The 144179-nt window shown below is 37.0% G+C and overlaps 1 long non-coding RNA gene across 3 annotated transcripts; it reads right to left on the reverse strand.

The window, feature by feature from the left end:
- Positions 1-46447: 46447 nt before the first annotated feature.
- On the reverse strand, positions 46448-107534 carry LOC149194213 (uncharacterized). 3 transcript variants are annotated; one of them, XR_016255042.1, is made up of 4 exons: positions 107122-107534; positions 106927-107025; positions 47020-47154; positions 46448-46723 (listed from the first exon to the last, which is right to left on the reverse strand). It is a non-coding gene; the product is annotated as an uncharacterized LOC149194213 (long non-coding RNA). The 3 variants fall into 3 exon arrangements; XR_016255044.1 differs by lacking the exon at positions 47020-47154 and having other exon boundaries at positions 107122-107526; XR_016255043.1 differs by lacking the exons at positions 46448-46723; positions 47020-47154 and adding an exon at positions 92907-94077 and having other exon boundaries at positions 107122-107522.
- Positions 107535-144179: the final 36645 nt, after the last annotated feature.

The raw sequence follows: 144179 nt of genomic DNA on the forward strand, positions 1-144179 counted from the left end.
GTCAATCCTCTTGGAGTTTGAGTGCATGAACAATGTAGCATAATCTGAAGCACTCGTATTGGGCTTGTAGAAAGCCATCAGCCTTAAAGTGGTCATGCTTAAAGTCGTAGGTGATTCAGAGATAGTGGTATGACAGGTATGTGACACAATTCATTGTTTATCACCACATCTAAAAAACTACCAAGAAGAGGTATGGCGACTAATATCAAACTTCTAAGCATTTAATATCATTGTTGTGCCACGTAGGCATAATGCACCTGCCAATGCACTAGCAAATGCAGCCTCAAGAATCTCATTGATTAGGGATAGATTTACTATTGAAATTTTGTACAAACCATATATCCCGGACAACATAACTAACTTACACATGTTTAATGATGATCAACAGATACTACATTTTATGGCCAACATTGATGTTTTCAAAGATGCAACAATAGATGATGACGAGCATGAGCGCTCTCTGCAAGCAGAAGTTGATGGCATGAAAGGCCACATTATCACAAAAGGTGTGGTATCACTGGAAAATCTATATGACTTGCGAGAGTGGTTCCAAGGGACAAGGAATAGTAATACCCATAGTTCCACCATGAGGCACGAATTGATAAACCTAGGAACATAAAAGGATCTGAAGTTTGTTAATCTTGGTACATGTTGTACACAGCAAGAATGGCAAGACTTCATCCGCTTGTTCAAACAATACTGAGATGTGTTTGCATGGATGTATGAAGACCTGAAAACTTATGACACGCAGATCATCCAACATATCATCCCAATCAAGGAAGGGGTCAACCCATATCAACAAAATTTGAGAAAAGTACATCCATTGCTTGAACCCCTCATACAGAAAGAGCTTACTAAATTGTTGGATGCACGGATCATATATAAAGTTCGCCATTCCACTTGGGTCTCCAACCTTGTTCCTGTACGAAAGAAGTCCAGGGAAATCTGCTTGTGTTTTGATTTCCGGAACATTAACCACAGCTTGGACAAAGACAACTATCTCGTGCCGTCTATGGACCATATTTTGCAAACAGTATCTAGGGCATAGATGTTCTCTCCTTGATGGCTTTTCAGGATACAATCAGGTTTTGGTAGCAGAACCTGACAAACTCAAAACTACTTTCCGTACCAAGTGGGGTATGTTCGCATATAGACGAATGCCATTTGGGCTTGTAAACGCAGGCGCAACATTTCAGCGTGCTATGGACATCGCCTTTCATGGACTCATTGGGTAGAGCGTGGTGGTATACCTCGATGATGTGATTGTGTTCTCAAGAAGACAAGAGGACCACATATGCCATCTTAATAAAATTTTCGAGCAATGCCGAAGATACGGGATTTCCCTGAATCCCAAGAAGAGAGTATTCACCGTGTCAGAGGGGAACCTCCTCAGACACATTGTTTCTAAGAGTGGGATCAAGGTGGACCCAGACCAGGTCCAAGATATCACACGGATTCCTCACCCAAGCCATTTCCGAAGCACCCGCACTTTACAACCCAGATTTCAAAAAATATTTCCTGCTATACACCTTCGCTTTCGATAACTCACTAGCTACAGTACTCACTCAGAAAGATGAAGCTAATGATGAACGTCCCATCTCTTTCATGAGTGCAAGCATGCAAGGACCAGAGCTTAACTACCCCGCCATTGACAAACAAGCTTATGTAGTTTACAAGGCGGTGAAACACTTCAGGCCCTACTTGCTGAAGAACCACTGCATAGTCTTTGTCCCCCACCCAATAGTTCGTACATTGTTGGTACAACAAGAGCTGGGAGAACGATGAGCGAACTGGATGACAGGTTTACAAGAATATGATCTTGAAATCAAGCTAGTACACACGATCAAAGGACATGGGCTCTAAAAACTTGCAGCTGAAGCAATAAATGCTCCGGAGAACGAAGAGGAGCTCTCCGTTTGGGAGTAGGAGATTGAAATGTACGAAATAACGCAAGCAATCCCCACGGAAAACGGAACCTATTGGTACGTAGATGTACTCCAGTACCTTGAGCATGGCACCATACCCTCTCACTTTTCTATCAAATAGAAGAGGACATTGCACCTGAAAGCCTTAGCATATCATTCGATGCACGAAGTGCTTTACAGAAAGCACAATATTGGAGTTTTGCTCAGGTGCCTGGAGGCACATGAATCATAGAAGGTACTTCAAGATCTGCATGACAGACTCGCGAGGGGTAACTTTGTGGGAAATACCATTGCACACAAGGTTATGTGAGCCAGTTTTTACTGGCCCACATTATTTAAGGATGCGCATGCCTATGCCCGCAAATCCTCAGTCTACCAGCGATGCGCCGACAAAACACGAAGATCAGCAGCCCCACTACACCATGTTGCAGTGACTGAACCATTCCAACAGTGGGGCGTGGACATCGTTGAGGAAATTTTTCCTCATTCGTTAAAGCAACACCGTTATATCCTAATAGAAACTGACTACTTTACATGGTGGACCGAGGCAGTTCCGCTCAAACAAGTGAATGACCAAGAGGTCATCAGCTTCCTCCAGCAGAATATCATCTCACACTTTGGCATTCCAGTGTCACTCGTTTTTTATAATGAAACTTATTTTTCATCTTTGAAACTCTATGACTTTGCATTACAGAATGGTATTGTGCTAAAACATTCATCGAATTACTATCCGCAAGGAAATGGTCTAGTAGAGTCTACAAATAAAAACCTCATTTGTATAATCAAGAAGACTATTTTCTCTAATCAGCATAATTGGCATACCGCCCTGACGAATGTTCTATGGGTTGACCGTGTAACACTTAATCCATCACCGTACTTCCTAGTTTATGGTAAAGAAGCTATCCTCCCACCAAATATCTACTTGCCTGCTCTTCAGCCTTCCTAAGAATCCCAAGGCGAGCCTTGCCAGCTAGTTCGGCGTAGGATGGATGCTCTCCATAAGCTCCAGGAAGAAAGGATGAAAGAAAAATAAAAATTCACACTCCACCAGAATTGTATCAAGGGGTGGTTCGATAAGCCCCATGAAGACAAAGGCAAACATACAAAGTTCCAGTCCCTGTGGATTGGCATGTACATAGTTCATGAGAAGCTTGGCCCATACACGTATCATTTGCGATCACTCAAAGGGAGGATTGACAGCCTTCTTGTCAATGGCCAAGATATCAAGCATTATTTTCAATGGGTTGGGTTGTGCCCGTGCCATGTACATAGTCTGCTTGCTGCTTGTTTCTTCATTTGGTTTGTTTCGCTTATTATCTTTGCTTTCACTTTGTTTGATTCTGCTTACTATTTTTGTTCACATTCATTTTGTTTGTTTGATATATATATATATATATATATATATATATATATATATATATATATATATATATATATTATTTATTTATTTATTTATTTATTTATTTATTTATTTATTTATTTATTTTTATTATTATATATATATATATATATATTATTATTTTTTCTTTTTCTTTTTCTTTTTCTTTTTTTTCTTTTTTTTCTTTTTTTTCTTTTTTTTTCTTTTTTTCTTTTTTTCTTTTTTTTCTTTTTTTCTTTTTTTTCTTTTTTTTCTTTTTTTTCTTTTTTTCTTTTTTTTTCTTTTTTTTTTCGGAAATAAGTGTTGACAATTACTACGTTCTGGCTTTTGATTAGAGTATGTGGCTGAAATTTGAAGAGACTTGTGACATTGCAGCACTTGGCCAATCTTGTGTCTGTTTTCTCTGTGCTTGGTTATAACCTTCGGCCGATGAAGTCCTGAAGGGTAATATGAACCGTCTATAAGGGAAGCTTTGGTACAACCATGAACCTATGTCCACAATGGGAAGCCCCATGCCTATACTCAGCCGTTTTCTCTGTGTGTTTAATCTCATCCAACTAGTAGAAACGGAGAAGGGGAAAAATCTAAACGAGCAAACCTATGTCAGAGGTATTACATGCTTCTCTGAAGGAACAACCTCTTCTACTCTCAATAAGTTGTGATCCCTCTTCTGCCCCCAAAATAAATAAGTTCCTATGCACAGTCCTCTTGAAAAATACAAAGGCGAAAGAAGAGAAAGGCTTCTTGCGCAGAGAGGTGAAGCATGAAACTCCATCGGGGTATTGACCAAGCTCGTTGGCGGTGGAGCAATGTGTGTGTTCCTGCGTGACTCCGCTGGGGTATTGTTCAGGCCTACTGGCAGCAGAGAAACACAAGAGATGAAAACTTATACTCTGAAAATCTTCAACTCGCATGCTAAACTACCCTTCCTGGATTTGAAACACTGAGATCTAAGCTGAACTTTTGATTGTGTTTGACTGAGTTGGCAAAGGGTGGACCATGTATCTCCATGGGGTAAGTGAGGAAACTGAAGTAACTTGCACAACGATTCAATACTCCCTGAAAGACCAAGGCCCTATGCTATCAATGAACCGAAACAAAGAAACTAGAGTTCTACCAGTGTGTCGCCAAGTGTTGTAGCGACCACAACCACCCTCCAAAATTTTGGCTTGCACCAATTTCGGAGCCTCCCTTGAAGAGTTTCATTTGATGACTGCACACACTCAGGTTCACTCCATGAGCTCGTGTGAGTCTTTACATTTTCCTTGCTTGTTCATTGCATTCAAGTCTCTGCATGCTAATGTCTAAGTCATGCTTGCGACTGTGTTTTGGTTATGCCTAAAGTCTTTGCTTCGTATGTGTTTATTGTGTTCGCCATGAAAACATCTTTCGCACTCACACATGGAGTCGCATTCACTGTCGCACAAGCATCATCTGGATTAATGAACGATCAATCACGAGTGTCACGCTTGTCATTTTCACCGTCGGTCAGTCATGTTGAACATGTGTGTCAAGATGGTTTGGTTGTTTCGTCGTCAATTCATGCGAGTGTGTGTTCATATGATCACCTATGCATCTTTCAATTGTTCGCACACTTATTCATTTTTGCTGAAGTTCTGACGACCAAACTCCCTTCTAACAATCGGACCATCACCCTACCATCGACTCGATCGACTATCAACCAGAATAGTGCAGAAGCACCAAACTAGTCTTTTCAAGTTGCATCGCCCGCAAGCAATCCTATCAACTCTCATGCTAGTCACCTGGACAGTCGGACCCAACAGTCACCCCATGAATGACTCCCCTCAAAAATTGCACAGAGGCCACTGACCTCACTTGCTCAAGTGATTGAGGAGATTGCATAGACAGACCAAACAGACACTAAGTGTCTGTCCCTGTCTCCCTTAGAAAATTGCATAGTTTTCCCAGTCAGTCATCCCGATAGTCGACCAACTGTTCATCTCAGAAATTGCGCAGTGTTCATGAGTAGGTCTTTTGCTGAGCATCAGTCAGCTCAACTCAGAAATTGCACAGAGATGATTAGCAGTTCGGCCTTTCGGCCTCAGTGCAGTTTTCCTTCATAGTAGCCCCCAGAAGCAGACTGCTAGTTCCCTTTAGGAATTGCGCAGTTTCTGTTGCCAGTCTCTTGGGCAGCCAACTGGAAGTTCCCTCTGGGAATTATGCAGTTCTGGATACCAATGAACCCAGCAGCCAATTGCCAGTGCCCTCTGGGAATTGCACAATTCTGGTTGCCAGTGACCTAGGCAGTTCCCTAGAAAAACTACACAATCCCTACCTGTTGACCCTTCATGCAGCCCGACCCATTCCTTTGGAAAATTGAGAAAATCTAGTTGTTCAACACCACTTCCCATTCATTTTGAAAAATGCACAGATCATGCTTGCCTTTCCTTTCAGCAGCGCAGACTGTTCCTCCCAAAATTTGCACAATTCTTCTTCCCAACCGAGCCAGACCTTGCAGACAGCCATTGTCGACTCAGATCACCTGTCTCCATCTCTTAGTGATTCTTGCACAATTTTCATCAACAATTTCTCGGAGCCATCATCCCGCATCACAAACTTGCTACCTCTCCTGGTCACCTGCACCCAAATGAGCATGTGTCATGGTAGACTAGGAGGTTTTGGATTAGATGTCATGAGTGACTGCAAGTACATGTACACCAACGAACATGGCAAGATGACGAATGGGATGAATGAAGAGAGCACATGTAGAATGACAAGTTCACCAATGGATGAACGAACGAAGCATGCGAAGCGGATGAATGCGATGAACATGCACCTTCGCAAATAGATGAGCCTGTCAAGCCTTCCAACATGCAAGCAAGGAACAACATGATAAAGCTTCATCAAGCGAACCAAGTACCATCAAAGACTTCGTACAATTCACCATGCAAAGGTTAAGATATGATACACCATGAAGACATCCATCACTCAACATCACTATAGCTCGACATGCACTCCAGCAGTAACACAAGTGTACCAACATGGTCATGTCAAGTCATGTCGAGCCAAGTAATGAGTCATGTCACCCACATCTCCACCATGGGCTTGTTTTCAATCAATGTGATGTAACGTGGAAGTTCAAGAGACCCACTTGTTGAACATAGAATCATGTCAGTCAAAAATTCATGGAAGTCGAACAGTCATGAGTGTATTCGAACAGCCACAAGGGTCAGTTTCACCCTTGGCTATAAATACCCCCTCATTTGTACATGAAAGGACTTTTCACTTCAACTCCTCCCACATAGCCAAGACAGTCTGTAATCTTTTATTTGAGGAGTAAGTAGTGGCTACAATGCCCCGCTGATGGGGTTAGTGATGTATGGTGTAACTATGTGTCTTGGAACTGTCCCTTAATTCAAAAGTCTATTAATAGGCTAACACATTTTCACACATGTATTGTATTTGATGTAAGACTGATCTTTAACACTTGTAATGCATGTTGCTTTAACCTGTGTTCTACATCTGAACTGATTCATTTATTGTAATGCATAATCTATTAATGGAAATGTGTTGTATATGTTGTTAATGTTGTCCCGTCCGTGTCGACTGCTCTGTCGGACATCAGACAGACCTTTCACATGAACCTTGTTGTAACAACCATTGCACTCATTCAGACTGTTTCGTGAGTGTTGTACGTGTTATCTTACCTTGTATGTTGTGACTGCCGCATCCGAGTGGACTGCTTCGCCAGAAGCTGTGTATGTCCTTTTGTGTTGTGTGTTCCTAGCCGAGTTGGGACTGATCCCTTTCAACCTGGAACTCACCTTCACCTTCTTCCCCTCACAGTGAAAGAACCATTGACACAAGTACACTTACACTCACCAGGCACACGAACCTCACTTCTCGAAGACAAATCGAACCACTCTCCTATGCTGACAAGCAAGAGTTGAGGCAAATCCTTAAGACAATGGCAACCAGGCCATCATACCGGATGGGACTCCCACACCAAACGGTGTGAGGTCTAGTTGGGACTTCATACCAGGGTGATCCCCTGAATGTTGGCAGGTCCAGCACCGTCAACACCTAGTACACGCAGTTGTCCATGTTTCATGCTTAAAGAAGGTTATCGATGACAAGCTCCCAGTTCAAACAGTATTGCTAAAACTTGACGAAGAAGGAAAAATTGTATTAAAGCCTAAAGCAGTTACAGAAACAAGAAACTGACAACTACGAAATTGATCAATTTCAGAGTACCTCATTAAGTGGAAGAACTTACTCGCTGAAGATTCCACATGAGAGGATGAAAATTTTATACAAAAGCATCCATAACTACTCAAGCATTGAGGACACCACTCTTTTGAAGGAGAGGAGCATGTTAGGTCCCTATAATACTAATTTATCCCCCTTATTGGTAGTTTTGTGCCCATGTAGCCCCCTTATTTTTAATGTTGTGCCCATGTAGCCCCCTTATTTTTAATGTTGTGCCCCATAGAACCCCATTATTGTTATTGTTGTGCCCTTACATTATTATTGTTATGTAGGCTTTGATTATATTGTGATCCCTTAGACTCCTATATCTACCAAGGAGGTCTTGTCATTTTTATCATCGAATAATTGTTAAAGGAGGTTTCCCCCTTTAAGAGGCTAATTTTCAAGTCGTTGATCTATCTTTTCTTCTGTTTTGTGATCTAGTTGCATAAAAAATCCTCAATAAGTAAAAATTAAGAGTGAAATGGTTGCAAGAAGGGGAATGAAATACATAATTTTTCCATTAGTCCATGATAAATTATCGGCAGCAAAACCGCTTCATCCACTTAAAATATTAGCACAACCAAGTGGTGGAGGATCATGAAGTGATCACGCAAGTCTTATCTCAACACTTCTAGTCCCTCCTCAACGAAGTTGTCCCCATACAGACACGAGGAAATCAACCAGGTAACTCAACACATTCCCAAGCTTATTTATGAAGAACAAAATTATGTGCTCTTGAAAGATATCACCCTTCTATATGTTGAAGAGGTGGTTATGGACATGCCCAAAAATAAAGCTCCTATTCCTAATGGATTCATTGTCAAATTCTATCAATAATGCTGGAAAATCCTAGGACAATATGTATGGAAAGTAGTGGAAAAATCTTGATGCACTGCCTCACTCTTAACTACCTTCAGTTCTCCTTCATCTCTCTAATTTCATCCCATTTCCTTCTGCAATGTGATTTACAAAATCATTTCGAAAACAATTTCCAATCTCCTCAAGCTACTTCTTCCTGATTCATCTCCCTATAACAAACAGGCTATGTGGAAGACAAATAAATTTTGGATAGTCTTATCTTAATCCAAGAACACATACACTCACTTCACTCTACAAAGCAACTAGGGATTCTCCTCAAGCTTGATATGTCCAAGGCTTTTGACAAGGTGAATTAGAAATACATTTACCATACCTAAAAGCATATGGATATCTTGGGTGATTTTTCTCATCTCTAAATATTTCTTCTCCATTTTGATCAATGGCTCACCCTCATCTACCTTTACCCCCTCTCAAGGCATTAAACAAGTAGATCCCCTTTCCCCCTACATCTTTCTCCTTGTTGTAGGAGGCTTAACCCACTCCATCAAGCATGCCCTCTCCCATGATCACTTGTGAGGTCTTCCTCTTGGCTTCATGCACCAAAAGTTGTCCCACCAACAATTCATTGATGATACCCTGCCAATGGGACATCTCTCTCTTTAGGAGGCTTTGGCATTCAAGCGGATCCTAGACACTTTTGCAGTCGCTTCAGGCACTGAAATAAACAACATCAATCACATATTTTCTTCTTTAATACCCCCCAGGAGGTTCAGATCCACATATCCTATCTCTTTGGTTTCAAGAAGAGCTTCCTTTCATCCAAATACCTTGGATCCCCTCACACCTCTAATCTCTCACATCTCTCCATCTGGGAAGAACTATTGCTTAAAATTGAAGCAAAGCTCTATAGTTGGACCTTTAGAGCCCTTAATCTGGAAAGCCATATCACTCTACTCAAATATGTCAATGCCTTCATACCTTCTTTAAGCTCTAGCGACTCCCAAGGTTGTCCTCTCCAAGCTTTGTAGCCTTCAATATTCCTTCCTCTAGGGAGGCACCCAACTGAATCGAAAATCAACCTTGGTAACCTGGGATAAGCTTTGTCTTCCCAGATCTACTAGAGGATTAGGTCTACATGATCCAAATATTCTCAGTAAAGCTTTGAATTCCAAAACTTGGTGGAAATGGCTAAAACACCCTTCATCTATTTGGTTTCAAATGTGGAAAAATAAGTATGCCCAAGGTGTTCACTCCTTGTAGTAATTAAAAATGATGGTAGGTATTAAAGGCTGACACATCTTGAATGTAGCATGGAAAAACAAACATCTAATACAGGATCACTATTTTAGGGAAATTAGAAATAGACGGACTTCTCTTCTCAAGGATGACTCTTGGAATCAATGGCCCAAGCTCTCCTCCCTACCCAATTCGCAACAACTTCAAGAATAGTTTCATCATCAAGGGCTTTCTATGGTGGCTCAAAATTGGCATAACCATCCATCTAATTCTCCATGATGAAAATGGAAAATTCACAATCCAAAATATGCTAGCACGCATAGGGAGGAGCAGTAGAATTTGTCACCAATCCTTTAAACCAAAAACATCATAGTGAACATTAATAATTATATATTGTGTTGGGGCTATGGACCTTCCAGAAATTTCAATATCAAAGAAGCATGTTTCATCCTAACCTTAGCTCAGCCTACCAATCCCAATCGTTCCTGAGAGCACCTCTGAAGAATGAGGCACTCGCTGAAAATAACACTTTTCCTACGGTTGTTACCGAAGGATAAAATTGTAACAAGGGATAAACTTCAGAAATGAGGTTTCATGGGCCTATCAATATGCCCATTATGCATGAACTAGGCTGAGGATCCTAGACACCTATTTCTTACTTTCTCTTTCTCTTCCAAACTCTGGGACCTAATGCCCATCTTCTTTGAATGTCCAAGACAATCTTCTCAGTTCATCAATGCCTCTTTGAATAATTGGGCAGAATTTCCTTTTAAAATTATTGTTATAAACATAGCATGGATTCTAATCCCTATCTTTCTCACCTAGAATTTTTGAAAGAAAAAAAGAAATTCTAGAATTTTTAAAAATTCATCTACCTCCCTAGACTTTGTCTAAAACCTCGCCCTTTCTTATCTCAAAGAGACAATTTCCTCCTCACAGTGGAATACGCAAGATTGGGAATTCCCACCAAAAGAACTGAGCATAATAAGACGCTTGGGACTAAGCTCTTATCCATCCCACCCACATAACACTTCTCTTTTGCCTTTCCTTGACAGTCCCTCTTCCTGGTCCCCCCCACCATAAGGTTTCATTAACCTCAAATTTGATGGCGACTTCAAGGGAAACCTTAGACCCACTAGCTATGGAGGTGTCTTTAGGAACTGTTGTGGTCAAATTATCTATATAGTTCCAGGTAAATTGGGTTTCATCACTAATAATTAAGTTGAACTATGGGGCTTAGAACATGACCTATGTATAGCATTAAGAAATGGCTACCATCAGTTCCTCATCAAATGAGACTCTTTTCTCATCATATCAATGCTGAAAGAAAATACAATATGGAACATCCCTCTCAAAAATTTCTAACAGTTGGCACATAGAAGCTCACCTATCCAAAGTAGCATCCTCGCTCGGTCATATTCAAGCTCCCTTGTTAGCCCATATATGTTGATCTGGAGACAAACTTGTAAACAACTTAGAAAACTATGTCTTGGACTCTAGGAGCCCTCCATTATATGTGAATCGTCTCAAAACTATGCCCCAAACTCTGTCAAACTCAAACTCTTTTGAGACTCAACTAGCCCTGGACGAATGGCCTATGATAGAGGTGGTAGGGGATGGAAATAGACTCGAGGGAGGGTGTTAGCTCGCCATGACACCACCCTCATCTCGTGTAACAAGAACCAATGTAAGTAATAATGAGGAACCATTATTATCATGTAAGGTGAGTTAATTTTGAAGTACGATGACAAATATTACCGGTACGGGCATTATATCTAGGTGAATACAAATGTGTTGGAATATTGACAGCATGTCCATATGTTTTGATGATTTCATGTGGCCCTAAATGCTTGCTTACATTCAACGGCTCTAGGCACCCACGGTGGGGGAGAAATCTTGAAGTGCAGTGGAGAGGCTAGTTGAGTCTCAAAAGAGTTTGAGTTTGACAACATTGCCACATATACTACTAAATATTAATTTATTGAAGGTTGAGAGTTCAGGGAAAGCAACCAGATATTCTCTTGAATTATCATAATTTCTCACACATTATATAATAGTAAGATAGTTTCCTCTTCTCAGTTTCATGTTGAGTCACTAACATATTAAAATAACTTAATTGGAGAAGAACAACAAGACAATAAAATTCCATTTATATAACTTGATGTAGATTATTTACCTTGAACAAAAGGCTCATCCAAGGGAAAATATATTCATAAAGAAACTAGTACCACAAGCCTATTATTTTTAGAACAATTTATTTAGAGAGTAAATGTATAATTATTTATACACCAAAGGAGCATATTACCATCAAGGAATTGAAGTATAGTTAAGTAATCAAAGGGGGTCTACCAATCTAACATAATAGGCATATAAAGTCCTCTAGTTCTTGAATCCTCAAAGAAGGAATATGTTACTAAAAACATGTTTGGTGATAGCTCAACTTGGAACAATACAATATCCAAGTTGAACTTTTGTGTCATCAGCGAGTAATTATTAGCCTACAATGGTTGTGTTGGTCATGAATCATTGTTTTCCTAGTATCAAAGCCAACCCCATTATTTTTCCAACAACACCACACCCAAATATAGGGAGAATTCATTTTCCAATGACCTCAAATTAGTGGATACCAAAGGGGCCTTGGAATACAAAAATGAAGCTTCCCATCCCACCACATGCACTGAATCTTCTTCATTATGATCTCAAGGCTCCTAAACTTGAGGTTTTTCTTTTAAATACTATATTGGAGTGTAACCATTTGAACTATAGTTGTATGGACATAAATACCTAATATGGTTCAGATTACCAATTTCAATTAGAACCTATCCAACCAAATAATTGTTGTATAAACTAACATATATTAATTTTTTGCATCTAAGTGTAATTGGAATGGGGCCATAAAGAGAATTTCAAGAAAAAATAGAGAATTGTACTATTTTGGAGCTTTCAAGTATGTTTGGATTCATAACCAGTTAAATGATTGGCAACAACATTTGTTTTCTAAGATCATCTTTCCAATCTCATTCAATCAGAGAGCCTTCGAAAGGTTGTAAGAAAAAATGAAATGAAAGTGATAGTTTAGAAGGACTGCAACTATTGGCAATATATTTCCATGGATTTTTTTTGTGATACCTATACACACCTCCAATCTCAATCAATCCCTATCATGGTATATTTATTCCTCCATGATTTTTTTTAATAAAATGTAATTTTTTCTAAGTTGTTGGAGTTGTCCCAAAGAATTAAACTAAAATATTCCCTCAAGTTGCTTATTTAGTATTAAATGTTCTAGTATTTGGCTCCCTTTTTTACTCTACCATCCAAATTATCACATGTTTTATGTGGTGCCTCTTAGGTTTCACAATAAGATAATTAGTCCAATATATCTCTAATAGAAGCCCAAATTTAAACCAACAAACTATAAATCTTGAATACATTTTTATCCTTTCTATGTCAACATTGTCATATGCTTACTTTAGTGAATGCAATCTGAATTGTGGATCCTTGAATTAGACGAATTAATTTGACAAATTAATCTGACATCACAAAGTGAAATATTTAGGGTCAAATTCATATTTTTTAATAAATTATCTATATTTTCTCAATCTCAAGGTGCTAGATAGATACTTGAGGCATTTAGTTATATTCGTGGAACTCAAGGATTCCTTTGCAACTATTTTTTGGCATTGATTTATAAGTATGTAAATAATTTCTTTAATCATTGTGTATTTTGGATGTCAATATTTTGATTTCATGTTTCTGTCTTATTTTATTTTAAATATTAAATTAGTGATTTGTTCTTGGTTCCATTCTTTTTTTCCCTATCTTCAAGTTAAGTCTAACAAGATTCATTTTGTCTTATCATGGGGTGTAGGTAACTTGAAAAAAATATATTAGTTCCAACCTAGGATGCTAATACATGGTGGAATTTAATTAGATTCTTTATCAACCAACACAATTATTGTAGTAAGAATAGCATAATGGAAAATTGTGGTGTGTAGTTGAAAAGATGAAAAGAAAGAGGAATTCTATGTTTTTCTATCTTTTGTAGGTAGGTCAACCTAGGATGCTAATATAGGGTGGAATTTAATTGGATTCTTTATCAATCAACACAATAATTGTAGTAAGTGTAGCATAATGGAAAAGTGTGGTGTGTAGTTGAAAATATGAAAAGAAAGATGATTTCCATGTTTTTCTATCTTTTGGAGGTAGGCCATTTTAGTCCAACCTGGGATGCTCATCTAGGGTGAAATTTAATTGGATTTATCCAACACAATCATTGCAATTATTGTAGCATGATGTCAACATGTGGTGCACAGTTAATAATATCAAAGGAAAGATGCTTGTTGTGCTTGTCGTTCTTACAAAGTCATGCCATATAATATTAATGGATCACCTATATAACCTCAACTTTCTAGCCTATGATCTGAAAACAACATAATGTTTTAAATAGCCATCCTTGGGTCAATGGTCCAAGTCATTTTTCAAAAGCCTCATTGTCCCCATTCAGAGCTCATCGTAGAAATTTGGGAGTTGTATTGGCCCTGGAAAAAAATAAATTACTTAATGCAATGACTTTTATTATGTGGCATAAAATTTTCAATTCATCACAGTGATTACAATGTTCTATGTTGATAGAGTGATGAATGTTTATCGTACATGAAAGTTAAGTCAATTTAACAATGAGAATTTTTTTTGGCATGACGTTGACAACCACTAGAATGATGTGTGTTGATAGAGTTAGGACAAGGATATCATACCTTAGATGATTATGCATGTCCTTCTGAGAAGATATTATATGTTATCGAAATAAATTTATCTCCGAAAAAGAGTAGTTACATGAGAGGATTGATTTTTGTAGTGCTCATGTAATGATATTATCTTGGCTTAATACATTTTTATCCTATATATGTCAACATTGTCATATGATCACTTTAGTGAATGCAATATGAATTGTGGATCCTTGAATTAGACGAATTAATTTGACATCACAAAGTGAAATATTTAGGGTCAAATTCATATTTTTTAAGAAATTATCTATATTTTCTCAATCTCAAGGTGCTAGATAGTTATATTCATGGAACTCAAGGATTCCTTTGCAACTATTTTTGGCATTGATTTATAAGTACGTAAAAAATTTCTTTAATCATTGTGTATTTGGGATGTCGATATTTTGATTTTACGTTTTTGTGTTATTTTATTTTAAATATTAAATTAGTGATTTGTTCTTGGTTCCATTCTCTTTTTCCCTATTTTCAAGTTTAGACTAGGATGACTATAAAGTTTTTTGAAGTCTAACAAGTTTCATTTTGTCTTATCATGGGGTGTAGGTAACTTGAACAAAATATATTAGTTCCAACAAAGGATGCTAATACAGGGTGGAATTTTATTGGATTCTTTATCAACCAATAGAATTATTGTAGTAAGAGTAGCATAATGGAAAATCGTGGTGTGTAGTTGAAAAGATGAAAAGAAAGAGGATTTCTATGTTTTTCTATATTTTGGAGGTAGGTCAACCTAGGATGCTAATATAGGGTGGAATTTAATTGGATTCTTTATAAATCAACACAATAATTGTAGTAAGTGTAGCATAATGGAAAAGTATGGTGTGTAGTTGAAAAGATGAAAAGAAAGAGGATTTCCATGTTTTCTATCTTTTGGAAGTAGGCCATTTTAGTCCAATCTGGGACGCTCATCTAGGGTGAAATTTAATTGGATTTATCCAACACAATCATTGCAATTATTGTAGCATGATGTCAACATGTGGTGCACAATTAATAATATCAAAGGAAAGAGGATTGTTGTGCTTGTCCTTCTTAAAAAGGCATACCATATAATATTAATGGATCACCTATATGACCTCACCTTTCTAGCCTATGATCTGAAAACAACATAATGTTTTAAAGAGACATCCTTGGGTCAATGTTCCAAGTCATTATTCCAAAACCTCATTGTCCATATTCAAAGCTCATCATAGCAATTTGGGAGTTGTATTGGCCCTAGAACAAAATAAATTACTTAATGCAATGAATTTTACTGTGGCATAAAATTTTCAATTCATCACAGTGATTACAATGTTATGTGTTGATAGTGTGATGAATGCTTATCGTACATGAAAGTTAAGTCAATTTAACAAGTAGAAGTTTTTTTAGCATGATGTTGACAACCAGTAGAATGTTGTGTGTTGATAGAGTTAGGACAAGGCTATCATACCTTAGATGATTATGCATGTCCTTTTGAGAAGATATTATATGTTATTGAAATAAATTTATCTCTAAAAAAGAGTAGTTACATGAGAGGACTGATTGTTGTAGAGATCATGTAATGATATTATCTTGGTTCAATACCAACCTTGAATGGTACGTTCTTAATGCTTTGGCTAAATCGATAAGATGTTTACTTTTGTAACATGTAATTTCTTGGATGTAAACCTAGTTTTTTCTTGTTAAGAGAAAAATGTGGGTGTGCATCAATCTCCATAAATTATCAAAACCACCAGTGTGCTAATAATTAAGCTATGTGACTAAAAGTGTCATCAAAGAGAACTTGAGGGAAATCAACAAAAATTGGTTCAACAAACTCTGAACCTGAAATTTGCACAACCTAGAGTTGAATTACCTATATTGATATCTTAGAGGCCAAAGGTATGCTTGGATAAAAATCACAATTTTTAAGTGTTGAAACCCCTATCTATAATTGAAGCAAGGTTCCAAGTGGTAACAAAATGAGTAAACTTTTTGTAGTTGTGTGGGGGCCAACTAAAGGATGCATGACTAATACGACATGCATGATCAATTCAAAGAAGTGACCCTAGTAGGTACCACCTAGATGATTCACAGAAGTAACTCTTTCAAGTAATGCTTAGTTGAACCACTTAGGGAAAGAAACTATGTCATCTACACCAAAAGGAAGATGCAATGGCTTTGCGAACAAACACATACTATCACCAAATCAAATGACATATTGTGTCTTTTCTAGTAGTTTGTAGTGTTTCTCCATGGTTACCTACAATTAGATTTTTAGAAGTTCATGTGCATGATACGACATCTACAACCACATAATTTGAACCAAAGATCATAAGCTAAATCTTCAAATGCCATAGGACATGAGAATTGAGTCTGTGATGTCGGAAATTTCTCCACAGTAGACGTTTTTAGTTGTGACCTTTGTCCTGATGATGGGTCTTGGTTTAGACTCGAAACATCGACAACTAAAAATGTCTATTGGGGAGAAATTTCTGACATCACAGACTCAAGATCATCCCCACAAATATCTACAAACATGAGAATTATCATGGCTATTTTGTGATCCTTATACTATTCAGTAATGCAGCCACTAGAGAAGCCAAAGTTTGTAATTAGTGATATTGTATCTTCTCTAGAGCCATTAAAATGGATGTGAATTGAGATAAGTCATTTGTTTGGTATTGAATGGTATCAAAACACCACAAGAACATGATTTCAAAGTTTCTCCCCTTTTCCTTGGCTCCTTTTGAGGAAGAACATGGTTATTTCGATTACCAGTTGAAGCCCTCAAAGATATAGATTCAAGTTGTAGTTGTAACTTGTGGTTCATAGACAACATCAAGACGGTCAATTGTTATGTACATAAATGGATCTCTATGGATAATAGGGTGGAACTCATGAAAATCATCCTCTTCTCCATCCATGTATTTTATCTCTCACTAGCATGCATCCCCAATTAGAGTATAAATAGAATTAGGAAGGAATGATTCTCTTATCATTGGAAAGGAAACAAGATGTGAAGGGGAATTCCATTGGTTAATGGGGAGGGCCTATCAGAAATAGCGCATGGAACAACATGGTTGGGGTATAAAGCACATATCACTTTTCTCAAAGGCCTTGGTTGGAAAGGAGGAATTGAAACTCATTATTGAGAGAGATATCTGACAAAAAATATTGATCAAGAAATGCATAAACTCGAGAATGGATCAGAGAACGTAACAAATCACAAAAAGGGGCATTGGAAACTCCTATTCAAGAGAGGTATTTGGCTATACTATTTTAAATAAATCCATAAAATAAAATGCATCTATATAAGTGGGTTAAAATGCCTAACAAATCACACAAAATGGGGGATTCAAACTCATCATAAAGAGAGGTTTCTAGTAAGAAATATTGACCAAGATAATAAATTTAATGCATATGGAGTGATGAATTAGAATGGATAATAAATTACACAAATGGATCTCTTCATTTTGGAAATCCTTGCTAGAGTATTTTGTTGTGATTAGAAGATGCATATTTTAGTGTGTGGGATTGCACAATCATTCATTTAGGTAGGGACTTTGATATGCCAAGGGAGTCTAAATATTTACTATCTTTTCAAGACTACCATATCTTAGAAAATTTGGTTTTATCATTATCCCACTTATCAATGGATAAACCTCAATTATTCAACAAATCTCAAGATAATTGAGAGGGGGTGGCTATTTAATGGCATATTTTTACGAGCCAATTAATCAATGTTGGGATTAGTCTTGTGGAGGAGGAGGATACACTTTGGTAGAGTGTGTATCTCATATGGGGTGCATACTTAGTGAATTTTGGCTATCACTCATAGTACTCCATTATGGAAAACCATCATAATCCTTGGTAGGTTTCAATTTGGAAGTTCTAGGCACCACCAAAGGTGATACCCTTTTCATGGTTAGCACTCAATAACAAAATATTAACTTGGTATGCATTGTAGTGCAAAGGCTAGTAGGGTCCCAACTATTGTCCAAGGTATGTGGAGGGTGTAGAAACAATCCCTCGTCCATTCATGAATTTCTCATACTTGGGGAAATATAGAGTTATGCAACTAGGTTAATGGTCTATGAGGCTATTTGGGATGGTTAGAGGTTGGAGGTGTAGCGTTCAAAAAATTGCTTGAACAAGAAAAAAAGTGACGATAGAGCTCAAAGACTCCTCCTTCACATCATATGGGCAATTTGGCTAGCCAAAAATTCAATGGATCAAAAAGAAAACCTTTTTCCATACCAATCAATTAAAGGTTTAATTTCCAGATGGAACAATAAGGAAGAAAATGAAGGCCCCTAAGTTCTAGTTTCCCTAATTAGGGCCCTTGGAAAAAGCATGGTATACCTTAATGAATTGTCAAGAGATAACCTATGGTAGAGTGACATTGATCAAGCCCTCCCTCTGACAAAAAATGAGAAAATAACATTCTTATTAGGATTAGGGAGGAGGGAAAACAATAAAGTGGAGCTAATGGTAACTTCTACACTTATCTAGGACGGTCCAAACTATTGTCCATAGTATGTGGAGGGTATGGCTAGCTTTGGCTCTCACATTAGTTTTGTTTAGCCTTGATGTGTCCATCATGGTTAACCCATTAATTTATTAGTTTAACGCATCTAGATTTCGACTTCATTAATATATTAACCCAGATATTTATTCAACTCAACCATATTTTCTATGCCTCCTTAGTTATCCACATATGCTTTGCTTATTACATGCACCTATTTATCCAATCAATTGAATTATTTATTGGATTAAAACTCCATCATTGTTGTTGCTATCGAACCCTCCATCATTGCATGTGCATAAGTTCATTAAACATGGCTTATTTGATGTTTAATTAGTTTTAATTTTTTTATCCGATTCAATGTTTGATTAAGTCTTATGTTTTAAGATGGATACAATTTTTAGAATAAACAAAGAAAATACAAAATGGTTGAAACACATTCCAAATTTTATGGATTTTACTTCATCTTTTTAAGGTTACTAAGTCTTATATTTTAAGATGGATACCAATTTCATTGGCATGTAAGAAAAATTAGAGCACATACAACTATGTCAAGCTAGGAAAGCATGATCGTTTCAACTCCATGAAGATAGAAGATCTAGTCTAGTTCCATTGGAAATTTTTCCTTATCTATCAAAATAAAGATAGCTATGCAAGAAAGCTTCCAGAGTAAAAAAAAATGTATATCTTAAAGATACTTATATGGATGAAATAATGGTAAATCGTGACTCAAACTCAGGTTCATTAGCAGTGGCAGTTCTTGGTATCCTCAAAATCAAACTTAATGCCAGCATAATGTGGGGTATTAAACGGATGATGATCTCCATCATCATCATCTAGACCCTTAATGTCTTGATGTACTTATCTTGATATACTCACATCTTCATTAAAATCTCTAATAATTGAAAATTCAATACAACATTTTTGGTTGTGTGCTCATGTTTTGAGTTGTTCTAATCTTCTAATATTTACTTATATTTCCATTTTTGCTAATTTTTCTCTATGTTTTGATTTTTTTTAGAGACGTTGAAATAGTATACCTTGTTTCTTCAAGTTTCAAAAATAATATTCTGGATTTCTAGTAACTTAGCGCTATATTTTTAAAGTTGTTGTTGGGGTCATATCCAATATAAAAGACACTAAACAATTTACAGGTAAAAGTATTCCATTTACATAAGCAACCTGTATTTTTCTAAACAAAGATCAAAGAATCTCATTTATCATACCCATAAGATAAAAAATAAAAAATAAAACCTTCTAATTTTCTTTTCTTATTAGACCTCAAGCAACAAAGTACCGTGTGCTAATTCATAATGGTAATGTTAACTTACTTAAGAAATGGAATTGTAGAAAAAGTTGGATTTCACAAAGCCTTTAGTTAGTGAGTAGAAAACCGAATCTAGGTGAGCTCAGGATCAAATTAGGATAAAGTTTGATGGAAGAAAACCAATGGCCATTGAAATCATTCTTAAATGACTTGTTAGTATGAGTAAAAACCTTATTAGAATTCAAGATTGTTGATTCTCCTTAGTACCATAATCAAGTTTTAGCAATGGAGGGGATAGAGAACTAGATGTCAAAAGGGCCTTAACCAGTTAACACCTATTTCTCAAAGTCCACATACCATTATTTATTACCTTGTCAATTTGCATGAGACAAACTCTAAGATGTATGGAAAACAACCTAGATGATCAGCTAAGGTCCCTACATAATATCCATCATAGATAGAAGTTGTAAAACTCAAAACAACTATAGTGTTGGATTTAGAGGCAACCATCCAAGAGTGAGCAATATCGAGTTTTAGTAGCATAAAGTGAGCTCACGGGGAAAATATACAATGATGTTTCCTTGTTAATTGAAGATAATAATATGTTTAAGCTCAAGAAATGTTTAGAACAAAACCAACAATCACATGCCATTAAAAGGAAAATAACTTTAAGCATTGACATAATAGGAAAAATGAATCAATTGGATCTAGTGAGACTGTTTGGAAGGAAGAAATGTTTTCCTCCCCACCAGAGTTCTAGATTGTGACATGTGTGTCCTTCATGAGCAAGATGTATATATGTGATGATGGAAAGGTACCAATGATGCAGGAGCATCTAATTGACAGGTCATCATGACAGAAGGTTGTTTGGTCTCTGAGAGGACTGAGAAGGAAATTGCTAAGTGAACACTGTAGTTGATTTTTTTGTGTTATTTTAATTTAGTAAAGAACAATATTTAGGAAGGTAGAGGATTAATTAGTCAAACTGTTGCAAGTAATTATTTTTATTTTCATGTCAACTTTTACAAGTTGTAACGTAGGACAATAAACAGTTTTTGAACTAAAAAAATGTAACCAACAACAGTTAGGAGAAAACAGTTTCCAGACAATTATTGAAAAGAGACAGAATGCAATTGTAAGAGGTTCGACTTTTTGAGAAGAAGAAATATAATAAATATCTCTGAGCACACAAACTATTTTCTAATATCTTGTAACTGTCTATCATCCTGTTAAATTGCCTGATACAGGGAAAGCACATTCTCTGTTTTTCTTTTTATTCCACAAGCATGTACACGTATATGGTTCTATTTGTATGGATTAAAGCAGGTCAATAAATCTAAGCAAGCTTTCAAACACAACTATGGAGTACGTTGCAAAAACGAGGGCATACAGTTCTGGAATTTGCCAATCAACAGAGCGCAGAGGAATCCTGGACGTTTTATTCATTTCGAGAATCAGAGACAGAGATAGACCGCATGCATTTCGAACAGTAAAGGTAGACAAGTCACACAGGTATTTCTGAAGAACAAACCCTCTCTGTTTTATTTAAAAAATAATCATAGAACCTCTGTTCTAATACATATAGTCACAAAACCTCTGTTCAAATATACATATAATCCATGCAATAACGTTGTACAAGGTTCAATGGGTTTACCATAGCAGATAGGTTTAGAAACCCTAGCCGTAATCCAAACCTACAACAACTACCCATAAAAGAAACAGTGCAAGGCCAACGGACCTCGACTAGATACTGCCGATCGGTCACAAGTCATCATAACAAGCTATTGTAACTCTAGCCTATGACGAACATAACACAAGTGACAAGAATAATAAGGAGCGACCCTACCCAGGTCTAGCCAACACGTTGAGAAGCCGAGACCAAAAACCTCCAAAACGAAACCACCTGCAACGACAAATGCCAACAGAAATTTGTGAGCATTCTATGGCAGAGAAAGAACGGACTAAGAGAAAATAATGAGACAAGGGTTCGAACTTACTTTACAGAGATAGGGCACCTACATTGCAGTCACCAAGGGTCACTCTACTCACGAAGGAGCAAGTGTGTTAGTTAAAAAGCGTGAAGAGGAGAAAGAACTGATAGCAGGGAACGAAGACTTACCTTGAAATTGCAGAAGAAACCGAAGTCGAAGACCCTGAGACCACAACCTGTCCACTAAACATAGAAATGTCACCAGAGAACTCAACGAACAGTTGCATAGAAGAAGTCAATACAAAAGCAGTCGCATAGCCCAGCTAAATAACTAGTATCAACCTTGTACACAAAAAAGTTTCAAATCATAACAAGAAAGCTATTGTCCATAACTCAGCAGAGAGATTAAGCGCCAGACAGAGAAAAAAACAAAGGAAAAACCACTGTCAAATAAGAGGCCTTTACCAGACAGAGAAGCCGACTAAGTTTCTAGGTCAAGAGCCGAGCCAAAATACCAGAGACAACATAACATTTTACAGAGAAAACTACACAGAAGAACCATATTGCAGAACCCTCAACCTCAACAGTTCGATGAGCAAAATGACCGGGAGATAGGGTTTGAGGACCTCTTACCAAAGCGGGAGTGAAGTTTTCGAGGATTGGACACTTGTCCAATAACCATTAGCGCGGGTACAAATCATAAGTGCCGGAACCCAAATCAATATTAAATCATTGTAATCAACCGCCAAATGAACAAATATCACATTTAATCAAACTGCCCATCATTTAAAATCCATTCATAATCCTTTTATTGGTAAGTGTGACAAGGGGGTTGGACCCATCAACCAACAATCACACCAATTAAGGTAGGGTGGAATATGTTTCAAACAATTATGATGTATATATGTGATAATGGAAAAGCGCCAACAATTCCACCACCTTTGTTAGTGTGATCGTCGAAGGTGGGATGAACCCTTGGGCCTTGATGAATTTAGTTTACCCTAAGTATCATCCTCAAAATGAGGAGAAATGTGTGATTGCTTCAAAAAAAATGAGGCAAAACAAGCCCAATAAAGTAGTTTCAAGTATATAAAATTGAAAATAAAATTACCACTCTTCCATAGCATGGTTTTCCCCAATTAATTAATTACATTTACAAAAACAAAAGACTTGATGCTGCAAAATGTTAGAAAGTTTTAAATTACTTTCTAAATGGTAATAACTAGAACAACGAGAGTAGATATTAAATACAATTAGCAATTATTTTTTATTGAAGATGATTTTCAAATGCATGATAATAATGAATGAGTGGATTTAATGGTACATTGATGATAGCTTTGCTTCATATATTTTTGTTGAAGTATATGATGATGATTGCTATATGCATTGTCCATTTTCTTATACCTAGAAAAATATATTAAAAGTGAGAAAATGTGAGCTAAACCACTATTATTCTCAACATTTTGAACCACAAGGTGAGGCTCATAGTTAGGAGCAATGTGGTGTTGATGAGCACATTGCCCCTATGCCAGTCGCAGCTTGGTGGGTATGTTGCAATATACATGTTGAAGAAGAAGAATGTAAAGATCAAGAACTACTTTAGATTTTGATTATGAGAAAGGCGACATGACTAAATAGGTTTCAAATGACATTAATAGATAGACATAAACAACTAAGTATTATAATTTTATGCCAAAATTCATTGTGAGGAAAGAGTGAGTATTCAAATTTCAGACCTAATTTTAGAAGACACATAAATGCAAATCATACAATACCTCAATAGAAAACCAATACTTTAGAGCAAGAGGATGCATACTTGGACATTTATGACCATCTTTGTAAATGGGAGAATGCCTATGGGTAGGTTGGAAGAAAATAACCTTTAGAGATGGAAACAACATATATCATTTAAATATCCCCTACAAAGGGTGTCCAACAGCAGGCATACCCCCACCCCTTCCCCCTCACCTTGATATGATGTCAGCTCACATGAAAGGGGGTCATGGCTCCCACAATACTTGGCACATTGCATGTGCTCCTGTCACTTCATTGATCATGGCACGAAGACTGCATAAGTTTCAACGTCATTTGAATATTGCAAGTAGTATAGGGAGCTATAGATGGACTCAGTAGGAGAATTCTGTCAAATTGGAGGATGAGAGTAGTGACCAGCCAACATGGACGCTGGAGATTATGTCCAATACATGTTGTGACTCACTGGTTTCTTTGCTTGCAACGTCGAATAGTCTTCTCACGTTGATGTATGTCAAGGTCTGGCACATCCATTAATATAAGTTATTTTGCAAATTTAGAAAAAAAATTCAAATTTCCATTAAAATAAAATAAAAATTTACTTATTTGATGAATCTACACCACAGAGGATTTGAAATCTGAAAAAGATAAATAAAAAAATAAAGAAAAAGTAGCCCAAAAAAACAAAAAACAAAAAGATAATTCTACACACAACTAAAGAAACACAAAAACTCAAGATGAAAATGCTTTTTACTGCTGAAATGGTGAACTGTAATCCCAAAAAAGTAGGTTCCAATGCTTTTCCCATAGATCTGACGTAACCATTTGAGGTGGTGAACCGTTGGGATTCAAGAAAGCAGGATCCAATGTGTTTTCCATAGTGCCGACGTAAACCCTTTGCATCTGGTGAACGGTGGCGAATTATCTAGCCTTTGATTAATGGTTAAAAAAGCATTCGACTTCGGATGCTTCAATGGTTTGTTGGCGCTCATGTGTAACAGAATTTCTATCCGTTGAAAGGAAGTGGGTATATATACATCTAGCCTCCCAAATTTAGCATTTTCTTCCTCCTCTGTCCATCGCCTACTCGCTCTGTCTGTCTGTGTTGAGTTTGAGTTTGAGTTTGAGTTTGAGTTTGAGTCTGAGTCTGAGTCTGAGTCTGAGTCTGAGTCTGAGTCATGTCATGTCTGTGTGTGGTCTGGAGTTTGAGTCTGAGTCATGTGGGTCTATGTGACAGAGGAGGAAGAGGCCTCAGGCAGGCCTCCATTTGGATCATCTCATATCATTTCAGGGAGAGCCTCTCCCCAAGGGTTTTTGGTTTCAGGTAAAAATATTTCATTTTCTATAATTTGTTCATTGTTTTGCTTCGAATATTTGGTATAACTATATTGTTTATTTTTTATTAACCTATTCTCCAACTCTCTCTTCTTAGGGAAATGTACAAATTGAGATAAGTGGCTCAATAATGTGGCTCTCCTGCTCTGTGTAAATTTTGTGTGATTTTAATTTGTAATCTAGGGCACCCATGGAAAATTAGGATGTTCAAACCCTGACTGGCGCCCCCACATGCTTTTCTCATTGATTACTAACCTCAGAAAAGCAATTGCTTAAGAAATCTGATTTCTATTTGTTATTTACAGGTGAGAACGACTCATAAACAATATTACAATCGTTCACACTTTCCTGTATTCAAATTGCTCATCAGAAATTTTTGGTTCAGGGCCTCAGGTATTATAATTGTTGTGCTTTTTCTATGAAAATCAATCTCTTATACTATACTGAGACTTACGTTGTGCTATAATTCTTTTATTAAACAAAATTCTTTGATCTTCTGTTACAGAGTTCTGTCCATGGAGTTCTTCCCCAGAAAAAAACAGAGTTCTATCCGTGGAGCTCTTCCCCAGAAAAAAGCCACAACGAGTCTCAACTCCAGCTCCAGGTATGCGTTGGCTTAACCCTCCTGAAATTAAATTAAATTTTCAGAGATTAATTTAATTTTCCGGCATTTCTTAACGCCACTGTGCAGTCACTTTTATAATCTTATTTATTTTATCATAATTCAAATTGAAATCAGTGTTTGATAGGATAAGTTTCACAATTAAAAACTACACATATTTGGTTAGGGAATATTGGTTAAGTTGAAAATCACCAGAACAATCCTCCCTGGAAAGAAAATAAGTAAATCCTAACCCTTTGGGCTTCCAGATCTTGACTCTTTGAACAAAGAAAATAACTAAATCCTAACCCTTTAGGCTTCCAGAACTTGACTCTTTGAACAAAGAAAATCACCAAATCCTACTTAGTGCTCCGCAGCTCTTAATTCTTCACTTTAAAAACTCTTGGCTCTTGCTTCATTATTTTTTTATTTTTTTTAATTATGTTTTAACTGTGATTATATATATAATATATATTTTTTAAACAGTAACTTTGGGTCACATTGCTTTCAAATCTGGAACTCAATCTGCATATGGAAAATCCTTCTTCCTCTGCTTCTTTCTATGTTTGCTTCATGCATAGGGATTAATTTAATTTACTGGCATGTCTCCAATTTTTTTAATTCGACCAGAACATCATCCTCCTAGAATTTGCCGCCATTTCTCTGATTTTTTTTAATTCGACCAAAACATCATCCTCCTAGAGCTGGACTATCCTTGAACTCTTTTTTTTTAAATGAATTTCAATATTGCTCCCGTACTCTTAATTCACATTTAAAACTCCCAGCTCCCAAATCAATTTTAACTCTATATATATATATAATACTATTTTTTTAACAGTTATTTTGAGTCACTTTGCTTACAAATGGGGAACTCAATCTGCATATGGAAACGGATTCGGAGACATGACTGGGTCATACATCCTCTGCTTCTCTCCATTATAATTGATTTTATATTATATATAATTAATATTTTTTTATTGGTTCCGTCAAAGGAAGAACCAATAATTAATATTTTTTGTTGGGTTATTAACATTTTTGTATTTCTTATAATTAATATATAACAAATATAGTCTCACTCATTTAAATTTTTGTTGGGTATTAATATTTTTGTATTTTTTATAATTCATATATAAGAAATACAACCGGTTTTTGTATTTCTGTATCGTCATATTTATTGAATTTTGTGCTTATAAGATTTATTTTTAATTTCTTGAATCAATTCTGTTTTTATAAAATATTTTTAAAAATTAATTTTAAAATTTACTGCACATAAATGCATATTTTCATTATATGTAGAAAATAATAATTATTCTTACAAATTGAAAACTTTTTGGTTTTGCAGGTCTACTTCGAGATTGACATCCAGGAATGGTTCATAATTATATGTTTATTCAAAAAAATATGAACGTAGCTATACAGTCATTGTCATTCTCTTTTTCAGAGATTTTCTTTGTAATAATGTCAGGGTTATGTACATATAAGTATTAATAAAAGTATATTTTTTTGTGGGAGAGGTTTATGCTTTAGGGAGGATGGGGCCCCATTCTCCTTAGAGTTGTGTAGTATTTATTGTTTCCGTGTTTTCGTTTTCATTTTTATTTTTTATTAAATTTACACATACCAAAATACATTTCAGGTATACATATTTACTGTTTCATATCATCATTAATTATATTTGAATTATTAAATTTTATATTTCAGTGCATTAAAAAAGGGGTTAGAGAAATTTTATATACACACAATAATTTCGCAAATAAAATAAAAACACTGAATAATTTCATAAGCAAACTATTTATATTATTTTAGTTTTTTCTTTTTCTTTTTTGCAATTTAAATTCTATTTTTAATTTTTTTTTGTCTTAACTTTATTTCTTTTCTATTTTCCTTTTTTTTATAATTATATTGTATATTAATTAAATTAAATTAAATAATTATATATTATATATTAGGTTGATTGGTAGGTTAAATTTGTAGGTTGACCTGAAATTGTATGATGTCTTTATTTAGCTAATTGAATGTGCATATGTATATTTATATAGGTGGTTTTCATAATGTTTGTATTCTAAGTTGAAATTGTATTTATGTTTGTTAATTTGAGTTTTTCTTATTTGAAATTGTAGGTTGTGTTGAGTAGTTGAAACTATTTGAAATGATGTTTGCTTTATATTTGTGTGTGCTTTGAAAATTTGTAGGTAAGTTGTTTTTGCAATGTTTGTTTGTTTGATAAAATGAATTTGTATGTTGATCGGAAATTGTATGATGTGTTTATTTAGCTAATTGAATTTGCATATGTATGTGTGTATATAGGTGGTTTTCATAATGTTTGTATTCCAAGTTAAAATTGTATTATGTTTGTTAATTTGATTTTTTCTTATTTGAAATTGTAGGTTGTGTTGAGTAGTTGAAATTATTTGAAATGATGTTTGCTTTATATTTGTATGTAAGTTGTTTTCGCAATGTTTGCTTGTTTGATAAAATGAATTTGTATGTATGTGTATATAGGTGGTTGTCATAATGTTTGTATTCCAAGTTGAAATCGTATTATGTTTGTAAATTTGATTTTTTCTTATTTGAAATTGTAGGTTGTGTTGAGTAGTTGAAATTATGTGAAATGATGTTAGCTTTATATTTGTAAGTTGTTTTCGCAATGTTTGCTTGTTTGATAAAATGAATTTGTATGTTGATCCGAAATTGTATGATGTGTTTATTTATTTAACTGAATTTGCATATATATGTGTGTATAGGTGGTTTTCATAATGTTTGTATTCCAAGTTGAAATTTGTATGTAAGTTGTCCTTGCAATGTTTGTTTGTTTGATAAATTGAATTTGTATGTTGATCTGAAATTGTATGATGTGTTTATTTATTTAACTGAATTTGCATATGTATGTGTGTATAGGGGGTTTTCATAATATTTGTATTCTAAGTTGAAATTGTGTTATGTTAATTTGAATTTTTTTATTTGAAATTGTATGTTGTGTTGAGTAGTTCAAATTATTTGAAATGATGTTTGCTTTATATTTGTAGGTGTGTTTTGAAAATTTGTATGTAAGTTGTTTTAGAAATGTGTGTTTGTTTCATAAATTGGATTTGTATGTTGTGTTGAGTAGTTCAAATTATTTGAAATGATGTTTGCTTTATATTTGTAGGTGTGCTTTGAAAATTTGTATGTAAGTTGTTTTGGCAATGTGTGTTTGTTTGATAAATTGGATTTGTATGTTGATCTGAAATTGTATGTTGTGTTTATTTATTTAATTGAATTTGCATATGTATGTGTGTATAGGTGGTTTTCATAATATTTGTATTCTAAGTTGAAATTGTATTGTGTTTTTTAATTTGAATTTTTCTTATTTAAAATTGTATGTATGATTGTTTAGAAATGTTTGTTTGTTTGATAGATTGAATTTGTATTCTAATTTGAAATTGTATGATGTGTTCATTTATTTAGTTGAATTCTTCATAATGTTTGTATTTTAAGTTGAAAGTGTATTATGTTTGTTAATTTGAAATTGTATGTTGTGTTGAGTAGCTGCAATTCTTTGAAATGATTTTTACTTCATGTTTGTAGGTGTACTTTGAAAAATTGTTTTGGTAAATTGAATTTGTATGTTTATCTAAAATTGTATGATGTGTTTGTTTATTTAATTGAATTTGCATATGCATCTTGTGTATAGGTGGTTTTCATAATGTTTGTATTCTAAGTTGAAATTCTTTGAAATGATGTTTGTTTTATATTTATGTGTGCTTTGAAAATTTGTATGTAAGTAGCTTTTGCAATGTTTGTTTGTTTGATAATTGAATTTGTATGTTGATCCGAAATTGTATGATGTGTTTACTTTTTATGTTTGTAGGTGTGCTTTGAAAATTTGTATATAAATTGTTTTGATAGATTGAATTTGTATGTTGATTTGAAATTGTATGATGTGTTTATTTATTTAATTGAATTTGCATGTGTAGGTGGTTTTCATAATGCTTGTACTGTGAGTTGAAATTGTATTACGTTTGTTAATTTGAATTTTTCTTATTTCAAATTGTATGTTGCTTTGAGTATTTGAAATTATTTGTATATGCATGTTGGTGGTTTTGACATAGATGTATGTGTGTTTTGAAATTGTGTATCTATGTGACTCCAATAATGTTTCTTTATTTGTTATAGATTAAATTTAGATATGTATATTTATTAGTTTTATATTTTATTAGTGCATGTTTATTTTTTGTATTTTATTATTGTAGTTATTATTGTTACTATATAATAATATAAGTAGTGTGTATTTATATTAAATTATTATAAATTAGCTATGTTAAATTTTAAGATTGGTAAGAGTAGTAATATTTGTTTATTTATATGTATATATATTTTTATGAATGTATGCTTTTTTTTAATGAGATTGTTTTTTAGGTTATATTGTTAAAGTAGTTATTATTTATTACATATTAATTAGAAATATATTTATATATCTAATTTTATAAATATTGTTTTCTCACTTCTTCTTTTTTAATTTTTATATATATATATATATTTTCTTATTTCTATTTTGATGTTATATTATTTTTATTTTTTTAATAATAATATAATAAACTTCTAATAAAATTTATAAAATAATCGAAATAATACTTTAATAAGTTTTTAATAAATTTTATAAAAAAAATAAAAATATGGTTAATATATTTTATTTTGAAATCAACATATTAAAAAAAATCACACTTTCTCTAACCAACAAATTAATAAGATTATTATTTTCAACCATCTTAACAATATATTAAAAAAATCACATTCATCTCATAAATCAATATAATAAAATTATTTTGGCATGTTGATATGTTAACAACCCCATATCAACAATGCATAGTTTTTGGGGCAAATTAGCTTCCACCTTCCCGTGGTTGACCCTGTTAGTAGAGATGTTTAATATCTCGAAGCAAAGAGAAGCTTTTTTAATGTAAATAAATATTTAAAAACAAATTTAATGAACAATATGTACCAACCATAAACCTACTTCAATAAATATTAATAAACAATTTTAATGAACAATAATGTCTTAAACATAAACTTAGATAAATAAATATTAAAGAACAACTTTAATGAATAATATATAGAACCATAAACCTAGATAAATAAATATTAAAAAATAATTTTAATGAACAACAATGTACCAAACATAAATAACAATAATATAAATATATATAATATATATAAGAACAAGTTTAATGAATAATTTCAATGAACAACATTGTACCAAACAGATAGATATATCTATATATATATATATATATATATATATATATATATTACAGAACAACAACGTAACAAACATAGATAACAAAATATATATATATATATATATATATAAAAGAATAACTTTGAACAACAATGTACTAAAAAAATATTAAAGAACAACTTTGAACCAAAATGTACCAAACATATATATATGTATAGATACACACACACACACACATATATATATATATACACAATAAAGAAAAAAAAAAAAAATAATGAATTATAGTGTCCAAACATAGATAAATAAATATTAAAGAACAACTTTAATGAAAGATACACCATAAACCTAGATAAATAAATATATTAAAAAACAACTTTAATAAACAATAATGTACCAAACCTGATAAATAAATAAATATTAAAGAACTACTTTAATGAACAATATGTACCAACCATAAATCTAGATAAACTAGCATAAATACATCTTAAATATGGATCTAACATGAGCCGAGAGGGATCCAATTTCTGCACTTTCAAATTTTTTTATGAGCTATTTATTTTTATTTTTTTTAGATTTTTTTTTTAATTATTTTGGCCGACATGAGCAAAATTTCAACTTTATGAACAAAATCTTTATAAGAAAAACTAATAAAATAAAATATGAAAAATAAAATAAAATTCTCTATATTTAAAATCTACTTAAATATATTGTTTCATTTATGAATAAAATTCAATAATCCATAAGGTAATTTTTCAAATATAGAGTTTAAAAATCAAATAATTAATGTATTGTTAAAATTATTTTTTACCCCCGATCAGGGTGGCTTCCCGAGGAAGTCAGCCAAATATATCGTTGTCAGGAAAACACGAGGACGGGTACAACCCACATGCTCATGGCAATGGGTGCAGTGGCTTCCCGCATGACGATGTAAAGAGTGGAAGGGAGAAGTGGCAGCCAATGCCAGGGTAGTGATGGAGGTGGGAAGGACAGGACAAGAGAATGGATGGGACAGAGAAGGAAGAAGGGGAAGTGTGAAGGAATGAAGGGTGATGGGGAGAGTATTACTGCGAAGGAGAGATGGAGGACTGACAAGGAAGTCAGCCAGATATGGGTGTCAGGAAAACACCAGGATGGGTACAGCCCACACGCTCATGGCGACGGGTGTTGTGGCTTCTCGCATGACGATGTAAAGAGTGGAAGGGAGAAGTGGCAGCCAGTGCCAGGGTAGTGATGGAGGTGGGAAGGACAAGACAGGAGGATGGACGGGACAGAGAAGGAAGAAGGGGGAGTGTGAAGGAATGAAGGGTGATGGGGAGAGTATTGTTTCAAAGGAGAGACAAAGGACTGACAAGGAAGCTCAACTCAAAAACCTACAACGACACCTTCGAAACGGCACCAGGTATGTTTTCTATCTATATTCGTTAATTGAAATTATGCTTGTGTGTTTATATGGAAAGGGAATGGGAGGTCTGACCAGAGAGGAGGGTAGGGATAAAGGAGGGAGAGAACAAGACATGCAGAGAGGGAAGGGGACTGAGGTCGAACCTGTAATTGGTAACACAAGGAACCTCCAGCGACGGGAATATGAGGAAGCAAATGCCATTAATTTAACGAGACAAACTTACAATGAGGAAGGAGATCAGGGAGATAAGTAAGTGAGAGGCGGGGCAATTGTGAGTGGCATAGAAGAGCGAAAGGCGCACTGGCTAGAGGGGAGAGACAAGGGAAAGAAATTGAGTGTAGCAATTATATGGTTCGAGGGGCAAGAGGTTAAGGATGTAAGTGTCATACAAATTGAGCACCAAGACTCTAACCCAGGGATCAGAGCAAAGAGAGGAAAATACCAAAAAAGCAGAGAGGCTATTGCATGGCAAGGGAGTGGCACTGTTATTTCTGGCAGAGAGGTTATTGCATGGCAGGGGAGTGGCATTGTTACTTTAGGCAGAGAAGAGGCAGCAAAGCAGTGAGAAGAGGGGCATCAAGGCAAAGACAAGGGTGGTAAGAAATGCAAGGAGAGCGGAAGCGACAAAACGGTGGAAAGGCTAGCAAATATAATATGTAAGCTAACCGGAATGTTTTGTGAACAGGTGCGCACAACAGGAGACATGGCTAGACTAGCCCGGGATGAGGACGAGGCAGAAGGGGAAGGTAGGAGCCTTGGGCAGCTGACCCAGGCACCTCGGAAACCAGACGTGGAAGAAAGCCAGTAGAAAGGCTTATTAATGAAGCGGCGAAAGCGTATAAGGTAGGGACGGATGCAAGCATCCGGAAGATCTTAGAAGATTGGGAGGAACAGATAAAAGAGAAGGCAGACTCAGAAGAGGAAATGGAGGCCTGGCAAGAGGTAAATCCAAACCCAGGAAATACAAGGGGAAGACTAACTCAATTTAAGCAAACTCTATACTTATATTGGCTCATGAAGAGCTTGATGGGGAAGACCATGGAGCAGCTATCAATGCGGATGGCAATGACCCTCCAGGACATGCGAAACTACAAGGACCTACAAACCATACACTTTCAGTTGTGCAAGCAGGACCTCCACCTAGATCATATTCAAAGGCATGTCCCTTGTATTATCGAGCTGGCAGATGCACCAGGAGACTCAGCTGAAGACTCGGCCCCAGTTGACTCAGCCTCAGAGGATCAAAAGGAATAGTCATGTTTCTGACTGTTTTTTAGTTTTTATTGGATAGCATTTACTTTTATTAACATATGTTTATGATAGACAATAACTTAGACTCTTATCATGATATAGATGTATATATAGCTTGGCTAGATCGCCTTAAACTATATGATTTTTGGATGGCATATAACGCGGATAGGTGGCCAACAAACTTGGTTTCCCATTGGGCAAGTTGAGGCCACATATCTCATCTATGTGGTGTAAACTTGTATTTCATAAATAGAAAATAGAAGGTCCTACCAAGCATTTAATTTTACTAATAAAAAAACATTGATGTATATTATTCAACATATATTGCTCTCAAAATTTGAAGGTTTTGTTTTTAATAACAATGGCAAACATTGGAACTCGTGGAGTTTTCAATATCATTTTAAGTACTATAACCACTAATTATCACTTGACACAAAAAAAAAAAATGTATAAAAGAAACTTGTGACATTTTTTTTAAAATTTCTCTTTCTACATTGTAACTAGCTATTTTAAAAGTTAATTCTATTTATTCTATCTTGTCTTTTTAAAAGTTAATTCTATTTATTCTATCGTGTCTTTCAAACAATACAATTTACTTGTAGTGGAGTCGGGTTTCTATATGGTTAATTTCCAACATAATATTCAACTTTATAATATTTCTAATTATCAATTTTAAAGGTTAATTCTCTTTATTCTATCTTGTTTTTCAAACAATTTACTTGTAATATTTCTATATGGTTAATTTCCAACTTAATATCAAACTTTATAATATTTTAGTTGAACGTAATGCTCAACCATGCCTAAATCAAATTTTCAAAGCCTCCCATATTTATTGTCCATATTTATAGTTCACTATCACAAATCATTAAATTTGGAAAGGAGTGTTATGAGATGTGATCTAAAAATTATTGACATGATAAACAAAATTCAATTCAATTCAATATTCATTTTCAAACATTTAAAATTCAATTCAATATTCATTTTCAAACATTTAAAATTAAGAATATGTTATTTTGCACATTATATTTTAATTTATTTTCCAGTTTTTATTCTCCTTTTTAAGTAGATAATTCATACAATTAGAAGTTGTTTATTCAAATAAACATGAAATTTATTCTAATTTACAATTAACAAATCAAAGGAAACATTCCTTAGATTTTCTCATAAAATGTTCCTCAAACAAAAAAATTTAATAATACATTTTTAATATATAATCATCATATTAATTATTTAATATTTACAATTTATTTTTAATATTTTTTCATTAATTTTATTTTACTAATTAAAAATAAACATATCAAAATATTTGCATTTCAAAAATCAAATTTCATGACATTTCATCCCATATTAAACATTACAAAGATAATTTCATATATAATCATAATTAAAACAAACTTATTTTATTTTATTAATTAAAAATAGATATGATTTCATATATAATCATTAATAACATAAATTTATTTTATTTATATAATCAAATTTTATGTTATAAAATATGTTTATTTGTAAAAATAAATTTCAACATTTATATTATAATCAAAACTAACATTACTATCATTTTAATATAATAATTCCCAGATTAATACAATGTCATTAAAATTAAAACGATTACACATTCAATTTTTTAATTTTAACAAAATCGCCTCAACGAACTTTAAATTTCAAGTACAAAAGTACAACCACAATAATGAATTTCAAAGATATATACAGATGGAGTCATATTGTAAGTCTCATGGATCAAAGAACAAGTCTCAAAGTCATAAGTCATTATTGATTGATTAGAACTTCTGAGGCCATTGATCAAACCTTCCCTCCTTTTCCTGCATTATAGATCAACCAATTCAAATTAAAGCTTCTATTCCATTTTATAATTAAAATGGAAACTATATACACCATTAAATATTATAATTATCATACTCAAAGCTATATACACCATTAAAATATTTAACAAATTATCAAAGGAAACTAAACAGTAATTAAGTGAATTAAAAAAAGATATATTAAAAAAAATAAAAAACAAACTCAAAAATATAAAGTGAGATAATATGAGAGATAATCTACACTAAAAAAATAATAATCTACAAGATTACTGAAGGCTCTTGAAAAAATTGTTTCAAAGTTGTAATCCACTTAATTACATCATAGGCACCATTAGATCAAAGCTCATCATGTCACTTGCAAGAATGCTTCCTAAGTTAGTGATCTAACTCTGGATTTAAGGTGTGTGAGCTTTGCACCCATTCTAACCAAAGATTTCTTGCTAAATTTCTTCTCATTTTAGTTCCTTGACTCAACACTCAACCCATATGCATGAAATCATGCTCGAGGCCCTTCGAATATTGACTTTTCAATTGAAAAAATTGCCCACCTAACTTGCCTTGTATACGTGGGATTTCTAAGGGCTCCCAATGAAGTTGTGGCTTTTTTCCCTAGTGCAGATTGCATCCCCTCTAAGTGATTTTCCCACCCTCGACTTCAATATGGAGTTTGCATTAAGGTTTATGTGTGTCTAAAGACCACAAGGCATTTGTGTTCATTAAAGTTCGTAATCAGGTCAAAGCAAACAAGTTCAATACATTACTTATCCCGCATTTTACTTTCACTCTCAAATCATGGACCATCGCATATGTGACCATTTATGACCTAGGTTGACCAAGAGGTCACCTTGCCCACCCAAACCTCTCCTACCTACAAAGCTCCCTAGGCAATGAGTATGTGGTGTCTAGGCTGAAATGTTTTTGAAAAATAAAGGTATAGTGCAACAAAACCCTCACCCCAAAGACAACTACCCCTTAGTCATTCCTCAACGAAAATAGCCAGTGTCCTTTTAGTGCCATGAATCAAGGAGTTAGTGAGTGGAGAGCACACTCTCTAGCAACCCACCCACATAAAGTGGGTTAATGTGTTAGGGGCCCACTGGAAGCAATGACAGGAAGAGACTCATCCCTTACAACTATTTCCTTACAAAGCAAAGATTACAAGTCTTTAGAAAGTGACCCCATGGGATTTATGGGATTTGAACGACCCTAACAAAAAAATACATTGCAAGAAGCACTCAACAAGTGCAATTCCATTCAATGAAAATTGGGGGAAAACCTACAAAAGCTTTCAAGGTTTTTCTTCCTAAGGAAGCTAGTGAGAATATTTCTACCTAAAAGACACCCTCAATATTCAAGCAAGAAACCCTCTAGTGTGCCCCCTTAGTCCAAACCCTAGTAGTAGGAGTTGAAGCTCTTAGATATTTACTAAGCTATAAGGTGAATTTGGGTGCAATTCAAGGCATGGAGTGCACAATTCATTTCACCTTACCTTGATTTAGAGAGTTTATGATTGAGTAGAGTGGCCCTTCACATTTATGTGGTGTTGTTATGAATCATTTACCGACCTTTACATTTGTTCTTTTTCTGCTTCATGGGTTATATACGTCTATAAATCTTCTTGGAGATGATTTAAGGGTTTGGCACATCCTTTATGATCAAGTAGAGTGGCCTTTCAATCTAAGAATTCTTCTTGCTCTAGGGTCTGACTTATCAATAGCGTTGAAAGACTACTCCATGCCTTATCGTGTCTTACCGTTAAGATATGTTCTTCAAAGTAGGTCGGAATTCTCCAATATATCTAAATAAGGTGCCCCTTGCCCCTAATGCTGGCGGTTAAAGCTCTTAGCTATCTCTACCTCTAAGGTGAATTTGGGATACATTCAAGGAATCCTCTTCCCAAACTAGAGGCTAGGTAATTAGTCAAAGGCCACACTAATGGTGTCACTTTACTAACAATCTCAAGAGGCTAGGTAATTGGTCAAAGGCCATAATGATGATGTCGTTTATATTGACAATCTCAAAGGACCAAATTTCTAAGGCTCATACCATGGAGAGTCTAGAGACCTATGTGGTCTCAAGATAGAGAATTCGGTGGGATAAAACATAGCCAATGGCCTTTGTTGGCCTAGTTAGCCTCTTTGTTGCACTTTATTAGTGTAGCTTCACAAGAAATTCTTCCTTTGCACTAGCATGTAGTTGCATTAATTCACTATGAATCAAAAAAAAAAAAAGCATGCATATGTTCACACCACTTATAGTTGAACTTCCATTTTGTGAATTAATGCAACAACATAAATTCACTACCATTAATCATTTCTATTTATTGTGCCTCTCTTGGCTTACTATTTAATAGTGGTCCCCCTACTAGTCTGTTACTATTATATGCTCATGATCTTTGATGTAATCAATTGTACTTGCACTAATTACATAATTCACCAACTTGCTATCTTCATCCCAATTACTCACGCCCACCACCAACCCACCCCAACTTACTTCATTTGTCCCCCTCCTACATTTGTCCCCCTCCTAGTTACTTGTCCATACATGAAATTAGTTGTCACCCTACTAATTGTTGATAAAGGGATCTTCTTTTCATGGATATGGGATCCCATGAGATCTTTATTGAAAATGTGAGCCATAATAATAAGATATTAGCTATAGCATATATCCAATCATCGCCACTCAACAACGAAAATGTAACTAACATATCCATAGCCATATTGTGATCGATATATAAATGGCACACAATGCATGTTATCAAAGCATGTCATCATAGGTATTATATCAACATCATTTCATGATCAAAACAGAACAATTATCACAAGCTAATAAAGAATATAACTTGTACATAATTATAAACCAACCATAATGGGTCATGCATGTGTTATTTGCAATGATATGGCAGCGAAACAAATCATCACAACATCATGTCCATAAATTGAAAAATAATATGAAATCATCACATACTACTAATTCCATACCAAAGCAAAGATTACAAGTAATCTTCAAAAAGTGACCCCATGGGATTTCTAGGGTTTGAATGACCCTAACAAAAAAATACATTGCAAGAAGAACTCAACGAGTGCAATTCCATTCTGTGAAAATTGGGGACCAACCTACAAAACATTTCAAGGTTCTGCTTCCTAAGGGAAGCCAATGAGAATATTTTTACCTAAAAGCCACCCTCAATCTTCAAGCAAGAAACCCTCTAGTGTGCCCCTTAGTGTCAATCCTCGTGGTGGCAGTTGAAGCTCTTAGATATTTATTAAGCTACAAGATGAATTTGGGTGCACTTCAAGGCATCGAGTGCACAAGACATTTGACCTTACCTTGATTTAGAAAGTTTATGATCGAGTAGAATAGCCCTTCACATTTATGTGGTATTGTTATGAATCATTTATTGGCCTTTACATTTGTTCTTTGTTTGCTTCATGAATTATACGTCTATAAATCTTCTTGACACATTGTTTATGATCTTAAAGCAAGAAACCCTCTAGTGTGCCCCTTAGTGTCAATCCTCGTGGTGGCAGTTGACGCTCTTAGATATTTATTAAGCTACAAGGTGAATTTGGGTACAATTCAAGGCATGGAGTGCACAAGTCATTCGACCTTACCTTGATCTAGAAAGTTCATGATGGGGTAGAATAGCCCTTCACATTTATGTGGTGTTGTTATGAATCATTTACTGGCCTTTACATTTGTTCTTTTTTTGCTTCATGACTTATACGTCTATAAATCTTCTTGGCACATCTTTTATGATCAAGTAGAGTGGCCCTTCCCTCTAGGAATTCTTCCTGCTCTAGGGTTCGGCTGATTAATAACATTGAAACATTACTTTATGCCTTATCATGTGTGTCTTACCATTAAGATATGATCTTCAAAGTAGGTTGGAAATTTCAAATATATCTGACAAAGGTTTCCCCCAACGTTGGTGGTTAAAGCTCTTAGCTATCTACTTAGCTCTAAGGTGAATTTGGGTGTTATTTGAGGAATCCTCTTCCTAAACTAATGGCTAGGTAATTGGTTAAAGGCCATATTGATGGTGTCGTTTTATTGATAATCTCAAGAGGTTAAGTAATTGGTTAAGGGCCATATTGACAGTGACGCTATATTGATAATCTCAAAGGACCAAATTTCTAAGGCTCGTACCATGGAGGGTCTAGAGACCTTCTATGTAGCCTCAGGATAGAGAATTCAAAGGGATAAAACATAGCCAATGGCCTTTGTTGACCTAGTTAGCCTCTGTGTTGCACTTTACTAGTGTAGCTTCACAAGAACCAACAAAAAGAATAAAGTGTATGTTCACACCACTTATAGTTAACACCCATTTTGTAAATTAATGCAACAACATGGTGGTTGACTACCATTATTCATTTCTATTTATTGTGCCCCCTCTTGGTTTACTATTTCACCAGTGGTCCCCCTGCTAGTATGTTACTATTATAAATGCTCATGATCTTTGATGTAATCAATGGTACTTGCCCTAATTACATAATTCACCAACTTACTATCTCCATCTCAATTACTCACACCCACCACCACCCCACCCTAAGTTATTTCATTTGTCCCCCTCCTAGATGCTTGTCCAGAAATGTAATTAGTTGTCACCCTACTAATTAGTCAACTTCCTACTTTCTCAAATATGTTTAATGAGAAATTGTTGAGTTGCCCCCAAGGGAGAAGATTTTGTTGATAAGGGAATCTTCTTTTCATGGATATGGGATCCCATGAGATCTTTCATTGAAAATGTGAGGAATAATAACAAAATATTATTTATAACATGTACCCAATCAAATCATGGACCATTTTACTTTCACTCTCAAATCATGGACCATCGCATATGTGACCATTTATGACCTAAGCCGACCAAGAGGTCACCTTGCCCACCCAAACCTCTCCTACCTACAAAGCTCCCTAGGCAATGAGGCAATGAGAATGTGGTGTCTAGGCTTAAATGTTTTGGAAAAATAAAGGTATAGTGCAACAAAACCCTCACCCCAAAGATAACTAACCCTTAGTCATTCCTCAACAAAAATAGTCAATGTCCTTTTAGTGCCATGAATCAAGGAGTTAGTGAGTGGAGAGCACACTCTCTAGCAAACCACCCACATAAAGTGGGTTAAATGTGTTAGGGGCCCACTGGAAGCAACGACAAGATTACAACTATTTCCATACAAAGCAAAGATTACAAGTAATCCTTTAGAAAGTGACCCCATGGGATTTCTAGGATTTGAACGACCCTAACAAAAAAATACATTGCAAGAAGCACTCAACAAGTGCAATTCCATTCAATGAAAATTGGGGGCAAACCTACAAAAGCTTTCAAGGTTTTTCTTCCTAAGGAAGCTAGTGAGAATATTTCTACCTAAAAGACACCCTCAATATTCAAGCAAGAAACCCTCTAGTGTGCCCCCTTAGTCCAAACCCTAGTAGTAGGAGTTGAAGCTCTTAGATATTTACTAAGCTATAAGGTGAATTTGGGTGCAATTCAAGGCATGGAGTGCACAATTCATTTCACCTTACCTTGATTTAGAGAGTTTATGATTGAGTAGAGTGGCCCTTCACATTTATGTGGTGTTGTTATGAATCATTTACCGACCTTTACATTTGTTCTTTTTCTGCTTCATGGGTTATATACGTCTATAAATCTTCTTGGAGATGACTCAAGGGTTTGGCACATCCTTTATGATCAAGTAGAGTGGCCCTTCACTCTAAGAATTCTTCTTGCTCTAGGGTTTGACTTATCAATAGCGTTGAAACACTACTCCATGCCTTATCGTGTCTTACCGTTAAGATATGTTCTTCAAAGTAGGTTGGAATTTTCTAATATATCTAAATAAGGTGCCCCTTGCCCCCAATGCTGGTGGTTAAAGCTCTTAGCTAAGGTGAATTTGGGTGTCATTCAAGGAATCCTCTTCCCAAACTAGAGGCTAGGTAATTAGTCAAAGGCCGCACTAATGGTGTCACTTTACTAACAACCTCAAGAGGCTAGGTAATTGGTCAAAGGCCATAATGATGATGTCGTTTATATTAACAATCTCAAAGGACCAAATTTCTAAGGCTCATACCATGGAGAGTCTAGAGACCTATGTGGTCTCAAGATAGAGAATTCGGTGGGATAAAACATAGCCAATGGCCTTTGTTGGCCTAGTTAGCCTCTTTGTTGCACTTTATTAGTGTAGCTTCACAAGAAATTCTTCCTTTGCACTAGCATGTAGTTGCATTAATTCACTATGAATCAAAAAAAAAAAAAACATGCATATGTTCACACCACTTATAGTTGAATTTCCATTTTGTGAATTAATGCAACAACATAAATTCACTACCATTAATCATTTCTATTTATTGTGCCTCTCTTGGCTTACTATTTAATAGTGGTCCCCCTACTAGTCTGTTACTATTATATGCGCATGATCTTTGATGTAATCAATTGTACTTGCACTAATTACATAATTCACCAACTTGCTATCTCCATCTCAATTACTCACGCCCACCACCACCCCACCCCAACATCCACCCCAACTTCACTTGTTCCCCTCCTAGTTACTAGTCCATACATGAAATTAGTTGTCACCCTACTAACTATTGATAAAGGGATCTTCTTTTCATGGATATGGGATCCCATGAGATCTTTCATTGAAAATGTGAGCCATAATAATAAGAACATAGTTATAGCATATACCCAATCATCGCCACTCAACAACGTAACTAACATACCACATGTTATCAACTCATAGCCATATTGTGATCAATATATAAATGGCACACAATGCATGTTATCAAAGCATGTCATCATAGGTATTATATCAACATCATTTCATGATCAAAACAGAACAATTATCACAAGCTAATAAAGAATATAACTTGTACATAATTATAAACCAACCATAATGGGTCATGCATGTGTTATTTGCAATGATATGGCAGCGAAACAAATCATCACAACATCATGTCCATAAATTGAAAAATAATATGAAATCATCACATACTACTAATTCCATACCAAAGCAAAGATTACAAGTAATCTTCAAAAAGTGACCCCATGGGATTTCTAGGGTTTGAATGACCCTAACAAAAAAATACATTGCAAGAAGAACTCAACGAGTGCAATTCCATTCTGTGAAAATTGGGGACCAACCTACAAAACATTTCAAGGTTCTGCTTCCTAAGGGAAGCCAATGAGAATATTTTTACCTAAAAGCCACCCTCATTCTTCAAGCAAGAAACCCTCTAGTGTGCCCCTTAGTGTCAATCCTCGTGGTGGTAGTTGAAGCTCTTAGATATTTATTAAGCTACAAGATGAATTTGGGTGCACTTCAAGGCATCGAGTGCACAAGACATTTGACCCTACCTTGAATTAGAAAGTTTATGATCGAGTAGAATAGCCCTTCATATTTATGTGGTATTGTTATTAATCATTTATTGGCCTTTACATTTGTTCTTTGTTTGCTTCATGAATTATACGTCTATAAATCTTCTTGACACATTGTTTATGATCTTAAAGCAAGAAACCCTCTAGTGTGCCCCTTAGTGCTAATCCTCGTGGTGGCAGTTGACACACTTAGATATTTATTAAGCTACAAAGTGAATTTGAGTGCAATTCAAGGCATGGAGTGCACAAGTCATTCGACCTTACCTTGATTTAGAAAGTTTATGATCGAGTAGAATAGCCCTTCACATTTATGTGGTGTTGTTATGAATCATTTACTAGCCTTTACATTTGTTCTTTTTTTGCTTCATGACTTATACATCTATAAATCTTCTTGGCACATCTTTTATGATAAAGTAGAGTGGCCCTTCCCTCTAGGAATTCTTCCTGCTCTAGGGTTAGGCTTATTAATAGCATTGAAATATTACTTCATGCCTTATCATGTGTGTCTTATCATTAAGATATGATCTTCAAAGTAGGTTGGAATTTTCAAATATATCTGACAAAGGTGCCCCTTTCCCCCAACGTTGGTGGTTAAAGCTCTTAGCTATCTACTTAGCTCTAAGGTGAATTTGGGTGTTATTTGAGGAATCCTCTTCCTAAACTAATGGCTAGGTAATTGGTTAAAGGCCATATTGATGGTGTCGTTTTATTGATAATCTCAAGAGGTTAAGTAATTGGTTAAGGGCCATATTGACAGTGACGCTATATTAATAATCTCAAAGGACCAAATTTCTAAGGCTCGTACCATGGAGGGTCTAGAGACCTTCTATGTAGCCTCAAGATAGAGAATTCAAAGGGATAAAACATAGCCAATGGCCTTTGTTGACCTAGTTAGCCTCTGTGTTGCACTTTACTAGTGTAGCTTCACAAGAACCAACAAAAAAAATAAAGTGTATGTTCACACCACTTATAGTTTAACTCCCAATTTGTAAATTAATGCGACAACATGGTGGTTCACTACCATTATTCATTTATATTTATTGTGCCCCCTCTTAGTTTACTATTTCACCAGTGGTCCCCCTGCTAGTATGTTACTATTATAAATGCTCATGATATTTGATGTAATCAATGGTACTCGCCCAAATTACATAATTCACCAACTTACTATCTCCATCTCAATTACTCACACCCACCACCACCCCACCCTAAGTTACTTCACTTGTCCCCCTCCTAGTTGCTTGTCCATAAATGTAATTAGTTGTCACCCTACTAATTAGTCAACTTCCTATTTTCTCAAATATGTTTAATGAGAAATTGTTGAGTTGCCCCCAAGGGAGAAGATTTTGTTGATAAGGGGATCTTCTTTTCATGGATATGGGATCCCATGAGATCTTTCATTGAAAATGTGAGGAACAATAACAAAATATTACTTATAACATGTATCCAATCATCACCACTCAACAATGAAAATGTAACTAGCATATACCACATGTTATCAACCCATCGCCATCTTGTGGTCGATATATAAATCGCACACAATGCATGTTATCAAAGCATGTCATCATGGGTATTATATCAACATTATTTCATGATCAAAACAGAACAATTATCACAAGCTAATAAAGAATATAACTTGTACATAACTATATACCAGCCACAATGGGTCATGCATGTGTTATTCACAATGATATGGCAAAGAAACAAATCATCACAACATCATGTCCATAAATTCAAAAATAATATGAAATCATCACATCATAGTAATGACACATAACATGACCATTGATAATGAATATATGTAAAGTAACAACTTTAATCTTATAGCATAAAACAAATAATAATGTGAAGTCTTAAGCTATGAGAATGGAAATAGCAAACACTCTCCAGCTTGGTATCAAAGAATCATCTTCAAAGGGTGCATTTTCAAGATTTTGGTCTCTCGGGTTCATATTTTGTTTCCAAATTGAATAGGGATTCACGTGAGGTTAGCAAGCACTAATCCAAACTACAAAGAGATTGTACAAGGTGGCATAGTACTTTCTCCAGTGACCTACAGTTTCAAGCATTAAGAGTTGTGGGAGTGAAAGGAAGAGTAACACTCTCAATCAAAAGGGGAAGGCTCTTGGCAAAGGAATTAGAGAAAGAGAAACTATAGATATAGACAACGAATTGGAAATGATAGATCAAATCATGAAGACAACACTTATGAAGCAAGATTCAAAAGATTGGAGAATTGTGTAGAAAATTTGCTTAGAATGAAAATTAAATTGATGAAGTCAATAGAAGAATTGGTGATGATTTTAAAGAAGAAGAAGAGCCTCCACAAAGGCAAGAGGACACAGAACAAGAAAATTTCAAGGGAATAAGGACATTTAAGAAACATCCACCCTTTAAAACATGGTCGAAATTTAAGTTGTATGCTTATAAATAGAAATAGAGTAAATCACTGAACAACTGGAGATGTAGAACCACATCACTATGGAGATAAGAAAAAAATTACATATAACATATTGAAGATCTCTAAGTTCCATTAATATGGTGGGCCACCCATGTGGAGTCTTCAAAGAAAAAAAGATGGCTACCAATCACCAATTGGGAAAATTTAAATCCATGATGAGAAGAAATTTCTACACAATATGTCATGAGCACAAGTAGAAAATAAAATGTTGGAGATGTATAAGCACATCACTATGGAGATAAGAAAAAAATTACATATACCAGATTGAAGATCTCTAAGTTACATTAATATGGTGGGCCACCCATGCGAAGTCTTCAAAGAAAAAATGATGGCTACTAATCACCAATTGGGAAAATTCAAATCCATGATGAGAAGAAATTTCTACACAACAGGTCATGAGCACAAGTAGAAAATAAAATGGCAATTTCATAAAAAACAAGGTCAAAACATCCAAGAATACACAACCAATTTCCTTCACATGGACATGGGGTATCTACATCAAGTCCCGTATATGTTAGCTAGATATATTTGAGGATTGAAATTCCTAAGGAGGCAGATCAGTCATAATTCTTGCCCAGAGGATTTTGATGATGCTTCCATGAAAACAAGCTACACAGAGAATCAAAATAAGCAAAAGTTTGGAGCAATAAGCAATTTCAAAACAATATTTTTCAAAGGCATACACTTCAAGCATCCAAATACCCAAAACACCATTGCAAATATTGTAGCATTGATGGACATTGGAAGCTCCATTAGCAAGCAATGATCACTCAAGATTAAAGTGAAGAAATTGAATGCAATTTAGAGGTGTAAAATTGGCATGTTTGGCCTTGAAATGAACCCCAAATATGTAAGTATTAAAAATGAGCATGGATAAATAAAATCAGGCAAGTATGTGAAAAGGACTTAATCACAAGCAAAAGCAAATCAATCTTGAAAAAGAAATAGAAATCTGCTAGCAAAGAGCAAGAGAAATCTCCCAGTGAACAAAAATCAGCCTTACAGGTGCAAAAAGAACGAGGAAAAGTCTTCCTACTGAAGATTAAGATCAGAGGTTATCGACTCTTATTGATCCCATTTATTAGAAATATCTAATTTCCAAATCATTGGTGCAACAACTTGGCTTGGAGACTCATGCCTATCTTCAGATATGTTTATCATATGACAGTGATAAATAAATATAAGTTCAGATTTGCTACTATTTCTGAGTATATCAATAAAATCAAATGTGATGTGCCATTAGTCATAATTCTGTTTTATGATGCTTCCAAGAAAACAAGCTATATAGAACTAGGGGGGTGCCATTGGATCAAGATAAGCAATTTCGAAAACAAATTACAATCACATATTTTTGGAAGGCAAGAAAAAACATGTGCACGCTTCTCAAGCATGTAGAGACTCAAAACATCATTGTGAGCATTGTAGCATTGATGGATATAAAAAGATGACATGTTGGAAGCTCCATCCTCGTACCCATCTAAAAAATAAAAACAAAGAAGAAATTTTAAGCAATTTAGAGTGGACCTAAAACCAACCCCATCGATGCAAAATAAATAAATAAGCATTTGCAAGCATGAAAAATCAGCTATGGCTAAAGAAAAATCAGTCATGTATGAGCAAGAAAAACTATGAACAAGCCAAAAAAAGTGTTGAAAAAGAAAAATAAATCAGCTAGTAGTGACCAAGATAAATCTACAATCACCAATTGATAAAGTCAAAAAGTAAGGGAAATAGAAAAAAGAATTGAAGAGGAAAGACAAAGACTCTTCTTACCAAATGCTTGAATCATCGACTCTTCTTACTGAAGGCATCGACTCTTGTTGATCACAATTTTGAGAAAAAAATGATTTCCAAATCATTGGTGCAACAACTTGGCTTGGAGACTCATGCCTATCCTTGAGCACACACCTTGGATTGGTTGATCAAAGACACCAATATGCAAGTGACAGAAATGTGAGTTCAGATTTTCTATTATTTCCAGGTATACTGATGAAAACAAATGTGATGTTGTGCCATTAGTCATAATTCTTCTCCAAGGAATTTAGATGATGCTTCCATGAAAAAGTATATGGAGATGACAAATAAGCAAAACATATGAAGCAATTTTGAACAAAAAAATACAATTAAAAAAAAAATTGAAGGCAAGAAAATGCATTTGCAACATCTCATGCATGTAGAGACCCAAAACATCATTACAAGCACTACATCATCAACAAACTCAGAAAGGAGAAAATAAAAACAAAGATGTGAAGCCAGGAATGACCGCTCAAGTTGAAGGTGAAGAAATCAAATGCAATTTAGAGGTGTAAAATTGGCATGCCCAGCCCCAAAATCAAAGCTAAATATGCAAAAAAATGGTTGCAAGTATTAAAAATCAATCACGTATGTGCAAGAGGATCTATCCACAAGCAAAAGAAAATCAGTCTTGAAAGAGAAAAACAAAACATCTAGCAATGAGCAAGAGAAATCTGCCCAATGGTGAACAAAAATCATCCTTACAGATGGAAAAAGAAGGGAAAGAAAAAATTGAAGAGGAAAGAGAAAGATTCAAATCACAAATAAGGTGTCGACTCTTTGATCCCATTTCTAAGATAATTTGATTTCCAAATCTTTTGGTGCAACAACTTGGCTTGGAGTCTTATGCCCATTCTCAAACATATCCATTGGATTCAAAAATCAAAGACACCAATATGCAAGTGACAAAGAAATACATGTTCATATTTGCTATTACTTAAGTATATTGATGAAATTGAATGTCCGGTTGTGTCATTAGGTGCCAATCAAGCCAGAAGGTGGTAACTGCGAGTAAAAAGTTCTTTTAATGGTGTTGACATCCAAACGAGGAAGCATCAAAGGAAAATTGTTGAAAGGACATGAGCATAGATCAAGATGTTTCAAGGTATGTTAGTGCAAGCACACTTTGCGATATAAGCAAACCAACGACCTCCCTATTGGGATTGTATACAACGTTACACCTTCCTTCTAGAACACAAAACACATTTCCATGGATTTCTCGGGAGATTTGCCAAGGACAAAGAGTGCAAATGACTATTTTATAGTGGCAATGGATAGATTCAGCAAGTGTTTGCTCTTACTCATTGTAAGAAGAGCATCAAAGGCCAAAAGACAACTGAAAAGTTCCTTGAGAAGGTATGGATTCAAATCCACTCATTCCATACCCAAGTAAATGGATACACAATACTTGTTCATTTATTGAGGGGATATAATCACAAGCATCCCAAAACATGGGATGAAAAGCTTACATTCAACGTGAATACAATAGGGTAGTTCAATCATCTACTCACATGAGACCATTTGAAGTTTGTTGTCAATTCCTTAATCACCAATTGACATGGCAAGACAAGGAAATTAATGTTACAAATATATGAAATTATCTCTCACAATGAAAATGATATATTGGGCAACACTTTTCAGTGAAGAAATTCAAAAATATAAATTTAACGTAGAAATCACAAAGACGAAATTCATAAACCAAATAAATACAAGTAAATTTACTATATTCATAAATTAGAAAAATACAATATTAATTACTACGCTCATTATTGATATTCTTGCATAATGAAGATAAAGATTATCGTGAATTGGGTGATCATTGAGACCATAATTAGAGAGAGAAGAGTTATAACTTGAGAGATTGTGATCCTTAGGGTGGTTGAGTAATTACGCAATTTTATAGCATTAGCTCTTCTCATTGTTTTGTTTAAATATAAACTTCTCGAGCTAATATGGCCTCCACTAAAAAATACATCGCCATTTTGTCAATCTAGATAATGGAGAATCAAGGCTCCTCAAAATTTTGTTCCAAGAATGTAATTCATTTAAGAGTGGGCTCCATTTTGAATTACTTCAATGGAAGGGTGCTTGCTATATCGTTGATTCAACACTAGATTCGTGTGGGGGCTTTGCACCCATCCTCACTCTAACCAAAGATTTCTTCCTATTTTAGTTCAACGACTCAATACTCAACCCATATGCATGAAATTGCATGAAATCATGTTTGAGGCCCACGAACTATTGATTTCTCAATTGAAAAAATTGTCTACCTACCTTGCCTAGTATAGGTGGATTTCCCATGCCTTTTGATGAAGTTATGGCTTGCCCTAGAGCAGATAGAATCCCCTCTAATGGAAGTTATCTAGCATTAGCCTTAGTGATTTTCCCACCCTCTGCCTCAATATGAGGCAATGTTAGCAAAACCAAACAGTTCACCAAACAAGTAGACCCCCCAACCAGTCAAAATTGGACCAGAACCAACAAAAAAAACAAAACCAAAAATCCGGTTGGCCAAAGAATATATAAAATATTCAAAATTTAAAGAAAAATGTATATATTCATGTGCATCCATATGAATCCAAACCATTTATGCACAAATATGAAAAAGTTCTCAATTATATAAGGGTGCATATAACCAAAATAATATTGAGTGCAATCCATCTCTAAACCAAAAAGGATGGCCTCTAGCATCCAAAAAAAGACATGCTACAACAAATACCGACATATCATCAAAATCATTGCATTAAGATAAGAGAGACAAAGCTTAAAATGTCAAGTCAAGATGATTATTAAATGAACCTAAAACATTGAAAATGGGCAATGTGGACATTCACTAATCAATAATAGTGGGATATTAAAACTAAAATTGTAACCATTATCTAACATAGTCTTCTTTCACACATGTCATCATTTATCCCAAGATCTATTTTTGCTCTCAAATCATGGATCATCGTAGATGTGACCATTTATGACATAGGTCAACCAAGAGGTGGCTTTGCCTTCCCAAACCTCTTCCACCCCAAAGCTCCTAGGCAATGAAAATAGATGTAGCTCATACAAGTATTTCCAAGAGAGTATCTACTTATGCAAATCTTCATTAAATGTATCCTATGCTTTTTCTAAATGTTCACTTTATTAATTAACAAAGTGAACATTTTTTAATTAAGTGACTTTTAATTAATAAAGTGACTAAAGTAGGTCACTTAATGATTTAATTAAAAGAGACTCATTGACTTCAAAATTAGATCTTAACCATTGAACATTAGCTTTTTGGCTTATGTCAAAGTCATAAGAGAATAATTATAAAAGAAAGAGGGGGAAAACGACAAAGAGACACAGAGAGCATTCATTTCACAAGTCACATGAGTGAAGAAAAAAATCGAAGATCTGATTTTCAGCCATTAGCAAGGAGTTTTAGCAGTAGTTCAACAAAAAGAAGAGATCCAATCAGTAGCAAGGAGAATTTCAGTCATACAACCCAGCAAAGGAGGATGTATAGTCATTTGTACGGATTCGTAGAGTCATTTGTAGGGATTGAAGAGTAGGCCAAACAAATTGCAACGCAGACCATGCATTTCGTGTAGATATGCCTTGATTTCTGTGCAAACTGAAATTTTTCCAAGTTTATTATTTGTTTGTTAATTTCTCAGAGCCATTTTCCTTGTAAGGGGCTCTTGTAAAAGTTCTAAAGATATTTTGAATGATGAACTGATCTAGAAGAGTAGAAATAATTGTGAATAATGTGATTGCTTTTCTTGTTTTCAATGATGCACTGATCTAGAAGAGAAAAAATAATTGTGCATTGTGTGTGATTGTGTTTCTCGTTTTCCGCTAAATGCAAGAGTTAATAATTCCAACTAGATCTGATCTATTTGCTTAGATAGTTGGTTTTAGGATAATTTAACATGGTGTTAGAGGTTTTGTTCTGAGAGAAAAGTAGATCTATTATTTTCCAAGATACTTCAACAAGCTTGAGAGACAGAGCTCAGGACAGCCATTTTTGTAACCAATGTGAAAGTTGAGGATCGACTTGATGGGGTTTCGAATTTCTTGCCATGGAAGGAAAGAATCTTAGTGATCTTGAAGGAGCAATACTTGTGGGAAGTCGTGTCCAACCCTCCTGCTCCAACATAGACCTTAGGGAGCATGCAAACACCAACAATAGTAGACCCTATAATGCAGGCAGCATGGGATAAGGACATAAAGGAAAAGAGGGTGATCCTTTACGCTATTAAGGATCATCTAATTCTACATGTTGCAAAAAAATCAAATATAAGGACATTTGATTTTGTAGTATTAATTTTTTCAAAGTGATAACATGAGTCAAAAAATGATTCTCAAAACTAAGCTCAGAATGCAAAATGAACCCCTCCAACAATGTGACCAATTGCCTTATGAGAATCACACAAATCCATGACCAGCTTGCAATTATTGGAGGATGTACTAGATACAGAGCTAGTGAATGTTGCTCTGAATGGGTTCACCAAGGCTCGGGAACCATTCATCATGGGCATTTGTGCCCAAAAGTATCTTCCCAAGTGGGAGAGACTTTCCGATGAATACATCCAAGAGGATACTCGTAAAGAGTCCACGAACAACAAGCGAAGAGGAGCAACAAATGAAAACTTGGTCCTGGTCAGTGAGATGAAGAAGACCAAAGGGAAACTTTTCATCAAAAAGGGTGAAAATTGTTGAAGAATGTAACTAGTGTCAGTCTTCATAATTGTATTTCATTCATGATGTATTGAATTTGTCAAAAGAAAGAACAAGAAATTTTATTATAAATAAAATTGACTTATTAAAGCATGGCTTTCATGCTTGGGTCAATTATTCGTAGGTCAAAGCATGCATTGCAAGCTTCTAGGGTTTATGTCAAATGGCCTTGTCCATGTCACATTCTAAAAGACCATTTTTGTCAAAAAGAAATTTATTTTATGTGAAATTAGGTCTCCTAGGCTTCCTCCACCAAGTCGGTCTCAAGGAAGGACAAGTTAGCCTAATTGAGGGGCAGAAACTCCTATATAAAGACAGCAACTCAAACTCACTCATCAAGTTCAATATGCAACTACTGGGGCCAGAAAAAGTGTGAAATTCAAGGAAGAAGAGGAAAGGGCTAGCGAAGGAGAAGGATGTCTCTATCAAGCACAAGAAGTCGAAATTCTCCCCCTCTCACATGGAGGATCGAAATTGTAGTACTAATGATGGGCCGAAATTGTAGTACTGAAGCTGGGCCAAAATTTTGTGTTGTTGGGGGGCGAAATCTCTAGGTTGTTGTTGGGCTAAAGTTGTTGGACAAGACACTGCTAAAGATTGTTGAATTTAATTGGAAGGTTGACTTGGTGGAGGAGGAAGGTCTATTGGTCTTAGGTCTTGGTCTATCTCATTTTGAATCTACTGATGGAAGAGATTTTAACTGGGTTTTCCCCTATAGAGGGGTTTTAGCCCTGGCAGAGTGCCTACATCTGGTGTACTTTATCTTCATGTTTTTCTTTTGGTAATTGCTTGATGAAACTTAGATAAAAGAAGAACATAAGAAAGATGATAAGAACTCAAAGATATCACAAGTAATTACTAATCATCAACAAGAGAAAAGCTTTTTGCCTTTCCGATTTTCTAACAATAATGAGGGAGAGGAACAACATTCCAAGCAGAAGAGAAATATGACCAAGATCAAATGCTATATTTGTTATAAGAATGGCCATTTTGCTTCTCAGTGTCCACATATGAAGAAAGGCAAAGGGAAGTCACAGAAAGTTGCAACAACAATAGAGAAACGGTTGAGCGAACTTGCTTCCATGTTCGAGAGTGACTTTTTCACGCATGTCTTACCTTTCTACCAGCGATATTGCTAGAAGCCCCTGGTACTTGGACAATGGTGCCTACCGCCTCAAAGGCTAGACAGATATTTAGTAGATTTGCATAGAACGACTCAGAGACATATTGAGCTTGGCAATGATGCCAAGTATGCAGTGAGGGGGCAAGGGATACTTTAGTTCCAGCTTGAGTCAGGAGGGTCCTTTCATGCGCGGGAGGTACTCTATCTACTTGACCTAAAGAACCTTTTGTCCATCTCAATCATGGAGTACAAAGGTTTTGAAGTCAACTTCCGAAGGGGGCAAGTGTTCATTTTCCTAAAGGGATCCAATCCAGATTCCAGAGACTGCAATAAGGGTTAGAATCTGAGAGAGAAACTATATAGACTTCAAGGTCAGCCTGCTCATCCACTAGTGCACACCAATGACAACATCTACGAGCTTTGGCATAAGAGGATGGGGCATCTCCATCACAGGGCTCTACCACTACTGAGATGGATAGGACAACTTGGGATATTTGGTTGTCTAGTTATGGTATGAAACCAGCTCAAGAAAAGATAGAAAAGATAGATCAACACCTTAGAATTCAGCCTCTTCGAGGGGGCAACCTCCTTTACATTACATAAATGAACAATTCTTGGATGATACAAATGAAAAGACCTCCTTTCTATATATATGAGTCTAAGGGGTCATAACATAATCAGAGCCGACATAACAATAATAATGTAAGGACACAATAATAACAATAGTGGGCTTCTATGGTGCACAATAGTAACAATATGGGCACTACATGGGTACATCAATATAATAAGTGGGTTGTACTAATAACAATAAGGGGTTACGCTAGTAGTATAGGGGCCTAACAAGTTACATCCACATACCTATGGAAAAGAGGGCAAAGTTGTAGCCCTCCAGTGAGAGGAACATCCCCGTGGGATACAACAAGAATTCCAAGGCTTATAGAGTCTTCTTGACATATCACGAGAAGACAGTGTTGAGTTGACATGTCGAGTTTGAGGAGAACTTGGCATCTAAGAAATATCAAGACCTACCAACAATTGCAGAGGGGCCTCAAGAGGAGGAACCAAAGGAGAAGCTGAGAGCAGAGACTTCCAGTAGCAGAGATACCCAACCTTCAATGTAGGAGGAGCAGTCAACTTCTTCAACATCAGTCAAGAGGCTCAAGTGGGCAAAGCGGACCTTACGAGATGATTGAGAGAATGTCAACCCTCGCAAGACCAATTTCAAGGAGAGAAGACCTCTGCAGAAGTTTTTGATGTACATGGCTTTGATTACCAACATCATAAACTTAGAGCCTTCTAGCTTTAAGGAAGCATCCAACCAACAAGTGTGGAGAGATGACATGGTGGAGGAGCACAACTCCATCATAAAGAATGATGTCTGGGAGATTGTATCAAGACCAAATGGGAAGTCAATTGTGATTTAAAGTATGCAGTAGATGGCAATTTGGAAAAATACAAAGCTAGATTTGTTGCTCGTGAATTCTCTTAAAAAGAGGGAGTAGACTACGATGAGACTTTTGCTCCCATAGTCAGATACTCCTCTATTCGAGCAGTTCTTTCGACATCTTTTGAGATGGGATGGAGCATCCACCAGATCGATGTGAAGAAATCTACATTGAGCAGCCACAAGGGTTTGAGGTCCATGTAGAAATAACTCGAAATTTGCAACTACTAATGAATTTGAACTGAAAACAATAGACACAAATTTCTTCTACTCAATCTATGGAAGGGAAAACATACAATAAAAACACATGCAATCAATCACAATGAACACAGTTTTTACTGGGGAACCCAACTGGGAAAAACCCCTCCTCTATTAGAAGAGAAATATTGATCTATTATAATGACAGATTCAATCCTGAAGCACAACCTGCACTGCAATATTGATCTCCTCCTCCTGAGTCTGATTTGCAAAATACTTAGCCAATTCTTGGCCTCCTGCTCTATTTCCTTGCGCAATTCATGAGGAAATTAGTTCCTAAATAATAGGAGAAGCCCCTATTTGGTTGCGCAATTCCCAAGAGAATAGTCTCACCTGCTACATGCAAACATTGTACACTCACTAGTATACAATAATGATTACATTGATGTCTTTTTCCTCCACTCAACTAGGCAATTCGAATTCCATGCAGGACTGGGGCTATTTTTCGTAAATTGACTAGTTAACTGAGATATCAGTGAGTTAACAACAGTGATAACATCTCAACTAAACTCCTACTGACTCTATTTATGACTAGAGCTCAGATAACTGAGTTTAACGAACACTAACTCCACTAGATTGCTAAATCTTAACAATCAACCCATGCACAACACTACTTCTTGCCAACAAACTCGAATTGACCAACTTAACTAAGTGACAATGCCATGTCGCTCCTGCTAATTGCATCAAGTCATCCTACTGATGTGGAAATTTGAATTTCTCCATTTCTCCAATCCTTCTCCTCTTGAGGAATGCATTGTAACACAAATAACACTCCCTCTCACTATTTTTGTTGCTATTGCAACAACTGCAACTGAGAAGCATCCAGAATACTGAATCAACTATGTATCTGAGTTGCAATTGTCTTCAGAGTCTATCTGCTACTAGCCTCTGTTATGTCGCTCAATATCTGACTGCATTGACTGACATTGATCCTTCTGTTACTGAATATTGTAGGCCCTTGTAGCAAGGGTAATGATCCATGAGAATAGTATACTACAACTGTTGTTGCTCTCCTATGGACCTTGCCCAAATATTTGCAAATCTGGGACTAAGGCTCTACATCGCCCCACCTCACCCCTAGAGGTGTAGCTACATGCAAGGTGAAATCTACCTCTAGCTTGTAGAGATTTTTAACTCGAACACCAATTTGTTTTACTTTTCTAGTAGCAACATGCTTTAGATAAGATTTCCCCCTACAGAACACCACATCATATCCTCTGTCCTCAAGTACAGCTATAAAAACTAGATTTTTCTTCATGCCAGGCACGTACATTACATTCTTGAGGTGAAGATGAGAGCCTGACTCCATCTTAAAGGTGATAGTTAAGATCCCTTTGGTACTATATCTCCCATCATCTCCAAGCTATATGTGTAATTGTAGGTCTTTCTCCTCTAGGTTGTTGAAGAACTCCTTATTTCTTGTCATCTGATATGAAGCACCAGAGTCTAGGTACCACTTGTTGAGAAATCTAGGGCATAGCAATTAAGTGATTTCTCTTCTATTAGTAACTGCTTGTGAGTGCTTTTTACTTCTTTAGATTAGGATCTTCTTTTACTTAGGTTATTAGTGTTCTTCTTCATCAAACAGTTACCAAGGCATAAACCATAAAGAGAAAAGAGACACAAAATATAAGCTATCATTCAGGGCAAAAACCTCTCACTCTTGAGAGAAAACCCAAACAAAATCTTCTTGCTTATAGAGATTCTAATTAAAAAATACCAAGACCAAGACATAAGATCCTTAGTCAAAGACAGTCAACCTTTTGCTCCTTCCTCCTTCTCGGCTTCTTCTTCATAGGGCACCGACCATCCATCACTTTCATACATGGGTCAGCCATGTCATCATCAGAAAGTGATCCATCAATCCATATATGGCCTTCCTTCATGCCATGTTGCTTTCTTCATGCTATGTTTCCTTAAGGATCTTTCATCCTACTACATGTGCATCAGTTGTGGAAGACATCCATAGATCTTCCCTCGACAACCTTGCATAAACCCATCCAGATATTTGTTCAAAAAATAAAGGAATGAACATTAAAATCAACATTACCTTTGTGATGGTCTTTCATCATGACATTTTCTAGTTTGCGTTAGCATCCTGCATACATATCGACACATCTCCCAAAGATATATATTGTTAAGGGTCTCTTTCTTTTCAGACTCCATCAGAGTCTTCATATCTTCCATGGAGATATCCTAGTCAAATCTTCTTATCTTTCAGAAGATTTGACATGGTTGCATATTCTATGATCTCTTCCTTTCTTCACACATTTCATTCCCAGGAACTTCCAATCAGAATTCCTCAATTATAGTCAACCACCTCATATTACATATGAGGACATATTATGTTGATTTTAATGAATGTGTGACCCATGCATTTCTACATTCCTTCGAAGGAGGAGATCCTTCCTTTGATTATGCTCTCACGATAGAGCATTGATCCATGTTACCTGCAACCATATGACATGACTCTTCAATATAGACTGTAAGCATACATACCTCTTTTTCCTTTGGGTCATCCAGACTTCCTACAACAACTTCCTTGATTGAAAGAGCTTCAATCCCTTGATTTGCTTCTCCTTTTATGTCATCATACCATCATCCATGAATTCCACAAGTTTGGAATTCTTGATGAAACACTTGCTTCCCCTCATGATCGATGAACCTTTCAATGTAGATTCCATCAGAGAATCTTGAGGATCTAAAGTATCCCCATCAGAAGATGTTTCCTTTTGACAGATGTATGACAAACCTTGTACTAGATGACCTTGCCACTTATGTTTTCAATGAGATTCCCAAGAGCTATATCCTTGACTTCCATAGATTCTAACCATCTTTCATGCTTCTCTATGATGTCTCGAGCTCTTGATTTCAATGCTTCCATGATGCCTTGATGCATCCCATTATTTTACTTAGTGAATCATGATAGCCATATCTTACAACAGAAGACTTAGGAACTTGAAAAGAATTTATGTGAGGAAGACTATCTCAATAGTGGAGATCTATTACTTCCTCCTTCTTCGACTTCTTCCTTTCAACTTCCTCCACTTCCTCAGTGATGTAATCTTCTCTTCTTCTTTTGTTATTGTCCTTATTGAGCTTAGGACAATCTCTTCTATAGTGCCCAAATTCTTGACACCCATAGCATTGTATTTTAGCCATGTTCTTCTTCTTTTTCTGAGGACCAAACTTTCCAAATTTCCCCTTTTTTTTAGTCATAGCAGCAGATGCTTGATTTTGCTCACTTGCTCCCACATCAAATTTGGCATTTAGTCTAGATTCTTCAATTTTGCATAGTGACCATAGATCCTAGAATGGAGTAGCTTCTTTCTTCCCACAGATACTTGAAGTGAAGTTACACCACTCTTCTGGTAGTGCATTTAATACAACTGTAGTAATTTCTTTGTCAGTCATGACTTCTCCTAGATCTTGTAGTTGATCTCGGATTTCAGATATCCTCATAAAGCATGAGGCTATTCCATCTTCCCTTGACATCCTCAATTTGTAGATTTCTTGCCTTATTGATAAACTTCTCCAGCAGTGCTTACAAAATACAACTCTACAAGTTTGTCATAGATTTCTTTTGAAGTTTCGAGTTTGGATACATATGGGATGAGGGGATCATTGATGGATTCTATGACAATCCTTTGGGTCCTGACTTCCCCTTTCATATACTTCGCAAGAGCTTGAGCATCTTCCTTTCTTGGTTTAGTGATAGATCCTTTGACCTGATCCATAACCTCATTTTCAATGAGGTTCAAATCTGTCCTTTTCTTCCATGCAAGATAGTTTGAAGCCCCAACCAATTTGTTTTTGTCCTTGGAAAAAGACATTTTGACAGATTCAAATGTGGACATAAATATACTTACTTGATAGGATGCTCCTCCTTCTTGTTGCTTTCTTGATGTTGATGATTATATAGAGGATAGAAAACTTCTATTTATTGAAGATAATTTTCTTCAATAATGATCCTTGGTCTCACAGAGAGGGAGATCCCTTTTGATGGTGAAGTCTTGTTGATGAGGATCAATGATGACCTCTTGATGATGTCTTCAGTGGGAAGAATAAAGGGTTTTGATGCTTTCTTGTATATCTTGACTTCACTTCAATATCCTTCAAATTGTTCTGATGTCCTTCTCGAGATTTGATCCTTTGAGTGTCCCTTTATAAGATGCCCTTCCTTGACTTTGTCACCTTAGCTCTGATACCATGTTGAGAAATTTGGGCATAGCAATTAGGTGATTTCTCTTCTATTAGTAACTGCTTGTGAGTGTTTTTTACTTCTATAGATTAGGATCTTCTTTTCCTTAGGTTATTATTGTTCTTCTTCATCAAATAGCTACCAATGCATAAACCATAAAGAGACAAGACACAAAATATAGGCTATCATCCAGCGCCAAAACCTATCACTCTCGAGAGGAAAACCCAAACAAAATCTTCTTCTTATAGAGATTCCAATTAACAAATACCAAGACCAAGACCTTTGACCTATTTTCCACTCCAAGACCAAGACACAGGATCCTTAGTCAACAATAGTCAACCTTCTGTTCCTTCCTCCTTCTCGGCTTCTTCTTCAACCTTGGCTTCCTTCTTGCTTCAAACCTTCGGCCTTCTTGAATTATGTCTGTAATCCTTGACCTTAATTCAGGACCTTCTTTACTACCCCTTCTTCCACTTCGGCTCTCTAGGAGGGTTGCACTTCTCCTCGGCATCCACTGCTGCAATAGAGTTCTTTGTACTTCTCCTCAGCTTCCACAGCTGCAATAGAATTCTCTGTACTTCTCCTCGGCTTCCACTACTCCAACATAATTCTCCTCGACCTTATTGCAACGGATTCCTTTGAACATATAGAGTTTTCAACCCTTAAAACAGACCCAAAAAGTTCCTTAAGAAATTCGCTCTTCCTTCTTGTTACTTGCTGGTTGGGAGGCTTTTCCTTTCACCCTTTCGCACTTCTAACTGTAGACTTGCACTTCTCTGAATTTTCCAATGATTTGAAATGAGGTCGAGTTTCCTATTTATAGTGGTTTCCTCCTCAAATTAGTCGGACTTGAAGAGGGTGAGTCGACATGTCTATTGGAGGAGATAATCAATTCCACTTTGAAGTCGACTTGAGGTTACTGGTTGTGCTTGGTCTTAGAGGGCTACTTGACATTTCCATTGAAACATATGCAAATATAATATGTCCAAGAAGGGCCCTTCATACATGGCATAGACTCAAATTGACTTGTATGACTAGAAGACAAATCCTAAAGGCTCACAATGGGAGCCATCACTAAAAATAAAATTCCTTGCTCATGAAACCCATGAGACAAGCATTAATAATAAGTTTATTTTTCTTCTTTTCATTAATTACATAAAATCATATTTCCACATGTCATTATGAAGACCAAACCTAGTTACATTTTTCAACACCACTAACTCCCTCTTAATGTGCTTTCCATTCACGCACTAAGGGTGAAATCCAATTCAAATTGTGATGTGAAAGCATCTCCTCCTGTTGTTGTTGTAGGTTCCTTGTTAGATTTCTTATGTGGACACTTGGTTGCATATTGTCCATACTCATGGCAGTGAAACCATTTAATTTGATTGAGGTCTTTCTTCTTCCCATGGTTCTGGTTGGATTCTGCCTCGCCTTGGGCCCTCTTTCCTTTGGCATTCTTTCCTTTGCCAACTAGAGCATAATGTTCTTCCTCATCAAATTTGGCTAAGACTCCATCTCTAGTGTTTCTTCTAATCTCCTCCTACACCAAGTCAAACCAATGTCTCTCCCATTTTGGGAGCTTCTCTTCCGTTAACTGGATCCTGATAGCTATGTCAGGACTTCGGAAGACCAAGGAGTGCTAAGCTCACAAGCTCAAATGGTGGCACAGTCTCTCCTACTCCTCCAAGTTCATCTTTGACCTGAGTGAATCTGGATAGGTACCGAACAATGGTTTCATTTTTTTACATTCGAATGTTCATGAGCTTATCTTTCAATGTCAATTTCTTGGCATCATTGCTACTTTCGAATAGGTCTGTAAGGGTCTTCCAAATTGCAAAGCAGTTTGCTTACCCTGCAAACTCGAAACCACATGGTCTCTGACTCACTCCAAGATAATCCTCCTAGCTTTAGTTGTATCTTTCTTCCACTAAGTCAGTTGTTGTGCATCAGATGTTGATGGTTTTGCAATATCAGTTTTTGTGTATTGCAATAATCCATTGTCATCCAGCGCAACTTCCATTCTGTCCTTCCAGACAATGAAATTTGAACTTCCCTCCAACGCATACTCAAGTTTCAATCCATTGGAAGGCATTGTTCCTGCACTGAAGAAAATCCCTGCACCACAAATCTACTATTCGAAATTTCTCTAAGAGAAGATCAGGAAGTTGGTTTCTATGTAGTTTTCAAGGCTCTAATACCATGTAGAAATAACTAGAAATTTGTAGCTGCTAATGAATTCGAACTGAAAACAATAGACACAAATTTCTTCTACTCAATCTACGGAAGGGAAAACATACAATAGAAACACATGCAATCAATAAATCACAATGAACATCGTTTTTACTGGTGAACCCAACTAAGGAAAACCCCTCCTCTATTTGTATTATATCAGATGAGAAAAATTAATCTATTACAAGGACAACTTCAATCCTGAAGCACAACCTGCACTGCAATACTATCTCCTCCTCCTAAGACTGCTCTGCAAAATACTTAGCCAATTCTTGGCCCTCCTGGTCCTACTATTTCCTTGCGCAATTCCTGAGGAAATTAACTCCTAAAGAATAGGAGAAGACCCTATTTTCTTACGCAAGTCCCAAGAGAATAGTCTCTCACCTGCTACATGCAAGCATTGTACACTCACTAGTATATAGTATACAATAATGATTACATTGATGCCTTTTTCCTCCAGTCAACTAGACAATTCGAATTCTATGCATGAATGGGGCTATTTTCAATAAATTGACTAGTTAACTGGGAGATCAGTCAGTTAACAACTATTACAACTACTCAATTGAAATCCTACTGACTCTATTTATGACTAGAGCTCAGATAATCGACTTTAACTAACACTCTACTAGATTGCTACATCTTAGAAATCACCCCATGCACACCTCTACTTCTTGCCCACAAACTCGAATTGACTGACTTAACTAAGTGACAATGCCATGTCACTCCTGCTAAATGCAACTCAAGTCATCCTGCCGATGTGGAAATTTGAATTTCTCCATTTGACTAAGGCACAAGTCAAATGAAGCCTTTTCTTGCTACAATTTAACAGTCCATGACAATGAGACACATGTACGCATGCTTAAGAAAGCCCTATATTGACTCAAACAGGAGCCCAAGGCCCGATGTGCTAGGATTGACAGTGCTTAGCAGGGCATAGGCTTCACCAAGAGCGAGGCAAATCCCAAGCTATACTTCTTGTTGGTTGGATATGAGCCCCTCATTTTGGTGTTGTATGTGGAAGATCTCATTCTAATAGATGCAAAGAGACTGATTGTAGGTTGCAAGCCAAACCTAGTGTTAGAATTTGAAATGAAGGATATCAGGTCGATGCATTACATTCTAGCATTAAGGTTTGGTAGCAACTGAGCGAGATCTTTCTCGCACATGGGAAGTACACTCGATCCTGAAGAGATTCAAGACGGAGGACAGAAGACTAATGGGCACTCCGATGGTGACCAATTTCAAGAAGATTGATTCTTTAGTTTCAGAGTTGGCAGACTCCAAACAATATAGGAAAGTTGATTGGATCATTGATGTATCTAGTCAACACTTGACCAAACATTAGTTTTACTATTAACACCTTGACTCAATTCATGGTGGAATGAGGGAGGTTCACTACGTTGTAGCAAAGCACATGCTTAGATATTTACATGCACAGTAGGATATGAATTACAATACCTTGGCGGAGATGGTGTAAGTTTGCAGTACTCGGATTCAAATAGGACAGGCAAGGATACAGATTGAAAGAGAACCTCTAGGTGTTGCTTCAGTTTGGGGTTAGCCGTCATGTTAATTTTAGATAACAATGGCATGTTCTATGCTTTAGCACAATCTACTTCAATGTTCCTTATCAGCCCAATGACAATTTCCAATTATTTCCAGTAGCAATCACATTAACTTAACCACATTGATAGTAAATGCAAATAGAACATTAAAAAAAGTGCAGAAGACAAGCCAAGACAAGAGGACACAAGATTTGGCAGACGCCAGGGGAAAACCCCAATGTGGGGAAACCCCTTTAATCAAATCTTCTTATTATTATTGAATAGTTCAGCAGAGGGAGAGTACAAATATCAAATTAACTTGCCCAAAACATTCCTATCAAAATCAACTCTCAACTGCAGCGCTAACCAGAAATTCAATGCTGGTCAAATCAGCACCAAAATGTCCTCCAGGTAGCTCGGTCTACAACAGATTAATCCGGCCTTTCAAGAGAGTCAAAGTCAGCCCAAAAAAGTTCGGTCAACCCAATCAAAGGAGAGAAAACACTGTTGTAATTTTTGCAGTCAAATCTGAAGTCAACCCTGGTCAAACTGTCCCAATCACCTCAATTCCTATGCCAATAAATGCAGCCTCCAAGGATCGAAATTATGCCCTCAAAAAACGAAGTCAACACTGGTCAAAAGAGCCATGGTCAACACTTGTATGTTTTCCTGAAATTCGGCCAGCAAACAATCCCAGAATTTCAGCCCCCTGCCACACATGCGAAGTAGAAAGAAGTTGCCTCCAAGCTATAAGAACCAATCAAGAGAGGAGAAAGAGAGATATGTGATGAGATGAGTGATATCCAAATGAAGAGAGAGGTCACTCCTATTTATACACTTCATTGAGAGTGAGGAGACACATCTATTGGGCTTTTGAGCCTATATTTGACTAAGGCCGACCTTGACAATTTGTGCATGAGAGAGAATAAATTAAAAATTCCATTTCTTCTTGTCAAAATGAGATGATCTTTATATCAAAATTGGACCTCTCGAAACGAGGAATCCAATGCAATAACCATCTCCATCATATGAGCTATTTTAAGGTGGAATTTGGCCCTAGTTGCCAATTTTAACACGTAATTTCCTAGTTCAACAAGAAGCATAACTCAATAGCACTGAGTTCAAGTAAGGCAGAGTACAAGGCGGCCAATCTACCTAGTTATGAATCCATTTGGCTTCGCAAGATACTCACGTGATTCTTTGGTAAGAAGCTTGAGCCAACAATGATCCACTACAATAACCAGAGTTATATCAAACTCTCAGAGAATCCAATGTTTCACGAAAGGTCAAACACATTGAGATCAAATACCACTTCATCAAAGCCAGGGCGTTGAAGGGAGCAGTCAAGATGCAAAATATTTCTAACGAGGAACAATTGGCAGAAATGTTCACCAAGCCCTTGTGAAGGGCAAGTTTGTCCGGTTTTGAGACAACTTTGGAGTGGTGGAGAATACCTTCCTCGCTAAAGAGTGTCAGTGTTTGTGGCACAAACAAGTATTTACATGAGGGTGTCTACTTATCGAAATCATCATTAAATACAACCTATGTTTTTTACAAAATTTCACTTAAATAATTAATTAAGTGAATGCTTTTTATTAATGTGACTAAAGTGGGTCACTTAATGATTTAATTAAAAAAGAACCATTGATCCCATGGTTAGATCTTAACCGTTGAAGATTAAGATTTTGGTTCATGTTAAAGTTGTAAAAGAAAGAGAGGGCAAAGCATTCACCTGTCACGTGAGTGAAGAAGAAAATCAAAGATCTTATTTTCAGCTGTTGGCGAGAAGTTTCAACAGTAGTTCAGCAAGGAGAAGGCAATCAAACAGTAGCAAGGAGAAAAGCAGTCATACAGCCCAGCAGAGTAGGTCATACAACCATCAATACAGATTTCGTACAATTGTACAGATTGCAAAGGGACCACATATTTGGTGCAGATATGCCTTGATTTTTGTGCAGACTGAAACTTTTCCAGTTTTGTTGTTCTTTTGTTAATTTATCAGAGCCATTTTCCCTATAAGGGGCTCTTGTAAGTTCAGAAGATATTTTCAATGGTGAACTGATCTAGAAGAGCAGAAATAATTGTGCATTGGGTGTGATAATGTGATTGCTTTTCTCGTTTTTTGCTGCATTCATGAGTTAATAATTCTAGAAAGTAACTAGATCTGATGTGTTTGTTTGGATAGCTGGTTTTAAGATAATCTAACAATGGATCTAGATGAAGGTTTCTAGACAGAAATGTTTTCTAAAAATAAATGTAATAGTGCTACAAAATCCCTCACCCTAAAGACAACTACCAAGGTCATAGTCACCGCTAAGTGATTTCTCAACAAAGGTTGCCAATGAAGCTTCATTTAGTGCCATGAATCAGGAAGGCAGTGGGTGCAGATGACGCTCTCTAGAACACCACCCACATAAAGTGATTATAAGTGTATCAATATGATAGTATGGATAAAAGTATTTAGAGCATGATCATTGTATTGAAGGGTTTAAAAGTAATCCCATCTTCAAAAATTGCAAAGCAAGAAGGCCCATCACAAGCACAATTATAGCAGTATTTAGAAGATGCAAAAGACACCGGTGAATCAGTTCATGATTCAGAATGGTAGCTACAATACTGATTATCCCTGCATAAATAATGAGATGGATGACAGTGAGCCAAGTTTTGGTCTTGAGCAATATGCAGTGAGCACAGTGGATTACCAACAACTTATCAAGTTACAAAAAACTCAGGTATGTGTTGATATGCTTGACAATACTAAGCTATGGTCAGTCTTCATAATTTGTATTTTAGTCCTTGAAATATATAATGAAATTGTAAATCGCGTTCTTCATGTCAATTTCATTGTTCAGCCCTTGAAAGAATTATTATAAGACATTTTCTTCATGTCAATATCAAAAGAGAAAATTTTGAAATTTGAATTTTAAAGTTTTGGTTGTTAATTTGGCAACTGAATGACAAATTCCAACCATGGGACTAGATTCCTCTTTTCGAGAAGACCAATTTTGACTATGGAAGTGCTCAATTTGGACAAGGGAAAGTGTATTCTTGAAGTAAAGCCCACATGTGCACAAAAGGACAGGGCAGCCCTAACAGGAAATTGGACACCCTTGGAAACCTATAAATACAAGTAACCTCAAGATCATTTGGACATCACCAAGCAATTTCTTCTTCTCTTCTTCATTGATTGGTTTGCACAAGTCTGAGGCTGGTTCGCGGAGATTGGTCCGTACAAGTCTGAAATCGTAGGGTCTAAAGCTCGCACATGTGTTTAGGGTTTTGATTTTCAACTGCAGGCTTGACACAGGAAAATTTCGGTTACAACCGCAGGCTCGCGAGCTCATCCACGTGGTTGGAAGCTCTAAACCGCATGCATAACTCTTCCTCCATGCGGTTGAGCTCTGGGTTCCAACTTAACATCTGACAAATATTGACCACAGTTGACCGCAGACGGAAAAAGTTGTCTATGATATATATTGATATTGGGAACATATTTCTGAGTGTTGTTGGGTTAACTTTGATGGATGAATTTGTATTGGCTCATTGTACTCTCTGCTGAACATTTTATGACAATCTAATACAAGAAGAATTTCAAAGGGTTTTCCCCATCGTGGGTTTTTCCCTGGTCTTTGACCAAATCTGATGTCTCTTATTGATGTGTTGATTGTCTCTTTTGTCATTGCATTTACTGCTCTATCTTCAATTACTATTGATGATTGGAAATATTAATTTTTATTTAAAAGATTGCTAATTGAATAATTGAATTGGGCTAAAGTAATTGAAACAACATAGAGCAGTGGTAAAAATTAACATGGTATTAGAGCTAAGGTGAAGGACAAGCCCAAAAGGAGACAAGAGTTGAAGCAATCATATTTGGAAAAGTTGAAGGAGCCTATCTAATCAAGTCAATATGTCTTCCTCTTTCTTCAAGGAAAATGAGAAGTTGGGTAATTCATCTAACTTTGTTGCATGGAAAATCAGGTTGGAAATCATAGCTGATAACAATGATGTTTTGGAATACATTCAAGGAAAGGTACCTGAGCCTCCGGAGAATGCTTCCACTGCTGCCAAGAACAAGTACAAGAAAGGTGAGTTAAAAGCAAAGCAAATTATAGCTAATGATTTTACAAAATAATTTACTTGCATATGTTGGAAATTTGAAGAAGTCTAAGGATATGTATGATAAGCTAGTTGGCATGTATGAAGTCAACAATTTAAATGAAATGATCTCCTTGAAAGATCAACTCAAAGATATGAAGATGAATAAATTAGAGTCTATGCAATCCTATATTATGAGGATATCTTGTCTTAGAGATCAATTGCAGAGAGTTGGGGAAACTATCCCTAACAGGGAATTCGTGATTGTAACCCTTAGAGGTCTCCCTCCTATTTGGGATACCTTCAGTACCTCTATAAGCAATAACAACAATTTTTTGTCATTTGATTAGACTGTTGAAAAGCTCACTCAAGAAGAATCAAGGATGATTTCAAGAGGCAAGATTCAAAAGCATGAAGGAGAGCACGCTACATTTGTCACTCATAACAAGAAGAAGAAAGGAAAATGATGTCCATCAAATTCAAGGAAGCCTCCTCCTCGAAATGCAAAGAAAAGGAATGAAAGAGAATCATCACACATTGAATGTTACAATTGTCACAAGAAAGGTCACTATGCTCGAGATTGCCTTGAGAAGAACAATGGTCCATGCTACAACACTAGAAGAAACAATAACAGGTTTAAAGATCGAAGAAGAAGAGATGACTGAAGGAATGATCGTAATGGAAGAGATGCTCGTAGTGATCATGAAGAAGATCATAGACCACAAAGGAAGTCAAGATATTCCATGTATGAAAGTAATGTTGCCAATCAATTTGAATATATTCTTATTTTTGCTCCAACTAGTTCCTCTCCTCTAGATTCGCGAGATAGTTGGTTAGTTAGTTGATAGTGGGGCCACTCATCATTTCTCTGGATATAAGGAATTTCTCTCTAACTTGGAAGAGAGGGAGTCAAATTTGAAGATTATTCTTGGAGACAACTCCACTCATCCCGTTAAAGGCTTTGGGTCTGTCAAATTTCCTTTGGATTCCGAGGAATCTGATGTATGTTTCGGGATTGAAGAAGAATTTGGTATCAATATCTACTTTGGAATAAAAAGGTATGAGGGTTTCTTTCATCAAGGAAAAGCTTCTTACTTGGCCTGTTGGATCCTCTATGAGAAATGCATTCACATTGGAATCAAGATTTGAAGGACTCTATATAGTCACTAGAAGACCTCTTCTAGCATTGGTCCATCATCTAAGTGAACCCTGGCACCGAAGATTGGCCCATCGACATTATGATGCTCTTCCAAAATTGAAGAAGTTAGTCTCTGGAATTCCCGATGTTCAAGCCCAACATGATGGAGTATGTCCAGGTTGTGCCAGTGGAAAGAAGACAAGGGGACCATTCCCCTCTAGCGAGAATAAGACGAATGACATGCTCCAACTCATTCATTATGACATATGTGGACCAATTCTTGTACATTCTATTGGTGGTCATCTCTACTACATCACCTTCATTGATGATTTCTCAAGGAAGACAAGGATATATTACTTGAAGCACAAGGATGAAGCCTTCGAAATGTTCAAAGAGTTCAAAGCTTTGGTCGAAAATCTAACAGGGAAGAAAATTAAAATCTTCAGGTACAATAACGGTGGAGAGTACATTTCAAATGATTTCATAGATTTTTGCAAGAAGAAAAGGATCAAGAAAGAGATGATTGTATCCTATAATCCCGAACAAAATGGAGTAGCTGAAAGAAAGAACAAGTCCATTGTAGAAGTTGTTTGTGCCATGCTCCATGATCAAAAGCTGTCGAAGTTCCTTTCAAGAGAAGCAACGAATGTTGCAGTTTATGTTCAAAATAGGGTGCCTCATCAAGCATTGGACAACAAGACTCCAGAAGAAGTATTTATAGGAGTCAAGCCTGATGTTAGCCATCTTTATATCTTTGGCTGCCCCGTATATTTCCATGTGCCGAAGGACAAAAGAAACAAGCTGGAAACCACGGGAAGAAAAGGTACATTCACTGGATATTGTGAAAATTCTAAAGCATTTAGAATATATATTCTTGGTCAAAGGAAGGTTGAAATTTGCAGGGATATAACATTTGACAAATATGTTGCCCTTGGAAAAGCAAGGCACATTCTTCTGCATCCTCCTTAGAAGAAGACTAATGATATGGATATCTTAGATGGTCCTTCCATGCCTGAATCCAAGAGAGATATTGTTGATGATCCCATGCAACCTGTGGACCCCTCAGATCCTCCTCCATGTGATCCCCTTTCCAGGAAGAGGCCACTTTGACTTCGCGACACATTACACGATGACGACAGATGCATTGCCACTCAAAGATCTTTTAGAGAAAGCAAGAAGCCATGTCGATACAAGGAATATGTTGCAGCGATGAATACTATGATTCAAGTTGAACCTCCCACCTTTGAAGAAGCCATGATAGAAGAACTTTGGAAGGATGTTATGGCCAAATAATATGAATCAATTATGAAGAACGACGTATGGAATGTTGTGCCAAGACCAAAGGGGAAATCTGTGGTGACTTCAAAATGGCTATTCAAGATCAAACATGGAGTCGATAGGAGCATATTGAGAAATATAAGGCAAGGTTCATGCCCTGAGGATTCTCCCGAAAAGAAGGAGAAGATTATGATGTTATATTTGCACTTGTGGCTCGATATACAACCATTCGTTCCATATTCGCTCTTGCTGCAATTCAAGGATGGACCCTTCAACAGATGGATGTGAAGACAACATTCCTTCATGGTATGTTATAAGAAGTATTCTATGTTGAGCAACCACCGGGATTTGAAGTAGAGGACCAAAAGACACATGTTTGCAGGCTAAAAAAGGCATTGTATGGTTTGAAACAAGCCCCCAAAGCATGGTATGCTCGCATAGGAAGTTATTTGGTAAATGTTACATCCCTACATCTTATGTATGACAGGCATCACACATGTATCTTGGCATCACATAAAAAGTTTGTCCCGACATTGCATTTATATTACAAGTTCAGGGATCCCATTTATATAACAGGTTTTGGCATCACATTCTGTTAAAATTGGCAACTAGGGCCAAATTCCACTTTGGACAGCTCCTTTGGGAAATATTATTACAGCATTGAATTCCTCTTTTGGAGAGGACCAAAATCGATCTAAAGATCGTCAAATTTGGATAAGGAAAAGTGGGTTTTTGAATTTACGTTTCTCTCATGTAAATTAACAAGGTCGACCTCTTCCATATGTCGGCTCAATCAGCTCAAAAGTCACGTCTCTTCATCTCCACTGAATTGTATATATAGAAGATCCTTCTTCCTCATTTTGAGATCATCAAAGCGCTTGGATCTATGTCTGAGGCAGCCGAGGTCTTCAAGGATGTCGAAGTATGGTCTATTTCTGGGTTGATTTCTGCTCTAGGACCGAGACTCTCTCTGATGGACAACCACCAGGCCTGGACAAGTTTGTATGGGTTATCTTACTATTGCAGATTCATGTTAAGGAGCAGAGTGACAAGCCGAGTTAGTTTATGGGCTTGTTTGTGGATAATATGAAGGAGAAACCCTCTCCTTATGAGGTCGCATCACTGTCCTATTATTTCAGAAAGGGCCATTGTATATATAGCCCAAGGAGGTCAAGATGCCTTACATGCTCAGAGACCAGCCCTAATGGAAGCTCCTTGCATCTTAAGCTCAGTCACAGTTATGAGGAAGTGTTTTGGATGGATGACAATGATCCTTATGCCGCCCTAACCAGTCTCAGTATTTAGATGGATGACAGTATGCAGCCCCAACCAGACTCGGTGTTTTGGATGGATGACAGTATGCCGCCCTACTGTTTTGGATGGATGACAGTATGCAGCCCTAACCAGTCTCAGTATTTTGGATGAATGACAGTATGCAACCCCAACAAGACTTGGTGTTTTGGATGGATGACAGTATGCAACCCTAACCAGACTTAACCTTTTTAGCTGTCTCCAGTTCATGCTGAGGTTACAGTCTTGAGTAGATCACTCATTGTTTAAGGGTTGTAATGTCTAGATCTTCATATTGACAAGTCAGTATTGACTTTAAATCGTTGTACTTTATCTCTCTCTCTCTGCTGAACATTTGATGATTGATAATAAGAAGAATTGATCAAGGGTTTTCCCCATCTTGGGGTTTTTCCCTGGCTTGAGCCATATCCTGTGTACTCGACTTGGCTTGTCTTCTATGTTCTTTCTTCAGTTACAATCAGTCTTATGTAATTGTTAATGAAAAATGGGCAATATGAATCTCTGAAGTAACTATCTCATGATAAGAACATGGTATCAGAGCTAGGAGAAGTCAAGCCCAAGCTAGAGTTAGATTGATCAGTCATATAATTTTAGATTGACAAATTATCTATGGCACTATTCCGAGGCAGATTTCGCTATCTAGTTAGCACAGAGTTTATGTTTGTATGGCTTGGCTCAGAGGCTTATCTTCGCATGACAGTGGCACAAGTTCTTATTCACGTATGGTCTCATGATCAGTCTCAGTAGAATGATGGCACTTTCACATTATATAAACTCTCTGATGAGGTATTCTTTCTCGCATGTCTGAGGCACTCCGCACTCTCGCTACAGGACTCTCGCATTGTGATCTCGCTCTCAGGTACCACTAAAATTGCATACAATCTCACACTCGAGTATGATTGCTATGGCATATGATCTTGCTCTGTGTAGTCTCAGTGTAATAGCTGTAATAACATATGGTCTCGATCTCACTATAATGGCATATGGTTTCGACCTATGTGATCTCGCATTGGTATACGGTCTCACATCACTTAACAGGGTCTTAATTATGATCTCGCATGTCTATCGCTTCATTGTATGTATCGTATGGCATCTCTGTGTTATGTATGGCATCGTTTGCTTATGGTATCACTGCATATAATATCTCTGCATTATGTACAGCATCCTCTGCTAGTTTCTATGGTAAGGAACCTAACCTTGCCTTTTCTTTTCGCTTCCCTTCATTTTTTGTAGTAGTCTTCATTTGCTTGATGGAACTCAGTAAAGATGCATTACGCTGTCCAACTTGGCTTGCAGACATATTTGATGGGGTCATTGTGACTCTCAAGTTGGATCTCTACATCACCACTCTTTATATTTCCATTTTGTACTGAAGCATCACCCTTTGCTATAGCTTTTGAGGTATCTACGACTTTGAAAACACTGGAGTGGAATGCTTTGGTTCGACCTGACGATTTGAAAGAGCGGGGCTATCACCAAGGTTTGCCTTGTATGAAACTTATTTGACACCAATGGAAATTAGAGTGTCCATGTCTTGTGCCTCCGAAGTTAATCTCCTACAAAAGATTGTCTCCACATTTTCTTCTCCTTCAGTATAGTATTAAACCATTCTGCAAGCACTGGAAGCTTTGTAGCACTGACAAGTTTTATGGCACCCTGTAAAGACTTTTCCAATGATAATAGCCTTGCCAGTTCTGTTCCAACTGTAATATGTTTATCCGATGCAATATTTTGAATTATCTAATGTATGGGGTTTGATGCCTACAGAGGGCAATGCCATTCTTTCTAAAGCTCTTAGGGGACTTGAAGCACATTCTGAGCTTTATCAAAAATGTGTAGAAATGGCTATTAATGATCTCAGACCTGGATCTATTCTAAAATCGAAACCTAAAAGAATTGGAGTTGTGTCACATATAGACCTCAACATTCGTATGATCATTCATTTGCAGTGCCTCATCTTAAACAGTTTATCAGTTGCAGAAAAAAGTATGACACCTCTGTAACCTTGCCACGGTTACGAAAATGGTGCCTTAGATCAGCTGTATGGTCAGCATATCATAGTAGATGTATGACTCTGTTTGGCATCACAACTAATTATAGATCACCCAATGTGATTTATAGATCAGTTTTATGATCATGGCATTTCAGTATTATGGTCTCGGTATCATCAGATAAGGAAATTCGGCATCAGTAGTATGTGCTGACATCACTATTCAGTAAATGTATTCCTTGAAATAACGAAAAGTATGACATCACAATATTTACTACAGTATTCAGTCTCGTTTCAGAGGACATATACAAGTCTGATTCAAAGAGAGGTCAAATTCATATTATTGTTCAAATGACCCTAAGTACATTGAAATCTATGGAGAATACTAGATAGTGAACAACATATGGCATTCATATCATACTACTATATTATTTATCATGAAAATACTAAGTCGTGATGACAGTAGTAAATACCTCAATTTTTGTAAGGCTTTTATACTCTTTGACGACAATGACATGTTTCTCATTATGATGACAGTGCCCTTGTGACAGCATTATAAACATGATAAAGGTGACAACGATGATATGACAATGGTAACAGCGTGAAGTCATATTTCTTTATAGCTTCAGATCAAGTAGAAATTTGTGAATCAATGACTGCTGGACAAAACTGTATCGTAGCAAGAAATTCTCCAGTTGGTCACCTCAAGGCTAGGAATTTTCTAAAAAAGTTTACATGACCTGGAAGGCATTATTGAAATAAACCAACTTGACTCCTCGAAATTCTCACAATATCAACAGTAATAGTTGCATGAACCTTCGACTTTGACATCTTAGACTAGGAGTCTTCTTTCTTCAAGATCAAGATCTTTGCATCCAATTTTAGGCCTTTGACCATGAAGTACAGAAGCAGATAGTAAGAAATGGGGATGTGCGCTTTACTCAATCGTTGGGTGTATCTATATCAGAATCTCTGGAGGAATACAAAGAAAAAGAGTTGAATCAATTAAGAAATATTTTTCTGTCGATATGGCTTCAGTAAATACTGTTCAAGCCTTCATTTACAGGCTTCGCTGAGAAAAGGAGATGGTTGTAGTGACCTTGTCCTTTCTCTTTGATGATGTGATTGAACCTGAGTCGTACTTGAACCTGAGTTGTACTTGATGTCAAGCTTCCTCCACCCTTTTTTGACCATATCTTCAGGAAGATCAAAAGAAGTAGAAGTATTTCATAAAACTGGGAAAAGCTATGTGTCAGCTCCTCTTCATACAAAAATGGTCAAATGAATTAATACCTCCTCTTGCCCAATGATTATTGTCCATAAGGACTAACAACCAGTTGAAAAGATCTCAATGGGCAAGGTTTCTTTTAAATATTCAGAGGGAGCTATGATTCAGAGGGAGTTGATGTCTTCCTTAGCTTTAAGGAGATGTTGTTGATCCAAACATCTTGCAGGTGCTCTGAGGTACACTATCGAAATTGCTGAAGCACAGTATGATGAAAAGTAAGATGCTATAATTCATCTTATTTCATGAAAGATTGAAGTTTGGAAGCTTGTTTAGGTTGAATGCATAAAGTAGTAAGCCTGTCTTACTATGAAGCCATTTGAGTTAGCTCTTCAGTAAGCCACTTGGGCACACCTTTGTTTAGAGTGGGATTCAGAGAATCCAGTATTTCACATATTAACAACAGATACCACTTTACATGGTATTATGGCATGGATCTTATGATGAGCAGGCTGCCAGATGGACATTGTGCACTTTGGTAAGACAAGCTTAGGCTTGTGGTCTCCCTGAGTAAGAGGGAGTAAGTACAGTTAAATATTTTCTTCATCAAGATATGCAAGAAGCATAGGATTGCTAAGTACAATCTCTGCTGTAAATCAATGTCTGTAGAAAGATCTATATTCATCTATATGCTGTTGGGTAGAGCTATGAGGCTCTCATTAATGATCCGATTATCAATATCATCATCAAGATCTAATCTTGATCTTTCAAAAAGTAGCTTGGCACTATTCCCTATATGAAGGGATCCTTGGTTGAATATTGAGCTTTGGGAGCTCCTGGGGGCTTGGGGTACATTTAGAGCTACGAGCAACCATAGGGTGAGTGGTTCACCTTCCCCTATTGGTGCGTTGTGTACAGGGTGAGTGGTTCACCTTCCCCTATTGGTGCACTGTTTATAGGGTGAGTGGTTCACCTTCCCCTATTGGTGCGTTGTGTACAGGGTGAGTGGTTCACCTTCCCCTATTGGTGCATTGTTTATAGGGTGAGTGGTTCACCTTCCCCTGTGATACCCCATGATGGTTGACATGTGTGTAGGGTGAGTGGTTCACCTTCCCCTACGATTGCGAACACATGTATGTAGGGTGAGTGGTTCACCTTCCCCTACTATTGATGACATATGCATAGGATGAGTGGTTCACCTTCTCCTATGGCATACGAGCAAGATGAGAGGTTCACCTTCTCCTGCGGATGCCCCAGTAAGAGATGCATATAGGAATCTGTTGACATGTTAGTGGGATGTGGTTCATCCTTTCCCCACATGTAGGATGCTCATTCCCTACGATTGATGGTTGACATGTTGGTCGGATGTGGTTCATCCTTTCCCCATGTGTAGGATCCTTCCTACAATTGATTGTTGTGACTTGTGCTTGTAGGACGCAGTCCATCCTTTCCCTACTTTCGGTGATTTGCATACGTAGGATGTGGTTCATCCTTTCTCTACGTGTGATTGTGATGTTTGACTGTAGGATGTGGTTCATCCTTTCCCTACATGTGGTTGTAAGCAGGATGTGATACATTCTTTCCCTGCTATTGATTCAGTATCATCCTACCCATGTAGTCCAGGATTTGCATACGTATGATGTGGTTCATCCTTTCTCTATGTGTGATTGTGATGTTTGACTGTAGGATGTGGTTCATCCTTTCCCTACGTGTGGTTGTAAGCAGGATGTGATACATTCTTTCTCCGCTATTGATTCAGTATCCTCATACCCATGTAGTCCGGGACACATGGGAAGTACCTCTCATCTAGCCAATGAGTTGGGAAAAGAGGATAGGGACCATAGCACTACCAATGGATGCGTCATGTATTGTCGTATTGCCTATGTCTAGGATGAATGATTTCTTCAACTTGATCACTTGGGATCAAGTCCGATTGGAGTTCACCCCTTTGGTTATGTGGACTGACTTTTGTCAATGGAGAGTGGCAAGGTCTTGTGACTCACTCTCAATCAATTATTCTTCATTATTACATCATGGTTCACCAAAGCAGAGGCGGAGATGACAAAAATGATACATGACGACAGGATGGCATGATGATTGATGATGGATTGGCAAGTGGAATTCTCCCTAGTTGAGAGGGAGTGTTAAAATTGGAAACTAGGGCCAAATTCCACTTTGGACAACTCCTTTGGGAAATATTATTACAGTATTGCATTCCTCTTTTCGAGAGGACCAAAATCGATCTAAAGATCGTCAAATTTGGATAAGGAAAAGTGGGTTTTTGAATTTATGTTTCTCTCATGTAAATTATCAAGGTTGACCTCTTCCATATGTTAGCTCAATTAGCTCAAAAGTCATGTCTCTTCATCTCTGTAGAAATTTCACCTATAGAACAAACCGATATATGCAATGTCCTAAAGCATAATACTTGTTCTACTTCTACAAAACATTAAGCGGAAGCATAATCGAATTCATGAGCAACATCAAGTAGAAACATGCATAACTGATCAAGAGAAATAACCACACATAACACAAGATATATCCAGGGGAAAGCACCAGCATAAAACCCCAACCATGTATTATCAATGAGTGGAAATCCTCTTCACAATACAAAAAGAATTAGCTCTCAAGCTATTCAGTTCTCAATGAACTATGAAGATATGAAGATATGTCTCATGAACCAATGTTAAATTTGGACAACTAGGTCCAAACTCCATGTTCTGATGCTCAGATTAAGAGGCTAATATTTTTGTTGGATTCCTCTTTCTGAGAGGTGTAAAATCCATATAAAAATAGTCTTAATCCGATGAGCAGAACTTATATTTTGAATTTATTATTCTTAATAAATCATATGTGCAAAGGTCAGCCAGTTTTGTAATGTAGTCTCACATGCCCAACAGATGTGTCACACACCCTCATTGATGGATATATATATACAGGAAAAGTTGGAGAGAATTTGATCACAACACAACTCACATCTTCCTCTCTCATCCTAAAAGTACGAGCTACCTGGAGGACGAATTTCAGCCACACGTGGGAAGGACGAAGAGGATTTTTCTGTTGCTAGGGTTTCGCAGAAGTTTGACCAGCGTTGACTTTGGTCAACGCTTGGTCCAAACAAGCTGAAAACTTGTGGGAGGTTCGATTTTTGAAGGCCATACTACCTGGCACAAAAATCGAGGTCAAAGGGTTGACCGTTTTGCTGCTGCGTTGACTTTTAGCTTGCTGCCCCTGCATTGACTTTTCAGGACAGTGTTGACTTTTGTAGAACTGACTTGGGTTGACTCATCTACTGGTTGGAGGGTTGTTGTGACACATGCTGGGCTGGCTGACCAAAGGAGACTTTGCTGGTTGAAGCATCATGTTGACCGCCGAAACAAACACATACATTTTTCTTGTTTCTGATTTGTCTTCTATAAGATCTGCTTATATGTTCTATCTGCATTTTGCTTATCCACTTGTATGATTGCTGTGAGAAAAGTGAAATTGCTCTTAGCATAGAACATCTACAAAACTTTACATGGTATCAGAGCTGAGGTGAAGACAAACTCTATCTATAGCAATCATCATCGAAGGAAATGGATTCCTCTAAGCTTGAATTCAGGGAGAATGACAAGCTGACTGGAAGTGATGACTTCCATGCCTGGAAGATGTTATTAGATCTCAAATTAGAAGATCGTGATCTCCTAGATCATGTGACAGGGAAGATTCAAGAACCTCCATCAAATGCCTCTGCTGCAGTTAAACACAATTATAAGAAGGGAGAAATCAGAGCAAAACTGCTGATCAGGGAATCCATAAATAAGAGTCTGGTTGCCTACATATCTGAACTAGGCGCATCCAAGGAGATGTATGACAAACTGATACTTATGTTCCGAGTAAACAATGTGAACCAAGTGCTATTCCTCAAGAACAAGTTGAAGAATATGAAGAAGGGCCGAGACGAGTCTATTCAAACTTTCTTTATGAAGTTGACCGAAACCAGGAACAATCTGCTAGCTATTGGGGAGACAATAGCTGATCGTGAGATGGTTCTCACCGCACTTGGAGGACTTCCATATGAATGGCAAGTATTCACAACTACCATTCTCAACAATAATACCATCCCTAACTTTGATGAGCTTCTGTCTAGATGTATGCAAGAAGAAACAAGGATGAAGGAATTTGATAATGAAAGAAATGCTGCCTATGTTGCTCATTCCCGAAAGAAGAACTCTGGTGGTTCCAAGGACAAAGGAAGGACTAAGACTCAAAAGAAGGAGGGTAAATGTTTTACCTGCCATAGGACTGGACACTATGCTAGAGAATGCCCCTTCCAGAAGAATTCTCCCGATAGTGACGACAACAACAACAACCGAAGGAATGGGAATCAAAGAAATGACAAATCCAAAGGAAAGAGGAAGGCTCACTTTGAAGGAAACCATCCACCTTCTAAAAGGACCAGAAATACCAGGTATGAGGAGTCTAATGTTGTTGATAAAAGAAATGAGTATATTCTAATATCTGCTCTCTCAGCTGCATCTCCGCCCGACACTATGGATGTCTGGCTAATCGATAGTGGTGCCTCAAGACACATCACCGGATTCAAGGAAGCACTTTCTGACATGGTTGAAAGGGATACTAATCTAGAAATTATCCTTGGGGATAATGCCACTTATCCTGTGAAAGGGACCGGGACTGTGACCCTCCACTTGTCTCAAGGACAAGTCCTCCATCTACAAGATGTACTCTATGTACCCAAATTGAAGAAGAACCTTGTGTCTGTATCTGCCATGGAAGACAAAGGATTCAATGTAACTTTCTCTGATGGAAAGGTACTCATGTGGAAGAAGAGCTTCAAGGAAGCTATCTCAATTGGTTTTAGAGTTGGTACACTCTACCAGGTTGGAGGGAGTCCGTTGGGAGCTATGACTTGTGATACTATCCGTCAAACCGAACTATGGCACCGAAGATTTGGACACCTTCATTACAAGGCTCTTCCCGAAGCAAGGAAGGTGGTGACAGGGATGCCTGATTTTGGAAATAATCATAAAGGTGTATGTAAGGGCTGTGCTAAAGGAAAACATACAAGGGGACCTTTCCCCTCAAGTGTCACAAAGACATCTGAGATATTGCAACTGGTCCATTCTGATCTTTCCGGTATGTTGCCTGTAACATCCCTGGGGGGATGTTCTTACTATATGACATTTACTGATGACTTCTCTCGCAAAACTTGGATATACTTCTTGAAGAAGAAGGATGAGGCTTTCATGTGGTTCCGTACCTTCAAAGCCTTGGTGGAAAATATGACCGGAAAGAAGATCAAGATTTTGAGGACTGACAATGGCACTGAATATGAGTCAAATGAGTTCAAAGACTTTTGCAGAGAAGCTGGCATTAAGAGGGAGACTACCACTGCATATACTCCTGAGCAGAATGGTGTTGTTGAACGCAAGAATAGGACTATTGTGGAAGCTGCCCGTGCCATGCTATGTGACCAGGGTCTTCCAAAGTTTCTGTGGGGAGAAGCTGCAAATACTGCTGTGTACATTCAAAACCGATGCCCTCATTCCGCTTTGGACTCCAAAACTCCCGAAGAGGTTTTCTCTGGTAAGAAACCTGATGTCTCACATTTTAGAATTTTTGGATGTCCTGTCTATTTTCATGTGCCGAAAGAAAAGAGAAGTAAGTTGGATGCTACTGAGAAGAAAGGAATGTTTGTGGGCTACAGTGAGACTTCTAAGGCATATAGAGTCTATGTCCCTGGTCAAAGGGAAGTAGAGATAAGCCATGATGTCACTTTTGACGAAGATGCTTCCCTGAAGAAAGTAGTAGATCTTCCTAGATCTGAAGAAAACCATGAAGAAAGACCTGGAAATCTGGAAGAACCCCAGGATGAGACTATGCCTGATGTTGAAGGGCCAATGGACCCTATTGATCCTTCCCCTTCTCTAGGAAAGAGGCCATCATGGCTCAGGGACACCCTCGAAGATGCTGAGGGTCATGCTGCCCCAAGGGGAACATTCCGAGAAAGCAAGAAGCCGTGTAGATACCAAGGATATCTAGCTGCCATGAGTACTATTATACAATCTGAACCTGGATCTTTTGAAGAAGCCATCAAGCATCAAGTCTGGAAGGATGCTATGCATGAAGAATATGAGGCTATTATGAAGAATGATGTCTGGGATGTGGTCCCGAGACCGAAGGACAAATCTGTTGTCACCGCTAAATGGCTCTACAAGATTAAACATGGATCTGATGGGAGTGCTGAAAAGTTTAAGGCAAGATTTGTTGCCCGTGGCTTCTCTCAAAAGGAAGGAATTGACTATGACGATATATTTGCACCTGTGGCTCGATATACCACCATCCGATCCATCATAGCCCTTGCTGCTACGCAAGGATGGAGTCTTCATCAGATGGATGTCAAGACCGCTTTTCTGCATGGTGCAATAAAGGAAGAGGTGTATGTAGAACAACCTCTGGGATTTGAAGTTCAAGATCGAGACACTTATGTCTGCAGGTTGAAGAAAGCCCTCTATGGGTTAAAGCAAGCACCCAGAGCTTGGTATGAGAGGATGGATAGTTACTTGATGAAGCTGGGCTTCACTCGAAGCAATGCTGATCCAAACCTTTACTTTAAGGTTGAGGAAGGAAAGCCTCTCATTCTAGTGCTGTATGTGGACGACCTCTTCCTAACAGGTGATGACCCTCTCATTCATCAATGTAAGAGGGAGCTTGCTGCTGAGTTCGAGATGAAAGACCTAGGACTGATGCACTATTTCCTAGGCCTGGAGGTCTGGCAGAGACCTGGAGAGATTTTCCCTTCTCAAGGAAAGTATATTGTGAAGCTTTTGGAAAGATTTGGGATGGTGGACTGTAAGTCCGTGACGACACCAATGGAACTCAACTTTAAGAAGTTGAGTGGCAGCGCTGCAGGGCCTATCTTGGCCAATCCTACTGAGTATCGTCAACTCATAGGAGCTTTGATGTTCTTAGTGAACACCCGTCCGGACATATGTTTTGCAGTGAATACTTTGAGTCAACAGATGGTTGAGCCTCATCATTTTCACTGGGTTGGTGCCAAGAATCTTTTGAGATATCTTCGGGGCACGATAAACCATGGGCTGAGATACACTGCCGGGAGTGTGATACTCCGGGGATATACTGATGCTGATTGGGCTGGCAGTGTGGTGGATCGTAAGAGCACATCTGGATGTTGTTTCAATCTTGGTTCTGCTTCGATCTCATGGATGAGCAGGAAGCAGAAGTCGGTGGCTTTGAGCACCGCGGAGGCCGAATACATTGCTGCTAGTATGGCCTGTTGTGAAGCAGTTTGGTTGAGGAAGCTCTTTAGTGAGCTGTTCCAACATGTGCTAGATACCACTGTAATACTCTGTGATAATCAGAGTGGGATTCGTATGACTGAGAATCCTGTGTTCCACGACCGATCCAAGCATATTGATATCAGGTACCACTTTATCCGGGATATGGTACAGCGAGGCGCCGTAAGGCTCGATCATATAGGAACTGATGAGCAGGTCGCGGATATTCTCACTAAGCCCCTGGGGAAGGTCAAGTTCCTAACCTTCCGTGAGAGTCTTGGTGTCGTGGAAAGACCCTATGATGTGGGTCCTGTTGGACAATGAGCTCTGGGAGCTCTGAGGGGCTTTGGGGATAGCTTCTCGGAGCTATAAGCACTCATAATGCTTCTGCCCCACCCTTGTGATTATTGAGCTGGTTCGCCACTCATTTAATCTGTGCCCCGTATGCATCCTACCCATTGAGTTCAGGGCTCATGGGAAGTACCTCTCATTTGGCCAATGAGGTGTGGAAAAGCTAGAGACTATTAGCAAAGACTGATGGACGCATCAGAGATTGCCGTACTCTCTATCTAGGATGGCATGGTCCAACCACTTGATCTGAGATCAAGATTTGTGAGGTTTGGGACCTCTGGACTGATTATGTCAGTCGGGGAATGATGTCTTTGTGACTGACCCACTTCTGTTCTGAAATAAAGAAGCCAACAAAGCAAGTTTCGGCGGGATGACTCACGATGTTAATTGCACTAATAGATGGAGTTCTCCCTAGTTGAGAGGGAGTGTTAAATTTGGACAACTAGGTCCAAACTCCATGTTCTGATGCTCATATTAAGAGGCTAATATTTTTGTTGGATTCCTCTTTCTGAGAGGTGTAAAATCCATATAAAAATAGTCTTAATCCGATGAGCAGAACTTATATTTTGAATTTATTATTCTTAATAAATTATATGTGCAAAGGTCAGCCAGTTTTGTAATGTAGGCTCACATGCCCAACAGATGTGTCACACACCCTCATTGATGGATATATATATACAGGAAAAGTTGGAGAGAATTTGATCACAACACAACTCACATCTTCCTCTCTCATCCTAAAAGTACGAGCTACCTGGAGGACGAATTTCAGCCACACGTGGGAAGGACGAAGAGGATTTTTCTACTGCTAGGGTTTCTGCTGCTAGGGTTTCGCAGAAGTTTGACCAGCGTTGACTTTGGTCAACGCTTGGTCCAAACAAGCTGAAAACTTGTGGGAGGTTCGATTTTTGAAGGCCATACTACCTGGCACAAAAATCGAGGTCAAAGGGTTGACCGTTTTGCTGCTGCGTTGACTTTTAGCTTGCTGCCCCTGCGTTGACTTTTCAGGACAGCGTTGACTTTTGTAGAACTGACTTGGGTTGACTCATCTACTGGTTGGAGGGTTGTTGTGACACATGCTGGGCTGGCTGACCAAAGGAGACTTTGCTGGTTGAAGCATCCTGTTGACCGCCGAAACAAACACATACATTTTTCTTGTTTCTGATTTGTCTTCTGTAAGATCTGCTTATATGTTCTATCTGCATTTTGCTTATCCACTTGTATGATTGCTGTGAGAAAAGTGAAATTGCTCTTAGCATAGAACATCTACAAAACTTTACAACCAACCAAGCCTTGTATATAAAAGCTTTATCTATGGTCCAATCCCTATTTCCTTACGCATTTTGCTTAGGAAATAATAGCAAAAGCATATGCAGTTAATTCCAAACATACAAAGTTAACCAATGGTCCAACTACACAATCCTTGAGGACACTAGTTCCTCAACCATGCAAAAACTACTTACTAGAAATAGTCAAGCATCTGATTGTACACTGTCCCACATCTGATCTCAACTGGGTCTCTAATAGAACTGACATGCAACAGTTATCCATGAGTGAATTCTCAGTTATCTAAAATAATAGTTGTCACATGCATGCAAGCATTAACAAACTATATTTTATTATTTTAACAACTTGTTAAAATAATCTAACTGGACTTGACTAGTTAGAACTAAGTCAACTGATTCTCTCATTATAGAACTCATACTTATTTCCTCAATCAGTGGAGGAAATTAAGGATAAATTCCTCAATCAACGAGACAACTCATGTGCATGCTCACAAAGACTTCAAATTCAAATTTCCTTAACTAATTAACTCAACTGAATTAATTAATTAATATTTCCAACTGCTGTTAAGACCAAAATTAATTTCACTTCTTATAGATAGACTAGGGACTGTTATAAATAGGAAGAGACCCAGAAATGTTATTTTTAGAACTTTCTATTTTAGCAATTTCACCTCTCACCCAATGTGGCCAATGACCTCACTGGCCAAACTGCTATTTTTAGACATGTTATTTTTAAAAAGTCTATTTTTAACACATTCTAAATTTAACATTTCTTGTTGCACATTTTTCAACACTCCCTCTCAACAAGAAAGGCTTTCTCTCGAACCCGATCCTGTAACTTTGGAATGTTCTGCATGCAACACATCTACCCGGTCCACTTGCTCCAACAACACTTGGAACAAAAACACGCCCAACTGACCACTCTGTTGGGCTCGGAACATACTCTAATGTTGAAGCTCTACCTACTGCTGAAGAGTGCTCCCTCTCTGACATCTGTGCTACTGCAACATCTCCATGCATCTCGCACCATTGCACACCTCTCTGTGCCACCTAGCACTGTTCAAAACACTTGTGCCTCTCGCATTGCTGCAGCCTGCTAACTATGCGTTGTCTTGGGATTTCCTGCACTGTCGCTCTCTCTGCCACTCCATCCACATCTGTCTCTACCCAATCAGTCAGTTCCTGATACTCAACATCGAGGCTCCTGTAGCGAGGTCTCATCCAAGAGGTTGGGTACCTCAAGGATCTTGCCCCACCTCCTTGGGACAATCACTCCACATCACCCCACCTCCTACCTGGAGGTATGGCTACATGTGATCCTTCAGCCCACTTGGCTCGAAGTTTCCCCCTACTGGAGGTCTCTACATGAGTAGATGTCTCTACTCGATCTCCACTCAGCTTTCCCTGTTGTGGCTACTCCACAACCTCCTGAAGCTGTTGTACCAATCGTGGCTCCTCCACAATCATCTTAAACTTCTTCTGGCTCTGCATGTTGAGAGGTAATATACCCTCCCTCTCAACCACCAAGTCTCCATCAGTTGCCTTATTGCTCAAGGCTTTGCATGCATCTTGAACCTCAAGAGCATACAAGTTCTTGACCCGTGAACCAATCTGCTTCACCTGTCTAGTGATGATGTGTCTAAGGAAAACCTTTCCCTTACTGAAGACTACAACATAGCCTTTGTCTTCCAGCATCGCGATCGACACCAAGTTTCTCTTCAATCCTAGTACATACTTGACATCGGTCAAGGTAAGGCGAGATCCATGCTCCCTCTAAATAACTGTGCCTACACCTGAGACACTATACTTCTCATCATTACCCATCACTATGAGTATCTAGAGATCTTTCTCCTCCAAAGTACTAAACAAACTATTGTCGCCGGTCATGTGGAAAGAAGCTCCACTTTCAAGAAACCAACCACTTCCCACCATGGATGAAACCATGCATGCGAAGAGTGTGAAATCCAACTCAAACTGTGAAGTAAGTGCCTCACCTTCAGATCCTTCCCCGGATCCCTTCTTGGATTTCCTCCGTGGACAATTTGCAGCATAATGGCCCACCTCATGACAACGAAAGCATCGCACTTTCGATTTGTCAACCTTCTTCCCATCATTGGAAGAACTGGATTCAGAAAGAGAAACCTTCTCCTTCCCTTCTTCACCTTACTCGCTAAGGCATAGTTCTCCTCATCATGCATGGATTAAGAATTGTCTCTGGTGCTCCGTCTGATCTCCTCCTACATCAAATCCGACCATAGTCGTTCCCAATCTGGCAGTTTCTCCCTTCCATTCATCGAGTCCTGGTAGCTATGCCAGCTCTTAGGAAGGCCAAGGAGTGTTAGACTCACCATATCCTCATCTGATGTCACGACCCCTACACTTGCAAGCTCATCCCTGCATGTGATGAGCATGGTCAGATACATAGAGATCGCCTCATCCCTTTCACACTTGATCTTTCAAAGTTTGTCCTTCAGTGCCAGCGTCCTCTGATCACTGCTATTCTGATATAAATCTTTCAATGTTTTCCACATTGGATGCGGAGTCTCCTTCCCATGGAGGCTTGAGACAATGTGATCTCACACTTCCTCCAAGAGAATTCTCCTAGCTCTAGCCACACACTTCCTCCATTTCACCTGCTCAGTCTTGTCAGTAGGCTTAATAATTTCTTGATTAATGAAATCCTTAAGGCCATTATCTTCCAAAACTGCCTCCATGCAATCCTTCCAAGCTATATAGTTTGAGTTGCCATCAAGAGCATACTCAAGCCTCAAACCATAGAACGCCATTGATGAAATAGATTGATAAGAACTTGAGATCTATATCCCGAATAATAAACTTCGAATTTCTCCTGTTAGTATATTGTTCTTGCTTAATCACCAATGCTCTGATACCATGTAGAATTTTGTAGAATTTTTCTACAAATCAGCTAGCTCTGATACTATGTAGAAATTTCACTTGTAGAACAAACCGATATATGCAATGTCCTAAAGCATAATACTTGTTCTACTTCTACAAAACATTAAGCGGAAGCATAATCGAATTCATGAGCAACATCAAGTAGAAACATGCATAACTGATCAAGAGAAATAATCACACATAACACAAGATATAACCAGGGGAAAGCACCAGCATAAAACCCCATCCATGTATTATCAATGAGTGGAAATCCTCTTCACAATACAAAAAGAATTAGCTCTCAAGCTATTCAGTTCTCAATGAACTATGAAGATATGAAGATATGTCTCATGAACCAACCAAGCCTTGTATATAAAGGCTTTACCTATGGTCCAATCCCTATTTCCTTGCACAGTTTGCTTAGGAAATAATAACAAAAGCATATGCAATTAATTCCAAACATACAAAGTTAACCAATGGTCCAACTACACAATCCTTGAGGACACTAGTTCCTCAACCATGCAAAAACTACTTACTAGAAATAGTCAAGCATCTGACAGTACACTGTCCCACAGCTGATCTCAACTACGTCTCTGACAGAACTGACATGCAACAGTTATCCATGAGTGAATTCTCAGTTATCTAAAATAATAGTTGTCACATGCATGCAAGCATTAACAAGCTATATTTTATTATTTTAACTTGTTAAAATAATCTAACTAGACTTGACTAGTTAGAACTAAGTCAACTGATTCTCTCATTATAGAACTCATACTTATTCCCTCAATCAGTGGAGGAAACTAAGGATAAATTCCTTAATCAGTGGGACAACTCATGTGCATGCTCACAAAGACTTCAAATTCGAATTTCCTTAACTAATTAACTCAACTGAATTAATTAATTAATATTTCCAACTGTTGTTAAGACCAAAATTAATTTTACTTCTTATAGATAGACTAGGGACTGCTATAAATAGGAAGGGACCTAGAAATGCTATTTTTAGAACTTTCTATTTTAGCAGTTTCACCTCTCACCCAATGTGGCCAATGACCTCACTGGCCAAACTGCTATTTTTAGACATGCTATTTTTAGAAGCTCTATTTTTAGCACATTCTAAATTTAACATTTCTTGTTGCACATTTTTCAACAATCTCCACCGAATTGTATATATAGAAGAGCCTTCTCCCTCATTTTGAGATCATCAAAGGGCTTGGATCTATGTCTGAGGCAGCCGACATCTTCAAGGAGGTCGAAGGATGGTCTGTTTCTGGGTTAATTTCTGCTCTAGGGGCAAGACTCTCTCTGATGGACAGCAGCAAGCCTTGACAAGTTTGTATGGGCTATTTTACTATTACAGATTCATGTTAAGGAGAAGAGTGAAAAGCCGAGTTAGTTTCTAGGCTTGTTTGTGGATAATATGAAGGAGAAGCCCTCTCCTTATGAGGCCACATCACTATCCTATTATTTGAGAAAGGACCATTGTATATATAGCCCAAGTAAAGGAGGTTGAGATGCCTTACATTATCAAAGACCAACCCTAATGGAAGCTCCTTGCATCTTAAGCTCAGTTGCAGTTATGAAGAAGTGTTTTGGATGGATGAAAATGAACCTTATGCGGCCTAACCAGTCTCAGTATTTTGTATGGATGACAGTATGCAGCCCCAACCAGAATCAGTGTTTTGGATGGATGACAGTATGCAGCCCTAACCAGACTTAACCTTTTCAGTTGTATCCAATTCATGTTGAGATTACAGTCTTGAGTAGATCACTCATTGTTTAAGGGTTGTAATGTCTAGATCTTCATATTGACAAGTCAGTATTGACTTTAAATCATTGTACTTTATCTCTCTCTCTCTCTCTTCTAAACATTTGATGATCTATAATAAGAATAATTGATCAAGGGTTTTCCCCATCTTGGGGTTTTTCGTTGGCGTAAGCCATATCTTGTGTACTCTTGTCTTGGCTTGTCTTCTATGTTCTTTCTTGAGTTACAGTGAATCTTATGTAATTGTTAATGAAAAATGGGCTATATGAATCTTTGAAGTAGTTGTATCATAATAAGGACATGTTAACTCAAAATTAACACATTCACACTACAGATTTGTCATGACATCACGTTATAGTTGCATCACAGTTTGGCTCTATCCTGTTGAGAAATCTAGGGCATCAAGTATTAGGTGATTTCTCTTCTTAGATAACTGCTTGTGAATGCTTTTTACTTCTTATATTAGGATCTTCTTTTACTTATGTTATTATAGTGTTCTTCTTCATCAAACAGCTACCAATGCATAAACATAAAGAGACAAGAGACACAGAATGTAGGCTATCATCCAGGGCCAAAACCTCTCACTCTTTGAGAGGAAAACCCAAACAAATTCTTCTTCTTATAGAGATTCCAATTGACGAATACCAAGACCAAGACCCTTGACCTATTTGCCTCTCCAAGACCAAGACACAAGTTCCCTTCCATTGCTCTTTGTTCCCAAGTCAATACTAGTCAAACTTCTGCTTCTTCCTTCTTTTCGGCTACCCTTCAATCTCGACTTCCTTCTGCTTCAGACCTGCACTGCATTTCAACCCTAATTGCAACATGTGATAAGTATGATAACTAACTTCTACACCTTACCATCACTTCGCTTGGAGGGGAGACTTCCTCACATACTTCGGCTTGATAAGTTCAGCTTCTTAAGTGACCTTCCCAACCTTTAATCCTTCAGCAATACCCTCGATTACTTCTGCAACAGAAGTTTCCTCTTTACTTCGCACATGTGACAAGATAGAGCCCAAAACATATCTAAAATTGGTTCGATCTTCTTCTTCTTTTACTTGTTGGTTATAGGTTGCCTTCCTTGACCCTTTCGTTGATCTTCACGGCACTTATGAACTTCAGAGCTTCACCGAAATTTTTACTATGAAATGTGGACAGGCTGCCCTATTTATAGTTGTTACATCCTCATAATAAGCCAAATTTTCATCCAGCTAGGTCGTGTCATTTGGAGAGATAATATTATTCCTTTTGAAGCTGACTTGAAGGAAGATACTCGTGTTTGTCTTGGAGGGCTATTTATACTTATCTAATGACTCATACAAAATGTAATATGCCCAAGAAGGGTCATTCATACATGACATAGACTCAAATTGACTTTTATGACTAGAGGACAAATCCTAAAGGCTCTTAATAGGAGCCATCACTAAAAATAAAATTCCTTTCGCATGAAACCCGTGAGACAAGCATTACAATAATAATTTTATTTTTCTTCTTTTCATCAATTACATAAAATCACACATGTCATTATGAAGACTGAACCTAGTTACACTTTTCAACATATCCATGGTTTGACATTCATCACTCTCTGTTTGGCTCAACACATACGTACGCATGGCATAGATCATATGGTCTCTTTTGGCACATAAGAAATGGTATATGGCATTTACGTATTGGATCTCAATTATCTTAATGATAATGGCACTAATCTATTACATAGTCTCTCTGAGTTATGAATCAGCAGTATAATATATGCATGGAACAGTAAGGGTTTGTAGTTCAATTAGTAGGTTAGTGGCATTATTACCTTTACAGTTCACTAACATCATGTATCAGTTTTCGTATGGCATAGTGTGCAAAGCATATGACATTGTATTAATGTATCGGTATGACCTCAATGATGGGCAGTATTATGACATATAATGGCTTCATGTATATATTATAGTCTTACAACGTTTCTAAAACATATGCAGAAACCTCAAGTGAAACCCTAATGACAATAAAACCTTACAGTAATCTAATGACCTATCTTCTTGATGACAGTATTGTTATGTTTGTAATGAAGATATTGCCCCGACATGATTGCAACACTCTTGATTTATCGAATGTCAGTTCACAAACAAAGTCATGAACTGACTTGGGTAGGCCCTAGATGGTCTGTCGTAAAGATGTATTTCTCCATGGATGTACTTTGTATCTCAGCTGAACAATTGATGAAATCTAATAGAAGAAGAAGAATTGAATTCCAGGTTTTCCCCCTTGTGGGGTTTTGCTATGGGCTTTGACCAATCCTAGTGTCTTTATGTGTGCTTTCCTTTCTTCTGTTGTTACTTTATGTTCCGTTGCATTGTTGTTGATATTGTTCTTTCTACATAATTGCACATGATGTAATGATGTTACAATATTGTGGGGTGAATTTAAAGTATAAATGATGTAATGCAATTATAAAAGCAAAGAACAATATAGCCCTAAGGAAAATTAACATGGAATCAGAGTTGGGCTGAAGAAATTATTTAAGATCACCCCTATGGATTTCTAGATCAAGCAATGGAAGCAAGTAAAGATGGTGGAGACCTAAAAGAATGCTAGGGTTTGAAGGAAACCCTAGGCATCCATGTTAGGGTTTGATGGATAGCATAAGATTGGGTTTGGAAGAAACCCTGAAGCATGGCTAGGAGATGTTGAAGGCTTGAAGTCTTGAAACCCTAACTTGATAAGTAAAGCACCTATGCCAGATTCAATATAATTCTAGATTCATTCCAAGAGATAGTATGTTTGAATTAGTTGTTGATAGATCTCCTCTGTTGATGTTTGTTGATGACATGTGGCACCTCATGATTAAGAAAGGACTTGAAACAGTGATTCTGTGAATGGTTGCATTTCTTTTGTAGACTCTTGGTGATAGAATAAATAGGGAGATGATCTCTTCCTTCATCCCTCGTTAAAGATAAGAACCTTCTAGACATATTTCTTTATGGCATTGCCCTTGTTTTAAGTTTATCGTTTTGATTATTGCTTAGCGTTCCTGCATAGTTGAGTATTTTAGTACCTCTAACTTCCTGATGAAGTGGTGATAAGCACATCCTTCTTAAGGATCATTTGGATACTAAGTGGTGAAGGAAAAGAGAAATAGTACAAGTAGTACTAGAAGAAGTGCAGAAAAACTAATATAAAATAATAATAATAAACTATAGTAGATATGCAAGTTGACAAAGTAGTTATAGTATGCATGTGTTACAACTGCATATGGCAAACAAGTACTACAAATTTTTCAAAAGTGCTTCCCTGTGGTGATTCTTCTTCTTTGGATTCAAAAGTGTTCAGAGGAAGATGAGCAGAGATGACGACGAGACATTTGAAATAGGAAGAGCAGCAGAGAAAATGAGATGGTTATGATCCTTGCTTGGTAAGTGGTATCCCGCTTATTGCTCGATATAGGGTGGTAGCCGGATGCTCCCCTATATGACATGACTTGGGGTGAGAGTGTCCAATAAGACCTTCCTCATTGTCGTAGACATGAGGTGAGAGTGTCCCATAGGACTTTCCTTATTGTCATTAGATTTCGAGTGGTAGCATTGGCTCCCCGATGACAAGTTTCCCGAGTTGTAGCATTTGGCTCCCCATTGGCAGATATTTTGGGTTGAGTTGGGATCCCCAATGTGGTTCCAAATTAAGCAGGGTTCTTTGATGTTGTTCCGGATTGAGCTAAGTTCTTCGATGTTGTTGTGGGTTTAGTTGGGCTCCCCTATGATGTCAGATTCTTCTTCTTCTTTAGATCGAGATTGTTCAACGGATGATCAAAGGAAAAGATGTGATGAGATGGATATTTTGTTAATATAGTTGAGATGGAAGTCATGTGATTTGACCTAGAGATTAGTAGGGTTTGAGAATTGATCTTCCCTACCACTGATTGTGCATTATTCTTCTATGAGAATGTAGCTACCTACCCTTATTATATTGTGACACATCATCCAAGATAAGGATATTGGAAATTCCTCCCTAGCTGAGAGGGAGAGTTAATTTTGGGTAGCTAGGGAGAAATTCTCTAGCTCCCCCTCCTAATCGAGCAAGTAAAAGAAAATGGAAATATATATATATATATATAGATATATCTGAGAGGGAGAGTTAATTTTGGGTAGCTAGGGAGAAATTCTCTAGCTCCCCCTCCTAATCGAGCAAGTAAAAGAAAATGGATATATATATATATTAAAAGGGATTTATTATTATCACTCATCCAGTCAACTTTAATCTTTGGAGGGAAAAGTGTTTAATAAAATTTAAATTTTAAAATTCATTTCAAGTCAGCTTGATTGGAATAGAAAGACGCCTCAAAGTATATAAATAAGAATCCCTTCTCTAAGTGAGCATCATACAACTCAATTTTAGTCTTTTGAATAAATCGCACTTGGTCAACGATGTTTTTCATCGTTCGTATTATTTGGTTACTGCAGCACGTATGATTATCTGAGGCTTGCGGATTCCTATGGATGGAATGTTGAGAAATCTAGAGGCAGATGGATTAGGTGATTTCTCTTACTTTGATAACTGCTTGTGATGCATTTTTACTTAACTTGATTAGCTTCTTTCACTTGATTATTATTAGTGGTTTCTATCATCAAACAACTACCAAACAATGAAGAACAATGAGACAATAGGACACAAGATATAGGCTATTAGCTAGGGCAAAACCTCTCCTCTTGAGAGGAAAAACCACAAGAACTCTTCTCTTCTTATAGAACTTCAAATGACGAATTCCAAGACCTAGGACCCTTGTCAAAGTCCCCTCTAAGACCAAGTCAATCCTTCCTCCTTGATGAGCTTTCCTTTTCTCTAGCAACTTCGACCCCAGCAACCTCCGCAACTTCGACCCCCAACAATTTCTTTAGCAACTTCAAACCCCATCAAATTCTTCTGCAACTTCGACCGCTGGCAGTTTCTTCTGCAGAAACCCTAGCTCTTGCACATGTGGAGAAGATGGTGATTTTTTCCTCTTTGTTTCTTCACTTGAGTTGGTTCTTCCTTCTATGGAACTTGACTTGCAACATATACCTTAACTCGACTTCTTGTAGCAAGTCTGCAATTCGTTCTAGCTACTGCAATGGGTGCCCTAATTCTCTTGCACGTGTGAAGGATATTAGCCCAAAAACAATCCCAAAACTTCGCTTTCTCCTTTTCCTTCTTTGTTAGGATTAGACTTCCATTTTCATCCTTTTCTCTTCTTAGATCGAACTTCTTGAGAGCTGACTAGATGACATTCAAATGAGGTTGGAGTCTTCTTAGATATAGCCTTCTTTCTAGGTCGAATTGCTACCTTTAGGCCGACTTGTCCACTCATGAAGACCGACTTGTTCTTTTGATGATGAAAAGTGATGATGACAAGGTCTTGGAGGGTCTATTTGACACTTCTGACTTTACATAAATTTTCTTTCCAAGATGTAACATGCCCAAAAGGGTCTTCCATACATGACAATGACTCAATTGACTTGTAGACTCAATCACAAGCCCTAGAAGCACTCAATGGGAACTTGACCTATAAATAAATTTTCCTTGCGCATGAAACCTATGCCTCAAGAATGACAATAATAAAATTATTTTTCTGCACATCAAATACATAAAATCATGATTACATATGTCATTATGAAGACGGAACTTAGTTTACATATTTCAACATGGAAGTCATTTTATGTGGATTGCATAACTCCTTCCAGTGGCCCGTATCGCAATCAATTGCTTGCTTCTTGTGTGACTTGCTCTATAGATACTATGGCTCGTTCAATAGATCACAGCATCGCATATATAATGCAGAAATATGGTTCGTCTATAATTCAACGGTGAATGGTCATCACTTTGTGAAATGGGCAACGCACAATCTCTTATATGGGTCACACACAATCTTTTTATATGGACAAAGCTCAGTCTTTCATACAGGCACTGCACATATATATGGCACATCACATACAGTCTTATGTATGACAGGCACCACACATGTATCTTGGCATCGCTTAAAACTTTTGTCTTGGCATCGCATTTATATTATAGGTCCCGGCATCCCATTTATATTACAGGTTCTGGCATTGCATTCACACTGCAGTTTTGTCATGACACCACGTTATAGTCACATCACAATTTGGCTCTATCCATGGTTTGACATTCATCGCTCTCGGTTTGGCTCAAAACAAAACATATGTACGCATGGCATAGATCGTATGGTTTTTTTTGGCACAGAAGAAATGGTATACGGCATTTACGTATTGGATCTCAATTGTCTTAATGATAAGGGCACTAATCTATTACATAGTCTCTTTGAGTTATGAATCAGCAGTATAATATATGCATGGAACAGTTAGGGTTTGCAGTTCAGTTTGCAGGTCAGTGGCATTATTACCTTTACAGTTCACTGACATCATGTATCAGTTTTGGTATGGCATGTGCAAAGCATATGACATTGTATTCATGTATCGGTAAGGCCTCAACGATGGGCAGTATTATGACATTGAATGGCTTCATGTATATGTTATAATCTTACAACATTTCTGAGACATATGCAGAAACCTCAAGTGAAACCTTAATGACAATACAACCTGACAATGATCTAATGACCTATCTTCATGATGACAGTATTGCTATGTCTGTAATGATGATATTGCCCTTACATGGTGATTGCAGCACTCTTGGTCTGTTGTAAAGATGTATTTCTCCACCGATGTACTTTGTATCTCAGCTGAACAATTGATGAAATCTAATAGAAGAAGAAGAATTGAATTCTGGGATTTCCCCCTTGTGGGGTTTTACCCTGGTCTGCAACCAATCCTGGTGTCTCTATGTGTACTTTCTTTTCTTCTGTTGTTACTTTATGTTCCACTGCATTGTTGTTGATATTGTTCTTTCTACATAATTTCACATGATGTAATGATGTTATAAAACTGTGGGGTAAATTTAATGTATAAATGACGTAATGCAATTATCAAAGCAAAGAACAATATAGCCCCAAGGAAAATTAACATCATGTGTTAGTTCGCAGGTTGTTTCTCAGTTCAGTAAAAGATGGCGTGTGCAGTTGCATGTGTTAACTTTATTTTTATTTGGCAGTTTTCTAATTATTAGCTCAAGTATAAGTTTAGTTAGTTAGATTCAGTCTAGTAGGTAGGGTGCATGCTTACATGCCTCAGATCATCTAGAGTTGAGGCATTGTTGTGCATGTGTCCAAATTCATTGTACCTACTCTTCTTCTCAATCTGTAAGAAAGAAGGTAGGGATGTAGGTTTATTCTTCAGTTTTTTAATGGAAAACATTGAATTTAGTTTGTTGTTGTTTTCCTGTAGCAGATTTCATTGCAGAATAATGAGCAAGTTGTTTTCCAGTAGCAGATTTCATTGCAGAATAATGAGCAAGCAATAACAAGTCTTCACAGTCGATCTACTGAGTTCTTGTGTTCTTTTACTTTTAACAATGATTTAGCAAGCATTCTGCAATTATATTTTTCTTCCTGCTTAAGAACAGTAGAGAGGTTTGAGACAAACCCATGAGTTCCTTCTCTAAGATTTTTGCAGTATATGCTTGTATATTTTAGGCTTTAGCAATAATTGCAGTTGTGTGTGCCTTTCAGGTTTCAAGGATCTAGTAATTTAGGAATTCTTTTAGTGCTAAGTCTGTTGACAATCATTTAGAAAATCTAATAGGACCAAAGGAGGATGCTAACCAAGCTATTCCATCACTAAAGGAACCATTAATATAAAACAAAGATGAAAACAAAAGAGTAAAATGCAAAGCAAAGCAAAAATAAGAGGCCCGACAAAGGTGACACAGCAAAATAAAATGGAACATGCTTACAAACCAGCACTAGTGACAAGAGGATGTAAATCTAGCCAAAAAATAACCTTCATGAGCAAAAGGTGCAATACTACAAGTAGGAGGAGGCTACCAAGTTGCTATCATCCAAAAGACTCATAAGAATTAAAAAATAAAAGTAAAAAGGGAGCAGCAAGTTGTCGTAAGGGATTTCCTAACAAAAGGGAAAAACACTAAAAAAAAGCAAGGCAGGGAGTAACAAGGAATGCTCACAAGGAAAAGGCCAAGTAATGAATATTGGACTACAGGATCCAACACATCAAGGAAAGGAAAAAAAGGGTACCACAACAGACAAGGGAGTCAGCATAGGAAAATTTTAGGCAATAACAATGACAACTAAACGAGAGAGGGGCCAGAAGGAATGTGGCACACATAGGAGGTGGAGTGCAAGGAGACAATGTCCTCAAAAGGAGAGGAACAAGGTCTCTTGAGCAAGAGGACTCAATATAGACCAAAGAGAGGATCCACAAAAGCTCAATGAGATAAGTGCAGGTTCACAATTGAGAAAGGAAAAGCTAAGAGAAAAAGGGGAAAAATGGTTGTGTTATCTCCATTCAGTTTTAATATACAATTTTCATCTTAAATATGAACAAGCAGGAAATAAGATTGATGATATTTTGTCAGTTAGGATGGTTCAAGTGTTTTATATGAAGAATTGTTATTGTTCCCACCCAAGTTTAAAACTTTTTAGTGACACGTTCACTCTTCATAAGCCAACTGTGGTTGACGCTCTTTGTGAACCATGAGGATATCTCACCATTGCCTATGAGCTGGAGGGTAGGGTGCATCAATAAATTTTTTAAAATAAAATTAAAAAATGAAAGATGACATTGGGATGGGCTAATATGTATGAACAAGAAGTAACACAAACAGTAAGATTGATGACATTTTGTCAATTGGGATAAACAACAAGTTTGATGACATTTTGTCAATTGGGATAGATAGAGTATTTGCAAGGAAGAATTGTTTTTGTTCCCACCCAAGTTCAAATCCCGTTAGCGACATGTTCACTCTTCATAAGCCAATTGTGTTTCAAGCTCTTCGTGAAGCATGAGGATAACTCACCGTTGCCTGCCAGCTCGAGGGTAGGGTGCATCATTAAATGTTTTTAAATAAAATAAAAAAGGATAGATGACAATGAGATGGCTAATATGCATGAACAAGAAGTGAACAAAAACAGTATTTTCATGGATTTTTTTTGGTTCTACATTATTAATGGCTAACTGATATAAAACCCAATTATTTTTAAGGCTTTAACTATTGGCAGAAATTATATCTGTTCCTGCACTAGTGCAACATCGGCTTCAAGATTTAGAGGACAATTTATTTAATAGACCAGGATCATCAATTAAATCTAATATCACAAAGTAAATGGACCCTATGAGTTGACTTGGCCAACCTGCTAGAAAATAAATGATTTAGAAACATGACCTTTACAATCATTTCAGCAGTTTATGTTTTTAAAAGAAGATTCCAAAGTAGACACTATGGATCTGTTTGGCCAACTTGCTGGCTGAGGGGCAATTTAAGATCCTGTGTCACAAACTTAACAACTTTCTTAGCAATGTATGTGATGTGAAATGATCTTAAAATAGAAAATAAAGGTATTACAGACTCATGTGCAGGAATGCCTATATTATTTAATGCAATGGATCGAAAAGATCGTGAATAATACAGACATTTAATAATTAGAAAACATAACATTTTAACACATCAACACAGCAAATAATCAAGGAGTTCACCAGACTTCCTGGCTACGTCTCCTGGTCCAAGCCTTCAGTGTTGACCTCTATATTATGCCTTCATATAATGGGAAGTTACAGTTATCAGTTTTCCTTCCCCTGCCCTTTTCTGAATACAACAATGGGATACATATATAGAGCTTTCGCTCGAGATTCTCGAGCCCAAAAAGTAACGTTGCCTCCCAAGGATCCTTTGGAATGCCCTGCCGTTTCTCTTCTGGCTCTGTCTTTTCTGCTCTTTGTCGCTTCATCTCTCTCTGCTGGTCTTTATGACACGTTCTCTGTTATAGGGATAATGCTTACAACGTGGAGCAATATTCATAATAGAAACAGTTTTACAGTCGAAAGGGACTGGGGCGCGGGTAACCCGACCGTCCGGCCTTTCTGTGTGATAAAGTCCCGAAACAGAGCATTTTCAATAATACACAGAAATACATGAAATACACGGAAAAACCTGACCGCAATGCTTTAAGCCGAACTCAAAAACATTAACCTGCATTTATAAAATCGTCGGGTCCGGGCATGTCACATATCGCCTTTCACTCAGTGCATGGTCCCTTGGCATTGTGATTCGTCGATCTGCGATCCCCGATTGCTCTGATCGGCCCCATCGGCTATCGGCGCATCGGCGGTATCGCTACCTCAATGGTCCCTTGCTCTGTTGCGCTCCCGATCCCCGATCACTCCAATCAGCCTCATCGGTGCATCGGCGATATCGCTACTTCAATGGTCCTTTCCTCTATTGCGCTCTCGATCCCCGATCTCCAATCACCCCGATCGTTCTGATCGCCGATTCAATCACAACCGTCCATTCCTTTCGTCGATCTGATCGCTATGACGAAAGCGCTCATCACAAGTGTTAAAGTCTATGGGTCCAGTCCTTGCCCCATGGTTCATTGCGATGCGATGATATGGCCATCGCATATCGCTTAAGCCTGCAACCTGTGTTAAGTCCTCTTCTTAGAGAATTGCGATGTGATATGTTTTCGTTCATGTCCATCGTTGATCTGCACGCTTGATCAATGGCTCACATTGTATTGTTGATCGCAGTCGCATTTCCCTTAGGGTTGCCTCCGATATACTCCGCTGGCCTCTCCCGATGCGATATCCCGATTTAATCTGGGTCGTCGATCTGTCCGATACAACGGCTCCTGTGCAATGTTACTTCAACCTCCGCTTAGCTCTGTTTTCCGCCATTCTTAGTGTTTTTCTTTGCAATAATGTTTTCTGATGGTTTAACATATATGAAGACTTACATTTTTAGAGGGTTTAAGATCCATTTTGGATCACGCCTTCCCACTGAAAATCTTTTGGACCACCAAAAGTTGGTTTTTAGGCATCGATCAAGTGAGGATACAGTTCCCTCACTTGTCCAATTTCTATCCATCGTGCCTTGCTCGGATTTGAACCTTTGAGTCCTACTCTCAGGTACTCAACATCCCCTTGACGCGTAGTTCTTACCTTCCTATCTAAAACTATGTCCTCGTGTAACTCATTGAGATACTCAGGTAACAAATCCCCAATAGAAGGCAACTGACTTTGCTCTTCAGGATCTTCAATCAATGAAGGTTCATACAATCTCAAGTTTTCTGCATTAACGACTGAATAGATCTGCATATAAGCTAGCAAATCAAGGCGAAAAGCATTTTCACCAATTTTATCAAGTATCTTGAAAGGTCCATACCTTATTGGTTTTAGCTTCTTACCTTCACCTTGCATTTTGTCTTTGCTGATGTACAACCAGACTTGATCACCAACTTGAAAACTATGCTCAACTCGATGCTTGTCATGTCTCGCCTTGTACTTGGCTTGACTTCTTTCCAGTTGTTCTTGTACTGCCTAGTGAATTTCCTGGATCTGTTCAATGAACTTGGTTGCTTTGTCCACATCACTGTGTCCATCAACTGCTATGTCTTTACCAAAGACAAAATCCAAGGGAGACTTTGGTATAAAACCAAAACAAGTCTCAAAAGGAGATCTCTGAGTAGGAGAGTGCTTGGCACGATTGTAAGCATGTTGCACATAACACAAATGTTCATCCCAAAGTTTGGGATGCTTGCTGCAATAACCTCTGAGCAACTGAATCACTGTCATGTTGACCACTTCTGTCTGACCATCTGTTTGTGGATGAAATGTTGTGCTCTTTTTCAACCTGGTGTCCATCAACTCCCATAGATTTGACCAAAACTTCCCAACAAATCGAGAATCTCGATCAGATACAATAGAAGTGGGTAACCCAAAATGAACCCATACATTCTGAAAGAACAACTTCGTTATTTGTTCCGCTGTAGCCTGCTTGTTACATGGTATCAAAATACACATTTCACTGAACCTATCCACAACAACATACAAATAATCATGACCTTTCCTAGATTTTGGCAATCCCCCAACAAAATCCTAATTGGAAGTGGAGTGTACAAGCCTAATTTCCTATTATTGGGCTTGCTTGTAGCACACATAGTACACCCTTTGATATATCTAGAAACTGTCTCATGCATTCTTAGCCAATAACAGAACCTTTGCATTTGTGCAACTGTTTTACTTACACCAAAATGACCTGATATGAGAGAAGTATGTGCTTCTCGGATTATGTTAACTCTTTCAGTTTGTGGAATGCATAACTTTCCCAAATGATATAAGAGTTAGTCCTTTACATAATAATCCAATTCTTCTACTTGCTTGCCATGACTTAAAGTTGCATATACATCTTTAAAATCTACATCTTGAACATATTGTTCAATGTAACTTTCATGCATTACTGAGTTATGCTTAAGTATAGTAGATGCATTTATGATTGGTCTTGATAACATGTCTGCAACCTTATTGTGTATGCCCTTCTTATATCTGATGACAAGATGAAATTGTTGTAGAAAATCCATCCACCTATAATGTCTTGATTGCTGCAATTTAGTTTGTGAGTGCAAATAATAAGTGGTTGATGATCTGTATGTATGATTGTTTCTTTACCCATTAGGTAATGTTTCCACTTTTTCACACTTTGTGCTAATGCATACAATTCTTTGTCATATGTGGGATAATTAACTACTGCAGAAGTAAATGTCTCACAATGATAGCATATGGGTTTTCCGTGTTGCATCAACACTGCTCCCATGGCATAGTCATTGGCATCTGTCTCAATCTCAAATGGATGTTGAAGATCTGGCAGTGCTAGTACTGGTGTTGTACTGATTTTTTCTTTTAAGGTGTCGAAGGCTTTCTGTTATTTGCCTCCCCACTGAAACACCTGTTTCAATCCTGTTAAAGCATATAATGGAGCTGCAATCAAAGAAAAGTTAGCAATAAACTTTCTCTAGTATTGTGTTGCCCCTACCCCTAACCTCTGTAGCAGATTTGGGTTTAGGCCAGTTCACAATGACTTCAACCTTAGAGGGATCTATCTTCAATTCACCACCCCCTACAATATAACCCAAATAATTTAAGGATGTTCTGCCAAATTCACATTTTGACAGTTTTACATAGAGATTTTCTCTTTTCAAAACATCTAAAGTCTGCTTTACATGCTTTACATGGTCTTCCCATGTCTTACTAAAAACAAGAATGTCATCTAAATAAATAATTACAAAGTCATCAATAAATGGTCTGAGTACATCATTCATAACTCTCATAAATGTAGCAGGAGCATAAGTTAAGCCAAAAGGCATAACCAACCATTCATACAATCCTTGCTTTGTCTTGAAAGCAGTCTTCCATGCATCATGTTCTGCAACTCTGACCTGATGATAACCACTTCGCAAGTCTAACTTAGAAAAGTAAACTGCTTCTTTTAATTGATCTAATAAATCATCAATACGAGGAAGAGGATAACGATTCTTGATCGTTATTTTATTTAGTGCTCTATAATCAATGTGCATTCTCCACGAACCATCTTTCTTTCTCACCAGCACGATTGGAGATCCACATGGTGATGTGCTTGGTCATATAAACCCTTTATCGAGCAACTCCTGTACCTGCTTCTTTATCTCTGCATTCTCTAAAGCTGACAACCTATACATTCCAATGTTAGGTAATGGAGCATCTTGCTGCAAATAAATATCATGTACTATTTCTCGCTTGGGTGGCAGACCTTTAGGTTCTTGAAATAGAACATCATATTCTAAAACAACTTTAACTAAATCAGCTTTCTGTTTAGAATCACAGCCTTCAAATGCATTGGATTTTTCAGGATCCTTTGCCTTTACAACCATTAGTAAAAATTGCTTACTTGAATTCACAATTCTTTTCATCTGCCCTGAATTTATGAGAGAATAGTTACCTTTGAGTTTATGAGCTCTTACAATGTATTCTATTCCATTTTTAGTGAGTTGATACTTATTCTCAGCTCTATAGAAAATAGCTTTTCTATCATACAAGTATGGATTTCCCAAAACAATACCACATATATCCAATGGAACTATATCTAACTCAACTTCGTCTACAAATGTTGATCCAATAGCAAACCTAAGTTTGCATTGTCTCGTTACTTGTAGCTTCATTTTATCACACACCAAACCTAATGGATATGGCTTCTCATGAGGTTTTGTTTGTAATCCCAACTTCTTTACAATTGTTTCAAAAATCAAATTTACTTGTGATCCACTATCAAATAAAGTATCAATCTTATTATGCTTGGAAATTACTCTAATACGAAAAAGTTCATTTCTTTCCCTGTCATTACTTTCATTATCAACAAATTGTGCAGAATTACTTGTGGATGCTTCAGAATCTTTACCTTTAATACCTGTGGCTGTAACTGTTGTTTCATCGCCTGAATCTTATCCCAAGTCCTGCTGAATAGCAGCAGCATTCTTTCTCTCCTTACCACCGAACTTCTTACGTTTCTGTTCTAGATGCAAAAACCAGCAGTGTGCCTCATTTTGTCCTTTCTTGCAATGAGTGCATGAAGGTTTATCCTTCTTTACAGTGTTTGCTTTCCTCTCCTTCCATTTCAATTTCTTCTTTTCTTTGCTCTTGCTTACAGAATATTTAGATGATCCCCCAACCTCTGGGTTTACATTCTTACCTTTAGCTTCTAGATGTGTGGCTTGAACTGATACATCATCTAAGCTAGTGGGATTAAACATGAGAATAGTATGCTTTAAATAGCTATGAAGACCACCTATATACTTCAATAAAGTCTCAGGTGAATCTAATGATATACCTAGAGTTAAAGCTCTCTTTCTGAATTCCTGAGTATAACTTTGTACACTTTGACCCTTCAACTGGCGAAGAGTTTGCCAACTCATCATTGCCTGCTGCATGTAAGCTAAAGGATAGAATTGCTTTTTGATAGCAGAAACAAATTCATTCCAGGTAGAAATGATTTTACCATGTTTTTGCAGATCAGCTTGTGTCTTGCCTTCCCACCATACTAGTGCAGTTCCTCCGAGTCAAAGGCTAGCCAGTTGAATCTTCTTCCTTTCTAAATCAACGTTCTGTACCTGCAATATACATCAATTTGTCTTATTCAATTATCTAGCTTTTTTGCATTGATTTCTCCATCATAAATTGGCAAATCAAACTTCACATCTAATTTGATTAAGGAAGTTTTCTTCTTCTTCTTAGAAGAGCTAGTGTTATGCGAAGAAGATGATGAGGATGATGAAGGTGATGATGGAGGAGATGGTGGAGGAGGCATTTCCCCTTTCCCTTTGCCTTCTGGAGGGGCAACTAGAAAAGGTTCCTCTGCTCCTTTGTCTGGTTTGCTTGTTGCAGTGCTTTCACCTCAACCCTTCTTAAACTCCAAATACATCTCTTCCACCATATAGCTTGGATTGTCATAAAACTTTCTATAAATTGAGATTCTGATCCCAATAGAGCTTCTTCTGCCATTCTCCTCTGAGAATAGACTCTTCCAATCTCTAGATTAGCCTCAACAAGTTCTCCTTCTCCTAGTCTGAGCTTTAATCTAGTTAGCATTCAAAATCCAGCACAATCTTGTTTAACCTTAACAAAACCAAAATCAAATGCTCTGATACCACTTGATCTGAAATGATCTTAAAATAGAAAATAAAGGTATTACAGACTCGTTTGCAGGAATGCCTATATTATTTAGTGCAATGGATAGAAAAGATTGCGAATAATACAGACATTTAATAATTAGAAAACATAAAATTTCAACACATCAACACAGCAAATAATCAAGGAGTTCACCAGACTTCCTGGCTACGTCTCCTGGTCCAAGCCTTCAGTGCTGACCTCTATATTATGTCTTCATATAATGGGAAATTACAGTTATCAGATTTCCTTCCCGTGCCCTTTTCTCAATACAACAATGGGATACATATATAGAGCTTTCGCTCGAGATTCTCGAGCCCAGAAAGTAACGCTGCCTCCCAAGGATCCTTTGGAATGTCCTGCCATTTCTCTTCTGGCTCTGTCTTTTCTGCTCTCTGTCGCTTCATCTCTCTCTGCTGGTCTTTATGACACGTTCTCTGTTACAGGGATAATGCTTACAGCGTGGAGCAATATTCATAATAGAAACAGTTTTACAGTCGAAAAGGACCGGCGGCTGCAGGTAACTTGACCGTCCGGCCTTTCTGTGTGATAAAGTCCTGATACAGAGCATTTTCAATAATACACAGAAATACATGAAATACACGGAAAAACCTGACCGCAATGCTTTAAGCTGGAACTCAAAAACATTAAACCCGCATTTATAAAATCATCGGGTTCGGGCATGTCGCATATCACCTTTCGCTCAGTTCATGGTCCCTTGGCATTGTGATTCATCAATCTGCGATCCCTGATTGCTTCGATCGGCCCCATCAGCTATCGGTGCATCGGCGGTATCGCTACCTCAATGGTCCCTTGCTCTGTTGCGCTCTCGATCTCTGATTGCTCCGATCAACCTCATCAGCTATCGACACATCGGCAGTATCGCTGCTTCAACGGTTCTTTGCTCTGTTGCGCTCCCGATCCCTGATCTCCGATCACCCCAATTGTTCTGATCGCCGATACAATCACAACTGTCCATTCCTTTCGCCAATCCAATAGCTATGACGAAAGTGCTCATTGCAAGTGTTAAATTCTATGGGTCTGATCCTTGCCCCATGGTTCATTGCGATGTGATAATGCGGCCATCGCATATCGCTTAAGCCTGCAACCTGTGTTAAGTCCTCCTCTTAGAAAATTGCGATGTGATATGTTTCCGTTCATGTCCACTGTTGATATGCGCGCTTGATCAACGGCTCATGTTGTATCGTTGATCGCAGTCGCATTTCCCTTAGCATTACCTCTGATATACTCCGCTAGCCTCTCCCGATGCGACATCCCGATTTAATCTGGGTCGTCGATCTGTCCGATCCAACGGCTCCTGTGCAATGTTACTTCAACCTCCGCTTAGCTCTGTTTTCAGCCATTCTTAGTGTTTTTCTCTGCGATAATGTTTTCTGATAGTTTAACATATATGAAGACTTACATTTTAGAGGGTTTAAGATCCATTTTGGATCAATATGCTTTCAATATTGAATTTCATTCTATTAAAGAAAAAAATGACTGAAAATTTGTTCTACGTGTACAAACTGTGGAAAATCATCAAGGCCCCTATATTCAATATACCATCTAACTAAATTCAGTCTACAAATTAAATCCAGCACAAATTAAATCTAGCATAAATTAAATTCAGCTCCAAAATTTAATGATTGAAACATAATGTGACGATGTTAACAATCCTAGTCTAACAATAGAGCCCAAATTAAAAATCAGACAAGCTAATTTAACAGATTAGAAAAAACAAATCATTCATTGACTATAGACATAAGACAAACCACTTATGGTTGAACAGGGTTATGGTCCTTCCTAGAGTTGCATTATTTGTGCAGGTCTCCTTATACCTGCAATTCTCCCAAATTACTAGATACCTCTAGCATAAGAGCAGTTTACATTGACCTGCCTAAAACTAATGATCTTTACACACAAGAATATGTAACAAAGAACGAAGCTATAAATAGCTAGCTATAATGTAAAACATTGAGGCCCCTATATTCAATCTACTGCCCAACTAAATTCAACCTACTAATTAAATTCAATCATTTAACCCCCCAAAGCTAATAGTTAAAACACGATATGAAACGAACAAAAAATACAAAACTAGAAACAACTAACTAAAAAATACTAGCATGAACGGCTGTATGCACAACACTACTAATACAAAAGTAAATTATAATTAAAAGTTATACCATGACTCCCCCGATCGGGGTGAGGGAAGTGGGGAGTACGACCAGAAGGACAGCACAGGGGAGAGGTTGGCCAAGCCGGCCACCAACTACCCTCATAATAATTCAAAGGGACGTGGTGGCAGCATGCATGCCTGAGGGAATTCCGAGGCGACGAGGTGACAGGAGAAAGGGGGAGGAGGAAGGAGGAAACGGTGGCGGAAGTGGGATGGGACGTAGGACAGGTGGGAGATGGTTAATGAGGGTGGCTGAGGGGGAAAGAGAGATCAGTATGCAACGAAGGAAGGTGGAGAAAGGAGTTGAGCGGGCGTTTGATCCTTCAGCGGTCGAGCGAAAGTTCGGGTATGTTTTCTTAGTCTTAATTCCTGCATCTCTTACGGCCATTCATAGCATGATGGAGGAGGGGGGAGAGCTAGGAATCGCTGAGGGAAGGCTGTGTCTAAACAAGCCCGCGATTCACCCTGTCACGCATAGTAAGGTGGCGGAGGGGGGTAAAATGGGAAATGCAAAGGAAGAGGCGATTCAAATTGGGGTAGAGGTCTGTATGGTAAGGAAGCACGAGAACCAGAGCAATGGCTTGCCGGGGTATTGTGAGAGCTGGGCAAAGGGGCCGCCTGAGGGAGTTAAGCATGCAATCTGGGTGGGGGATAGGACAACTGAGGGCCCGCCCATGTTTAGCCCAAGGGAAGAGAGACCAAGGAGTATCCAGACCACCGGGAGAAACCGGAGTGGGGAGGGCAAGCCCAGTGACAAGGATATGCAGGCGTTGGGGATAAATGTAATTTCTGATAAACTAACTTTTGATGTTGATCACTGTCAACAGGAGGCTATAGAGGGAAAGATGGCTCGCATGGGCAGAGGAAGAGGTCACGAAGGAAGAGGGCGGCAAAGCCAGCCAGGCAGAAACAACCCGACGACCTCCACACCAGTATATCAGAGGCGTAGCAAGAAAACCATGAGGACGGCGATCAAAGAGGCAGCCTGTGCATACAACGAAGGAACAGACGCTGACATTCTTCAGCTCATTCTGGAAATGGAAGACAATGTCATGGAAGGAGACTCTGAGCCTGAGATGGAGGAATGGGGAACATCATACTCGACCCAAGGCACACCAGAGGGAGGATGACACTCTACAAGCAAGCCTTGCACGTGTATTGGGTGTTGAAGCGCTTACTTGCCAGGGCGCTGGAGCAAGTGGCGGGCGAAATGGCTGAAATCGCCCAAGGTATGCCAAATATAAAGAAAGATATGAAAAACCTGCAAATCATCATGATTATGCAGGACAGCAAACGGGATGAAATCCAGCAACAACTGAAAAAGCTATCTCCAGCACCGTGGGACTCGGCAGCAGTACCGGCAAAGGTGGATTGTGACAATGAAGACCGAAAGGATTAATTCATGTAGTTTACAGTCTGCTTCTTTTTTAGGATAGCATTTTCTTTTCAATAGTCTTATGTTAGGTTGGAACTTGATTAGTGACTTCTGTTGCGAGGTTTACTTAGCGTGGATTGAAAGACTTATTAATTTTTGCTATTGGATGGCCTATCATAATCTCAGGTGGCCAACAGACTTGGTTTCCCATATGGGCAAGTTGAGGCCACCAAACTGATGTATATGGATCAACTTGATTTTATATGAATAGAAAAATAAAGGCACCACCACAGCTTAAAAAAACTATACCATGACTGGCCAACGTAATCATCTAGCTAGCTCTGGATATTAACCACTGGATGATTTCGGATTTCTAAATATTAACCACAGTACCTTACGGGGTTAACTAGCCGTTTTCTTTTCTGTATTAACGAAAGAATATATACCTAGTTCATACTATCAACCACAAGATGGCATCAGATTTCTAAATATTAACCTCATTATCTTACGGGGATTTACCTAGCTGTTTTCTTTTTCCGTGTCGAAAAATAGGTAATGACAGAATGCATACATAGAAAGAAAATGACAAATGTATACCAACCTGATTCCAAACGAAGAATGAGGCTGATCCCACAGACTTGCACAAACCCTCCTCGTCTCACCTTCTTCCACGATGGTGAACCCTCTTCTTTGCATTCACCTGTTGCAGAGCAAAATTCCTTATAGAATCATTGACCATACCAAAAACCAATAAAAATGAAACTAACAAAAAAATAAAAATGCAGAAAAGCTTTACCTGGAATATCTCTATCAATTCAAATGCCAATGGTTAAAACCCTTAGAATTCCCTTCAAATGACGATGTTTAAAACCCTTGTGATGTCCTGTGAGATCTCCAGCTTATCCTGATTAAGAGCTTGGGCTTCTCCTTTTGGAGCCGGCTTCTCATCTCGGCCTCTTGGACCTTTCATAGCCTCTTTGGCTTTGGTTTTCATGATTCTCTGGTTGTCCTCCTGCTCTGAACGTTGTCTTCGTCTAATGGTCCAACCCAGAAGTGGGGCGATGTTCACCAAATACCTCGTTCTTTAGAGTTGGAAATGGGGCGATGGTCCCTAAATACTTTGTTCTTTAGAGTTGGAATACGGCTACAATTCTGAATGGCTGTTGTCAAAGTCGTTCACCTTAATTGCATAAGTGTATTTGAGGATCCAAAAAATTTGAAAACGTCCTCATGGCCTATGGGCAATGTCCCGTTAAAATTTACGAGTGTTTAGGTTCACTCTATTTTAAACGAAAGCTCTTCAAATTTAACACTAATAAAATATTAGCAATTGTCTTCAAAAAAAAAGGTGCAAAGAGTTGATAAGATTGTTAAATTGTTATTAGATTCAATATTTTTAAATTTCAATGTCTCCGAATAACTAAATAAAATAATTACATTGTTCAAACTATGAGAATATAGCATGAATACTTGAAAATTGCAATATCAACTTATTAATTGATTAACTTTATAATGAAATTATACTAGTTAAAATGAAAATAGCAAAATCAAATTGAAAATATTAAGTAACTTCTTCAAATAAATAAATAAGTGAAATTGTTATTTTAGTTATTTATTGATTAAATTTAGTTATAAATCGAATGATTTTAATTCATCTAATTTGAAAAAAAAAATGTCAAATTTAATTATTTGTGAAATAGTTCACAATAATGATAGAATCATTATTACATTGTGAATTTATTTAAAGAACAAATTAATTAATCTATATAAGTTTTTAAAAACATATATTTCAATTTCAATAATATATATATATAGGAATATGTGACGTTCAATTCTTCCAAAGTATTAGGAAAGAGCCAAAGTAGATACATCCTCCATTTCAATTTATTTAAAACGAGCTAGAGAAAAACCTAGGATAGCTTGTAGTGCACTAAATGAAGAGGTTCTGGAAATTGAAGCTAAATCGGTCTTTACCATGATGCAAGTTTTACCCAGGCAGTTACTTCTGTGCAAGAATGTAATTCAATGGATGTAAAGGACATGTTCTTGTTACAGGAAGGTTATTAAGGGAGCAGAACACAGATGTTGACCGTCTTTCCAAAGAAGCTGCAATCCGGGAGTCGGGCATCTGGTTGATCCGTGAACAGAATGAAGGAGTTCATTACCAATACTATCACCAGTCGTTTATGGACATTATGGTTTAGATTCTGGGCTTCGATATCGTATTTTTGTACATATTTCTTTTCACTATTACTGATCTAGTATGCGGCTATTTATATGAATAGCACAGTACTATGTTTTGAATATTATCTCCCTGCATGGATTAAGATAATATATTTCTTTTTTGAGTCTGTTGCATTTTTCATGGATACTTTTCACAGTTTTGTTGGGCTATTACCTCCCTGCGTGGATACAGGTAACTAGCTTTGCTGCTTCTTCAGAAGATGATAGACTATTGATAAAAATATCGGAATATGCGTATGCATCTACAAAATGTAATTTATGTTTCTTAATGAAATTACGAATTTTTCCATGGGAAAAAATATATATATAGGAATATGCAATAATTAACAAAAAATTATCTTCACTTCGAATTTGTTAAATATTTATTGGCTTCCATTAAAATCTATCATATATTTATTAAATGTAAAATCTATTAAATACAAAGTACAAAAAGATGAGATCACCATTAAAATCAAGCTCAACCTTATTTTTATTTGCCCCAAAACCTGGGGCAACCCCCAAGGTTAATATAAACATACAACAACTTATTTTCTAACTTTCAATTTTTAAAGTCTTTTATTCTTTTTCTTCTTGAAATTAACCTAGCTTTACTTGGGAACATGAGATTTCTCTCAACCTAGAGTGTTCACGTAACAATTGATAAGCAGTAAACCACGACAAAATGCTAAATTTCTAATTGGTATGATAAGCAGTAAATCAGGACAAAATGCTAAATTTCTAGTTGGTATGCTTGATCCAAAAAAAAATACATGCAATCACAATTTCCAATGAGTTAAGAACATTTAATAGTAGAGAAATCACCACAGAGTCCCCAAGCACAACCACCATTTTAACCTAAGGTAGTTATTTGTAGCAAGTTTCCCAATATTTCATGCACGTGTTTTTCTTCAATAAACTCATATTTGCAGTGTGATAATAAAGGGGAAATTATGACACTTCCAAATTTGCTCTTCTTCATGTAATATTAATAGCAAAGAAGCAAAGCACTTAAGTGATCTAAAGAAGACAACACACAAAGTAAAACCCATAAATATGGATATGAATGAACAAAAGGATATCAATGTACAAATATGTCTATAAGTATAAAGTTATATGCAAGGTTACTTGCTGCAATCTAAATTTTACCTATGGAATATTGTTAAGACGCAGAAAATGATCAGACATTGTTGAACCAGGGAACACATCCCCACAAATATGATACCTATAGGAGTGTAAGGTTTCCAAATGATGTGAATTACAGGGATATTGGTAGGTTTCCAAAGAATGTGAATTATATGGATGTTGGAATCTATGCAGGAAAAAAATCTCCCCAAGACATGTTACCTTATGTTCACACAACGAACAGAGTTAACTATATCGTTCAAGCAAAGTGGAAGTTTTGTTGACCTTAATAACATAAGGATGTAGTGTATCTCAACATATGACCAAAGGTACAAATTTAGGATGAATTTGAAAGAAAATGGCATCTAATCCAAAGATGGAGGCCCTCTTTGTTAGTTAAAAAAAAAAAAAAAACATTTACAAACTAAAAAACAAATAGGTTTATTGTATTGCAAAGGACTAGGAATAAAACAATGACAAGAGAGACAGGTGAGGTTCACCAAAATATTGTCATTTGGGAGCATTTCCATCAATGGTAATGCCTTGAACTACTTCTCCAAACTAATGTTATTGTAGTAGTAATTGTTACAATTGATGACATGCTTTATGCTATAACTGCCATGTATAGTACCAACCTTGGCTCCAACTTCGATAAGTTTCCAAATTAGGTTAAATTGGTTGTTGTTAACTTCCTTAAGCTTCCCATTTGATTCCTCTCACCCAGTTTAACTTCTAAGTAGGAAGTTTTAGGCTCCCGATTACTAATATTGTTACTTTTCGTTGGAGAATAATGCTCCAATGCAAATAAATGTAATAGCTATTATGTAGGGATTATGCTATAGGACTATAATGGTCTATGGAGATGATCATAAGGGAAATCCATTGTTATTATTGACAAGATTTTTGAGAGATTTCCAAACATTCGATAAACGAATGGACCAAAGTTGAGAAATATATTATTGACTTTAAAGTTGAGAGACTTGATAGAAATTCCAAAAAAAATCATGCCATAAAATTGTTGGGTGAGTTTCACAATAAAAACTATTAGGTTATTTGTTTTAGCTTATAGACACCAAAAAGTATGTTAATCGATGTAGGTTTTATTTGAAATGTCAGAGACTTTATTTAATGACAAAAAATATACCCTAAATTCATAGGGTTTCGACCTCATGACCTAATACTTGCAAATGAAGAAAATCCTATTGGGATGGATTGCAGATGACTTTGTGAAATCACCTAGGCTAGAGGAGTAGGAATAGAGTTAATTGCAAGGTTAGTGGTCGATCAAGGGAGATTTTTATCAAAATGTCCATAATGATGGAACAAGAATCGGGGACAATGGGGAGAAGGAAAGGGAATGTGACCATCGATGGTTTCACTGTGTTATGGATTGATAATGGTGTTTGGAGAGGTTTATGACATGAGTTTTCCATTATTATTGACAATATCCCTATGAGACTTTTCAAATATTCAAGAAAGAGACGAGCTAAAAAAATTCCATGTTAGTTTCAAAATAGAGATATTAAACTTGATTTTAAAGCAAATGAGCGCTTAAAAGTATTAAACTCATTTTTTGCATGTTGTCACCTACGAAGGATTATTTATTTGGCATGTTAGAGAATTTATTTTATGTCAAAAAAACTACCCAAAAATCAAAGAAAATTCTATTGGAATGGATTTCGAGAGGGCTCTTTGAAATGATCTAGCCAAGGGGAGAAGGGATATATTCTGGAAGGTTGAGTGTCCAGTCAAGGGAGCTTGCTATCAAAGAGGGATCAACTTATCGGGGATGGTGTAGAGAGGAAAAGGGAACGAAACCATAGAGGGTTTGACAGTGGTAGCGAAGAAGGACTTTTTGAAAGGCTCGTGAGGGGAATTGGAACAAGAATTTAGAGGGAGAGAGAGAGAGAGAGACTCATGAGGGAAATCAGATTTAGAGAGAGAGGGAGACTCGTGAGGGGAATTGAATTTAGAGAGAGAGAGAGAGACTCAAGAGGGGAATTGACTTTAGAGAGAGAGAGAGAGAATTGAGAGAGAGGGGAATTGAATTTAGAGAGAGAGAGAGAGTTGAGAGAGGGGGGATTGAATTTAGAGAGAGAGAGAGAGAGAGAGAGAGAGAATTGAGGGAGAGGGGAATTGAATTTGAGAGAGAGAGAGAGAGAGACTCGTGAGGGGAATTGAATTTAGAGAGAGAGAGAAATGAGAGAGAGGGGAATTGAATTTAGAGAGAGAGAGAGAGAATTGAGAGAGAGGGGAATTGAATTTGAGAGAGAGAGAGAGAATTGAGAGAGAGAGACTCGTGAGGGGAATTGAATTTAGAGAGAGAGAGAGAGAATTGAATTTGAGAGAGAGAAGGGAATTGAATTGAATTGAGAGAGAGAGGGGGGGAATTGAATTTAGAGAGAGAGAGAGAGACTTGTGAGGGAAATTGAATTTAGAGAGAGAGAGAGAGAGAATTGAGAGAGAGGGGAATTGAATTTGAGAGAGAAAGAGAGAATTGAGAAAGAGGGGAATTGAATTGAGAGAGAGAGAGGAGAATTGAAAGGGAGAGATGGAGAGAGAGATGAATTGAGAGGGAGAGAGAGAGAGAGAGACTCGTGAGGGGAATTGAATTTAGAGAGAGAGAGAATTGAGAGAGAGGGGAATTGAATTAGAGAGAGGGGAATTGAATTTAGAGAGAGAGGAATTGAAAGGGAATAGGAACATGAATTCAGAGAGAGAGAGAGAGAGAGACTCGTGAGGGGAATTGAATTTAAAGAGAGAGAGAGAGAATTGAGATAGAGGGAATTGAATTTAGAGAGAGAATTGAGGAGAGGGGAATTGAGAGGGAGGAGAGATAGGAACAAGAATTCAGAGAGAGAGAGACTCGTGAGGGGAATTGAATTTAGAGAGAGAGAGGCTCATGAGGGGAATTGAAAGGGAATAGGAACAAGAATTCAAAGAGAAAGAGAGACTCGTGAGGGGAATTGAATTTAGAGAGAGAGAGGAATTGAATAGGAACAAGAATTTAGAGAGAGAGGGGGGATTAAAAGGGAATAGGAATAAGAATTTAGAGAGAGAGGGGGGGAATTGAAAGGGAATAGGAACAAGAATTTAGAGAGAGAGAGAGAGAGTGATAGAGAGAGGAATTGAAAGGGAATAGGACCAAGAATTTAAAGAGACCGAGAGAAAAGGTTCTTTTGATAGGAACAATGAAAGAGAAAGGGATGATCCTTCTTCACAAGGTGGGGGACAACTGGACCTTTCCATCTTGAATAGAATTGCACTTGGTGATCTTACTTTCAACTCCAAACCTATCACTTCCAACTTGACAATATTGCTTGAGAAAATATTAATGGCACAAAGACTATTGTGCTACTGTTTGCAATGACATTCTTAAGGTAAGCTTCTTCCTCTCACTTATATGTTGTTATATTTAATTAGATAATGGAATTTTTCTTCAATGTAGTTCTCCCAAAAGTTCTCCTTTTGTTTGCTTGTCCTTATGCTCATTCCCATGACTATTACATAACCATAAAAAAATATCGATGTTATTTATTTCATTAATTTATTCAACTATTAATATCCCAAATTTTCATTTTAGAGAGGTTTTAGACTACGATTATATATCAATTTACTGAAAAGTCAACTTTATGTATTGAACTTATAAAGTTGTACATTGCATGCTCCTATAGAGAAAATCAAAACAAAATAGAACATTTGAAAATATTGCATTTTGAAATATTGCTTGCAATTGTGTTTGGAAAAATGATTTATTCTTAAAAAAATACTTTGATATGTAGTTTAGTAATGAATCTTTTCATCTCTAGTTTTACATCTTTATTGAACTGAGGAACTAAACAATGTTGACCTATTAGGAGGTGAAGGCTAGGGAAAAGGCATGGCATGATTTCCATATCAAGCAAAATCAATTCCAAGTTGATAATCTTGTATTGATGTATGACAACAAATTTCTAAAACACTCTGGGAAATTTCAGATGCATTTGTTTGGATTGTATACTATCCAATGTGTCAAAAATTCAATGATATTACAATTGGAGAAACTGAATGAGGGTCGTGTCAATGAACTTATCAATGGGAACTAACCAAAATTATATAGAGACAATTGCCCCACTTTTCATAGTAGATCTATTTGTAGGGAAAAAACTCCTTTATTTTTGTAACCTTATTAGTGTTTGCAGGTAGATGTTGTGAAGCAGAGAACCTAGAGAATGTTGTTCCTACAAGAACAATGTGAAAAACTTGGGAGAGTAGATATTTCTCATTGCAGCAGTGAAGGACTAATGCAGTGCACACCAAGAAAATTGAAATTTTGGGTGACCAAGTAGCCAAGGAAAGTGTGCAGTACTAGTGATAGCATGAAAAGTGGACTATAGCTAGTGGTCGATGATGGTAACTAAAACCAGGAAATTATAAAAAAGCATCGGAAAAAGAATGTGACACCCATGTGGATGGGACACCATGGAAATTTATGTAAAAAGACATTAAATTTAGTTAAAGAAAAGCATGTCCTAGATTGGAAACTATATCAGAAAGGTTGTTGACATGACTTCCACCATGGTTAGAATCACAGACAATGTTCTTGTTTGGTGAAGTTATTATAAGATATGACCAATATTATGAAGAGTTATTGCAACTAAAAATGTGCACAAGACATGTAAGTCACTAGTACTTCATCCAACCATTTTCTCATTATCTCATATTTGTGAGAATAGATCTGAGGTATGAAGCACAAACAAAGAGAGGTTCTAAAATCAAAGTGTAGTTGCAAATGAATTTTTTAGTTGTTAGATACATATGTCAGGGAATCATCGTCAGTTCCCAAGAAATTAGGGACAAAGGGCGCTAGTGGTGTGCCACCTCCACAACTTGTTGCAAAACCAAAAACTTAGTTGTTGAAAGAGATGAAGTATAAACTGTTAACAAATCCATTTCTACAAGGAAATAACAAACAAGGTGACATGCTTAACATGATTGACAAGCTAAAAAATAATGACCATGATGTCGCATACCTTGACACGTTTCCCAATTTTCTCAGGACAAGTACATGACTATCATAGTGCAACCAAAAATTTCACAGGTATATGAACCTCAGCAATGGACTAGGGGGCTTGATAAATTGGGTATTTTAATTTTGTTGGATATCCCCAATTTTGGTCCTAGTAACAAAGTAAATATTTGTGTTAAATTACTATTGATTTGTGTACAAAACATAATTATGTAGCTCGATGGGCCCATAGAAATTGATTTATATATTGTATCTCGGATTAACGGGTTATCCATGGTAGGAGAGGATCCATAAAATCTCTTTGACAAAAAGAATGAAAAGTATAATGCCGAGGAGGTGATAGAAAAATATAGTGCAATTTTCGGATAGAGGGGGGTATTAATCTCCTTTATAAGTGATGAGAAAGTGCAGTTTTCCATGCAACTAATGTCTTCTAAGTTTCTTAGGAAGTGCCAAAAGGAGTAATTCCCCATAAGAGAAGTGGTTTCCACAATGAAATGCATCGCAAGTTTTCAAATGAAATGGGCCACCTTTATACTAAATCAATTTATGTAGGACTGCTTGTAGGCACAGGATAGGAATGCAGAGTTCCACTATACATGGCCACTGATCCTGATTTCTTTGTAAAAATGGAAAGTCTCTCAAGGTACCAACTTTCCTTTTACCAAACAAGATGAAATTCATCACACCATGGTTTGGATCAATCTAGTATACTTATGATAAAAAGAGTTGGATGAATACAAATATAAAATTTTATATATGGAAATAAGTCAGTTATCATGCTATTTTTAAGGCAACGTGCATTTTGGTCCAGGTCGTTGAAGCCTATAAGGAAATTGCAATGTTCCAAACAACTCCTCACCACATGTCTATATAGGCACATGCATACCTTGAAAACCAATGGTGGAAGTGTTGTTACAAGCTTGATGAGAATGTAGTGTCACAAATAATGAATTACTAGTCGATGAATTGGCATATACCAACCCCTAATGAGCATTAACAGGTACATACAGTTGACGATGGCAAAAAATGGGACTGTCAAGGACCAAAATAGACTGGGCCATCTTCCCCACAACCGAAGGAATACCAAAAACCTTCACAATAGGAACCTGAACAAGAGGGTCCCAACACGCCTCAATGGGAACCCAAGGAAGAGGAAGTTGCACCAAGAGGTGAGAAGAGGCCATTGTAAGGTCAGAAGAAGGGTGCCAAAAAGAATAAAAAGGTTAGCAAGATAATGATCCTTGAAAAACCTTCTATGTTGGAGGAGGACTTAGAGAAATTAGTTTAGAAAATCAAGTAAGTGATGGGGTAGGGAATTTTCACTCTTGTCATAGCTATTGAGAAAACTTTGCAGGAGCAGAGGGAATTGCATGATCAAACGTAGTAGCAGCTAGAGAAATTGCATCTAATGATCAAGGCATCCAGGAAAAGTACTCCTACAACAAGTGTAGCAGAGCCAACAACTATGACTCTTGTACTGGAGATATGACCAGAACCATCAAAACCATCCCAAAATTTAGCAGAGCATCACACCTTGGTCATCCCCCTAGTTGCAGTACACTTCATGGCCACTAATGACCAACAACGGGCTCAAGTGTTTCCCCAGGTAGATCTAATTATTTCTTAGTTACCAATGCATGTTTTACATTCTTAGCAACAACACATTACCTAAGAAGTACAGTTTCAAGCACAAGAAACATTGGTGGTCTTGATCTAGCTCACTAAGGATCGTGAGGATCTATAAGATGCACACACACAGTTGGAAGAAGCAAGGAAACAAGTTGAAGAAATAAAAGGGACACTCTGACGGGGTATCGAAGCACTATATAGTAAGATGTCAGGTGTCCCCATGGAAACTAACACTCCCATAGAGGAGAAATTTTCCAATATTGAAGAGGTTGTTCATGGCCTAAAAGAAAAGGTTGTAGAGCTACAATTAGATATCAAGCCCACTACCCCACTAGAAGAACTAGAAAGAAGGGAAAGCATATATATAACCTCCAAATATTTTGAGAGTGCATCAAAGATTGAAAATGAGTGCACAAATTATATGAGGCCAACATAGATTTATGGAATAAATTGCAAGATAATGTCGAGCTCAAAGACATTGGGATGAGGATTCAAACAATGGAGCAACAAAATGAAACTATATGTAGCTGTTATAAAATGAAAAAGTTTCAATTGTCAAAAGTGCAGCATTGGGAAGAAAGATTAACCAATAAAGAGTGGAGCAACAACAACTAGCTCAAAAAGTAAAACAATTGCAAGTTGAATCCATGCAACTCATAGATGATCTCGCTGCAGCACAAATCACAATGTACAATGCACAAAGTCATTCCTGAGAATGAAACTTTCTTCCAAATTATTCCTATGCCTTTTAAGGCTACCACAAATATTATAGGATTGGTAGAGGCAACAAAAAAAATCACACACACTACTAAAGAAATATTTGAAAAAATTGTGGCAAAGACTATAGAGGTTCTTTCTTCCATTGGTTCACAACCACAACAAAGTGGCCCAAGGATGAGCCACGAATAGTTTTGGGGGAGTATTGGGGATAAGAAATAAAAATGAGAAAAGGGAGAAATTTTTTGAAATGTTTTCTAGGTGTGGAGAAATCACGCGAAGGATGAAGGAAACTACACACAACATGCCACATATTCCTCACAGAATGCACAAATATGTGATGAAGGTCAAGAATACTACGCCTTAAACAAAATATTCCTTGGTTGGTAGTGTATCCTCCAACTATGCAGATTGGTTAGATATGGGCAATGGTTGTGATTCATCCCGGTTTGGTCTAATGAATGGTTTTAGCTCAACATGTATGAGGATGATGCATTAGGGAAAGCTAGCTAGGTGAGCTAGCTGGGGATTCCTTGAAGTAGGATATTGAAGAAAAAAGCTATAAAAGGAATTGTTTCCAATAGTAGTGGGTTATGTTGTCTGATTAGTGGTTTTTTTGCTTTGTTTGATTTTATTTTTTGTTCAGTTGTTGAATAATAGTTCTGCTATCTCATTGTGTTGATGATTGTATTATGGATCTGATAGTATATTTTTCTATTGTAAATATTTACTCTATTTATTGTAATAGCGTTGGCTAGACAGTGTAATAAATTATCATAATTTGAGTTCTCATATTAGGGTATATAGAGTTTGTGTATAACTTGTGCTACGAATGATTATTATAAATATGAAATATCCAGAGGTTTTGTTCCAGTTTCATGGTTTTATCACTTGTCTTTCGTATCAATAGTGAGATCAACGAAATAATTATAGAGTCGTAACAAAGTTTGTGGCAATGTTTTGTGTTAATAGTGTATAGTTGAATTATATTGTAAATAAATGTGACACTGCATAAATAAATGAACTTTGCCTCTTTTGTTTTGAAGCAGAGTTGGCTTTTCGCTCACGCAATGAATTCCTGTCGAAAGTTTAATTTTCTAGTTAAACCACATAATGTGTTCAAACAATACATGTTGTAGTTGTTGGGAAGGTTTCAATGCATGTTGTAAGGGTGTATGAATTCATTTTTGTTTAATGAATATATCTATGACATATGGAAACTGCATTAGTTCGAGGTGGGTTATTTTCAATCAAAGTCATCTCTATTTCCCCTGTTTCCTTGCACAACCTTCTGTTCACATGCCAAAATGAACTGCCAATAGTAAGGGACTCTACTAGGTCTAAAGTAAAAATTATACGTCACACCATTTGGGATAGGATCTTCATTCAGTATGTGGGCTGAACTGCCACCATGTGTGTTTTTTCTTGTATATCAAATGCATAGAAGCTAGTGTGAGAGCAAGTGTGAAATGCCTAGAGAATGAGGACGAAATCAGTTCACAATTGAAAAAATTGTAGAACAATGTACAAGAACATAGCAACAATACAATAATAAAATCATGCCTCAAGAGGAATCAATTAGCTAAGACCATCTTAAACATATCAGTGAGAAAGTACTAGAGGTTAACTATAAATTAGTTCACAGTTAGTTACTAGAATAACATGGAATAAGAGAGAAAATATTCAAAGCAAACATATAAGTCATACGCCATCAATTAGTTCATTAACATAAAACCAATATGAAAGAACACATGCACACATAATTGGAGCATCGGTTAGCCATGACAACCAACAGAAGAATGCATGGGAATTTGTACGAAAATGAAGAAATTATTATTAATAATGTTGCAAATCCAAGTACATGTGCCATAGACCCATCAAAATCTAATAATGGAATGAGAGTTTCTCATATCATCTCCTAGACAAAACCCTAGCCTCACCACCAGTCATCCCAAAAGCTGCCAAGAGTAAGAGAGCTCTAGCTACATAAGCAAAAACATGTATCTAAATGTTAGTGAAGCTTAAGTACCAAAATCCCCTTCCCCTTGAGGTACGAGGACATATTTATACAAATAGGTTAGATGATCTTTCACCTTATCCATGACTTTTCATATGCTCCATGACCTTTTAATCATAATGACTTTTCCTAATCATATCGACTCACATGATTTTAGCATTTTTTATTTTTATAGGTATAACATAAAATAACATTTGCAATATGACAAAGGGAACACAGTGGACTTTTATGTTACATCATATTTGAAGTTTGGATTATTGATGTAGCTGAGCAAACAAACTGCCATGTTGATTTTATTTTAACATTGATAAAATTATGGATCATCTAGAGCTTTCTCCTTTGCTTGTACCATCTTAGTGTGAATTGATCTTGCTCTCCCAAAGATTGTATTTTGTCCTTTAACCTACTTTTGTGATTTCTTCTTTTTGACTAGTGTATTTCCTAGTGAAGATTTGATAAGCCCAATGCCTGCTCAAGTGATTCACCCCAATGTGTTTGAGCTACTCCAAACCTTTAAGACGAATCCTTTCCTTGGATGTATATGCTTCTACCATCTCCTTAATATTGAATAACTCATTTAAAATCTTTACTGCCTCTTTTTGGTTTTTGTTTCTCCCCTAGAAATAATTTCAATCACAGGGTTAATATCTTTTCCTTGTTCAAGTTTCATTGAAGCACAATGTTAAGAATAAAATCATCTCCAAAAATCATGGCTATGAAAAATTGTCATTGTCCAATTCCCACTCTATGTCTGAGCCCACCATATGACATACGGCAATGATATCATGTTTAATCATATTTCATTAGTAACATTTCATTGGTTCTTCAATTGTATGCCAAATTCATATAGGACACCAAAGAAAGGACTTTACTAGAACAATTGAAATCAATCTAGTTTTTGTTGCCAAAGTAATAGAGTTGAAATGCATGTGTGTATAAGATGTGCTTTGTAGTCTTTCCCCTTTTGTCTCTTAGAATACGTTCTCAAACTCTAGTTATATCTTCTTCATTTGCTTGCAACCAGTAACCTACAAGAATAGCATGTACCTTCTTATTGACCTCAATCCAACTGCATCTGGGCGTATTTTCAATGTCTCTATATTTCATTGTCTAATGCATCTCTCTCATGTATGGCCACTTTTCAGCATCAATATATATGTTTGAAAGTAGCTCATAAGGCACAGAAAATTTTAGCTTGAAAATTAGTTGTTCTGCACATTCTATCATTGCTTTATTATAATAAATGTTGCAAGCACTGAGAAAACAACTCCAAGAAAAAGCATCAAGTTCTACTGAAACTTTATTAATTAATTCTAGTGTTTCGTTAAGATTCCTAGCATGGCTAAGAAGGTTGACCATGTATCTGCAGTGTTAAATCTTAAGTATAATGTAATAATCATAGAACCAATCAACTATCATTTCTTCATTCACAAGGCTAGATGGCTCTACTTTTAATTATGTAAGCATGGACTCCTTTGCCTTGTTTTAGAGATCCTAATGTGTGAATGCTAGCAACAAAGTTTCCCTAGTGACTAAACTAGGTATAACATCTTCTAGAAACAATGTCAAGGTTGGGTAGGCATGTCCATTCTATGCATAAACACCAATCAATGCATTCCATGATACCACATCTAACCAATCCACAAGCATGTCATCTTATTATTCCCACACCTAACATTCATAAATATAAGGAAATTCCACACAGAAACATCCAACTCAAATCCACTTTGAATTACATAAACATGAATCAACTTGTCATATTTCAAGGCTTCAACATACACAGAATAAGAGGTAGTTGAGTTTGTCTTCAAGCCTAGAACCTACATCTTCTAAAAAATTCTAAGATTACACCCTAATACCTATTTTGTTATGTCCATTAGCCACGAAATAACATGAAATCACATTTATTTCAACCATGATTTATTCATTTATTTTGGGGTCAAACATATAAACAAGGCCATTGACCCATGCATAAGCAAATTCATGGCATGCTATCTATATACTTGGAATCTCATCCTAATTGTTTAATGTGCAATCAATATAAAAACATTTGCTAAAGATTTAGTAGTACTAGTATCATCACATAACCTGAAGTTTTCTATCAATCTAAACATAGCTTAATTTTGTCTTCACATGACCAGGTATAGGTGGAAGTGATCACCATTTACCACGAACAAAGTTTAGACCTTTCCAATAATTTATTCAGGAATTTGCATCATTTATCCGTACATAAATCAATTCTTCTATGGTATTTGTGAGTTTTCACGAGAAACAGAGCTGAAAAACTAGAAATGAATCAGTGTCATTAAATCAGTGGTAGATCATTATAGTTGCAGATACAATATTGTGAATCCTCTTGTTATGCTCTTAACCTGCAAGACGATTACCAGAATACCAAATATCTGAAGAAATATACCCAGAACATAGAATAGTGAGAAACAAGAGCAAGTATTTTATTATTCAGAAAGCAATGTTCACTTGCCTCTTCGAGGGGGCAACCTCCAATAGAGCAGAGCTCGATTACAAAATAAGACACGATGCTCCTCGCAGGGAGTCTCTATCCTTTATATATGACTCATACATGCAATACCATGGATCAATACCATGGTTCTTATTAATACCATCTATCTAATACCATGGCCCATTTGCAACTAACTGTGGTCCCGTCATTAATTGCGGGTTAACCACTTACAATTATTAATATGGGCTTTATTGACTCTTTACTTAACTATAACTATGACTCGATCCTACTACATAAATAAGGGGGTTAGGGTGGGACCCTAACATGCCCTCCCCCTTAAGAATAGCCTTGTCCTCAAGGCTGAAGCTGCAGAAACTGCTGAAGAATAGTGGCTGGTTCCTAGGTTGCATCTTCTGGAGAGGTGTCTTTCCACTTGACGAGGACTTCCCTGATCATGCGGCCACGCAGGTGCCATTCTCGTGTGTCTAGGACCTATTCAGGTTGGAGCCAGATTGACCCTTCTTCATCCAATTTAGGTAGACTGGTTTGAATTCTGCAATTGTTCCCAATCACTTTCTTGAGGCATGAGACATGGAAAACTGGATGGATTTTTGCAGTGGGTGGCAAAGCTAGTTTGTAGGCCACTTCTCCAATGCGTTGAAGTACTTGATATGGTCCGTAGAATTTTGGAGATAGTTTATGACAACCCTTGTCTTTGAGTGAAGTTTGCTTATATGGTTGTAGCCTCAAAAATACCTGATCCCCTTCTTGAAATTGGTGCTCTGAGCGATGCTGATCTACCTGTTGCTTCATGCGGTTTTGAGCTTGATGAAGATTCTCTCTAAGATGGGTGAGCATGGTTGTGCAGTTTTGTAGGAGTTGATCCACTGCTTGTACCTTTGAGCACCCCTTGATATAAGAAGTAGGGGAAGGAGGGAGTTGACCATAAACTGCTTCATAGGGAGTCACTTTGGTGGTGGCATGATAGTTGGTGTTATACCACCATTTAGCTAGAGGCAACCACTGTACCCATAGATGTTGCTTTTCTGAAGTGAAACACCTAAGGTAGGTTTCCAGACATTTGTTGACGGCTTCAGTTTGACCATCCGTTTGTGGATGATAGGAAGTACTGAGTTTTAGTTGGGTGCCTTGTAGCCTGAAGAGTTCCTGCTAAAAATTACTGGTGAAGATTGGGTCACGATCAGACACAAAAGAAGTGGGCATGCCATGCAATTTGAAGATCTAATGCATGAAAGATTGAGCGACCAAAGTTGGTGTAAACGGGTGGGGTAGGGCGCAGAAATGAGCATACTTAGAAAGTCGGTCCACAACCACCATGATGACTAACTTGTTTCCTAACTTTGGATGACCTGTAATGAAATCCATAGAAACCTCCGTCCATATAGATGTCGGGATGGGCAACGGTTGTAATGTGCCTGGTGCTTTGACTGTCTCCCCTTTGTGGCGTTGACAGACCTCGCATTCCGCTACAAAAGTAAGGATGTCCTTTTTCATGCTTGTCCAAAAAAATGATCTTTTAGTGTGAGCATATGTCTTCTGAAAGCCTGAATGTCCTGCAATGGGGGATGAGTGCAATTCTGCCAAAATGTGGCTTTTGAGGGTGGATGTTGGTGATATTATGACTCTGTCCTTGTAGCGAAGAATCTCATCCTGCCACGAGTAGCCCTTGGTGGAATTTGGATTCGCCTGCAATTGAGTAATGAGTTGGGAGAGCCAGGTATGTGAAAACCATTCCCTAAAAGCCTCTTCAATCCATTCTGGAATGGGAAGGGAAATTGCAAGCAGGGTACTTTCCTCCTCAAATTGGCGAGATAATGCATCTGCTACACTATTTTCGCGCCCTTTCTTGTAAATGATCTCATAATCATATCCCAGCATTTTGGTGAGCCATTTATTTTGTTGTGGGGAGGATAGGCATTTCTCCAAAAAATATTTAAGCCTGTGATGGTCTGTGCGGATTTGGAAATGTCGCCCTAGTAAGTAAGGTCGCCAGGTATCTACTGCATGTAAGATGGCCATCATTTCCTTCTCATAGGTAGATTGTCCCAAATTCTTCCCACTTAGTTGTTGGCATGTGAAGGCCAAGGGTCAACCTTCCTACATTAAGACTGCCCCAATACCCGTACTCGAAGCATCACATTCAATGACAAAAGATTTGGTGAAATCAGGTAGTGCTAAGACTCGAGTGGAACACATGGCATTTTTGAGAGCTGTAAATGACGGTTGTGCGTCATCATTCCAGAAGAATTAATTTTTCTTGAGGAGTTGAGTGAGGGGCTTCGCAATGCGACCATAATTGCGGACAAATTTGCGATAATAGCCTGTGAGACCCAAAAATCCTTGCAGGCTCTTCAAGGTCTTAGGTTGAGGCCAATCCTGCATTGCCTGGATCTTTTTGGGGTCCACCTTGACACCTTCATGCCCCACAATGTGGCCCAAATACTCAACTTCTTCCATGCCAAAAGAACATTTGGACATCTTAACAAATAATTTATGCTTGCGGAGCAGTTGCAAGAGCAGATCTACATGCTGAAGATGTGTGGCCCAAGTGCAACTATAGATGAGGATGTCATCGAAGAAGACAAGGAAAAATTTCCTGAGATATGGTTTGAGAAGGTGGTTCATAAGGCTTTGAAAAGTAGATGGGGCATTACAAAGACCGAATGGCATGAGCAGGAACTCATAATGGCCTTCATGAGTTCTGAAAGCAGTCTTTGGAATGTCGACTTCCTTCATGCGAATTTGGTGGTAGCCTGAGCGAAGATCCAGCTTAGTGAAGAATTGAGCCCCATTGAGTTCATCCAGCAAATCATCAACAACCGGGATGGGAAATTTATCTTTGACTGTCAACTTATTGAGGGCCCTGAAGTCTGGACACATCCGCCATTCCCCATATTTCTTGAGCACCATGACCACCGGTGATGAATAAGGACTAATGCTGGGACGAATGACACCTGCTTCCAAAAGTTCCTTGATTATTTTTTCTATTTCATTCTTTTGGGTGAACGGATATCTGTATGGGTGCACATTTAGTGGTTGGACCCCTGGAACCAAGGTGATGCTATGATCATGTTCCCCTCTCGAGGGTGGAAGCTCATGAGGCTTGTCAAAGACTGGCAGATGGTTATTTAAAATCTGTTGCATCTCAGGATGAATCGGCAGAGAATTGGGTTCGACGGCCTGGATGGCATTAAATTAAGCTATAACTCCATGATGGCCCTTTTTTAGCAATATTTCCATCCTATGTGAGCTGATGATAGAGGGAGCTCCCACCTGGAGTCCACGAAGGGTATGTGTGGAGTTGTTCTGCTTAAAGCTCATATATAACTCCTGGAAATCCATTGTGATTGGCCCAAGAGTGTGAAGCCATTCAGCACCGATGACAATGTCGCACCCTCCCATGTGTATGGCAAACATGTGGGTCTTCAACTAATAATCCCCCATTTGAAGTTTGACATTTTCACAACGGCCTTCACATTTCATTGTTCCCCCATCCGCAATTTGGACTTGGAAGTTAGAAACTGCTCATACAAAACAATGCACTGCTTCCGCGACTTTTTGGTGGATGAAATTATGTGTACTTCCACTATCAATCAAGACTACTACTAGGCGATGTTTAGTAAAACCTCTGATTTTGAGAGTTTGAGGTGAAGAAATCCCTGCCAAAGCATGCAGCGAAATAACTGGTTCGTCAGGGACATTGTCCTTCTGGTTGTCCTCTTCTACCTCCTCCGTTCCTCAAGTGGTGGGGCTTCCTCCGATGAGCTGTAATCAGTGGCATCAATTTGAAAAAATTTGGGCTCCTTGCATTTATGACCTGGGGAGTATTTTTCATCACAGTAGTAACATAATCCCTGCTTTCTTATTTCTGCCATTTCTGCAGGTGACACCTTTTGAACCTTAAGTGTTTGAGTCGTGCTGTGAGCCTATGGGGGGCGACCCTTGGCGGTGAAATTTGGGCGAATGGACTGGGCTGCTAACGCACGTTCCACGTTACGAGCTACCTTGCAAGCCTCTGACCATGTGGGAGGGTGGTGTAGTCAGACGTGGGCTTGTATGGCCTCTTTAAGACCGTTGATAAAACATTCTGTGTAGAACGCATCTGGGAGATCCCTAGTGTGGAAAGCTAAGGCTTCAAAGGCTGTTACATATTCATCCACTGTGCCAGTCTGTCGAAGCTTAGTGAGACGACCCAAAAAAGCAGATTCCTGGTCAAAGCGCTCTGTAAGAGCTTTCTTGAAGGTGGCCCAAGTCAAAAAACTTCCATTGCAACGTTGATGCCATTCCCACCATTTCCATCTTTCATTGTCCAAGTACATGCTCCCCACCATGAGCTGAGTCTCATTATCTAATATGTTATTCAGATTGAAATACTGCTCCATTTGTGCTACCCATGCGGCCAGGTGAGAACCATCAAATTTATGCATATCCAGCTTGGGAGGTCGCGGACGGGATTGTTGGTGGGTGCCCCAGAGGTGAAGAGAGTGGCTAGACTCACCCTCACTATGTCCATTGCCAATATACGCCTCCTCGCGGGCTTCCTCCTTGCCCTTAGAGAGTGCGTCAGTTAGTTTGTCAAGCTGAGCTTGGATGGCTTGCAAGGATTGTTCAAGTTTGTCGATCTTCTCATAGGCCATAGCTTGAGCTCTAGTTGCTACCATGCACCGATCCGATGTACTTGAAATTTGGGACCGCCCGAATTTTTTTCACTAACAATTGAATGATACCACCTTGCTCAACTCATCGTCCTGATTCTTATGGGCTAGATCACCAATAAGCACCCCAAGGGGTCTCCTAATGGAGTTTTACTCCTTGCTTAGGAATACTGCAGTAGCCGAATCCTCAAAATGTCAATGCTGCCAAAAGTCCTGCGAAAATCACACCTCGGTATAGGAACCCCACACAACTACTCAAATCTGGTGGATCTGGGAGATCTGAATGGCTAATCGGATAGCTCTGATCGGCGGACAGATTGCTGCTGCGGATCTGATGGATCTAATAGATCGGAAAGGTTGGTTTGCTAACTCGGAACTGCGGGACTGATGTCTGCTGCTGCTGCAAACCCCTTGCGACATCTGATCTGGCAGAGATTATGCGTGATCCCAAGATAGAAAAGGGAACTATGGTCTCGAGGAGTGTCAGGTGCTACAGATCGCAATATACATAAGGTCTGACAGTAGTACTCGGCCCAATGTTTCAGGACTCTAACTAAGGAGGATCAACCGTACCCTTAGCCGTACAACCCTACTACCCTATCGTACTAGCGAGTAATATCTCCGAGTGCTGTTCTTGGTGTACTGTAGCAGCAAGATGGCCGACGGTTTATCTATGGCGAGGTTTCAAAGGAGCTAGGGGGCTTCCGATATACCCCGAGAGTACTTGGAAGACAGTCCGTGTGCGGTTTTGTCTAATGCGCTACTGCTCGAAGGGGTACCCACAGGGGTTACAAGGGAGTCCAACAAGCGTGACCACCTCTTGTATTTCCTGCGTGCATGTCTCCCCAAATCCGCAGGTTTATGCGCTCAACGACAGATCCCGTGGTTTAAAGACACCGGAACACGTCTCTAGCCAAAAAAAAAATTGCTAAGAAATGGAGATCCCACCTGCCCTAGAAAGTGCTCTGATACCACTTGTTATGCTCTTAACCTGCAAGACGATTACCAGAATACCAAATATGTGAAGAAATATACCCAGAACATAGAATAGTGAGAATAAGAGCAAGTATTTTATTATTCAGAAAGCAATGTTCACTTGCCTCTTCGAGGGGGCAACCTCCAATAGAGCAGAGCTTGATTACAAAATAAGACACGATGCTCCTCGCAGGGAGTCTCTATCCTTTATATATGACTCATACATGCAATACCATGGATCAATACCATGGTTCTTATTAATACCATCTATCTAATACCATGGACCATTTGCAACTAACTGTGGTCCCGTCATTAATTGCGGGTTAACCACTTACAATTATTAATATGGCCTTTATTGACTCTTTACTTAACTATAACTATGACTCGATCCTACTAAATAAATAAGGGGGTTAGGGTGGGACCCTAACACCTCTCCATAGATCAAGATTCCTATTTATCTATGCTTGATTTTGAGTGGTTTCACAAAGAGGCTACTGTTGAATCGGATGTTACATCATTTCCCATTGTTGTGTACAACTTGAGAAATCAATACTTCCACCAAATAAGTTAATTAATGAGCTATAACGTAATATTGGACATAAGTAGCTCCTTGTACACAATAAACTACCTTATGGGAAGGATATTCTCATGAATGGGATCATTAGAAGTTTTAGAATGACCTATACACATTACCATATATTAATTGACAACCCATCAAAAGGCAAAGAGATCAAACGTTAGAGTGTGATGCCTTTAAGATAAGTCACAATTTGATGAGGAAAGATGTGATAAGTTGCAGGTCACAAGTTGCTAAGTTAGAATGTGAATTGAGATGGATAGACTGTGATTATCTTAGTTGTAAATCACGGTCTCACATCACAAAATCAAGAGGGATGATCCTATTGTCATTTGCAATGGCGATCTACGATAAGGGAAATTGCATAATCACAATTTACAAAAGCATGTCGCTATTTCAATATGAAACGAGTGGAAAATTGCTATGATAGATCACTATCTACCTCCTTGGCATGTGATTATTCACAATTTAACTTCCTAGTATGTGACTAAGTCACCATTTACCTTTCTTCCTTGTGATGGAACTCTAGATCCTCATTAGTGTGTGATTATTCACAAAAATGACTTGATTCCCGACTTAAACGCTTCAATTGACACATTGTTTCCCAGACCAAATTTAATATTAATAATACAATATGTACAAATTACAAGAAAATATTGGTAATACTTACCATCACCAAGGCACTCACCATCTATTGCATTTCTTGTATATCCAAAAGAATAAGGGGTTTTCCCTCATTAGCAAAAGTCCATCCTGAGCCTTTAATTCAACTCCCTTTCACCGCTTGCAATATATTTGCTTTCATGCATACTATTTCCATGTAGTCCCTTTGGAATGATATTGATATGTAAAACATGTTTATTTTTATTTATTGTAGGAACCTCCTTAGGTAAAAGGGTAACTAGTTTTTCTCCTACAACTTCATATGATGTAACTTTATCTAGTAGCAAACCGACAAGTTCTTCATGTTTTGGAAGTATTTTGATGAATTTTGGCTTCCTCTTCTTTGATACAACCACACTAATGACTCATGTGGTGTCCTTTCTATTATCCATCTCACCCTCATCTAAGGATTCTAGTTCAAATTCATCACTTGATACCTCCCTAACTTGAGGTCTTGTGTTAGGTCCCTATAATACTAGTGTAACCCCCAAATTGTTATTGTTGTTCCCATGTTAGGTCCCTATAATACTATTTTAGCCCCCCATATTGTTATTGTTGTGCCCCATAGAATCCCATTAATGTTGTCGTTGAGCCCTTACATTATTATCGTTATGTAGGCCCTAAGTATATTTTGACCATTTTGACTCCTATATATAGCAAGGAGGTCTTGTCATTTGAATAATCCAAGAATTGTTCATTTATGTGATGTAAAACGAGGTTTCCCCTCAAATAAGCTTATTTTTAAGTCGTTGATCTATCTTTTCTTCCATTTTGTGATCTAATAACATAACATTTGGTATCAAATCTATGGATCCTAGGACTTCACTTCTTCAAACAAGTCATCTTGGAATTTTCGCTATAACATTTTTTTTGTGAGGCTTGTAAAGCTGAAAATTTTACCACATGGAGTTGAATTATTTTTTAACTTCGTGTAAAAAATTCAGATCTTGGTTCTCTACATTTTCCATATATATGGTCCAAGGAATTTAGGGTTTTTATATGCTCTAGAATTTAGTCTCAAACAGGTGTTCCTAGGAAAATTGTCATAAATTTATCTTCATGCATCAGATTTGAATTTTGTAAAAAGTTACTAGACTTTAACATACTATAGTTTTTCTTTTATCAATTTCAGGGTTAAATTCTAAAACAATGACATGTGGCATACTGTACAAGTTTTCTCTACTAAACCAGTCCACAATTAGGTCATATTGGGAGACTTGGCATAAATTCATCTTGAAGAATCAAATCTCAGTCTCACTAGTGGGTTTGGAAAGAAGAAATAAAATAGTATCACAGAACAAAATGTAGAACTTTGGAGGCTAAAATTACATAGATAAAAAAGTTTCAAGATCGAGCTCCTAAAATTAAGAAAAGGAATATGAACTAGAAGCTAAGTTGGATGGTTTGAAGAATGGTTTAAAAGAATACATGGAAGGTTTGAAGGATGGTTTAAAAACATAAATGAAAAGCTACCTAGAAATGTTTGAAGGGAGGTTTTACAAACTTGTTACAAGAAATGCTTCCTAGTGGTGACAAGGTATTCTATGAAATTCATAATAAGGACAAAAGGAATATGAATTACGATTTTAGAGACTCAAACATTAGGTTTAAGACCCACCACATTCCAAAGATCGATATGAGGAAGTTTGATGTAAAGGATTTGGGAACATGAACACTACAAATGGAGCAGTTCTTTGATCTACACGACGTGCAACATACAAAAAAGGTAAACATTGCATCTTTATATTTAGAACCTAATAAATTTGTATGGTATTAATGGCTTTGTTCTTGTAAATAATTTGTTACTTGGATAATTTGTATGGAGGAATTGATAGAACACTATGAGGATATGAAAAGAAAAACCTTCTTTATCCAAATGATAAATCTTAAACAAAAGGGTTCAGTTGGGGAGAACAATGAGGACTTCCAAAGATTGAAGATCAAGGTAATTGATAATACATAGGAGCATATGATTGATGTCTTCATAGGGACTTTAAAGAATAATATACAACATGATGCCCACCATTGGGAACCTAAGTCATTGGAGAATGCATTCAAGGTGGCAAGAAAATTTGAAAGAAAAATTATGGCAACAAGGAGCTCTACCACTCACAACTATAAATATAGAAATGTTGAAGCTCCTAGCTTCCGACAACCTATAAGGTTGACACCACAAAAACTAAAGGAAAAAATATCGAAAGGACTTTATTATAGTTGTGATAGGAAATACACTAAAGGTCATAAGTGTGAGGAGAAGAAATTATTCTACATAGATTGTGAAGAGGAGTAAGAACAAGAACAAGAAACATAAAAAGAAGAAAATATACACCATGAACCAACCCCATGGGCTAAAAAAGAATAAATGAATCCAACCATATCTTGTAATGCAATGGAAGGAATTACCACTCTTGAAACTCTCAAGATATAAGGATATATAAAGAAGAAAAATGTAATACTTTTGATTGATTTATCCAGTGCTCATAATTTTATTCATTGTAATATAGCCAAGGATTTGAACTGCTTTCTATATCTAACACCAGAGTGTCAAGTGATGGTTGAAAATGGAGGAACTATAAATTTCTCAGGGAAGTGCCATAATATCAATCTAACCATGGGGAAATGTGTATTCAATAGTCCAATGCTTACCATTCTGATGAGTGGTGCGAATGTTGTATTAGGAGTCCAATGGTCACAATCTTTGGGGACAAGAAATTTTCTTGATTTTTTTCTCGAAAGGAAAGGAAATTGAATTAAGGTGTATCAAAGGGAAACCTAGGAAGATAATTAGATCTAATGGCATGAAAAAATATTTTGAAGAAGGAACAATGACAGGTAATTGAAAAATTATGTTCACAAGATGTTCAAACATCTAAGTCATCCATTTCTCTAGATATCCAAAGAGTCCTTGACAATGGATCCATAATTAATCAAGCATTGACAAAAACACTTTTATGAAGGAGAGGGGCATGTTAGGTCCCTATAATACTAGTGTAGCCCCCATATTTTTATTTTTGTGCCCTTGTTAGGTACCTATAATACTACAGTAGCCCCCATATTGTTAGCGTTACTTCCTATAGAAGCTTATTAATGTTATTTGTGAGCCCTTACATTGTTATTGTTATGTAGGCCCTAATTATATTTTGACCCTTTAGACTCATATATATAACAAGGAGGTCTTGTCATTTGAATAATCTAATAGTTGTTCATTTATGTGATGTAAAAGGAGGTTTCCCCCTCAAAGAGGCTTATATTCAAGTAGTTGATCTATCTTTTCTTCTATTTTGTGATATAGTTACATAAAATCTTGGAGCAACTAGGTTAGGAAAAGTAAGTAGTGGTAGTGGTAGAGTTGGCGTGGGAAACGTTGGATGGAATGGGACTAGTAAGCTTCTTTTGTTCATTAAATGCAAAACCTATGTATAGAAAATGGTTCCACAAATAAGAGCATCGATAATATTTGTCAGTATATTCCCATCTAGGGGAGGATATGCATGCTCAAGATGAGGTGGAAAAGGATAGTGAACACCAAATCTTGGAGAAATGGATTCACCAACGATTATGGAGCCTTAAGATGGTCCCTTTCTAGTTGCATCCCCTACTAACTTGTTTTTTCTCCTTTGGAAGTCCATAATTAGTCTTTGGAGGAGCTTGCTACCCATATTTTTCTTTGTTTAAATTTTTGTTTTGATTTCCACTCAATGGTTTTTCTCTTTCCACTAACGGAATCTTCCAAATAAATATCAACCCTATATTCAAATGTGTACTTCATGGCATAGTTTTTTGTAAGATATACCCAAAAGACATGAGGGGCCTTAGCCGATTTGTGTTTATTAAAATTTCTTGTTGTTCTTTTTTCTTTTTCTTCCTCCTTAGCAATGGAAGCTGAATCATTTGGTTTCTCATCAAATGATGCATGCGTCAGAGAGATCCTTGTCATAATTTTCCACAAATCCTTGCTTTATGCTTTGGTTGGACTAGGCATTGCATTGTCCTTTATCTCTATAGAACTATGACCATGAAGGTTCTCATTATTCTTGTCATGCATGTGTTGGCTTTCTTAACATTACTAGTGTGACAATTCTATCGATCCAACTACAACCTTTCTCAAATTATGGATAGGAAAAACATAAATAAATATGGTTCCAATAATATGCTAAATATGTAATGCAATTTTAACCTATGGTAGATAGAAATGCATAAATAATTAGAACAAATCATATAAATAATTATTTACAATATGTCACAAACCATAATGCTTTCAGAAAATGATAACCAATATGAGGCAAGGCATGCATGGACAAGGCGCCTCATGAAGATATAAGAAACTATGGTATTTGATGATAGTTAGTTTATTTAAGGAGTTTTATTGGGTCCAACAACAAGAATAACCATTAAAACCTTGAAAATCGAGGGGGGACAAAATTTAGGCGTACAAGCTAAGAATTTTGGGGGTTTTGTAGTGGTTGCAACAATTGGTGAAACACTTGTAGAATCCAACATCTCTGCCTTCATCTCTTCCAAAGATAAATGCAATCAAGTAGGGACAAATATTGTGGGTACCACTTTGAGTTACTTGACCATTTATAGATGTGCCTTTTTTCTATCTCATAGTTAGGTCTTGCTAGCTATATTCACCAAACCAAGAGTTCACACCCTAATCCTTCGACAATGACATAAATAACATGACAGAGGATTTATTGTGTTCAAAACTTAAAGTGAGTTTCTGGTGGTTCTCCACTATTAGAAAGCATTCACATCCTTGATGTAGTCACTCAAGAAACCATAAGCATTTCTTCACTACTAGTGAGCATCCATAGTATCAACAAAGTTTCTTGCTTCATCTATCTATGCAAGAATCCTTTCTCATACCTTTACCCATTTAATTTGATTTTTATCTTTCCATGCACTTGCCATTATTTACTAGGTTTTTCTTTACACCAAGGCAGATGAGGTATCCCAACTTATTTCATAGGCAAGAGCAGTTGTTTCTTTCTTTATAAAAACTAAAATATTTTCTAACTTAGGTTTTCCCTCCTACTATATCTCTACATCACATCTCCAAGACACATGTGGACAATAAAAGCACATAGATCAAAGATATTCACAATCAGACTAGAAACAAAGCCTAGGTTATAGATATAGGTTGTATAAACTGATTAGCATTCCCCACAAGTATCAAATCATATTTTCCTTGCTAACAAAGCAGGTTCGTTGAAAGATATTGAACACATAGTTCAATTCCATGGTCTACAATTGATTTCCCCATGGAGTAACCATCACAATCCCACACAATAGTGATGGGATTTCAACTTTAGGGAAAAATGGGAGGAGAGGCTCTTTTAGGGGTTTATTTATGTACAGGCTTGTATGAAGGAAAGTAATGCTAGGAAATGATACTAATGCAATGAAGGAGAGAAATATAAATGCAATGGGAAGAAAAGAAATTGAGGCAATGAATATTAAATGCAAAATAAAAGAAAAAGGCAATTAAATGCAAACAACAATTGAAGGCAGAATGAAAGAGTAAAGCAATGGAACTAATTAAATTTAAATGAATATATTAATGCAAGCATGAAACTAAGTATGAAAGAAATTGTGTTCAAAACTACTTTAGTAATAAAATAAAATAAAACTAAATCTAAACCCTAATCTAACTAAAAATGAGATTGAGATCATGTGAATTCAAAATTCTAATGGAGCCACTAGAGTTTCTCTCTATCTGCAAAAAAAAAATATCAATGATTATTACTAGTACAAAAAAATGTTCCAATGTAAAGACATTTACTTGTGTAACTTGAAGAAGAGATAGGAGGTCCCGCCTGATGGTAATAGAGTTTTCTAGAAAGGATTTTTCTAACCAGACCACAATTCTATATGAAAAATGTAGAATGGTAACCATGGAAACCGTAAAAACCTCTCAAAAACATGCATGCAATCATATTTAAATTTGTATCAAGTAAAGGAGAAATGAGAGGTTGTTTGCTTACAGAAGAGTTTGATTAAAAGGATTTTTCCAACCAATCAACGATTCTATCATGATAAACAAAATGACAAGCTTGAAAACCCTAGAAATATTTCAAAGATGCACATTCATTCAATGAAACAAAGCTAGGAAAATAATCTTGTGAGGAAACACTAACCTAACCTAGTTCATGGATCTTGTCATGATCATGAGGACCTAACATAAGCATCATCTAGAGTTGAAGTGCCTCACTGTCCTGACAAACCTCTGAACCTTTAAACAATGAATCATCAAATTTTGGTGGCTTGCTAAGGTTAATGGATGAATACGAACATCCATAATCAAATATATCAATAATATCGTTGTTAACAAAATGACATTTGTTAAGATCATTGGTTTGATAAGATATTTAGATTTCATCATATTAGACAAAAGATTCTTGATTTGTTAAAAATGTAGATGAATCAATTGGAGAATTTGATGAATGGTCTAAGTTGAAGAATCATCTTATTCCTAGGCTAAATATTGGAAATCAAAAGTATATGATCATTGGATTCATTCTTTTCATCTTCTAGATGAGAGACATCACTACCTTGTACTTGATTGCAATCAAGTCTAGAAGAAAAAAATCCAAAGGATTTAAAATGATTGTTGGCACAACACATTCATCAAACAAGTCAGGATACAATTAATAATGCATAGATGCTGAAAGAAGATGAAAATATTCTCGTGCATAGGTAGAAATTAAATCTGATTCAAAATTCATATCTTGCATATTCACATCAACTTGAGGAATTAACAAATCAACACACAAGTTATGCTCTATAAAATCATTTGAACATCCACTGTCACCCAAGACAATGCCTTAGTCATGGAAGGGAGGTGAAGGTAAGAGCATATTATCGGGGAGATGGAATATTAACTAAATTAGTGTGCATTTCATCAACGTGATAATTAAAACAAGGCTTACTAATTTAAGTTTGAGCTTCCCTCACTTCAATGGGATTTATTGGAGCTTCCAAAGCAAGAAAACTTTGTTTCTTTTCATGTAAATTTCTTCAACACCTAGATCACTAATAACATATATTTCATTGTTAGAAAGAGAAATCAATTCATTTGGTAATGAATATGAGGGAGGATGAGAGATATCAGAAGTGACAATAACCTCCTCCGAGGCTTGAGATTTTCCTTCAGTCACAAATGAAAAAGAGACAAAAGTTGGCATAATGGAAGTAGGGATAATATAATGTTGATTTGCAACTTGCATATTACTAAAATCATCTGATTATTGATTATTAATATTCATTTCAAACTTAGAAAGGTAAAACAATCGTCGAAATTTTTCATGCAAATAACTCCAATCCATGTCTCTCTCTAGAAATTGATAACAAAGATGGAAAAATATATCAACAAAATCTTCCAATGACTCATTTGGTTTCATTGTAAGCTAATTGATTCTTTTAAAGAGACTTTGAAAATCATACATGTCAAAATCATAATGAATCTCCTTAACTAACTATTCGAAGGACTAGATAGATGCAGTTGGTAAGGTTTTGCACTATTCTTTGACATGACTTTCAAGCGAAATGGTGAAAATATTGCAAGCAACATATTAACAATGAACATCATTAGAAAGAAAATTTTGAATAAATTGAAGCATAAGTTCCATTGAAAATATTCAATACTTGTCATCAAACTTATTCTGCGACAAGAGATCAACTATCTCTATGGGCATTGAAATATTTAGTCTATCAGAAAAGGAAAAAAAAAACTAGAGTAAATATTTGGGAAGGAGCCATTTAATGTAAAACTTAAGATGTAAGCTCCATAGGGTCAACTTGTCATCTACCCTCCTAGTGCCAAATTTTTTGATGGCCAAAATGTACCACCAATAGTAAGGGGGTCTCCCTATTGTGAAGTCACAATTAGACCTCACAATGTTTGGGATAGGAGCACCATTCGGTATGTGGGCTCAGTTGCCACCATGTGTACTTTCTCTTAGCTATCAAATGAAAAGAAGCTAGTGCGAGAGAAAGTGTGAAATTCCTAGAGAATAAGGAATGAATTTAGCCCACAATTAACCAACTTGCAGAACAATGTACAAGAACATAACAACAAAACAATAAGAAAAGTATGTTTGAAGAGGAATAAGTTAGCTAAGACCATCTGAAACATACCAATAAGAAAGTACTAGAGATTAATTGCAAATTAGTTCAAATTTAGTTACTAGCATAGTGTGGAATAAAACTATAAAGATTCAAAGCAAACATATAAGTCATACACCACAAATTAGTTCATTAACATAAAGATTAATATGAAAGCATACATGTAGACATAATTAGACTATTTGTTGGCCATTACATTCAATGGAGGAATGTCTAGGAATATGTGCAAAAATGAAGAACTTCTTATTAATAATGTTGTAAATCCAAGTACATGTGCCACAAACCCATCAAAATCTAATAACGTAATGAGGGTCATCTCCAAGATAAAAACATAGCCTCACCACCACTCAACCTAAAAGCTGCCAAGAGTAAGAGTGCTCTAGCTACCTAAGCACAAACAACTATATAAATGTTAGCATAGCTCAAGTGACAAAATCCCATTCCCTTTGAGGTATGAGGAAATATTTATAAAAAAAGGTTGGGTGATATTTTACCTTCCCCGTGACTTTTCATATGCCTTATGACCTTTTAATTCTAACGAATTTTCCTATTCATATTGGCTCACATGATTTTAGCATTTTTTATTTTTATAATTATGACATAAAATAACATTTGCAATATGACAAAAGGAATGCAATGGATTTTCTTGTTACATGAGATTTGAAGTCTAGATTATTGTTGTAGCCAAGTAATCATATTTCCATGTTGATTATCATTTTCCATTGATAAAATTATGGATCATCCGAAGCTTTCTCCTTTGCTTGTATCATCTCAATGTGAACTGATCTTGATTTCTTAAAGATTGTATTTTTCCCTTTAACCTACTTTTGTGATTTCTACTTCTCGACTAGTCTATTTAATAGCGAGACTTTGATAATCCCAATAACTTCTCAGGTGATCCACCCCAATTTTTTGAGTTGCTCAAAATCCACAAGACGAATCCTTTCCTTCGACACACATGCTTCTACATCTCCTTAATATTGAATAAATCATTTAAAAAATTTACTGCCTCTTTTTCGTTTTTATCACTCCCTAAGAAAGAATTTAAATCACACGGTTAATATATTTTCTTTATTCAAGTTGCAATGAAGCACAATGTTAATATTAAAATCATCTCCACAAATAAGGGCTATGAAAAATCATCACTATCCAATTCCTACTTTATGTTTAAGCCCATGATATGACATATGACAATGATATCATATTTTAGCAGTGATGTTGCATTGGTTCTTCCAATTAATGTCAAATGTGTACAAGGGAACAAACAAAGTATTTTACTAGAATAATTGAAATCAAAATCCAAATTTTGCTTCCAAAATAATAGAGTTGGAATGTGTATGTGCATAGGATGTTCTTTATAGTCTTTCCCCTGTTGTTTCTCAAAACAAGTTCTCAAACTCTAGATAAATCTTCATTTACGTGAAACCAGTCACATATAAGAAAATAATGCACCTTCTTATTGACCTCAATTCAACTACATCTGGGTGCTTTTTCAATGCCTTTGTCTTTCATTGTCTAGTATTTCTTTCTCATATCTGCCCACTCTTTAGCATCAATATAGATGTTTGAAAGTAGCTGAAAAGGTGTCGAAGACTCCAGCTGAAAATTGACTCTTCTACACATTTTGTCATCTCTCTATTATTACAAATGTTGCAAGCACTGAGAAAACAACTCCAAGCAAAAGCATTAGGTTCTATTGTAATTTTTTCGATCAAGTCTAGTGCTTCATTAAGATGCCTAGCACAACTAGGAAGGTCAACCAACATTTGTATTTTTCAATCTTGAGTATAATTTAATAATCATAGAACCAATCAACTACCAATCCATCATTCACAAGGCCCTAATGGATATACTTTTAATTATGTAAGAATGGACTGCTTTTCCATGTTATAAATCTCTTAAATGTGTAAATGTTGGTGGTAAAGTTGTCCTTGTGACTGAGCTAGGTATAACATATTATAGAAACATTTTCAAGGCTAGGTAGGCATGGTCATTCTATGCATAAAAATCAATCAATGAATTCCTTGATACCACATCTAACCAAGCCACAACCTTGTGATCCTATTAATACCAAACCTATCATTCATAAACATAGGGAAATTTTCCATAGAAAAATCCAACTCAAATTCAATTCGAATTACATAACATGAATCGAATTGCCCTATTGTAAGGCTTTGACATACACATGATAAGAGGTATCTGATTTTGTCTTTAGGCCTACAATATGCATCTTTTGAGAAATTTCTAATACCGCACCATGATACCTATTTTGGCATGTTCATCGCCCATGACATCCCATGAACTTGCATTTTTCTCAGTCATGATTTATTCATTTGTTTTGCGTTTAAACATATAAACAAGGCCATTGACCCTTGCATAAGAAAATTCATGGCATGCTATCTATATACTTGGAATCTCACTCCACCTGTTTAAGGCACAATCAATATACAAACTTTTGCTAAATATTTAGTAGCACTAGTATCATCACATAACATAAACTTTCCTATCAATATCAACATAGCTGAATTTTGTCTTCACGAGATTGGGTATTGGTGGAATTGATTTACATTTACCACAAACAGAGTTAGGACCCTTCTAATGAGTTATTCAAGCATTTGTATTAGTCTTCAATACATAAATCCATTCTTCAATGGTATCTGTGTGTTTCTCATCATGTAGCTTACAAATGGACCCCCAAAAACTAGAAATGAATTGGTGTCATAGCATTTCCTAATATATATCCTAATGGCATGGAATCCAGGTTTTTTCTTTCATAATTTTACTGACTATATCTATTTGGAACATTTTTCAATGTTTCCTAACTCATCACATGGGAACCTTTCTGGTGATTATGCTTGCATCATTCACTAAAGGAAAACAAAAAATTGCAAAGGTTGCTTGGTTAACACAGATCACTGAAGTTGTAGATCTAATATTGTAAATCCTCTCTATAGATCAAGATCCATGTTTGCATATGCTTGATTTTGAGTGGTTGCACAAAGAGGCTACTATTTTTATTACCTGCAATCCAATGTACATCATTTCCCATTGTTGTGTACAACTTAAGCAATTAATCCTTCCAAAAAATAAGCTACCTAATCAGCTATAATGTAAGCTTGGCCATAAGAAGCTCCTTGTACACAACAAACCACATTATGGGGAGGATTTCCTCATGAATGGGATCAACAAAAGTTTGAGAATGACCTATATGTACTATTATATATTGATCAACAACCATTACAGGACGAAGTGACCAATCGTCAAAATGTGATGCCTTTGATATAAGTCACAATTTGATGAGGAAAGATGTGATAAGTTGAAGGAGGTCACAAGTTTATGAGTTAGAATGAAATTTGAGAGAGATAAATTATGATTATCTTAGTCATAAATCACAATCACATATCACAAAGACAGGAGGCATGATCCTATTATCATCTATGATAGCGATCAATGATAAGTGAAATTGCATAATCACAATTTATAGAAGCAAGTCGTTATTTCAATATGCGACAAGTCGCAAATCACTACAAAGGATATATATCTACCTCCCTAACATGAAATTGGTCACAATTTAACTTCCTAATATGTTATTGAGTCAACATTTACCTTTTTTCCTTACAATGGAAGTCTAGATCCTCATTAGTGTGCAATTAGTCACAAAAATGACTTACTTCCTGACCTAAATGCTTCCTTTCTTCAATTGGCATACTCTTTCCAAAAGAAGATTTAATATTAATAATACAATCTATGAAAATGACAAGAAAATATTGGTAATACTTACCAGCACTAGGGCACTCTCCATCTATTGCATTTCATGTTGATCCAAAAGAATATTGGGTTTTCCCTAATTGGAAAATGTTTATATTAATCCTTTCATTCAACTCCCATTCACTGCTTTTAATATATTTGCTTTCATGCATACTATTTCCATGTAGTCCCTTTGGAATGATATTGATTTGTAAAACAAGCTTATTTTTCTTTATTATAGGAACCTCCTTTGATAAAAGGGAAACTAGATTTTCTTGAGAAACTACATATGTTATAACTTTATCTAGGACTAAACTGATGAATACTTCATGCTTTGGTAGTTTTGACAAATTTCAACTTCCTCTTCTCTAATTCAACCACACTACCGACTCAAGTAGTGTCCTTTCTAATCTAAGGATTCTAGTTCAGATTCATCACTTTATACCTCCCTAACTTGAAGTCCTGGAGTAGCAGGGATATCAAAAGTAAGTAGTGACAGTGGTAAAGTTGGTGTGGGCAATGTTGGACGAAATGGGACTGGTAAGTTTATTTTGTTAATTAAATGCAACACCTGTGTATAGAAAATGTGTACATCAATAAGTGTATTGACAGTATTTGCCAGTATATTCCTATACGGGGGAGGATATGCAAACTCAAGATGAGGTGGAAAAGGATAGTGAACATCAAGTATTTGAGCAATGGATTCACCAACAAATATGGAGCCTTAAGATGGTCCCTTGCTAGTTGCATCCCTTACTAACTTGTTCGTTTTCCTTTGGAAGTCCATGATTAGTCTTTGGAGGAGCATGATTCCCATATTATGATTTGTTTAAATATTTATTTCGATTTCCACTCAATGGTTTCACTCTTTCCACCAACAAAATCTTCCTACTAAATCTCAACCTTGTGGTCAAATCTTAACTTCATGGCATAGATATTCAAATGATATACCAAGAATATATGAGGGACCTTAACTGATTTATGTTTCTTAAAATTTATTGTTGTTATTTATGCATTTTATACCTCCTAAGAAATATAAGTCGAAGCAATTGGTTTCTCATCATATTATGCATATATGTTAGAGAGATCCTTGCCAAAATTTTCCACAAATACTTGCTTTATGGTTTTTTTGTGACCAAACACTTCATTGTCCTTTATCTCTATAGGACTATGACTGTGAAGGTGCTCATTATTATTTTGATGTATGTGTTGTATTTCTTACTATTACTAGTGTGACAAGTATATTGATCCAACAACAACCTCGTTCAAACCTTGGACAAACAAAACATAGTTTAATATAGTTCTCATAATCCGTTAAATATAATGTATTTTTCACCTATAGTAGGAAGAAATACAAAAAGAATTGGCACAAAGCTTGAAAAGAATTCTTTGCAATATGTCACAAACCATAATGCATTTAGAAAATGATAACTAGGATGAGGCAAGGCAAGCATGGATAAGGCGCCTCATGAAAATATAAGCAACTACAACCTTCGATTATAGTTAGGTTATTTAAGGATTTTGACCAAGTCCAACAAAAATAATAACCATTAAAACCTTGAAAAGTGAGGGGGGGCAAAAATTTAGGTGCACAGGCTAAAAAATTTGGGGTTATTGTAGCAGCTACAACACCTTCAAAGGTTCTTCAAACCCATCAGTATATCTTGAGTGAGACCTCGCCTACTCACAATTGTTGAAAATTTTCGTATATGAGGGGATTTTTTGGCATACATATAAACCCTGGGTCACCTTGGTGAAAACCAAGTATCATAGCCTTACTATTAAAAAATATGCCCCCTTTTTTTTTAGGATGATGGTGTAATTAGCTTAGTGATATGCCAATTGATTGACATCCCTCTTAATGTGATACCATTCAATCAGACATGCTAAAGGTGAAGCATGATATTGAACTTGATTGATGATAAAAGTGAGTGTGATGTCTTGTGCATTTGTGCCTTTGACCATATAATTGATTATGATTTGGGAATCTCCAACACTAGAAGCGAATCTAAGTGAAGAGCTTGAGCTAGAGAAATTCCTTTCAAGAATGAATAAGCTTTTGTCCTCTTATTGGTTTTCTATCCAAGTTTCCAAGAAAAATATTCTTCGATTGTTCCAATTTCCAATGATCTGGATGTTTTAAATTTGATAGATGGTCCATCTTTGGGACAATCAAGGAAAATAGATCCTCTTTGAGATTTGTGACATCAACTTTATTCAATAAGAATTGTGAATAAACTAAGTTGACTTGAAAATCTAAACAACAAAAATAAAAAATAAATAAAAACCATTTAAAGATTCTTATGTTTAATATTTATATAAATAAAATATAAATATATAAATATTTATATATAACACTAATTTTATATATAAATATGAATAATATACCAAATATGAGATATCATAATTTAATCATTCGTATATGTGAGCATATGTAAACATTAAATAATTAATATTTTAAATAATAAATATGTCAATATATATTTTTGTAAATATAAATTTATAAGCATTAAATAGATGCAAATATTCACTCTAATAAATATTTATTTTATTTTTATATAGAAACATAAATATTTGTTTTATATAATATTTAAACATATACAAATATTAAATAGTGAATATCATTAATTAATGTGTGTGTGCGCGCGTATTAAATTTAAATATAATTGTTGACGATTGTAAAAATTTACATTATGTATATATAAACTTATCTAAACATCCCTAAATGGGGTGTTATCAAGAAAATCTAGGGGAGGAGGGTTGTCGTCGTGTAACCTAGTCAAAGCACTGTGGGATGTGGCAGCATGCCCCTATGATTGATTTAATTACCTGGAGTTCGAGCATGCCATCCATTACGTAGCACAACATGCAACCAGTCCATAGCGTAACTTGTATCACCTAAGTGGTCGTTTACTTATTCACGCATGTTTTCCAGCACATGAGGAATTTATCTATGGCATTGGGGTATGCAATTTGGTTCATATTTGCTTTCTTCATGCTTGGTAGGGTTTGCAATTGGTTTTTGGAAATCACCAAAGTTGGCTTCATCTCTTTGAGTATCTTGGCCCTTATTGAATATTCAGTGCTCAAGACGAAGAAACATCACCCCTTGCAGCTGGAATAATTCTTTTTCTTGACTAGTCTTCAGCTTCTGCTTGGTTTGCAACGTGAGGAAGACGGTATCATCTCCATCCTCTATCATTTATTTCCATTTTCCAGATAATTTTTCTCTTTTTTTCCTATCATACTTCAAGTTTCCCTAATATTCATCGCCTCCACCTCTCTCTGCTCCCTTTCACATTTCAGTCTCTGATCTCTAGCATTCTCTAAACATGCCCCTCTTGGTCCCTTGAATCCATCCGGCTTAGCCTCCCATCTCTCCCTCTCAAAATTTTATCTATTCTCTTCTCCTCCTTTCTTCCTGTGATCTCTCACCCTGTTTGGGCTCCGAAGACAATTCTTGTCTTGACCCTCTATGGTTAGCAATTTGCATCTCCCAACCTTCAGACCTCTCGCCTTTAATAGGATAGGTTGGAAGTTTTCTCAGTGATTAGACCTCTAGTTGTATCTCTCCCATGACCTTACAACATGGAGACTCATTAGCACTTGTCTATCTCCTTCTCTCCGCTACTTGGAGTCTAATTTTTCTAGCTTCTTAGATCTTGTTCCCATGCAATGCTAATGAGCTCGAGTGAATAGAGGGGTTGCTTACTACCAAGAGAGGAACCATAGGGGTAGTATGAGAATGCACCATTGCTTGGAGGAAGAAACCACCATATACAAGGCCTCACCCCATGTCCTATACATGAATAAATCACTTGTGATAAGGGAGAGAGCTCTACCCAAAGACCTCATCTCTCAGACATGGAAGTTCTTGCAAAGTTGGCAGATTGGGTTCTTGATACTAGA

Source organism: Pinus tabuliformis, chromosome 2_2 (assembly GCF_031772625.1).
Source record: "Pinus tabuliformis cultivar Carrire ecotype Pingquan chromosome 2_2, CPIR1, whole genome shotgun sequence".
Taxonomy (NCBI): Eukaryota; Viridiplantae; Streptophyta; class Pinopsida; order Pinales; family Pinaceae; genus Pinus; species Pinus tabuliformis.